Consider the following 119,414-nt stretch of genomic DNA (forward strand, 5'->3'; position numbering starts at 1 on the left):
ACACGGAACCTCATGTCAGGAAAAGCCAATTTAAAGCGGGATATGTCCCAATTTAATGCAAGGGTTGAGTCAAAAGAGATGCTTTTAAAAAGTCTCTACTCTATATCTCTAAGGCATGGAAGCTTATAAACAGAGCATAATTAAAGTCATTAGTGTGAATATAAGCACAAAATTCGGAAAGATCTCCAAAAGAAAAGTTGGTCTCGAAATTGTGCTTCCCGTAGAGTTCAAAATTTGGGTGAAAAAAGCAAACATTTTGAACTGAAGAATAAAAAATAGTCAGTTGAGTTAAAAAAGACAGAGATGGAATCCTTTGAAACCGGCGACGAAGCACAGTAAGAACAGTAGCATGCCAGGGTGGTAAGATTTGGGGGGGGAGGGGAGGGGTTTGGCAAAGGCGAGTTGAGCAGAAAACATTTAGCAAGTCAACTAAAGAGATTATTTGCCAATAGGGGTGGCGTCCTCCTAACAATTTTTGACCCAAGATAGCGCCATTTTTTAAACCAAACCAAAGAGATTATTTGCCATTAGGGGTGGCGTCCTCCTGACCCTTTTTGACCCAAGATAGCGCCATTTTTTAAACCAAACCAAAGAGATTATTTGCCATTGGTGGTGGCGTCCGCCTCTCGTTACGCCATTGAGTTAGAACTATTTTCATTGAACGATCGTGAAAAGGAAAGTTAATTCAAGAACCGACAATGATGATGATGTTGATGATGATGATGATGATGATGATGATGATGCCTACGATAAAGATAATTATGAAGATTATGTAAATGAGAAAATGATGTAAATTACATGGAATAGATCAAAAGGATACATAAATTTGATTCTTGACCTCGTCTTAGTTTTTCGATGCGAATTCTCAAAAATCCTAAATGCAAAAAATTTCGTCGTGACAAAATTTCGTCTCATTTTGAATTTAGTCGAAGAAATTTTCGTCAACATATTTGTCTGAAATATTGTCACGACGAAATTTTTTATAGTTAAATTATGCCGGGACTTTATAACTTCCCAAAAGAGGCCACGAGTTGACATAGTTATTCGAAAAGAATACCTTGCGCAATTATGAATAAGAGTGTGTTGTCCAAGAAAAGTGATACTATGCATGTTAAAGAAATCGTCACACGTTTGTAGAAGAACGGATGCCAAAGTCTCCGAATTTTGCATTCAGAGTTATACAGTAGAGAATAGAAATTTACATACTCTTTTTTATAAGAACATTTTTATAAGCACAAGCTGAGGCTGAGTTATAACAAAATGCAATTTGGAACAATGCTTTATCTCATAAACGAAGATATTTTAGCCATGTTTGGGTGCTTTTTCGGTGAATCTCACACACTTTGTTCGCAAATGAGGCCTGAACACCTCCCTAGAGCAAAAAAGCTAGCAATGGCACTGCTTAAACCCTATTAATTTAAGAACAGAATAAGAACAATCCAGCATCAGATTTTCGCAAAAATTAAGAACAGTCGGCCTCAGCTTAAATTTTCTGGTTCTTATAAAAAAGAGTGTAAATGCTGTGGCACAAGTGACATCTTAATTTTAATAAAGAAAATAATGTCAAATTTTCCAACAAATTTATATAATACCTGGAATAAAGCATTAGTTTGGGATAAATGGTATTGAACTTTTTGCGTTCCCAGAAGCACCACCCAATCCCATGGCCACTGCGCCTTTGCTTCGTACGCTTTCAGGCAAACGTGATTCTTCAAAGAAGCAGAGCTTAACGTATTTCATTTCTGAACGCAAAAAATGCTTATTCTGCTATTTCAACCCTGTGTTTTTTAACAATGATAAGAAAGAAATTTGCAGGATACCTTAATATAATAGTTGTTTTGGTGTTACCCTGGGTACCAGGGCCTCAACGAAAGAGTGGGTCAAAGAGTGGAAGTCACCCGACCCAAATCTTTCGCTGAGGTATGTGTACCTTCAGAGTTGCAAAAAGTTGTTGAAATTACTTCAATTTTGTAATTCATGGTCTCAAACTTTCATATTTCAACGCAATTAAAAATGATGAAAAACGGCACAAACACAAAAATATTTCCTTATATACTATCTCCACTCCCCCCCCCCCCCAAAAAAAATTGCTCTCGCACAATGGCTATTCCAGAATTATGCTACTCTTTTGATAAGGAAAATTTTGGACTCTATGAATGCGCTTTCATAAATGGTAAATAAGAGATAAACAGCTGTGGGAATTCTCTCTCGTCTTCTTTCAATATAAATTATGGATATTTCTAAAGTAAATGTTTAATGATACCAAATTTTATAAGAATAAGCTTCAAAAAACACCGAGGTAAGAACTGCCATCATAATGTGAACAGCTTTACAACATGCCCAGCCTCAAATTGGAAAATGGAAAAAAACAATGTATTCGATAGTTTTCTCTTGTGCTAACAAAACAAAGCAGATTTTACCAGCAACTTATAATCATTTAACCCTGCTGTTTAAAATCAGCGATGAGTAAGTTCAAAATCAAGAACATCCGAAAATGAGAACATCGAGCCTTGACAATTATAATCAGGCTTTTATAAAAAAAAGAGTGCAAGAATTGGAAGAAAGAAACTAGAGAGTGTTCGTGCATGTTAGTGGGCATTAAGATGTTAGAATAAATTGTTTAGACTTTTCTAATTTAACCACAAGAATCTAAATAAGCAAATTTTTCGAGTCTTATCAAATATATCCAGTTGACTATTCTGGAAACATCAAGAATAGTCAAATGGATATATTTTCGAAAAGACTATGTCGTTTTTACAAACAGAAAAATGTAAAGGAACTTAAGGAGAGGAACGAACAGGTTAGAAAATTTACAGCTATAAAAGAGCGAGAGCAAATTAAATTTGAACGGAAAGCAATTCACAGGCCAGAGTATTCTTCAACTAAAGAAAATTCTTTTAAAAATGTAAAATACTCCATCATGTGTATAAATACCTTTAAAGTTCTTTGGATCCTTTGAATCAAAATATGAATTGCAATCCTTTTTGGTTGTTTTAATTTTCGACAGATGGTCCTTTCCACGAGGATGATAGCTAATTTTTCTGTCGCCCCTGACAGCGTCAAAATCACCGTTGGAGCTGCAAATATTTTCCATTTCTCCAAGATTGGTCCAATATACATGGTCTGAAGGGGTCTGTATATTCTCTTGGAGAACCTGGTCCCTTTTCATGTCTTTGTCCTCTAAAACTACTTGATCGGTGAAATGGTACCACATTTCACTGGGGTGACGGTCTCCCCTCTCAAAAGCAGTGACTGGCAAAGCTTTCCCATGCATACAACTCCCGGTGCTCGGCAAGTGGCTTTGTTGAGAAAAAGTCTCTAGTTCTTCACTGCCATTTGAGGTCACACTTCCAGAATGCCTTTGCTCTGATGAGGCACATAGGTAATGTTCACTTTGACACGCATTTTGAGTCTCTATACCAGGATACCTAAAATCACTATTACCGCAATATTTGGAAAACTCATTTCCTCCTCCATAGCGGTAGTTCAAGTGAGCGAATGGATAGCGGCTGGACATATTCTCGAAAGGAAACATTTTCTTTCTTATTCGGTTTCATTAAATCCTAAAGCCCTGCTTGTCACTCCTAGAGGAGTAGTCTATTACAGATAGAGCTTGGCATATTGAATTTTTTATATCTCGTTCGGGCGAATACCTTAACAGGAAGGTTTTTCAACCTGGGAACAAAGCGCGAATCAGCTGATTGGCTTGAATGAACTGGTGTGAAATGCTGGCGAAATAATTATGCAGGAAGGCTCTGTGACAGTGATGGATTTCGTCTATACTTTTCAATTATGGCAATAGCGATATACCTTCAAATACATCAGCACTCGCATTACAAGGTTTCGTGTAGCCTGCAGATTTGAGAATTTTGAACTGCGTACTTTAAACTGCAGAACTTTCTGGAGGGTGGGGGCTGCTTCATGAGACAGTTTACTAGATTTAGCTGCATTCACAATCAACCAATTTTTTCTAGTCGATTTGTAGCCAGGGGCCTGCTAGAGACCTACTATGATTAAACCACGTTATCTGCCATGACTTGTCTGAAGCAATATCAACATAAACAAATTTTTCATAAGAATGATCTTTACTGAGCCTTTATGTTTAATAAACGTTGTATATCTTAGCCTGAAGTATTTTTAATTATCATTAAAAAGAAAGTCCAAACCCTTTTAAATGTCTTTCTTCATCAAAAAGACATTGTAGGAAACGAAATATACAGGCACAATACAAAGTTCTTGAGTGTTGCCCAAACTTTTTGCGTCAAAGTCACGCTTATCTTGTTTGCTCAAAAAACTAAAAAAATATTAAAGTCAAACTGCCATTTGAATTGGATGCTGGCTATAACTATTAAATTTTACCACTAGCCAGATTAAACACTTTTGAAAAATTCACTTTCAAAAAATAATGTGAATGTCACTGGACAAAATGCAATGGGTAAGGATAAGTATGCACCATTTGCATTACGGCATATTCAGTGACAATATTGTAAAGATACTTTAAATGGAGAGGGGCAACATAGGCAAGCAAAATTTCTTCACTTAAAAAAACCCCCTGAGAACGAAAGATTGATAAGAGACTGGTCACGAAATGTCTTGCCTGTTATTGATGTAAAAGCTGATAAGTAATAAGTCTAACTGTCATGTCATAATAGTGCCTTGGTAAAAAGCGACGTCACAAATAACGGTCAAAATAAAAACATTGAGTGTAAGTGAGAATCGAAATGAATTGTTATATTTCGCAAAGGCGAGAAAGTTTGTATCAAGAAAAGCGGCCTCTGGCTTTTGGATTAGCGGTAAATTTTATTCGGAAAACTTACAAGCATCTGGCAAAATAAACATTGTGATAAACATTTTTACGTTTTTTGCAACAAGCCGATTGGCAAAACAAGAGCTTTGTCAAGAAAGAAATTTTTGGATACTCGACTAGCCGCTAAAGGGAAGAGGCACAAATAAAACACGAAGCCGCATTAAAAGAGACGTAATCACAAAAATATAGGTATTTGCGTATATCGAGGTGCTATTGGAACCTGTTCCAGATTTAAGGTCCTCCTTCGTTGATTCAGGTTCATTGTTATAAAGAAGCTTCTGTTCATTCATTCATTTCAAAATTCCACTACATACAAACACTCTCTAAATTAAAAACTTACAATAATAAATAACTACATATAAATTAAGAAGACAATGACACACATAAAGGGATAAAGATTCATGACACCAGAGGATTTGTCTGAAGGGAAATTCTTAAGGAGGAACTCTCTCAATAGCTAAGCTAATCGGGGGGAGAGCACCCTCTCTTTTCAGATACATTTTAAGAAACTCTGGGTAAATATTGACTATCAATAATCTGATTTAATAGTTATGCTCAAACAGGAAAGTTTTTAGTTTCTGACCAAACATCTTGATTGATGGTAACCTTTTTATTTCTACAGGAATGCCATTCCAGCATTTTGCTCCATAGTAACGTACTGATCTGAGACCATATTGACTGGTGTTTTTCCTAGTTAGAAAGATGTCATCCTTGGCAGCCTGTCCAGCCTGAAGCGACAACTAACTAATATGGCCAAATAAGTTTTCGTCTTGACGAAGATACGTAAAAATTAAATAATCTTGCCCTTGGTGCTGGCGCACGTGAAACTAAGTCAGCATTTGCCCTAAACTTAACATTACCGTATCCAAAGTCTTCAACTGCTCATTCTTTCTCACATGTGCTGTTTCATGGCAATTAACATGTTTACTTCAAAGCCAGACTATCTCAGCTAATGATATCGGAGGCCTACGTGCATTTATGGTACACTGTTTTCAAGCAACTGTTTTCTTTTCATTTTTTCTTTATCAAATGTGCAATGGTCAGATTTTTTCTTTAGCAAATGTGCATCGGTCAGATTTTTCTGGATCTGGGATAAATGTTTGATCTCTTGTTTACAACTGTAGAGACTGGGCTACAAAAACTATGAAAAAATATTGGGAAATATTTCCAACAATAGAGCGCCGATGATTGAATAGTAACACACACTTTCAAATGATAGTTTTTCAAGCAATTGCCTCTTTCCGTGCCTCTTAACAAATAAATTGTACCACAGAAAGTCGTGCCACTAATCCAAGATTAATTTGTGAAATAAGACTTGTAAGCAAGAATTTATGTCATCTCTTAAATTTTATGTCATCTTTTGTCAGAGAAGTTGGTAATTATACAGTTTTTAATTCAGTGCAGAAAAGAAAAGGATTTCTATGAACTTCATCTTGTTTTCTTTTTGACTTCGAAATTCTCCGATAATCGGGAGGCTGGAACAAGCGGTGGAGGGCTATCGAATCAGCCTGGATATGAAAACGATTTGGAAAAAAATAAAAAGCAGAGCTATTTCTGAGGGTTCTATGTTTGAAAAAATAAAACACTGAAATCACTCGTTTAAAGAGCATCCACTTTGAACGTGGAAGAACTTTGTCTGTACACATAGAAACTTAATATGCAGTGAAGGAGGGAGGGGGAGGGAGGATAAAAAGGGCAGAAAAACTTCTGTACATTTAAACATCACGGAGGAAGGTTATTAGAAAATTGAAAATACTTCTAAATCACAGAGCAAATTTCATATCAAACTTGCGCATTAAATTCTCGAAGGATGTAAGCCCTGGATTATACAATTCATATTTGGTTTCGTGATTCTCCGGCAACTTTACTTTTTGGATGATGTTGCTATTTCTTGACCGCTTTTTTGTCGCCTCGTTTTCTTTCCTAAGCTCATCCATCTTCACACGGATGTGAAAATTTTTTCACTTCAAAGAAACAATAGACATTGACTGAGCCTCTTTGTGAAAGCGAGATGAAAGGTACCTTCGATGGTAGGAAATGACGTAGCAAGGAAAGAAATTTGGATAAGGAAATGTAGAGTAAAGAAAGTGATTCATTCACCGACTCCTTCACTGTCATTTCTTATAACGTAATCGAGGCCGCCAGCAACTTTTGGATACATATATAGTGTCAAATTTTTCACAAAAATGAACCTTCTTTCTAAGGTAAACAGGGAAGCTAAATGCGAAAAATTGCAAATTCTGTTTGATTTCGTTAATTTGTGCTTCTAAGCGTTAATGTCCAGGGAGATTCTCAGAAAAAAAATTGAAATGGACCTACAATCCTTCCCAAAATTTATTATGATCAGTATCCATTGATGTAATATTTTACTCAAACGACAATGATTGTATTCATTGTAATGTGCTTCTCCTCATAAAGCATTGCTGTTTGGCAATGAAAATCAACTATCCATATCAACGAAAATCACCCACAACATAGCTTTGCTAGGGAAGGGGCGCAAAATGAATGAAATTTTCCAATTTTTGTGAAACCTTGTAGATAGACAATTATAAAGAGCCCTTAATGTCCATTTGTTCGGCCCTCCTACTTTCCCTTGTAGCTTTAAAAACAAAAAGGATGGTGGATTAGGAAAGGAACGTGAAAAGTAAAGTGTTAGTTCTTTCGCCTGATGATTATTATGCAACGTTGCATCAACTTCTCCTCGCAGTTTTGCAAAAAGCATGCGAGAATAGTAGCTAATGTTTTATTCTTCCGGGTTATTGCATACTTCTACTTTATAAAGAACTTCTGATAGTTTCGCAAAGGATGAGTTTTCAAATTACCCTAGATATTAAAGTAAATGTGGAAATAGAAACAAAGATGTAGAAACATATCTTTTGATATAGAAACAGAGCATAGGCCTAATGAGTATGTTTTAATTTGAGTTGTCTCCTTTGAACCATATGCTTCATATCCAGAGGCCCGCAGTAGGGGTTCGATATTTTCGCCATCCTGGATAGAAAATTATGCATCTACCTATATAATTGTTTTCTCATTGTTGGCTTTAACACTGGGCACCAATTCTTGTTCACACTGGAGGTAGAAGACGCACTAGCCTAGTCATTTCCAAGTAACGAAAGAATTTAATGTTGGCTTTCTTGTTTTCGTTGATAAAATTATGGAACTGAGGAGATATTGCTGAAGTTCATTATTGGCAGCTCTTTTAGATAAATATGTGAAGTACATTCAAAATTCTGTAGTTTACCCCTTCGCAAATTGCAACTCTGATTGAACCCCGACCTGTTAAGAAAAATTATAGTTTTAGGTCTGTAAGAACCCTCTTTAGGCACCATTACCCTCTATTTATAGAACTTTAGCCATCAAATGATTGTTTCCTTTGTTTCTCAAAAATTATTCTATTATCATTAGTTCTATTCTATTTTCATACAACTAGAGTAGAGAGACTTACTGCAATAGTCAATGGATACGATAATATACATGTAACTAGAAATAGCTCTTGCTAGTACTGCCCGCAAACAATTAGTTCCTTGATAATGATTGTTTTGAAAATTTAGGTCAGGATATTCGAAGAAGACACCATCTTGGGTTTTCACAATTCTATAAAAACAGCTGCTCTAGTTGATGCTAAACTATTCTTTTTATCAAGAATTTTTGGTGTTCAGTTTGCCTTTGATTTAAGTCCAACGCCCTTTTGAAAATCATGAAGTTTTTCTAGGGTTTGACATTTATTTTGCGTTTTCGTGAAGCAAAGACGTATGAAAATGGACACGTGATAGAACGGGTACAGCTAAAATCGTTTGCGATAAAGGATTCGTACAGCGATGTACAGGCTATAATCACGACAATCATAACTTTTGCTCGTACGGTGTCGAGTTTTTGGGAGAAAGGTGTGGCATTCGACTGGTTTTGATTCCCAAAACTTCGAATCAAAACTTCTATCCATTGCGGAGAACCGAGCTGTGATGCAGCACCGTTTTCGTGCCAAAAAACCGAAGGCCTTTAACAGAGTCTTGGCAGAGCAACTCTCCGAAGATAATTCCCTTCCGCACAAAGAGGTGGCGGTTAACGACCTCCTCGACAAAGCCGATTGATTGACAATGAAATTGATTGACAGTTGTCATGGCAGCAGAAAAGTGACAAAATCTGCTGACAAAGTGCTGACAACATGAACTGAAGCTTCCATATGCTACTTATACGCGGGGCAGACTATAAGCCCTTCACTCGCGCGCTATCGCGCGCGAGTTGCGGGCAATAATTATATGTGATCAGCCCAGATCATTACTTAGGTAAAAATATTTCAACAAAAGTGAAAAATGAGAAGAATGGGTTGAAATACACTCTTAGCCCGTTGCTGATAAGGTGGCCCTCCTTAAAAAGGGCATTTTATTTCGTCGTTATTAAGTATTGATTCATGCTCAATAAAATCGTTCCTGTACTTTATAGGCTCAAAGTCCCCTCCATAACGCGGCACCTTTTACAAAAGCCCCACCCTTGCAAAGCTCCCTTCTTCGGCCCGTTCCTCTTCGGTTGATATCTATGGCATAGGTTAAGAGGGCGTAAACTCTTCCCTGTGAGAGAAAGATCAATTATCATAAACCCTTGTGTGACGCAAGTAAACCTGGATAGCAAGTAAATCTGGCAATGGCCAAAGTAATTTTTTTGGACTGGCATGAAATGGGTGACCGGAATAATTGGCATCAAAAAGAACTATTGAAGAGAACATCCCTTCATTTTAATGCAGGGAAACAAACTTCTTAAGGATGAACTCAAGACTGACTGGGAACAAAAACTTCAGATTGAAGGGGACTTGTGAAATGAAAAATGTTCGGGCCATTCAATTTTTCGAAAGGGACCTCCCGGTCAGGAAACTGTACACCAGGGACGGTTTTTACCGGGCCTGTTGCACAGGAGTATTCTAATCCTCTAACCAAGCGTTGCTCATTTCCCCTGTTGTAAGTTGTGTTCCTGTAAAGAGTTGCTTCGTATCAAAGACTGAGTAAACATTCTTTCCAAGATCCTTCGATTCCATCGAAATAGTAAGTAACAGTATTAAACAACCACACACCAGAGAAATCAAAGACTTTAGATCGTTAGGGTATTTTACGCAAAGTCATCTATCATACAAGACCGAGATCATTAATCTACCATTAAAATACGAACAACAATGAAAATAATAAAGAAGTGAAATTAGACTAAAAATAACAACAACAATAATAATATTAACAATAACAACTATCAGAAGAATTAAAATCAATATAATTATAATAAAATAAAAACAAATCATCCAGTAATATATTTTACATTCACAATCAACGTAACAATTGCTATTTTAAAGTCTCATTTATATATATTTATATATATATATATTCATTTATAATGTCTTTTCTAATTCAATAGTATTTATTTATTGACTGTTCCTTTTAGCGTTGTGCCAAAGAGATTATGATAAATATTGGGCAGGATAAACCATTTAGCGTGTATGTAGAGGGGTCATATGGAAATACAGACTAGTCGGTTTGTTTGAACTTAAGAGTGAATTTGAAATTTTTGGTCAGTCTCAGAATGTTAAAACTTTTTTTATTTTTATGTAAGTAGAATCCATAGTCGAAAATTAACTTTCATATAAGATCGCGTTTAGAATACAAGTATGGTGTTATGTTAAAATAAAAGCATGACAGGAGTAGAGGCACAGTAACGTGTGAGGGAGTTGTGTTTAAAAACAAACTTGGCGCTTTTACTGCGACGTAACGAAATATCCTATCGTCTTAACGAAGTCTGGTGGCAAAGCAGCGAAGAAACGAAGACTAAACGAAATATCATAAAAGATTATGGGGAGACTGGTGCAGCTTGTCAGACAAGCTCTAAAGTGGACCAAAATATAGAAGGATTTAGTTTCAGACAAAGTTAGTAGGCTATATAAGGGTTGGAAGGTTTTGCAGCACTTCTTTGTATCGGACTCAATTTAAAACAAACATTGGAAAAATACTTTAGATCCAACTCACTGTATCAGACTTTACCTATGCAAAGCAAATACAACTTAAATAAACCAAAAAGCAAGAAGTTTCGACGCAAAAGAATTCGGAAAAGTTGTGTTGTTAATTCTGTTACTTGTAGAAAATAAAATTCAATTTGATTAAGGTTTTTTAAAAATCCACCATTTGCCTTTTTCTAGCCAATTTTTTTCAAATTCTTTTTTTAGACAAAAATAAAGTTTAGCTCAGTAGAAATACGACTTAGTCAGGCCATAGTATACTCAAACAATAAATGTTATTAGCGCCAATAAACGAGTACATGCCTGACACAAGACCTGTAATATATGTTGAGAATCTCTTTCTAGATCATGCAGGGGGAAATGGGTTCTTCGAATGGTTAAATGAGAAAAGCATTAAGCAGTACTAAAATTGGTCGTAATTTGTGATACAAATGTTATGTAATTGTTTTTTGCTGTACCCAAGAAAAGACAACACTGTACAGTCAGAGCCTAAAAAATTGGGGCCAACATAACAAACACAATTTTCACCCAACTAAACATTTCTCAAATATTATAAGAGGTTGAAGTACTCCAGATTTTATTGCGTTTTTCCTCATTTTGCGTTGCACTATTGCTGCAAAGAAAGACTTCATCAGGCGAAATAATTCTGAGAAAGCTGGTAGTTTCGGACATTGAAACAAAAGCTAGTCGATTGAATAATGTGGATCAGCTTTTCCAGACAAAGGAAAGACAAGCAACGTTCAGAGAGATCCTTCAGACTGCTCCCTAACATAAACACTTGTTATTAAGGTGTGATTTTTAAGTTTCGGTCCTAATTCAAGCATAACACAACAGCTGAATACCGTGGACGTTAAGTTTATGTCTGTTGTTAAACTACATTAGTTCTAACTCAAAGTTTGAAAACAATGTCATATAGCGTCTAACTTTATTTCTATCATACATCTTTGAAATAAATTTATTAATTTAATTTTCAAATAATTCTACCTCTTTAAACTTTGATGACGGAAAGAAGTTCATTACAGAGTCTTTTGTACACCCACGTGTCTCCATCAACCTTTCTTAGCTTGATACCATTTAGGTCACTCCCAGGTACATTCGATACCTCGATCTCCATCTGCACGCCATTGCCAAACAGAGAGAAATAAGAATCCGACTTGTTATAATCAAATCCACTCGGCTGCCGGGCATCGAGGGCCAGCTGTATCTGGGCCACTATAAATGCGATTTCCTTTTCCGATATCATATCATAACTAATAGCTGTCCTAAGAGGGTGCGTAGTGTCCTTGCTTGGAGCAGTTTCACTAGAGTTATTATTATAAAACACACTCTCTTGTGTGACCTGTTGGTTTTCAAGGGCTTTTTCAGAACACTCTTGCAGAAAACTTGTCCAATAATTCGACGCATTGGTTCCTATGCTCGAATTACTATTAGTCTGTGAAGTACTCGATGTACGCGGCATTCTCGGTGACATGGATGCATTGTTTAATCCATTATGGCCACCTAGCAACGGGCTAGTCGGTTGTGCGGCAGTGGCTGCGGCATAGAGTGGGTGTATGGCAAAAGGAAAGAACAAGCTTGGTTGTGGAAACTCCGGCGGTTGCTGTACACTAGAAAAACCGTTACTACCTGATGTTTCAGAATCAGAGCCTGTACGAGACACGTCAACTTCCATTTGCTTGCTTGGTTCAGAGTATGGTACTCCTGCTGGCGCCGATTTCTGGCGAATATGCCCTCTTAGGTGTGTCTCCTCTGGGACTGTAGGCGTAGAAGACTGACGGGAAGAGAAAGGCGAGTGGAAAGGTACTGGGTTTACCTGAGTAGTTGCGTCACTACCCACGGAGGTGAACGCCATGTCCGGTATCCGTAAATTCAACTTCTGCATCTGCTCTTGTAACTGCTCTGGCTGTTGTGTGAAGGTTGCAGAGACTGGGGCGCCTATTTCAGACTTGGCCACTTTCTGTTCTGGTGCTAAGCCTTTCATTTTCAAAAATGTCTCAATAGTCGCTTCCAAGTTAGGACTTCCACCAGATGCACGACGTATGAATTCCCTTTGCTCTTCTTCCTGTCGTTTTAATAGTAATTTGTGCTTAAGCAGTTGCTCGTGTCGCAATCTTTTCATTTCTTCTTCTTGCTTTAATCGAAGCATGATAAGAACGTCCTGCTGATGACGTATCATATGTTCTGAATTTGGCTCCTTGATTGCTGTTTCCGTAGGCGAAGTGTCATCATCATCTTGGGTCATTGCTTCCTCGAAGCTTGCCACGCCCATGTCTTGGTAGGCTGGATATGAATGTCTTGATGGGGTTTCTCTTTTGCGGAGCTGCGGATCTTTCTGATTCTGGTTTCTTCGTTGGCGCATGCTTGGCTGTTCGGATCTGTTTCCGTAAAGTTGCTGCAGCTTCATAAATTCTGCTTGTAAATGCTTCATTGGGTCAGGATGCTCGCCAATTTGCCCAAGATTAGCTTTGAGAACTGCACCAGTATTACCCTCAGACGATCGACGGTGGTAACGCGAACGTGTTTCAACTGACGCCCCCATGGTTGGGCAATAAGGAATAGGACTTGCACGCTCACGTTCTCGTGTAGGAACTAACGCTGTTCTACGCTGCGGAAGTGCACAGAAACCGTCGGAAAAGTTACTCTCCGCAAAGCCAGCAGAGGGCTCAATTACGCAACCTAGAGTGTGTCGCTGCTGCCTTCCACGACCTTTCAAATACCTAGCAGCTGCCTCAAGATCAGGCTCCTGATCAGAACCAGAATCCCTATCGTCATCTTTGAAAGGTGGTACTCCGAGTAGCTGTTCCATGCTACTTTGGTTGCTACCACCACTCGAATCATCATGGTTAGAAACTTGATTAAAAGCCTTGCGGGCCTTGCGGAGTGCATGAAACTGAGCTATGCTTGATTGGATAGATGCAGAGCCATCTGATGCTCGTCGATCATACGATGGCCGCACTTGCAAGACGGCAGGACACGGCAGAAATTGTTCTTTGTATGACAGTTTTCGTTGTTCTCCAGGTGGGGGTGTGGGTGATCTGCGTGATATCTCAGGTATGTTTATAGTATCACTGGTCTGGACGGCAATTCGCTCGACTTCCTGTGGGTTCAACGCAACCGCAAACGTATGACGTCTAGATGATAAATATTTTTGTAAATCCGGACGATTGCCATTGAGGTCATCACCGTTTGAAAAGACCGAGCCGATCGGAACACTTTCCGGAATGTTCTTCGAGGTAGCACACGGTCCCTGGCTACTGTCTGCTTCTAAAGGCAAGCCCTCGATATGAACGTATTCATTATCAATGTCAATAGCTTCGTTCGAGCCACTTTTGTCAAAAGATCGCTGTTCTTTTCGACGCTTTTCCAGCAAAATCTGATACAAGCCATATAGTGAATCGAAAGTTCTCTTTTGCAAAGCCTACAAAATAACACCGATATCTTCGCTGGGTTCAGGGTAAATATTTTGTTTGAAAGGTTCTCTACGAAATAGCTACTTGCTTTTACAGGAAAAAGGTCAGTCTACGAAATAACTACAGTTATTGCGTTATATTTGCCGAATTTTAACCTACTGCACTTGCGTGCGTAGAACAAATTTTTTAAGGGGTGGCCAAACGAACGCAACATGTTGATCAAACATGAGAATAAAAGATGTTTTACGAAATTTTTGATGGAGTAAAATTTTGCAAAACATCATAAAACATCGTAAAACATCGTAAAACATGGCGGCCAAACGAACAAAACATGTTTTATGCAACCATGTTGGATGATGTTTTATGCCGATGTTTTATTCGTTTTGGCCAGGGCCTTAGAGACAGCATATTATTTTTATCATTATGTTGATGCTAATGACGATGCTAACGTTTGCTTGTTGTTGTATCACATAGTTTCGTTGTAGAATATGAGCTTATGAGAAAACCAAACTGTCTAAATGATTGAATTATTATTATGAACTCCCATTGCTGAATTACCATATGGGGAAAACAAGTTTGTTGTAAATCGAATACAGCTAAGCTATTTAAGAATTTTTGGGCAAATTTCCTTAAAACTCGGATGGAATTGCTACTAACTAAGGCTTGTTATCATTATTTTAATTTGCAAAATATTTATTTACATATGGTAGAGACTGAACACAGATTTTTCTCTTCATTCTTCCTTCAAAAATTTTCTTCTGAACTGCAATATTGGACTTCATTGGCAGAATTCAGGATTTAAACGCTCAAGCATTTTTATTAGGGCACGCAAAAGTCTCCTTCAACAATTTGATAAAACATAAATATTTTCGCAATTTGCAGCATACCTGTATAATTTTGGCCCTGTCCTCTCCCAGTTTTTCCATTTGCTGTAACACTTTCTCATTATACACACAAACACTAGTGTTTTCTTCGCGAGGATCGGAAAGATCTGCTAGATCTTCATAGGGTTCACCCTGGATAAGCCATTTGTGCTGTTTGATTTGTGCAATTGAGTAACGCTTGTTGGAGTCGACAATTAACATATGGCGAATGAGATTTTCACAATCTATGGATAGAATTGATTTAGCTAAGAAAAACAGAGCTAAGCTTTTCGTGTGATGTTGATGGCTATGTTAAGATTGAAAAGCGGTAATGAAGAAGACGATTCTCCAAATACCTCCAAATACCTCACTGGTAATGAAAATATTAATTATAGATCAACAAAGTTAATATTCTGTTATTATAACACCTGTTATGATGGCTTCAGGAAAAGCAAACAGAGTGCTTCCTTTCAGTCGGACCTTAAAGAAAATGATCTGACTTAGCGAATGTCCGACTGAACTCCGGTACGACTTTTGACTTGAAAATTCAAAGGGAATTGAAAGTTATTCTGACTAGGTGACAGTCTGAGTAGAGTCCATGGTAAGACTTAACAGGATGCAACTCTATATATAGAAATCTACTCTACTTTTAATCAATCTTATTCAATTTAAGTTTGAAATTCTATTCTGCTGTCAGAAAGAGAAATGGAGTGAATTCTCCAAAACATACCTTCAGACATGAAATACGGTATCCTGAATCTGCCGGCCAAGACTCGTGATTTTAGTTCTGGCAAAGTCTTCCCGTCAAACGGCAGTGTGCCACAAACCAAGATATATAAGACGACTCCCATGCTCTAAAATGATACATACGTAGCAAATTAATTGTTAATTGCAGTGATATACCATCATCTCAAAACTACCAAAGTTAAATATAGAGAAAGACGGCCACACGATTAATTATAGAGAAAGACGGCCAGTACTCAACCTGTGTACTGATTTGAAGTATTTTCAATTGAAAAATTACTGTGGATTATTTCAAAGAAAGGAGAGACTTTGCACGGCTCTAAGAAAAGAACCCTAGTCCCTAGCCACATGGTTATATATCAAAACAAAATGCAGAGAATGGCTATGGAAACCAGAAATAAGCTATGTGATATACGGAAGCAAAATTTAAATAAAGTTTTGAAAAATTTTAAGAAGCAAGACCTCATCTAAGGTTTGGAGAAGAAATATACCTTTAGGGAAAATTGTTTGAAGACCTAAAAATTGAATATAATTTAGAGGAAAGGCCCTTAAGAGACATTTCCAGATCTGAAAAGTTTCATTTCTTAGTTTTCAGAGAAATATTTTGAGAAACATGTTTTCCAAATGTAGTCCATATTTGTGAGTTTTACCACAAGACTACACGCAGAAAACTTTGCAAAAGAGCTCTTAACGGTTAAATTGACGGAATAATGACATTATTTCACGATTTCTTTGCAATGCATCAACTTAACTAAAATAGGCTTTAACACTTTTCCAAATAAATCTCATTTCATTTAAACAATAATCCAAAACGTTTGATGCAAATTGCGTTTGACATGACTTTGGTTAGCAAGATTAATAAGAATGCGTTTTCTAACATGTAAATTTGTCTGTTATTCTATCATTTTTTTAGAAATATAAAGATGGTAGTTGGTCTCTATAACTTGCCATTTACAGGAAAATCATCAAGTTCAGTCTATACTTTGAAAATGATTGTATTAACTGATTTGTCCCGTAATGTGCATTTGAAGATATTGACTGGCTCGTAGCCATAACACAGTGGCAATCAAATTGGAGCCCAGCAAAAAACAGTTAGAAAACTACGGTATATCAGCAATAAGCGATGCCTTTTAATCTTTTTACCCTTCCCCGTACAAAGATGATTAATTTGTCTAGCAATCGCACATTATTCGCTAGTTAAGATTCAAACGTGTAGTAATTTAACAGAGGAAGGCAAAAGTTTTGGAAAAATTACTTTGGAAAGATACAAAAATTAACAGTGACATCAAAAAAGGTCATACAATGACATGATTTCTTATTGCAATTGCTTCACGATTCTTGTAGCAATAAAACCGACTGAAAAACCCGTTTGGGCATTAAAAGGAACATTGGGCTGTATAGTGGGTATTGCAGGGATCTGAGGATTTGTAATGAAAAACTATTTAAAATTGAAATGGAACAACATGTTGTTGAAAATTCAATGAAAGCTTTTGCAGTTTTCCTCGCTTCATTTAACCAGTAAGCTTGAGTCTGTAACACTATGCGCGGGTACTACAGCTGATTCTGCAAAAATATACGCGGGTAGTACAGCTGATTCTGCGAAGCAATGCGCGGGTACTACAGCTAAAGAAATGGAGAAACTTCAGATAAACAACCAGCTTAAAATTGTCAATTGTCCAGAATATCTACAACATTTCCTGCTGTATTTGTCACTGATTGAGTCAGTGTTGTGCAGTGATTCTTACAGAATAGCGCAGAAAATCAAACGAGACCACTATTTCTTTAACTTCAATGTACATAATTTGTATTGTTACTTACCCAAACATCTGTCGCGGGTCCGTTATATTCTTTGCCCTCAAATAACTCAGGGGCGGCGTATGGTGGGCTTCCACAGCACGTCTTTAACTTAAACCCGGGCTCAAACCGGTTGCTAAACCCAAAATCTAAAAAGAAAAAAGGGGTTAAGCGGCAGCGCCTAAAAAACATTATAGCAGATTCAACTAGCAAGGTCGCAATAATAGGAGGGAGAGTTTGAGCCTAAGTTGACCTTCTAGCTTATGAAACCACTTGATGCAATGGCATTGGATTTCTCCTAGATCCATTGCAACAATTGAAAATGGCCCAGTGCTCATGAAATGTGGCAACATCGCACATTCATTGCAAGTAAGCTAATTTCGTACCTTAATAGAAATACCTACATATACTACTTGTATACAAATTTAAATATATGAAATGCCGAGGTGATGCAAACAAGTGACAACAATACGGTTTCAGTAAAAAAGGGTTTTTGATTGTATTTGATTGAATTTTCGGGTAGAGAAATCGTTCGGTTTTTAAAATAAAATTCTCTGCTTCCATTACGGTACGAAGATTCTTGCAGAAATTACTTGGGAAACAAACATCTTTCCAATTACTTCAAAATTCCTTCGGTTTTCATAATTGCCATTATTAACGCCCTAATTTCAAGCCACAGTTTAAGAGGCTGATCACTTTGAAGAACATTGAGATCTGCGCCCTCAACGCAGCACCTGCTATAAGTGACGTCATTCCAGCCTGTTTGCTTCTTTTTTCATTGAGTTTTCCACCTACAGTCAAACTATCTGGAACAATAACATATGGCAAAAAGCAGATGCACAACTGGGTTTGTAATTACAGATCTAATTAAGTTGAACATGTCACGTTCTTTTAGCCGTATTGAGTTTAACGAATGGAGAGGCTTAAATGGTTTTGTGACTTGGAACACAGGGCAAGCACTTTGTGTTATTATCATAGTTTGGGCATCATGCTCACTAGGCATAAATGGAAAAAAGCGAGGCTCGGCACTAATTACTGTCTCAAATCAAAGTCTCAAAGGTTATGGAGACACGAATGCCTACAGAAGGACAGATGGTACTGGCAAAACATGGCCAAATGCGGCGAATACCATCTCGATTTTCATAATAAGACGGTGAACAGAGTGAATAAGGGGGATCTGGAACTATTCGCTTCTTTAAGAACAAAACTTGCTGAAATTCTATGGTGGGATCGATTCCCCCGTCTATTTCTCGTTTTTACACACGTAGATATTACAATCTTACTAAACAGTAAATAGCAACCTCCCCAAAAGGCACCTGAACAAGGGATGGACTCCTTCGAGAATATATAGCCAATCTTTCCAATAAATTTCCTTACGCACAGGACCCTAATTAAAGCAGTATGCTTGTCATACTGATAGGTTATTCCTGTATAAACATTTATGTATTATTATTATTATTATTAAATGTAAAATTTCAGCTGCAAACATTATTACTATACGACTCAGGGCAAACACAGCTTTCAACGCGCTAATATTCGATTTAATTAGCAAGACAGGGATTTAAATTTTAATTAAAAAGGTACCTGCAATTTTTATATTATTGTTTTCATCCAGAAGAAGATTCTCGGCCTGTTGAAAGAAGCATAAAAAGTATTTTAATTAGTGCGCCAATGAATGAAAAAAATTTAAGAACAACAACGAAGCGGAATAACAAAAAGTAATGACATAGTTGGGATGGTGAACGACTACCAATGAGTTTTTAAATTGGCGGGAGAACTGAAGGTTTTCAATCAAGATGATTTCTTTGAGAATAATACCGCTATGCGTCTCAAGGTCTGTGGAAATCGGATAAAATTCCGAAAGCTGAAGCAACTATGGCGACTGCATGTTAAAATCTTTCTTTTCCAAATGCCAGTATCACAAATTCAATTTCCATCGAAGGTTGCACAAAGATAATTCGATTTGAAGTTAGGGTCACTCGGATGCGTGAAATCACGACCACTTTTGCGGATGTGATTTTTGACTTCAAGGAAAATAACAAATCAAAGATTTAGCGAGTTTTCAAGATGTTCAAATGAGCAGTCCTGGTTTGCGCGAGAACGTTCTTTATAGCGACACCCAATAATGTGAATCTTGATTTCGAAAAAGGAAATTTTGAAAAAATAAACAATCTAACCAATCCTATAAAATCATAAAGATTGATAACAACTAGGACAAAATAGTTCGGTCGAAAACTTGCTACATGTATCTTTACTAAAATAATATTGGTATCTTTTTGAGATCACGCCCGGAGTAATTACCTTCGTTGTTTACAGAGAACTCCTTAGATAAGCTCAAATTAACAATGCAGGCGGACTAGAAAAAGTCTAGTGAGTTGTCGGTTTATCAACTCGTTTATAAAATAGAAACAGAGCGGACAGTTTGTTGCGACTCACATTTTCCCAATTATTCTTGGTCAAGAAAACGACGCATTCAAATATTAATTAAATTCAATTGTCCATAAAATGCTTTGAATTCTGAAATTCTTGGAATGGAAATTTTTGCTAGGTATGTAGAGAGGGGCTAAATGGAATCATGCAGCTACTGACAACTGTTTTTTTAAAAATTGCAGTAAGATTTACCTTTAAATCCCTGTGGACAATTCTCATTTTATGAAGGTACTCCACAGCTAACAATATCTGGTGGAAAGTTTTTCTTGCCTCCTTTTCAGGCATTCTTCCTCGCTTGACGAGATATTCTGTGAAACGCACAAATCACATTTAAAATCACTGTACAGTTATGTAATGCAGGCAAAATGAGTAAATGTGCACCTAAAATAGAGGGGTCGAAGAAAATAAGCATGGGTTCCGATGAAACTACATTGACAAGATCTCCAGCACCAGGCTACATGGTCGTTTCTTGATAACAGTCCTTGAGCCGCTTACCTGTTATTCAAAAGGCGTTCCTAGCTAAAAAAATACATGAACGTGCAATAAGAATAAACAGGGTTGGTGGAAAACGCGGTGATCTTCAATGTTGGACAACATGAATCAGCAGAGTTTAACGGATGTTGAGAACGTCTTTCAAAATAGGCCTAAGCAATGCATGCCGAATCACAAATAGCTAGCTTCGAACCTACAACAGTACCTAAAACACCGAACAAATAACATTCCTCGCCGCATATCGAAATAAATATCGAAAATAGCAGAGATAAATATCGAAATAAAAGGAATTTAGGTTGATACTGAGGGGCTAAAAGGGTAGGACAGGTGAAAAACCTATTCAGAGAGGGTACCAACTGAGGGAAAAAATTAAAATACAGAAAAACTAAACATTCCTGTAGATAATTGACTACTAACGAGCCCTACCTCGCTTTCAACAGATATCTAAGTAGTTTAAAAAAAGCAAAAAAACCTCGAAGAGTGACTTTATCAAGATCACTCGAATGATATGATATTTTCCCGATTTTCAATCAAACACAGCGATTTGTAAAATGTCTTCATTTCAACCGTACTTAGAAGGTTGCGAGCCATCTAGCTATGAAACATATCGTCGTGTATTAAGATACTTCTAAAGTGCATCTCTACAACCATACAAAAACTTTGACTCCGTATGACGCTAAAATCTTTAAACTTCTTTCAACTACATTCATCAATGCAAAAGTTAATGTAAAATCAGAATTGCCTTCAAACAATTAAAGACAGCGAGGAAGATTTTCAGTGTGCCAAACAGGTGCTCGATAGGTTTTTTTCTAAATACCCCCTACGTCTTATGAAATACAAGGGAGGAAATTTAAAGTTAAGTTAACTTGTCAAGAAGAACCTAGAGTCATTTTAAGCTTCTCATTTGCATTCTTGATCAATGCGCTGTAAGAATGATGGAAATAAATTTTAATAGTCGAAAATGAATTTCGCCTGTGTTTCCATTAGAGTGCCATCAGTGTTAAGATAGCATATCTCCTCCTTGAGAGTGTTACAGGGAAAATACAGTGTCAATTTCCAAGGCAACAAAAATGCAATCCTCTAGTAAACTGGATTTTTCTACCTTACTAAACATTACTACACAAACGTCCTTTATAACAATGGCAGTGAAACAACTAGGTAAATATAATTCAAAAATTCACAAACGCGTAAATGTTTCTATGAGAAAACCAAATACACCAAAAAGACACAGAATTGTTGATTAAGAAGCTTCTGTCTTAAAACGTGAAGATCAGCAAAAAGTCTGGATGAAGTTGTAAGTAGTCTGGATAAGGCTACAAGCACAGCTGGATAAAGCGCTTCTTAAACTAACGTCTTATCGCAACAAAGAATCTTCTGATCCTTAACTCAGCTTTGTCTAGGAAACTTAACATTCTATTGTGTTCGTTTAAATCTAGCAGAAGTATCTTACAAAATTCTGGTGCAGCAGGAATCAAACATCTACTGAAACATTCACTGCTTCTATAGCTTTTGACTGGGATTTGCATGAACAGCGAGATAAAAAACCTTGAAGATCTTACACCTACGAACTCTAATAATCAATAGGAAATACGCTCGACGTACGCCCACCTACTCTCCGGAGGCCATGGCGAATTTTTCAAGCCACACGACTCGTGAGTCAGATAAACATCATTAGCAAAATAATCACTTCCAAGACTGAATGTCTAATGCTGTGAAGTTAGATATCTTCAAGCCATCATAGCAAACACAGTGCTTTGTGAACAAAAGATCAAATGATTTTTGAGTATTTTTATAATTCCTCACGCTGACGATTGAAGATGGCTTTGTCGTGTTGCAACGCTTAATGCAACCCTGATACACCCTTGCTAAGATAATCGAAAATTTCATCAATAAGTAATGGCAGCCTGCGAGATGTAAACGTTGAATCAATCATTTAGCAAGTCACTTAGAATAAGAAATTCTTATATGTGTTCGCTATATGAGCTTTTTTCGTGCATACGTATTTGAAAAGACATCGAGTACTTACCAAAAATCTCTCCACCAGCTGCGTACTCAGTAACCAGATACAACATTCGGTCGGTGTGCATAACCTTAAAATACAAATTATAACTAAATGAGAACAGAGATAAAATACCTTAAGGCTTCGGGGACACGTCATGTTAACATTTATAAGACTAAAAGACTCTTGCAAGTACCTTAGAAAATGATACCCTAGGAATCAGAGTCTCCATTATTTAGTCTCAAAAATATAGTTAGAAATCAGTCACAGAAGATTTTTTTGAGCGAGGATTGGAAATAGAGGCTGCTTCCACTCCTCCGCATCCATTCACTCTTTGCCACCGCATCTTTCTATAACACTTATCCCCGGATTCATGAGGCTCTGGTACCCAGGGTATCAAATTTTCTGCAACCAAAATTATTCCATCAAAGCAACTGAACTGATAAAGTATTTTGCATTGGGTTTTCTTAAAAATGGAACCAGAACACAACGGAGAGCGTGATGTTAACAATTTTTAAAGCACTTTCTGGCAATCAATCACACAATACCCTCAACGTTTTAAAAGGGATTGCATCATTTGCAATGATAATCATTTCCGAGTGAACGATATTTTACGAGGGCAGGAAAAAAATGATAAAAATAAGCCAATCTTGAAGGCATAAGGAAAGGATACAATAAAAGTACAAGGACAACTAATTTGAAGTAACTAGAAATGGGCTTATTTGCCAGACGGCCCTGAAGTCAGCTATAATTCACCAGAAACACCTAAACAATATTCGCCTTGGAGCAAGTTATCAGAACTATATCTGATAGGATCAATTTGACAACACTGAAGTAATTAAAAGCTACATTATTAAAAAGGGCGGGGATATGCTACTGCAAATTATATACTGTCATTAAACAACACTTGCATGGACGGTATTGTAGATCTCTATAGAGGACTTTCCGATGATGCTTATATTCTAGGGGTAAATTGGACTAGAAATAGGGGGGTTCAGCCACGAAAATTTTCAAAAGCTGTCATTCATAAGGTCATTTGCGATTGGTACCGTGATAGAATGTTCAGCCAATGGAAGGCGAGCGAGGATTGAAACTTTGCCCCTTTCAACAAATAACACTTTCCAAACAGAAATATCATCAAGCCTTCTTTCTCTTCAGTGGCATTATCATGGGTGCTAGAAGAGATCTACAGAAAAGCGGGAATCAGAAAAGAATTGGTGAAAGAATGCCAGAAAGTTTGATCAGCTGTAAAAGGTGCCTGGGCTAATCCTTAGGAGACAAGGATAGTTGTGGGAGAATTAACCATTTCTGTTCTAGTCATACCCACGTAACATGATTTTAAATAACGAAAAAATGAATTTGGAATGATCATTGTAGGCACCCCCTACCGCAGCATCGGCTTGTGAGCTGGCATGCCAATACGAGCAAAGGTTCTTTCTGGCTGAAATGGTCTAACCAAGTATATCACTGCTTGAAAGGCTACTACGGGCAGAATTAGTGAGCGTTAGGGAGCATTCACAATTGACGTGAACGAGTAGCATACCAAACAACTGAAAAAAGTTGACAGCACTTTTGAGGAAGGGGGAAGGAGGAAAAAGGTCTGTAATGTGTCAAAGATGGGGTCTTAAAGAGGAAAGGTCCGTGGTTTGTCAAAGATAGAGGCCTAAGGAGGAAAGATCCGCAGTGTACCAAAGATAGGGGCTTAAAGCGAAAGGTCCGTACTGTACCAATGGAGGGTCAAGAGGCGAGGCCAAATTCTCCCAATTTCACATGTGCCAAGTTTTTCAATAAACTTTGCTCGAAATCTAAAGGAAGAGAAGGGAAGCAGCACGCGGCTTAACAGGCACAGTGCATTTACTTGATATGGTACAGCCCTTGCGCCCGAAACTAGCTAAAGAGAATAATGAAGTACTTTGCTGGTAGTTGCGTTATGTTTGTGTGCCACACAATGCACAAAATGAAATAAAAAACAAAAGAAATCAAAACGAAGCGAAACAGGACTGAAAAATCCAGAAAACACAAACCTGTGCTGTTTTTGAAAAACCCGGATTCACTTGCTAGACCGTGTATAAGTTTACCGGTGACATCAGCAGGATGCAGATTCTTAATAATTAAGGCGGGGGATAAAGGTATTTTTACTGATGCAGACTTCGGAATTATCAAAGATTTTCGTAGGGCTGGCTTTATAAATATATGTATTACATGCGTTTATCAATCCAGACCCCACAAGATGAAGGGAACTTGTTCCTGATTGATTATCTAGATTACACGGGCGGGGATTTACCACAACACAGCAAACAGTGTAAAGGCAAGGATATCAACCGATACTTTGATCCTTATTGAAATATTTCAAACAGCCTCTTTATGGTATACGCTTATAGAAATAAAAACGAGGATTGCACATGGAGTCAAGGCCGTGCGGAGGCTTCCACAAAACGCCATATTCTTAAGTTAGCAAATTTCTTTAGCAGCTTTGTTTTAAGAGAACAGAACTATGTTACTTTTTCAAAAGAAATTCAGTTCTATTTTTTTCCAAGTAGAAAAGCCAATGCTTCCGAGATGTAAAATGATGCAGAATAGACCATTTTTGGCACTTTTGACATATGGGGCATGTTTTCTAAGCACTATAACGCGTCTCACTCTCAAACGTACTGGCTTGCTAACCATTAAATTCAGAGAAAAGAATCCGACAATGATGCATTGATAATCATATATAGCCCCAGATGCGAACGAAAAGCAACTCTTTGGCCACCGACTCACAGCCACAGGGCCTGCCCCCACATTTTGCTAAAAAGGATTTAAATACAAACTTGTAGATTATGACAAATACATAAACTGCTTATATAAAGTATCTCTTAAAAACTTGAATACCGCATTGGGACAACACATACATGCAAAACCCATAGCTTCGAGCCTGATGCTATAAGCAAGCTAACTCTGTCATGTCAAATACACTGTTAATGATATTAGCGATTGCAATCTATCATACATTTAAAAAAATCAATACCAAAGTACCAATTATACTGAATCGCTTTGATTTAGGAATAGGTACATCAATGACAAGAACAACCTGCTTTTTTGCTAGGTGACGTCATCAACTGTGTTGACAATATTTTTTATACTTCATTTCCAATACTTTTTTTCTGATGCTGGCTGTCTAAGTTAAAAACTGGCTGTCTCTGGAGCCTAGATAAGTGTTTACCCGTTCTGCCTTCAAAGAGCGAAAATACTCTACAAAAAAAGAAACAAAACATGACCTGGATGTGATAAATGAAATTAATTTATTTCCAATGATACCCTTCTCATGGTCATCCGAAGCCTGATTCTTATTATTGCTACTTTGGTCACGCAATTCGAGAAATCTCGTTACCAGCTGCACGAAGCGTAATCAATTTTTAATGCAAAACACATTTACTTTATAAAATGTTGCCACTTGCCGACTCGTTGTTCTTTCATTAAAAAGCCCATTAATGAATCTCTCTGATCAGGGATCGAAATTTCTACTGTTTTTAAACGTTGTTTTGTGTGATGCTTCTCTGCCAAACTGAATGAATTTTTCCTTCGAAATAAAGAGGGATTTTTGACAGAACATCCCAGATGTAGGAACACTCCGGATGAAATAACAAAATGTCGTAAATCATATTTGAAGATTTTTGCAAAATTTCTGGATACTGAAATGATATCGTCACATTTTGAATATTTTTGTTTTCTGTTCGTCAGCTTTTCCCCGTGGTGCATATTTATTTTCAAATATCAGCCATTTCCATTCGCAATAGTTTTGAAGATGCATTATAATTAATCTTACTTTTCGCTGTATCCTGCAACCACAACAGTCATGTGCTCGCGTTTTCTGAATAGTAGATTTCGATCCACAACTGGGTATATATATTTCCTAGGGTAGAGTTTAAGGTCCATGTTCTGACGTTTTAAACTCTGAAGAGTGTCAGACGAATAGCTTAAGTATGTTTAAAAATGTCTGCTATATTAAAAGCCGTTTTTAAATTCTGTACCACAAAAAGACTGTTAAAACCAGATTTCATTGGCTAGCGACTTCTTTATTTCAAAAGGCAAAGTGAAAGAAAATGGTGCAACTTCTGCGTTTGATCATTACGTTTACAAGACCCTGCTTAATCCAGATTGAGTTCCTTTTTATGATAGAGACAATGTTTTTAACAGATTAAAAATTAAGTGTTAAAAATTGTGTGTATTGTGTGTTTAAAAGATTAAAAGACAGCCCCCTCCCCCCGAATGAGCTTCCATTCTCAAAAAAAAAATCTGAGAGAATCCCTTCCATCCACCCTTTACTCGAGGGGCATATCACTCAACTAAAATATCGCACGCTTTTGGCAATAATCTCTTTGATTTCGAGAAAAATCCGCCAAAAATCCCTAAAAATCCTATTGTTCTAAAAAATCTCGTACGCTGTAATAGAAGAATGATATGCGCCTTGCCTTTACTTGTAAGGCTGTCCATACTCTATTAGCAAAGTTAAGCGTGGAAGATGCTATTAAAATTATGTTGAGCGCAATATTGTTTTGCATTAAATTCATGATTCAAAAACCCGAAGAAGAGAAAAGTTGATATTAGTGTGTATTTTTTACGTGAACTATAGCCCCTTTTTCAATTCTTTAAAATAAATTGATTCATTGCTATATTTGATGAGTGTTAGCCTTTAAATACCGTTGGATCCTGAAGCTCAACCCAGACCCCACTGGTGCGCCCATAACACCATAAATCCCTTAGTTCGACATCTGCCATACAACCTTAATGTTCTGTTTTTCAGTTTCATTAACCTGCTTGGCAGCCACTTCTTTACTGTTCCCTTTTTCATCCTTTTATTATGATCGCTAACGTCAATAGCAAAACTTTAAATCAACCAGAATTGATAATGAAATATGATTGGCAACATCAAGAAATAGCACAATCTAGTACAAACACGCAGGGAAACAAACAAAATATCACATATAACAAAGCATGAGAATTGTAAGAAAGCTTTCAATAATCCCTTAATGATGATACCCTTTGTGTAACTGTAGAGTCATTTTATGAAGAAAATAGAAGTGACAGCCTTTTTTATCACACTGAGAAGTGGTGGCCATTATGAAAAACAAAACACTTAACAAATTTAATTCTAAAGTGTGACATGCATCAAAGAAGCAGCCATTTCATAAAACTACTATCAGATTCACCTGCTCCTAAAGCACATGCTTGTAAATGATTCACAGCTGCTCACAGCCTGAATAACCCATTCTCTGATTATAAAATTCTATTTGGAAAATCCTTACTTTCACATTCATTTTTTCAGTAGCCTTGGCTACCAAAGCCAACAATTTCCTGTGTCAAATAACATGATAATGTTAATGGCTAACAAAGCATTAAACATGTATATCAGAATCGAATTTTGATTTTGTCTAAAAAAGTATCGTACTTGAATATGTCTTTTTCATAATATTACATAGGTACATGGTTACATTATTTCTTTGAACAACAAAAATATTAAAAAACCATTCAAAAAAGTGTTGGCAACATTCATTGATTGATTATAAAATTTATTGATTATTTTTTTAGCCACAATAACAGTTAAAGGTATCTAATTTTCAGAAAGCATCAAAAATATAACCTTACTGTGACATTTTATAAGGCATGCAATTACTTGACAGACAATAGGGATGTATAACAAAAAGTAGATTGAGCAAGATAAAAAGCAGCTGGGATTTCTTATATGCATATAAACAGATTGATATGAAGAACAAGAAAAGCCATGTTCAAAAGGTTCAACATTTCACTCAATATTTGCATTTTGTGATTTGCCCAACAATGACATTTCAGACTTTGGGTGAAATTTGCTCTGGTTAAAAAATGTGAGGTGTTAAATGAAATATTGGAGGAATTATTAGGTCATTTGAAAAATTCAGTAAATATACTAGGTGCAAAATGCCTTGCATCTTTATGATTTTGACAGATAAATCTAAGATAAACCTTTATGATTCTGACAGAAGTTAACAGAGTGACTCAAGCAGCAATTATTTTTTTGGGCAAAATGGTGGAGTATTGAGTTTATTTGTGTACCCAATATTTTGAAGACAGGGTGGTCTGGTAAATGTTGAGTTAATGTAAGGTCTGAATGGCAATCAGCAGATATGAAAGTGGCTTTAGCCTGCGTCACAGACCATATTCTGAAGTGGTCAACAACGCAGGCCAAAGTGGCATAAGATATCTGTCAATCAACATTAACCAATCAATGACTGTCAATCAATATTAGCCAATCAATGGAATCACACTCACTGATTGGTCAATTTTTATGGTAAGATGGCTTGAGCTGCCATTGAGGGTAGCAAACAGAAGTGTTTTTTCTCAAATGTATTTGAATCCTCTATACTCCTTCATTAACTCTATAAAAATTTATAAGAAATTTGGAGCTCTATTGTATATTTGATTACAGCCTTCACAACAATGCTAGTAATATCCTATTCAAAAAGCGTGATAATGAAACCATCAAGGGAATTCACAAAATTGGCATACAGGCATCACTACTGGCTGCTAACCATACATGGCAAGAATTTTTCTTTCCCAAAGACTATTAAAACACTCAAAGTGAACTAGTAAGTTGTAAATTTCTTCATAATGTCTGTTTTTCCATTTGTTTGCAATATTATTTTATATTAATACAAAAATAAAAAAAATCATACCAAATGCCTACACTGTGATAGTTTGTGCACCAAAAGTAAAGAAAGGTCAATATGGGTCATCACACACAGGTCTTTTATCAACCACTGAATTTCAGAGCCTTTTGAAATTATTTTAACAAATTTGAATTTTCAGTGAAATTTTAGGAAACATTTAGAAAACTAAGGGAATAAACTTTTAAGGAATTTGCAGCAAATTCTCAAAAAGTTGAGAGAATGCCACAGAATTAAGGATAGTTTTATTAAATGAATTTGAAAAAAGCAAACATTGGCTAAAAGCTTTTGGTCTGACACTCCTTATAGCATAAAACACCAGAATAAGAAATAGTTTTGATAGAAAAAAGGAAAAGAGTAAGTTTAAAAAACAATGTTAAACTTAAAGTATAGATCCTTACAAAATTGTGTCATGAAATTTTGTACAAAATATAGATAATCCTATGTTGTATGGTGAAAGGCCTGAGAGCACAACTTTTCATGATTGGTGCTACAAAATGACTACAGAAAGGTTAGTTTAAAATAATTAAAATCATGAACATATATACATTTTAGCTCTGTTTTATTTTGAATGAAATGCACAACTAAAATATTATTGTGCAAGGGGATGAATCTAGAAAATTACATTCCTATTAAGATTAAACATCAGATAAAATACATGGTTTGCAGGCAAATATTTGCCTCTGGAGATAACCTGCTAGAATATTATTCAATAAACAGCATCACCTGTCAAAGTTAAAACATTATCTAACACAAATACATTGTTTTGAAATAGATACAAAAAATTCCCATTTTTCTATGCATTTTTTTGTTGTCATAGAAACAGATTTTTGATAGCAAAAAATGACTCCATGCATGATACGTTTTCTAGTGCAACAGTGTATCCTGCAAAGCTGATAGTGGTGTATTCAATGACTTAAGAAACACTGAACAATGATCAACATATAAAGATATTTCCTCTTTTATTTATTGATGAAATTAGAATGTTTGAGCAGTCTAACATCGTGCAATGTACATAAATAAATGAGACACTTGAATATTTACTGTCGTCATATACAGATATATATTATATTGTGTTACTTTCCCTAGACTACGAATCAGAATCCAGTTTAAGTGTGTGGTGACACACATTGGTTAATGTCCCTGCTTTAAATCACCAATAAGCTCTGAATTCTAAGTTTGTAGAATGCAATCAGGCAATACTTTTCCCTGATTTTGCCCTTTTTTCTCAAAAGAAGCAGTACATGAAAGTTCACGAATATCATTGTGAAACACCAAAAATTGCAAACATTTTACTCGATGTGTCCTCATCAAGGCATAAATTTGCAATGCATCAAGAATAAATGGTATAATCAAAATTTCCTGTGTTATTAAAAATGGCACATATGTAAAACACATATTTATCCAATTTCACTCATTATCAAGCATCTAGGAAGATCTAAGTCTAAAAGATGTGTAGACCAAATACAAAAAAATTATTTGGATAATGCTATTTTGCAATAAATGAGATTATAGATTCCCTTCCTGTAGACCACCTTGTTGCAATCAAACTATCATTGTACGCAGGCCGCCGATATTAAACCGGATTATCGAAGATTCCGGGAACCAGTTACAAACTGCCTATTGTAATAAAGCTACAGCACGCAAGAAAATACTTTGTTGACATTTTCCATGCGTAAACACATACTCGCTGCATGGTAATTGTATCTTTTTGCTAGTCTTCCCAACATTAAGAGCGTCATAGAAATAAACAGTTGTTGCCGTCTCACCTCGTATAATCTGACAATGTGTGGATGGCTGATTTTTCTCATGATTTTCACCTCCCGCTCAACTTTTTTCAAATTATCTTCATCAAGGTGATTTTTATCGATCATCTTTATAGCAACCTAAAATGAAATTTCAAGCACACATGATGCCAGAACTAAGGATACTAGTAACAGAATGTTGAAAACCATCTGCAACAATTATTTTCTGTGCATCACATATGATAGAGAGGCCTAGCAGTATACCGAGCCAGAATCTCCATTATATGCCATTCATCTCGCCGACACAATACAGGAGCTAAAAAGCTTGAGATTTTTTCATATATACAAGATTCAAGTTCCCCTGTAAATATTATGATGTGCTTTCTAGGAAAACAGGGTCCCTTTATGTGACAAAAGGAATTCCGTGACAAATAAATAAAAAAGCCTATTTGGTGCTCACATTTGAAAACTAAATAGTGATATTGGTAGTGTTCAGCTTCGTGGAAACTCAAACCATGTAACTAAACAATGATTGTCGCGATTTGCTAAAATGTTGCGTAAAGTTTGTCGTCTCAAAATAATTTCCCATTATTCTAAGCAACAAAAAAGACAAAATAGTCAAAAGATTCGAAATTATCAGGCGCCAAGAACTCTCCACGAGTACCATGACACGAGATATCAAGAGCAAGCAAACATTTGTTACCCTAAATTAATTCCAATTATTTGCAATAAAAAGCATGTTTGCAAGAAAATTACCTTGACATTTGCAATGGCATGTTTGGCACATTTGACAACAGCAAAATTTCCCTTTCCTATGGTCTTTTCTATTATATAAGAGCGAATTTTAGTGGGGGCGCGAGTTGAACCTGCTCTCTGCAGTTGCTCCGCCATCTTCGAAAAATAAGAATGATTTTGAAGCGATCAGCGAACTCCCATTAATTAAATATGCTCTTCCAAGTACAGTATCAATGTAGCTTCTCATTCAGGCTTTCGCCCACAGCTCTACTACGCGTATGCAAGTAAATATGGAGGAATTTGGTTGTTGAGGCAATCCAAGGGCGGATCCAGAAGCAACTTTGAAGGCATTTGGTAGTGAGGGCGCTGTAAGATTTTCAGAAATTGGTGACAAGTGTACGCTGTATACAACAATTTCAGTCCCTAACTACTGACAGATAGCTTTCAATTCACTCTGTAAGAGAATTTTCACAATAATTATTGTATGCTTTGAGGTAATCCTTGAAGTAAATTAACCTATAAGTCTCAGAAACTTTTTCACCCGATTCTCGTTCTTGAAAAAGGACGCACAATTTCCAAAAAGGGGGCACCAGACTTGCTTCAACTCGGCGAAGGAGGGGCAACTCCCCCTAGTTGCCCCCCCCCCCTTAAATCCGCCACTGAGACAATTGCAGCCTAGAAAATTTCATATATAAGATATAAAGTAAATAAGCAAGAAAATGGTGAATAAAAAAGTAGAAGGTAGTGTGAAAACAATAAAGTTTTTGAGTAGAGTTTTTGATCTATATTCTGACGTTTTAAACTCTGAAGAGTGTCAGACGAAAAGCTTTAGTTTACTCAAATGTTTGCTTGTCCAAACCCATATCAGATTGTCCATCTCAGTCATTAGAAGGAAACGATGTACAAAGACAGATTTACCTGGAGGGTTTGTGGAGCTTTGGCAAATTTTGCTTCCATTCGATCAAAAACATTTTTTGGTAGTCAACAGTAATCAAATAATGCCAATATTTTTCTTTATTTATCTTTCTATCTTCTTTGCCTCAAAGTTAAAAACCGAACTTAAAAGGTAGGCTTTTCCATCATTTTCCAGTGACATGAAGGCTGTGACACCAAAATCCAACTATTATCTAACACCCCGCACCCCAATCGCTCGGTTCGAAACTTAGGCCCCGTTCAAACGGGAACGCAATCGTTCCGTTCCGTTCTTTTCCGTTCCGAAAAGCGGAACGCTCAGGGGTTGTGTTCACACGGGAACGCTTCAAACGACATCGTTCCGTTCCAAAAGTGGAACGATAAAATAAGTGATACGAAAAGTGGAACGGTACGCAATCGTTCCGTTCCGTTCCCGTGTGAACGCGCAGAACTGGCCCAGAAAATGGAACGATAAGAGTTTTGCCCTTGGCGCATGCGTCTATGTTGTTGTTGAGGGAAGGAAAAGGTGACAATAATAAACTCAGCGAAGAAAATGGAGGATTTCAAAAACACCATTGGGTTGAATCTCGCCGTTAGTCCATTTAAAAGATTCAACACCATTCCGCAAAGATTGAAATTCCTTCCTTTTAGGGTTGGCTTCCATTTTCCCACGAGCTTGCTTATTTTGGGGCGCTTTTGTATTCTCCATTTATTCAAATTGTTTAAAAAATTCAGAGATGGCTCAGAGATAAATCGAAATGATTAAATCTATCTCCATTATGGACATGCGCATTAAAAATCATTCGCTTATTTTGGCGCGCAAATTGCAGAACGTAACGATTGCGTTCCCGTCTGAACATAAACAAAAATCGATACGCAATCGTTCCGTTACCGTGTGAACAGTATACCTTTTCGTTCCAGAAACTGGAACAAAAATGGAACGGAACGATTGCGTTCCCGTGTGAACGGGGCCTTAGATTTTAGGGCCGATACGTGCCTTGGGTGCAATTTCTTTTGATCCTTCGTTCACGCAATGTATCACGCAATGAGAATGTATCGTGTTAACGCATGTATTAACTTCCATGTATAAAGCTGTATCGACAAGGTCCTGTTGTGATTTTTGTCTCTCTATTGAACTATTCGTTTTGAAATTTCGGAACATGGCTTAACAGTAATACTTGTATTGTACCCATTCCCATAACCTTCTGATCTAAGAAAGCTGGATGCATCTTTCCTTCAAATGACTAAGACAGACATTCTGATAGCTGCAACATCGTCCGTAATTGTGATGATTGAGTACAAAAGATATCAACTCGGGAACTCGCGCTGCTGTTAAAGTTGGAGTACATTGCTGAGTGACAATGATGACGAATCGACTGTCTTTCATTGCTGGCAAAGGCCCTTCTTCAGTACAGTCAAGACAAATTTTTATTAGAATGTTTTCCTTTTTCTTGCATTTTTGTTCAATACTTAATTTCCCAAAGCGTGCAAATATATCAGCTCAAAGCCATTCTTGAGTTGCTGAATAACACGAAGATAAAAACTTCAAAATCAAGGTAAAGCAACCTAAGTTACGACCATCAGCTTTTGAAATCCACGTGCTTGAAAACTGCAGAACCGCCATTTTGATGACGTCGTGCAAACTTTAAACAGCAATAACTCGATATCTACAAGTCTGATTGAGTTTAATATTTAGAACTTTTTGTTCCTTTTACAATGCCAAACAAGATAGTTGGAGCAATTTTCCAATAAAGAAAAGTAAATATTCTGATGACCGGGGGAAATGACGTCATCGATCACATGATTTCTATTGTGTTACAAAAAAGTTTCCAAGGCTTGAAGTATTCAGCAAGACTAAAGTACCCAAATCAAGAGCAAAACTAAGGTTAGGCACTTTGCTCGATTTTTGTAAGAAATTCCCTGTCTATTAAAAACATGTTTTAAAATGTTTGTTTTTTTCAAAGCCATTTTTAAATTCTGCACACGAAAAGATTGTTTGCATAAACAACGACTTTCTACTTTCATGGGCTCCAACACAAGCTGGAAAGTGAGGAGGGTTAGGCCAAATTTAACAACTATAACAAAAGATTATGAAAAAAGCTCTATTGTTTTCCAAAAAAATTGGAGGGGCATGGCCCCCGGCCCCTTCGTCAGAGGCCCTGGCTTTCTTCGAGAGTAAAACTGTTACCAGGATGAGTAATGGAAACAGATTCTTTGGGACTGAATTTTAATGGGGGTTTTAGGATAAAAGACCTGCTTGCAAGATTGGCATAGAACAGGGGTGGGCAACCTTTTTGAGTATGGGCCAAATTCTTCAAACCTTTTTTTAAGCGGGCCATGTGTGATAAGAAAAACGAATACGACAGTTTTGTAATAATGATAACAATGATGATGAAAATGTTCATTTCGATTCAATTATGCTACAATCACAAACCTCTCTATTACCAAGATAAAATAAGTTCTCTTAGTTTATCTTGCTGTTACATAGGTACTTTTCAACTGGCTTGCCCGGGTTCACAAGAGAATAGTATTACAGTCGTAAGTGCAAATGGAAAAACTGAAAAAAACAACCAAAATTATACAGGATATTTTTTAGGGTTTGAAAAAAACATAATAGGGAGGAAATACAGAGCTATCCACCAACCAGCATTTAGTGTTTTAGCTCAGGCTATTCACTTTATTGTTCGTGAATATTAACATTAATTTATCCAGTATGGGCTCCGTCAGGCTGGAAATTGAGAAATTGCAAAATCGTGAAAATTGTGATCCCTATCGCCTTTTAAAAATTTGAGCAGAAATGATACGTTACAACGGATAACGAAAAAATATTTCCTTGATTCCTGGTTTTGAAGATTATAATCTCATTTTGAATTGAAACATTCATTCAGTTTTTGTGACGTCTCAGAATATCACCCTTGCCAACCAAAGAAATTATAATATGATCTAATATCTCGCGGGCCACAAAAATTCTCTTCAAGAACCGGATTCTGGCCCGCGGGCCGTACGTTGCCCACCCCTGGCCATAGAATGTTTCTGTAGATGTGGCCTTTCTCGGTAAAAGCCAACTCTCTTCAATTCTCGGTAAAGCAAACATTTGCTAGATTTGCCGACAATTGCAGACAACATATTTGAACAAGGTCTATGAATTTGGCTGCAATGCTTGAAATTGGAAATATATCTTGCTCTGTCCTCCAACATCTCAATTTATCTGCAGTTTCTTGGCTGTCACGAACGACTATATTATTTGCTATTTCAGCAGTGACGCAAATCAGATCAATGTTTCATTTCAAGTGAAAGTGTTCAAAATATATAATGGTACTTGCATCTATGTACCGGGCTTCAAACTCAGAAACGTCATACAGAAATTCAAGAATTTGAACATTTGAATAAATTTGAAGAAATTTGAAGCAATTTCATTTTGAATTAGCTTTGTTCAATTTTCCTGGTTCTTATCAAGGCTTTTTTCGGCTACCAGGAGATATTAGTAGAATGACTGGAATGAAATTAAAAATAATGTTCAATCTTTTAGCATAACGGGTAAAAACGTATGTCTGGTTTGATTGTCAGAAGGAGACAAACCTTACTCAAACTTTCCTTGAAACGTTTCCAAAACAGTCAAGTCCCGCTGTAGCGGGAGTTTGTTATACACGGAGTATTCTGAGATATGCTGATAAAGATATGGGGTAGTTGATTCTTTAAATTGTCAATTTTGGGGAAGTAAAATGGATATGGTAGGGTAGTGAGTGTATTGAAAGACGCCAGGCACGAGGCCAATGGGGACACTGATTCAGGGCCTATTTTACGGAAATTTTCCAAGACCACACTTTAAGAAAAAAAGGCTGTATGTGAAGCATGGAATTTCAAAGTATCGACCGCTGCCGTAGAAAGCGTTTTTTTTATAAAATATTAAACATAACACGATTTCAAATATGTTTCTATTACAGTCTATTCTTTATGAACTCCGACAGTAACAGTAGCTAGAGGTTAACATTGCTAGAAGCTCTATAATTCATACTTATTTTAATATTAAAGGACACGTTGAGCCAAAAAAATTTAAAAAGCGGGGGTTCTAATAAGAGCAGGGGGCGATAAGATTTTGAAAAATTAATGATGGGGGGAGTCTATTTATTGGGGGCCTTGGATTAAGCTGATCAGTTTCAATTATTTCAGGTATCAAAAATCGACATCAGCGTTAGCGTAAGAGGATGATATAGAGAATCGATATAAAAATTAATGACAATAACCCCTGTGCAATTATTGAACAGAGTAAGAGTTTGGCGAATTTAGGCTACCTGTAGGCAATCATATTATCTCCAGTTTAGGAGCGTAATTCTAAAATGCGCACGATGAAAATCTAGAATGACCCTTACATATTGAAAAAATCATAGACTTTTTTGCCTTGAGATTTTTTCGCTTGCAGCAGTTCGAAGTTTGTAGTGCACTTTCACGCAGCTTGGTGGCTGTTTGGCCGCCATTGTTGTTATTGTCGCTAGATTCAGGGGTCTTTTACAAGCTCTGATTGGCTTTTACACCGTTTGAGAGCAAAAGCTAATTGGCGGTAACATTTTTCGCTCTTGTTAGACCAGATTAATCTGGACTAAGGAACTTGCGTATGATTCATGGATATTTTGTACTGTTCTGTTATGTTATAAAGTTTCAAAACTCTATCAACAGAAAAACATATTGATTACAAAAATAAAGCTAAAATGAAAAAACCCATTCCACAATTTTGAACTTCCAAGACCACATTTTGGATTTCCAAGACCACAAAATGTGGGAAAAACCACACTTAAATAGGCCCTGCACGGATTGCCCTCTCAATCAAATAGATGCTGCCCCTCTTTGCCCGTCCAAAATTTTTCAGGATTTTGGATAGAATAGGACAGAATACAACTCAAATCAAAGTCTTCAAAACCATCAATATGTTATATCAAGTCGCTACAACTGCTTGGAAGACTTTAGCCCGCATCATAGGCTCAGCACTTACAGTGGCGGACTGGCCTACCAGAGTACCGGGATCCCCCCCCCCCATCTTTTCGGTACTCGCTTCGTGCCTGAAGGGTGCCCTAGTTCGGGAAATGTTCGTCTTCAGCTAGTTCCACGATCTAGTCAGTTTACTCACGAGAAAATAATTACAAGTCTACTACCTTGGGTACCAGAGCCCCATAAATCCGGGGATAAAGTATTGTAGACAGCTGAGGTGGCAAAGAATGAGTTGTTTCTGTTTGTGAAATTAGTGTCTGTGATTAGTTTCTAACTTTTTTCTGAGAATAAATAATGGAGACTCTGGTACCCAGGGTACAAGTCTACAGAGAGCGAATGAGTTCACAATGGCAATTTTGCATCATTTTGAGTTAGTGGTTTTTGAGTTCATAAAGGATAAACTAAACAGATGACTTTTAACTCAAAACATTGACTTCATACTATGACTTCATGTTTCTAACGCGTAGATACCTCAGGCTTCTTTTTCAAGAGGCATACATTGATTTTGAGAAGAAAGTTGGGTCGGGCCTAATTTTCTTAACGGTTGCGTTTTGTTTGGCCTTTAATAATATTTCTTTAAAGTTCGTTGGAATATTTACTTCATATTTACTTCACTTTGTATCAAATGACATGATGCATTTAAAGATATGTTAGAAACGCCTTTTTAGCCTTATGAGTAACTGGAATCCTCCACTTATTGGTTTGGACTGACTCTTTCCATTATTTGTTACCCCTACACTCCCCTAATTTGCCTCTTGACTGTTAGTTGAATTGTATGCATGTTTTGAGCTTGTTTAGCTGCCCCAAAGTACAAGTTTAGCAAAACAAAGGTAAATATTTTATCTGGCGCTTTGGATTCCCCTCCAAGGTGCCAAATGAACACAACAGTTGCAAAGAGAACAAAACCCTCATTCTACCACATCGTAGGGTCTCTTGAAAGTTCCCCAAACATGTTCTTGACGCATTTTTATTTAGTTTATCTGCTTGGATTGGCTTCTAAAAGACAGTCAATTTTGTACGTGAGTCGATCCAACTTGTCCTGACACCCCAATGAAAAATTATTTTTATTTGCGTCCCTGTGCTCATGTAGGGGTCAGTAAATTTTGTCACTTTGCTTTATTTCTCATGGAAGGACCTATTTGACTCGACGATACAACGATAGGGTGGATTTTTTTCCCTATTACAAAGTAATGAAATCCATCTTAAGACTGGAATCAATAAAACGTTCTAAATGCCTTAAAAATAGCAGAATTTTTAAACGATTTCAAGAAAATGACTGCAAGAAATATTTTGAAATGCATTTTAAGCTAATCTAAAGGGCGTGGTCGCAAAAAGTTTCAGCTCGCTACGCTCGCAAAAAAGCCTCTATTCAGAGTTATACCAAGGTCCTCCGACAACCTCTCGCCGACCCTTCTCAATGTTGGCTTTTTAGTCAAATAAAGCTATTAACTGGAGCCCCCCCCCCCACTTTGAATTTCTTGGCACCGCCCCTTGACTGCCAGTATTGTCAGAAAAAAGACAATAGTGTTAGTTATGGAGGGCGCCATATTGATGCTGGCCCCCTAGGCGAAAAGGGCCAGGCCGCCACTGGACTCGACTCTTCACAAACGAGGCAACAAGAGCACATTTTGTTCTAGACCAATCAGCGAGTTTGTTTACAAAATGTCATTAGCCAATCACCTGCCTCCATTTCGAGCTTGATTTTTCAATATTTCAAACCAAAACACAGTTGCTGTGGAGAAAAACCTACCCCTATACTTTTGCCCGGGAAAAAAATTTACGTTTATCTAAGAAGAAGATTTTTCAAACTTAGTTTCTAGAGTATTTGTTTCGTACAAATCTCGGAGCCCTAAGCAGAAACACAAACGGTGTCTAAAATATCTGCACTGAAACATCACCTATTTCCCACCAGAGACCTACCTCCAAAAATGCCCAGCCCCTAATTTACTTTATATGAAGCTTTCGTTAATTAAACAAGGAAACATTTTAAGATTTAAGTTACCTGATAGTTTGCGAAAGCAAATCACCCAGCTATCACTTGGGAATAATGTATTTTCTTAAAAAAACTAGGCTTTATAATTGCCTATTCCCTCCTCTACACTACCGCACGGGATGCCTAGGCCCTTTCTGAACATTCCTCCTGAGCATCACAGTCAGTGAAACTCAAACCACTTTTGTGAAACCATTAGACACCAGTCTATAGTTTGAAGCCAAAAAGGCCAAAATATCGGCAATACTTTCAATTCAATTTTTGAGAGATATCATCTTTTTAAAAAGTAACAAAGACCCACTTTTCCTGGACAGTCTCAAAGCCTTGAAACCTTACTGATACCTGCTAAAAGGTTTTTAGAACAAGGCATGATAACTTTAGAAATATCTTTGCTAAATCACATTTAGTTGTTTGAGAACCAATATGATCAAATTGGCCTTGAATTAAAATTTATTCTCGTACCGATTTACTTCAGCAAAACTTGCCTCTGTAAATGAATTCTGTGGCTTTATGACCATAGTTCTAAATGATATTTCTGCTTTGTAAGAACGTTTCAGAACTGCTAGAATGTTACCAAATGCTATGCTTGTTTTCTAATCGGTCGGTGACATCTATACATGCATGTATTTATCCCAACTGAAAGAAAACACTTTGAATTTCTCTTTTTTCAAAAGCTATTTGTCTCAAGAAGAAGTAAACTTGTAAAAAATTACTATGTTTCATGGGCCATGTACACTGTACCTACAAGTACCTGTACTTGCAATAAAATAAGCCTTTCTTTGCACAACCTTGTGAGATTTCTATGTAAACTCACAGATACTTAACTTTATGCTTGGATGTCTGAGACTGCTCATTTCCCTCTGTGTTATTAATGAACTGCGCATTTCCTCATGTTATGAAAGAATTAGTCAAATATCTTGGTCCAAATTTTTTGTACTTCAACGGAGACCATTGTGTATATGTTACAAGAGAACTCAATCCATATAGAATTTTTCGAAAGCCTCCAAGTCCATCTTTTCGAAAGCCCATCTTTTCGAATATTTCGAAAAGTCCATCAATTCATTGCGGCAATGTTCAATCCAGTGCACGGAAAACCAATGCTGCAGTTTTGTCAAAACCACACTTCATCTCCTTGAATGCAAACACTCCCTCACGAAAGTATCAGGACAGTTCAACAATCGATTTCCTTTTCGGACAAAAACAAATTCAGGCTGATGATAACGACTCTTTAATTTAGTGATAATAATTTTTTTAAAAACCCTTACAAAATGAAACAAGTCATCAAACTGTTGCGAAACTTCTGCTCTTTTAATCTGTTATATATTTTTTCTTAAAATAAGAAACCTTTGCTTTACTTGTCTTACGCAAATCAACGGATGTCAAATGTCAGGTGACTGGGATTCATTTTCGTTTCCTTCGCTACCAGCTTGACAAAAACCCTCACAAAATTTACTTACACATGGATAAAATAATTTTTTTAGACAAATAAATAGTTCAAAGGCCAAAGAAACTTATTGAAAAATTCAAGGAAATTCAGAAAACATTTTTGCAATCAAAAATCTATAAATTGTAAATTCCAAACTTTCCAGATACTTTCGTGAGGGGAGTGAGTTAACAAAATTTTCGCTATTGGCAGTAACGTGCCTCAAATGCCTTGAAAGGACGTTCGGCTGAAAATAGCTTTAAAACGACCAAAGGCTGATAATGTATCACTTGCCACAAAATTCAAGGCCAATTTGATCATATTGGTTCCCAAACAACCAAATGTGATTTAGCAAAGATATTTCTAAAGTTATCATGCCTTGTTCTAAAAACCTTTTAGCAGGTATCAGTAAGGTTTCAAGGCTTTGAGATTTTCCAGGAAAAGTGGGTCTTTGTTACTTTTTAAAAAGATGATATCTCTCAAAAGTTGAATTGAAAGTATTGCCAATATTTTGGCCTTTTTGGCTTCAAACTATAGACTGATGTCTAATGGTTTCACAAAAGTGGTTTGAGTTTCATTGACTGTGATGCTCAGGAGGAATGTTCAGAAAGGGCCTAGGCATCCCGTGCGGTAGTGTAGAGGAGGGAATAGGCAATTATAAAGCCTAGTTTTTTTAAGAAAATACATTATTCCCAAGTGATAGCTGGGTGATTTGCTTGCGCAAACTATCAGGTAACTTAAATCTTAAAATGTTTCCTTGTTTAATTAACGAAAGCTTCATATAAAGTAAATTAGGGGCTGGGCATTTTTGGAGGTAGGTCTCTGGTGGGAAATAGGTGATGTTTCAGTGCAGATATTTTAGACACCGTTTGTGTTTCTGCTTAGGGCTCCGAGATTTGTACGAAACAAATACTTTAGAAACTAAGTTTGAAAAATCTTCTAGGTTAAAGAACGTAAATTTTTTTCCCGGGCAAAAGTATGGGGGTAGGTTTTTCTCCACAGCAACTGTGTTTTGGTTTGAAACATTCAAAAATCAAGCTGGAAATGGAGGCCGGTGATTGGCTAATAACATTTTGTAAACAAACCCGTTGATTGGTTTAGAACAAAATGTGCTCTTGTTAAACGAGGCTATTGCCTCGAGCGCGCGATTCTCCTTGAAAAAGCCTGCCACTTCTGTTCTGTCTGATTCTGATAAACAATTGTGATTATTCTCGAAGACGAGAAAAAGCCAAAAGGGGGCTATCTGCTAGCATCATTAATATTTTCTTGGCTTTATCGTCATCAAGGCCCTCGAATTCCCCTTCGTCGCTGCTTGAAGAGCTAGCATTGATCTGTCCTTCTTTGTAGATATCTGAACGTTCATCGTAAGTGAGGTCGAATTGACTGAAACTTTCCATCTTCAAATTATTCGAAACAAAAAAACAGAAATCCGAAGATATCACGTAACAAAATAAACACAACTTTGGCGGGCAAAATTCAGATATTGCATATTGCGCATGCGTTGATTCACAAAAGTCGAGCAGAATGTCGAGAGCCTGGCCAAACGCACTCGACAACCTTCAACAAGCACCTGAAACAATAGAAATGTCGAGCGTTACCACTCGACAATTTTGAACTTGTTCAAATTTGTCTCGACAACGCTCGACAAGGCTCAACAACACTCGACAAGGTGGCTAAACGTTGTCGAGTGAAATGTCGAGAGCGTTTGGCCGGGGCTTAATACTTTTGTCACGTAAGTGAGAAAGGTTCCAAATGCTACTTTGCTTTCATTTAATTTTTTAGAAATTCGAAGAGGATTTTCCTTGCTCTGAGCATTGATGACAATTTAAATGTTTGATAATCAGTTTGCTAGTCATCTCTTTCCTTTGATAAATAAATATCATTCTTATAAGAGATTTAGCATTAACAGCATGAATGTCCCGTTAGAAATGAAAATATGAAGTATGATTAATATTGAGATTTGGGGGCAAAAGACATACACAATTTGTTTGATGTTTTTTTAGTGTTTTAAAAAATGTTTTTTGCCTTGCCAAATTATGGGTATAGTTTTCATTATGTCTGCAGAATTATAGAATTATAGGTCACATTTTCTCAATCATGTGCGGAACAATGGGTCCAAATTTTGAACAAAAATTGCACGTCCCCGTCCAAAACTAGGTTTAGCTACCAACGAGTGAAGTACGTATCTTTCACGACATTTCAAGGTTCTATATTTGTTGTTAATGTTATCAAAACAAATCAAATACGTGTCTTATACACAATGCATCTAAATCTCGGTTTCGAGTTAGATTTGTCAATTTTTAGCTTCGTTTTATCCAAAAAATTGTTCAATTGGAATCTTCATCTTGAAATTTGTGCGTGCGGAAGGTGTTGTTTGGACAATCAGAGCGTGAAAAACGACGTTTTCAAAATTTAGCTTTTCCTCTTTAACAAGAGTTCTGGAATTTGCTGCTGCAGTGGAACAATTTTCAATATAGGCTAACCTAAAAATGATGATTTCAATTCTGAAGTGTACATACAACAAGAAAGTCGAAATTTTGACGGTATCTCCTTGAAAAGCAGCCAGTTCTCAGAGAAACTAATACAAAGCTGTATGATATTTTGAAAATTGAAATAGATTTGAATTATTACCTAATAATAATCAAATTTTATTAGTTAACGTGTTAGTTAGTCAGTAATAGGCTGTATTTATTGATCACAAGAGATATCGAATTGTGTTGCCTACCTATGGATTGAGTCGCCATGGTAACAGCGAAACCTCAGAAAAAGCAGCGACAAACAAATTCGATTTTTATATAAAATTTCACTATCAACATACCCAGGTCATTATTACTTATCGCTAGTGCTTCAGGCATAAGATTCAGTTATTTTTGAGCGAAAAGTTGCCAATTTTCTGCTTAATAAACAATCAACAAACGGTTGCTAACTAACGGAACGCAGAGGCGTTGAGAAACATTATCTATAGGCTCTGTGGGATCATAGTATTATGTGAAGTATTGAAATAGCATTTCAACCAATGAGATATCAAAAAGACAAAGACACAGCTAACTCAAGCCGGGATATTTGCCTCGGATTCCCAATGGGGACAGGGTATCCAAATCCAAGTGATCGGTTGCTTTCTCGTTACACAAGTAAAACGTAAAAGGAGTAAGAATTTTATTTTGAAAGAACAGAATAAATTGCGAATATTCCAAAGTTAAATTAACTTTATCTCTATGGACAGAAGCCGATGATTGAGGTATCAGAGAAGTTACTGAACCAGTCAGAAGGCATTTCTGATTTCTCCTAATGGCCGGATTGTTGTCATTTGGCCTAAAAATCTTATCGTTCAACATACTAATACTTGCGTTCTCTCTTGTCATTTTTCACGGAGAAGCAGGTTTGTACCCTGAATTTTGAACCAATCTGAATAGCTCAGTAATTTTATTTGGCCTAGTAATCTCATGAAATTTTATGACACGATTTGTTAAACAATTTCTCCACATCTTTAAAGTTTGTTTGCATTTCACATTATTTTCCATTGACCGCCAAGACTGATACGAACCATGATGTTAAGCTAAATATAATTAGTTTCAACCAATAAAGTGCAATATAGGCAATGAAATATCCAGCAAAATTCAACATCACTTTAGCCATCCTAGTGGACTTATACTGAATGTAAGCTGTTTGCAGGTTCTAGCTAATTGCGGTTTGCAGTAGGCCCTTTCATTTTTGTGTCTAGGTCCTCCTCAGTTTTGAACAATAGATTACCTCCCTTCTTTTTATATTTAAAATTTGACGAAAAGGAATAATAGACATTAATAATATAAAGCTGAGTAAAAGTAACTAGAACACATTTTTTAGGTACCCTGGGTTTAAAAGAAAGGGTTGAAATATTTTTATGCTAGTTAGGTCCTTTAATTAATTGTAACTTGAGCTTTTTTGAAAAATAGAATAAGAGTATAAGAAGAACGAAATTAGCTAAAAAAGGAAAAAAATTTTTTGCTAGTCACTTACTTTCAACTCAGAGACTATTCAGTAGTACTGAATCATGCTGAACACTAAATACTATTCAGGAAGTTGAAACTTGGCATGTTTCAGTTTTCTATTATTATTTTAGTTTCTTTAAATAAAAGAAATGTCTATTTTTGATTGTATTGCTATTCCTTATCATGCATCTTTTTTGAGAACCTTTAATTACAATGTGCATGTTAATGTTTTTTATAAAGCTTTCCAAAATTGTATACTTTATTTTCCTCTATATTTACAATTTTGGCAAAGCTTCGATAAAAACTTTTAAAATTTGGAAAAATACTTTTGATTTTTTGAAATATATACCAAAACTCAAGTAAAATTTATCTTTATTTTATTCCTATTTTCGTGCATTTTTTGGTCAGAATATAGTTATTATGATATGGAAATTATTTGCACAATACCAACAATTAAAAACTGGGTTAATATTCATAAAGAGAACCAAAATGCAAATATTGACAAATTGCATAATGAACAATGTAGCATGATGTGATCTAACTTCCAATGAACCCCTTTTATTGAGTCCAAAAAGCTCAAATGATTTCTAAATGTAATTTTGGGTCTTTAGAATTCATAAAACCTTTAAACTTCACAAAATAGTAAACCCAGTGGTTAAGATCATTAACTGCAGACCCCAAAGTCAGTGGTATGAGTCTCTGACATGACCAAAACTTTATCATGACCAAACTTTCTCTTGGAGTCAGAAGAGTCACCAGCTCTCTGTAATTCCAGGAGTAGGAATCGCATGGTGTTGTTACATTGAGTGGAAGGACCAGGACAGTGTTTTATAAGCATTTACAGTGTGTCTTAAAACTATTAGGTAGCAAAGAATATAATACAATACAATACAATACAAATACAAATACAAATACGAATACAATTTATATGCAGAACTTTAGTCTTGTTGTGATTGATCAGAATGAAATATTATCTGTATCAACAAAAAAATGCCATTTAACCAAGTACAGTTACCCAAGTTAGTAATTATTTATGAACAAAAGGTACATGATGTCAAATAATGATTTTGTATTTACCCCTTTTATTCACAGAATCAGTTGTGTTTGATTGTGACCTGAACTGTACCTGCTCTAAGGCCAATTGTACTGCTGGTCAGTACTGGGCTAATTGTTCAATAGGATGTCTTCAATGCCCATCTGGACACTAGTAAGTAAATGTAGCTGTTTCAAAATTTTCAAAGCTTTTTTGAAGCTTAAAAGCTTTTTATTTGTTTTAATATTTTTTACATTAAAAATTTTAAAGTAAAAACTGTTTTTGATGATCAGCATAGTGAACTACCCAATGAAAGATCAACTCATTTATTTCTCATTTATGTATTTCTGAAGAGGGTCACTCAAACTCTAAAAATTTATGTTACCAGACCTTTCCCTGGGACGCTGGCAAAATAAATTTGCGAGGACTTTTCCACCCGCACATTTTTTCAAACCAACATTCTCATTTAATCCGTGCCGTTTAGCTTCCCAATGTTTGTACTACTTACCACTAAATATCAGGGGGTTAGTAAATAAAGAAAAAGAGGTTTTACATGTGTTTATCAAATGGCGTTATAGATAGGAGATTTTCGTTTCCTTTTATAGCATATGTTAACAAACTATTGTATTATCTGCTAATACTTGCAATAGAATAGGAATTGTGTTCACAGGAAAGGAACACCATAAAGCGTGATTGATGCTACAAATAATGAGAGTGAGAAACGTTACACCATACTGTCAAATATGAAACAATTCCTTTTCAAGTCACAACATATAAACACAACATTTGACCTTCAAAACTTAGCAAAACTGTGCCATATTCCAAAAAAGTTATTTTCCTTATTTGTCTGGTCTTAAGGAATGGTAATACTAAATTTAAAGGTATAAGTACACACAGAAAAGCCTTCTTAAGGTAAATAGTATTTAAAGAATTGGCAAAGTAATGTATTTTTGCCTTTGTAATTACTCAAATATAAAATAAAGTAACAAAAGTTCAGCAAGGGCTAAATAGCCCACACAGCCAAATTGGCAAAGGGCTTTTTATAGCCCGCATTGTTTTTCCCAGAGAGGCCTGTACTACCATATTATCAAATTCATTTGTTGCTTTGCCTTCTGTGTCTTCATAATATGAAAATAGGTTGCTACAGTGTTTAGCATGTCATGATTACTTTACACCTGCAATGGCATGCAGTACAAACTGAAAAACTTTTTTTCTGACATTTTTCATTTCTGTTATCAAGAAATATTAGGTGCTGGTTTTAAGGATACAATTGTTTTCTATACTAAACAGAAACCAAGGAAATTGACAGAGTATCTCTAATTGTTTTTCTATAATGATGGTTAAACTTGGATAAAAAATTTCCAGCAAGTAATTATTGAATTGTTTTGCAACCATTTGAAGAATTTTCTGATGTTCATAGACCCTACTTTCTGTTGAAATATTGCCATTCAACATCTTTGACTGATGTTTCAATGCTAAGGTAGCTGGTATCATTGCAGTTATTCATAAAAAATATTCTACCATGGAAACTGACAGAACTTCAAATTTGACAATTTTAACTCCCTTATAAAATATCGAATTTTTGAATTTTTAAATCTATTGATCTGCAGTTGATTCTACTTATCTGTTTATTAATTTGAAATATATGGTATTGTAGCTGTGCAGGTGGAAGTGATGCAACAGTTCCTTGTGTCGCTGGTACATATAGTGCTAATGCTGGCCAGAATAGTTCATCTTCCTGCAAGGTAATCTTAATCATACATGCAAACAGTAATAGTATCTCTAGTTGGTTGATATTTTGTGCTTTGTAATGATTTATCAGCTTTGTTGTAAGCTATTCAATTATTATTGATTTTGAAGAGGCTTGTTCTAATTGATTTTATACAATATAGCTAATGAAAACTGGGCCAGTAACATTAGGGACAGACACTTGGTCAAATATTAGGGGCAAGCCTATTGTTTTGATAAGATGATGTCATATTTTCCCATTGTTTCAGAACAAAAGAAAATTTTCTTCCAGAATATTAAGGGACCACCCCCCTCGTCCCAGGTTCCCACCACTGAGTAACATGATTGTTGATGATGCCAAACATCTAGGGGGCTTAATATGGATCTTTCTTGGATAATATGGCCTCTAGTTAGTAGAGAGTGCAGGAAAAATACCGACCCGAGCGAGGCTTGAACTCACGACCCTTGACTTTGTACGTCAAGTGCTCTACCGCTGAGCTATCGGGTTGTGCTTTCAAGCCAACACCCAAGGCCAAGTCATTCACCCCTACTAATTATCTTTCAAAATTATGTTGCCTTCAAATGGCTTCTAGTCTATATTTTGCCACTAAGTGATTATTTGTTTTTTATAATACACATCCTTAGTCTTCTAAAATTCTATAGTCACAATTATTGTTGTTAGGCCTGTCAAAGTGGCTACTATAGTGGCAGTGGTTTTGCATCTTGCTCACCCTGCCCTGCTGGACAGCACTGCTCTGCAACAGCTGTTCTTGGAAGCTGTTCCTTTGGCCAATATTCCTTGTTAGGAAATGGATCTTGCCAAACATGCCCCTCAGGCTATGTTTGTTCAAGTGCTGCACAGGCACCACAGGTAAGAAGTTTTTGTTATAGGATGCCCCATCTTTGTGATATTTTCTTTACAATATCTAAGGTATATTCATATTCTTTCATTGAAGATAGCTTTAAGGCTGAAAAAACGGTCCTTTTTTACGTCTGTTTTCACCTAAAGGATGAAAAAACTGATTATGTTAATTGGAAAAAAGGACCATCAGTCATCATTTCTCTTTTACCAATTTGAGTTGGACGTGTTAAACTCTTCCAGCGAAAAAGGATAAGTTTTTTTGTCTTTTTGACAAGGCACTAAAATCTTTTGTCTCAAATGTCTCTATGTTACGTCATGGCATCTGCTTCAGGGTCAAACAGCGCTACAAGCTTGATACATTATGGTATAGACAAGACACCACAGTGCCTGGCTGGAAAGTTCTTCAGATTTCAGGGCTCATTCTTAAAAGCCTTTTCATATTCGACACAATTCTTCAAATGGCATTCATTCAGCAAAGTTGCGGAAACCTCTAACTGTGGAGCCATGGTTTTCCCCCAAATTGCTTTAATTTTACCTTTTTTCGCTTGGCAATAAGTGTAAGTAACAAACAGGCAGCAGCTATTTTCTTTGTCGGCCCAACCATGATGAAAAGAGTGAAAGGGAAAAGGGCTCCTTTTTAATGGATATGTGTAAACAGCTGACCGCCATCCATTTTTCATCCTTTAGGTGAAAAATGGACGTAAAGAAGGACTGTGTTGTTCAGTTCAGCATATGTGTAGTTTAGTATTTACAAGTCTGTTTGAAATAACAAAAAAGGCTTGATTCATGTAGATAGAAAACGCTAATTTTCTCACTTTGATACTTTAACTTTTTAACAGGAAAGCAATCACTGATATAAGATTTTAACTGTATTTTGTTGAGCAATAACAGGACTTTCCCGGAAAGATTCTAGATGGGGCAGGCATAATGTAATTCAGCTTTTAATGTTTTGTTTGTGCCTTTTGGAAAAAAATCTTGACAAAAGTTTAGAGCTTTACGGAAATACCCAAGCCTCTAAACTACTAAATACCATATGGCACCATATGGACATTATCAACACTCATTTAAAACATCCAATTTTCACTTAGCATATATTGTAATTTTTAGTATTACAGTTGATCCCTAAGCTTATTTATTGTGATTTTAATAACATCCCTTTGTTATGCAGCTTTGTCCTGGTGGAACTATTCCAAACACAACAACACACACATGCACTGAATGTGCAGCTGGTACTTATTCAATAAATGGGACAACTGTTTGTAGTTCCTGTCCAAATGGTACATACAGCTCAGCTGGGTCATCCTCTTGCACTAACTGTCCAGCAGGCCATAGGTATATATATATTCAGTAGTTTGGTTTGAAGACATCAGAGAGAAGAGGAAACCTAGGACTACTTTTAGACAATAGTTCTTAAAATAGTTGAAGAACTCCAATGATCAACTTAATCTCTGAGATGGTAACTTGCACAAGAGGTATACTGGTAACTGGTAACTGGTAAACCTTGGTTTCCCTGTTTTGAATCTAGATGTAGATTGTATTTTAACGCTACTTTTACCAAATGCCAATGTTCCTAATCCTATTGAAATGGTAGGAGCCATCACTCTACAACACATATTTTTCTTTGTAAATTTTTATAGCATTTTTAAAGAAATTGTGAAAGTCCGTGAAATCATTTGCAAGAGTTTTTTGCTTTTCCAATGCTTTTTCCAATGGTTTTGTTCAAATTTAGCAGGTCATAGTTTTGAGAAAGGTGAAAATTTTCTAAAATACAAATTTTATACAAACTAGTTCATAAGTGAAAGATATATATGAAAGGAATCTACAACACTTGATTTATCTGGAAGACAAAAGTAGATCATTTGCACAAAATATTTTTGTAAGGTGCTGGTGTTATCAATTTTTTCTCTTGGAATCTGATACATTTGTTTCTTACCTGCCAAGTATCTAACCACATGAATAATTTTTTGCAGCTGTGGAAGTAAAACATCTCCAGTGCCTTGCAGTCCTGGAACATACCCTTCTGGTGACAAAATGTCCTGTTTGCCATGCCCTGCAGGTTTCTATTGTCCAACAGGTCAGCTGGCAATTGTATGTCCAAATGGCACATACCAACCCGAGACACAGAAAACAAACTGTAGTATGTGTCCAGCTGGGAAAATGTGTACTGGTAAAAATGTGCCTGCCACTGATTGCTTGAATGGGACCTACAGCATCCTTGGCTCTTATGAATGCCTTAACTGCCCTTCAGGTCACCAGTAAGTAGAAATTCATTGTTGATGTAGGCTGCAATGGTCATCAGGAAGATGACTCTCCTGGTTCCACATTGCCCTTTTTCAGATTTGTTTGCTTGATTTCAAATGCATACACAGCAGCACTGCTCTATAGGCATAGCTTCTCAGAGTCCTGGAAAGCTACTTTGGAATGCTAGGTAGACAAAAATACAAATGCAAATACAAAAATATAATTGTGTATCTATATTATCTACACAATAAATAGCTGCCTCTAATTGTATAGAAAATATAGGCCTATGCATTTATGATCAAAAGAGGATAAAGACTCTTTTGCTCAGTAGATTTTCAAATAGTATTTCCATGGTTAAAAGTTCATAACAATCAGGAAGGATTCTCCAAAATGCATCAAATTCTGTACTGTTGATCTATCATTGTCTTGCTTTTCCACCAAGCTTATCTTCCCTTCATTAGCACTTTTCTACACAGTGGTTGTGCAATTCTCCTTTAGTTGGCAACATGACTGTGCCACTTTTATAAACCTGTTCAAAACAGCTTCAATTGGATGCAACCGTGTTTGAATTACTTCTCATTTGACAACGAGAAGTATTTTGACAAAATTTTGCGCAATCAAAATTAATTCATACTCCTTTGATCAGTCCAGTTATTTAGGTAGAAATTTTGCTGTTCCTTTGAAAAGAAAGTTCTAGCCGATAGTGCTGAATAAAGTTGAAGATATATCCTTGCCTATTTCATAGCTTCCCCTTTTATATCGTTTGGCTATTTGTTAATAGCCAGACAAATGAAAATTCATGTTAACCTTGTACCAAAATATAATTTGGCTCAGTGTTAAGCATTTGGCCATTATGCTTGAAATTATTTGTAGAAGTCGCTGAATATGATTAAGACAGCAAATATTGTAGATTTTCTTTATCTTCAGACGCTACCCAAAGCGTTGTCTCGTTACAAAAAGGTTATGGGTATCGTAAACATACGATATGCCCGTTCATGATAAGGTGATGCACTTAGTAGATGCACTGATCATGCACCCTAATGCATATGACTATTCCAAAGCGCTTGTCATCAAATGTACTTTTATGCCCATAGCTGCCTTGATAAGTCGAATGCAGTCCCATGTACGGCAGGGACATACGTGTCTGGCAGTAAAATGTCGTGTGAGCCATGTCTCATCGGACATTACTGCCCAACTGATAAACTAGAGGCATCCGTTTTATGTACGAACGGAACGTATCAAAATGAAACGGGGCAGACATCTTGCAATGACTGCCCAGCTGGAAAAGGTTGCTCCTCCACGTCCATTACGAGTGATTGTCCCAATGGAACGTACAGTGCTTTGGGTGTGTCTGAGTGTTTAGTTTGTCCAAGTGGTCACAGGTAAATGTCATTTTCTCTCTGTTTTGTTTATGCACACGCCTGACACTGTATTTTTTGTCGTATTTGCTGTTTCAAATTGTTTGTTATTTGTATGTTTAATTTTTAAGAATATTTAACACAGAAATGACTATAAAGTAAAGTACCATTGTTTGTTTTTTGAAGCAAACTAATGGCTTGAATTAAACTAAATTTAGATATTTAATCGTTACTGTACCATTGTTTCTAGGATTAAAATCTAACCTACATTTTTAAAAATAATTTTCTGTTTTTGTGTCATATACTTTCCCTTATTTTAAATCATCTTGACTCACTGTACAATAGCTGCTACCTTTAGTGAATGAAAGAGAAAAGCGTGATGAACTGCCTCTCAAAAGAAATCATGGCTGTACAGAGCTGTGTTTCGAATAAGATATATACGTGGCTTCGTTAAATTGAAAGAAATGGGTGTTGTAAAGATGCGATCTGCCCATTTTTGTTAAGATTTTGCACTCGCTAGATGCACTGATCATGCACCCTAATGCAATGTGACCATTCTAAAACGCTTGTCATCAAATGTACTTTTATGCCCATAGCTGCCCTGATAAGTCGAATGCAGTCCCATGTACGGCAGGGACATACGTGTCTGGCAGTAAAATGTCGTGTGAGCCATGTCTCATCGGACATTACTGCCCAACTGATGAACTAGAGGCATCCGTTTTATGTACGAACGGAACGTATCAAAATGAAACGGGGCAGACATCTTGCAATGACTGCCCAGCTGGAAAAGGTTGCTCCTCCACGTCCATTACGAGTGATTGTCCCAATGGAACGTACAGTGCGTTGGGTGTGTCTGAGTGTTTAGTTTGTCCAAGTGGTCACAGGTAAATGTCATTTTCTCTCTGTTTTGTTTATGCACACGCCTGACACTGTATTTTTTGTCGTATTTGCTGTTTCAAATTGTTGTTATTTGTATGTTTAATTTTTAAGAATATTTAACACAGAAATGACTATAAAGTAAAGTACCATTGTTTGTTTGTGAAGCAAACTAATGGCTTGAATTAAACTAAATTCAGATATTTAATCGTCACTGTACCATTTTTTCTAGGATAAAGATCTAACCTACATTTTAACAAATAATTTTCTGTTTTTGTGTCATATACTTTCCCTTATTTTACATCATCTTGACTCACTGTACAATAGCTGCTTCCTTTAGTGAATGAAAGAGAAAAGTGTGATGAACTGCCTCTCAAAAGAAATGATGGCGGTACAGAGCTGTGTTTCGAATAAGATATATACGTGGCTTCGTTAAATTGAAAGAAATGGGTGTTGTAAAGATGCGATCTGCCCATTTTTGTTAAGATTTTGCACTCGCTAGATGCACTGATCATGCACCCTAATGCAATGTGACCATTCTAAAACGCTTGTCATCAAATGTACTTTTATACCCATAGCTGCCCTGATAAGTCGAGTGCAGTCCCATGTACAGCAGGGACATACGTGTCTGGCAGTAAAATGTCGTGTGAGCCATGTCTCATCGGACATTACTGCCCAACTGATAAACTAGAGGCATCCGTTTTATGTACGAACGGAACATATCAAAATGAAACGGGGCAGACATCTTGCAATGACTGCCCAGCTGGAAAAGGTTGCTCCTCCACGTCCATTACGAGTGATTGTCCCAATGGAACGTACAGTGCCTTGGGTGTTTTTGAGTGTTTAGTTTGTCCAAGTGGTCACAGGTAAATTTCATTTTCTCTCTGTTTTGTTTATGCACACGCCTGGCACTGTATTTTTTGTCGTATTTGCTGTTTCAAATTGTTGTTATTTGTATGTTTAATTTTTAAGAATATTTAACACAGAAATGACTATAAAGTAAAGTACCATTGTTTGTTTGTGAAGCAAACTAATGGCTTGAATTAAACTAAATTTAGATATTTAATCGTTACTGTATCATTGTTTCTAGGATTAATATCTAACCTACATTTTAACAAATAATTTTCTGTTTTTGTGTCATATACTTTCCCTTATTTTGCATCATCTTGACTCACTGTACAATAGCTGCTTCCTTTAGTGAATGAAAGAAAAAAGCGTGATGAACTGCCTCTCAAAAGAAATCATGGCTGTACAGAGCTGTGTTTCGAATAAGATATATACGTGGCTTCGTTAAATTGAAAGAAATGGGTATTGAAAGATGCGATCTGTCCATTTATGTTTAGATTTTGCACTCACTAGATGCACTGATCATGCACCCTAATGCAATGTGACCATTCTAAAACGCTTGTCATCAAATGTACTTTTATGCCCATAGCTGCCCTGATAAGTCGAATGCAGTCCCATGTACGGCAGGGACATACGTGTCTGGCAGTAAAATGTCGTGTGAGCCATGTCTCATCGGACATTACTGCCCAACTGATAAACTAGAGGCATCCGTTTTATGTACGAACGGAACATATCAAAATGAAACGGGGCAGACATCTTGCAATGACTGCCCAGCTGGAAAAGGTTGCTCCTCCACGTCCATTACGAGTGATTGTCCCAATGGAACGTACAGTGCGTTGGGTGTGTCTGAGTGTTTAGTTTGTCCAAGTGGTCACAGGTAAATGTCATTTTCTCTCTGTTTTGTTGATGTACACGCCTGGCACTGTATTTTTTGTCGTATTTGCTGTTTCAAATTGATTATAATTTGCATAAATCTACGCCCGAATTTCTTTAGGACATGTTTTCAGATACTCTGTAAACTACACAAAGTCACATTTACAGTTTTCTGTCTTGTTATATCGTAAAATTTGTCATAGAACCTAGGCCTGCATTTTCGTTTTTCTTGTTGGTCCTATGTGTCATTCACTCCCCATTCCTCATACCAAATTCCTTGTATACAAACGTTATCGCTTCTAAGATGTAAGTATATGCACTGTGTATCCAAGACTGTTTGTTGGGAACGTATCAAGGTACTAGCTGCCCAAATTGCAGTCAAATGTGAACTGCTCACGGGAACAATTTGTATTGTGGTTTGGCTTTTTTATTGATATTTGATTGTTCAACAATTTGAAGGAGTTTTAAAATAAAATTGAGTCTCTTCTTTGATGTCTTTTGAACTTTTAACTAATTTGTTTCCTTCTTGTTTTTGTTGTTAGTTAAAATTTTTTATGTTCCTGAAAAAAGAGACTTGTTTTATGGTCCTGAAAGTATTTTCTCGAGATGTTCTTGTTATTTGTTTTTTTTTCACTTTCACTTTACATGTTCAATAACATCTTGAAAATCACTTTCTCTTGGATATGTTTACTTAGTCATAAGCTAGTTTCTCACCTTTGGCAACCATCAAGCTCTTAGCATTAGCAAATCGTAAAGTAATGGCTCACTCGATTATGCCGCACTTTGCTGCAGCTTCATTTATAAAATTCATGAAAAATACCTGTGAAGCTCACTGAGCCACTGTTAAAATAAGATCATTGTTAGGACTAATGTATTATTGTCAAATACTATTGATGATAGCATGGAGATTTAGCTATACAAATTTGGCATGCAGGGGATATCCATAGATTTTAATTTTAGGCAAGACTCTTACATTCTTATTCTGCAACGGAACCTCGTCAAACCTATTACCCCTCCCGACCAGTGCAATGTCTCTTTATCTGTTACGATAATTTTGTTATTTGTTCTGTGCAAATGTATGATTTTTTTCATGCTTTAGTTGTCCAGAAGCATCGTCCACCGTGCCTTGCCTTGTTGGTAACTATGTGTCCGGAGATAAATTGTCATGTGAACCTTGTCCAGCCGGGAGCTATTGTCCCGAAAACCTGTTAGATTCACCCATTGTTTGTACCAATGGTAGTTATCAGAATGAAACCGGCCAGGCATCTTGCAATCCATGCCCGGCTGGACAGAGTTGTCTGTCTGTATTTTCGTCACCAGTCAACTGTCCAGATAGAACTTATAGTGATGTTGGTGTATCTCAATGTATTCCATGTCCTTCAGGCTACAGGTAGGACTTTTGTCACTTCTTCATTTTCATGTTGTCTCGTAACCCCATTGCTTTTGTTTAGTGCCATCTTCTTCGATAGGTAGACATAGATCTCTTTAGGTTTGTCATGTATTCTGTTTGTAGAGTCAATGCCAAAGTAATGCATTTACTACTGTCATAGTACCTATATTTAAAAGAATTGCGGCAGCTCAAAATTCATTATATGTACCCAGTCGCTGATGCAATTTCATTTCATGATTCTAGTATAAAACAGTTGTATTTGATAAAGTACAAGATAAATACTCCTGAGAGAAAATTAGATTATTGCAACAGTGTTATGTTTAATGCTTATGTCTTTGAATTGTAAACATCCCATTCATGCCCATAGAAATAACGCAGGCATCAGCCTTTCTAGCTGCCGTTATGGTTTCGCAAATCTCTACAACAGAAACCTTGCCTTTTATCGTACTTAGCTAGTCATGTTTTGTACTGGAATTTGTTTAAGCGTAAACCTTGAAGTATTTCTTGCCATGTTAAATTTTGCCATGTGTAATTTGGTTATTGTCTTTGCTCCCATGTATCGTCATTACATATGTTTGTGGTTGTTAAAGTGTATTGTAAAATACATTCTCTCGATGTAGCTGTCCCGGTAAGGCCTCTGCAGTTGGATGCACCAAAGGAAACTACGCTGCTCCCGATAAATTATCATGCCTGCCTTGCCCTGCTGGGAATCAATGCCCTTTTGATTACCTCGACTCCCCCGTTGTTTGCGCTAATGGCACATACCAAAATGAGACTGGCAAGGAAGCTTGTCTCGAATGCCCAGCTGGGAAAAAATGCATGTCTTTGTCAGGAATACCAGTTGATTGTAGCAACGGGACGTACAGTCTTTTAGGAGAGACCGATTGTTCCATTTGCCCTAGTGGACACAGGTGAGAGAAATGGTCTATCCTAGATGTCATGGCTGCAACTGACATCCTAGATATAATTGCTTTGCTGGAAAAGCCGTTTTTAAAGGAAATGATGTTCTGACTTTTTGAACACCAACTCTGCAAAATTTCAGCGTGTTACACTTTGATTTTAAGACGTTCTATCATTTGTCGTTTTTTGTGTCATTTTTTGTGCCATATGACGTAACGTACGTTTTTATAAGCATTTCATTGTTCAATGTATTTGTCCAGTTCAAAAAAAGAATCATATTTTTCTTTTCAATCGGTATCCCAGTCCTGTCACCAAACTTTGACAGAAAGCCTTTTTGGACAGTTTTTCTATACGGTCTTCAGTACTTTTAGGCCATCATCTACTTCTCTTATCAAAATATTGTTTAAATGAAATTCAATGGATAATTTATTAATTTAAAGTTTATGCATTGTAGAATTTAGCTAGCACTTTGTTGCCCTGCATAGTACTGTACACCAACCATCATTGTAAGAAATTCAACGCAAATGTACTGACATGCTTTGTGCATGCAGTAGTGATCTCCCTGTTAGAATGCTGGCGCTGTCAGTATAGTTTTGAGCCTCGGCTTGTGAAAAGTCTCTGTGAAACCTTTCTTTCAGTTTTTTGCTCTTTATTGCTTTCCTAGAGAATAAAATTTACAAATAGCGGATATTATCCGTCTACCTTCAAATTTTCCTGCGTTCAACGACTGTAAATGTATTATATGTATTTTTAGTTGTGCAGACAAAACATCGTCAGTTCCATGTACCATGGGTAACTATGCATCCTCTGATAAACTGTCCTGCAAGACCTGCCCAAAGGGTTACAGGTGCCCAACAAATGAGATGGCAGCGCCACTACCTTGCTCAAATGGAACGTACCAAAACGAAACCGGGAAGACAGTGTGCCACAATTGCCCTGGGGGCTTTTCATGTATCAGAGCGGAAGATACTCCGGTTCAATGTAGTCTTGCAGAATACAGTCCAGTCGGAACTAGTCCGTGCATCGAATGCCCTCCGGGACACAGGTTTGTTATTTCAATTTCGAGCTCAAGGTATTCGGCTTCCTGAAGCCTACCATTATATCCTTTACTAGTTTGGTAAGTGGATGAGAGGAAGAAACGTGAAGCTTATTCAAATCTTATATCTGCCCACACAGGAGCAGCTGCACCCTTTGAAATCTTGATGTTAGTACGTTAATTAAATTTTTTCCTAGTTAAAAGATTTTACATTTTTGGCTGCCGATTTCAATATCACATGAAAGTCTGCCTAATCTTAAAAAGGAAACATTGATAAAGCATTATAATATTTTTTAGATTTTTGTGAGCCTTGTGGTTGTCTTTCCTGCTTAGGAAAGCTTAGAAAAAGCAACGAGTTTCATATGTTCAAGACGACTGCTGGAAATGTCGGAAATTGAAAGTCAATTGTAGTAGCTAATTAAAATTTTGCACAGGTTGTTATCTCCTGTACAAGAAAGAATAAGTCGTTTACTTTGTCCTCGTAAGCTATTTAATCGATAAGATGGAATCGCCAACCGGTTAGATGATAGATTAATATTATCTAGCAGCGGCAGTTTTTCAGACTAATTTGGCCAATTAATATCAATGGTAGTTTTTTGTAACAGATAGAACTTTAGCTTTTTTGCTACAGTGAAGTTCAGTTCTCATTGCAAATTCTAATACATACATACATACATACTGTATGATTGATTGTGCTCAGCTGAATCTTGCTCTCTATCCTGTGTTCAATTGTAACTCTCTTATGTTTTAGTTGCTTATTTGGAGACACCCCTTTTCCTTGCCCTGTAACGACTTATTCAGCAACTGGGCAGATGGAATGTGAACCATGTCCACAAGGACATAGGTGCCCCTTTAACATGCTTCCGGCGCCTATTGCCTGTACCAACGGAACGTATCAAACTGCTAATGCACAAGTTGTTTGTCTAGACTGCCCTGCGGGGTATTCGTGTATTAAACCAGAGGATGAGCCAGTCGAGTGTAGCCTTGGTACCTACAGCTTTGTTGGTGTCAGTGTATGCATCCGGTGTCAGCCAGGCCACAGGTTAGCCAGGGTAGTTAGCATTGTAGCACCAAGTCTCCTCTGTGGTTCATCCGTGTTTGGCCCCTGTTAAGGCTATCATACCTTTTAAAGTCAACTGGGGAATCCTTTTAACTTTCACCCAAACTTTGCATGAGCAGGAAACATCTCCTGTTTCCTTTACAATGTATCGTAAATTACAGAACCGTATAACTAAGATAAGTCTCCCTCTTTTGCTTCGAAATTTGGTGTTTTTATACCCCAAATCTCAGAACGCTTCTTATATCCCAACTGCTTACGTTTAGCTAAGCAGTAGCTGAACAAAAATCAACTCTTCACTTTTCTTATTTCAATACACGGATAAACCACAATGCGGCTTGAAGCTCATAGACAGATGTCGATGTAGTTAGTTGGTAGCTCCAGCTTGTAGTATAGTTCAGCTTTCTTATTTTAGACTTCAGTTGCAGTTTAATAGGCATCATTATACGTTTTCTATCCAGTTTTAGCAAGATTAAGGCCGAATTTCAAAACCTAACTAGAAAAAGATAAGTTCGCTTCCCAAAAGAAACTTTTTCAAGATTTCGTGTGGGGCCTAAGAAGCTACTCCTCTTTCCTTTGTTGAATTTCTTCTCATTAGGTTATTGTTTGGTTGTTTTGGTATTATTGTAATTAAGCAACAGTTAAGACATGATTTCTCTTTGGTCGCAGATCTTTCTATCCCTTTGGTCGCAGAGGATTTTTGCTGTAAATAGTCCATCCTGCATTTCACATTCGTGTCTATAGATATTATAGCATTTTATGCTACTTGTCATTCTCAACATGCTTTTCGTTGTTTCATCATAATTTCATTTAATAATAACTCAAGTGTTCTTCAAAATAAACTTTTATAAAATCTTTTTAGCTGTGAAAACCGAACAGTTCTGACTCCATGTCTAAAAGGATATTATTCAGCAAATGACAGACTCTCGTGTTTGCCATGTGAGAAAGGATTCTACTGCCCAGTTGACAAGATGGACCAAGGAATTGCCTGTAGTAATGGAACATATCAAGATCAGACTGGACAGCAAGCGTGCATCACCTGCCTTGGTGGCCACGAGTGCCCGTCCGTTGCTGCCACCCCAGTGCCGTGCAGTAACGGTACTTACTCTCTCCTTGGTGATGTAGACTGCCAGACGTGTCCTGCCGGATACAGGTGATTCTAATAGTCCTTTTTTCGTCGTTTTGACTACTTCTCAATTCGAATGCCGCAGAGGCAATGTCACTGTTGTGATCAAGAGATCCTACCATTGAATTTGTTTTTAGTTACCATTGAATCTTAAAGAAAATAAGTTTTTAGCTTTTACTATAAATTAGTCTAGATTATTACAATTCTTAAACGCATTCCTTCACATATTGTCGTTTTTTTATCGGAACGGTTTATATGTTGCTCCATAGTCATGTAAAATGTTCATTTCATTTGGAATCCCTTCATTTTTGTCTCACAGTTGTGCCAACAAATCTGCTTCTCCTGTCCCTTGCGGCCTTGGATCTTATTCTCCTGCTGGAAGTGCTCAATGTTCAGATTGCTCTGCCGGACAATATTGTCCAACCACGACTGCTGCAGCCCCCATCGCATGTCCATCTGGGTATTACAACATACTTACAAAGCAATCATCATGCATAATATGTCCAAGAGGTTTGTTATTATATTCCTTTGTGAATTTTGGAAGCACTTATAGAATGCATGTTTAGAAGACCACATGAAATTTCTGCCATTTTGATGCTTCTTTTCAAAAACTTTACGTAATCAAATCAACCGATGCTTAATCTAGCAATTTTTTGAAAGCATGTTTTGAAGCTGAAGACATTTTGTCTTATTTGATATATATTTCTGTTAATTCTGCTTTTTGAAGATGTATATTTTTGCAATGTCCAGGTAGTAAATGTCCTTACGGAAACCAAAGCCCAGAGCAATGCCCTCCTGGTTATCACATTGATGCAACAGGCCAAACAAAATGTGCCAAGGTGAGGTTGCGTTGTTAATCGTAAATCACGTAGAGCCTTTATTTCTAGTCAGATTTTTGTCTTGCCACATTGATTTAGGTAATGGTAAACATTCAAAAATGAAGAATTTTGATGCAGAATCAAAATGTTGTGTTTTTGATTTGGTTTTGTGGAGATATAACCCACGAGGATCGCCAATCATAGAATCTTATGTCAAGGAATCGTCAACTGCCTGAAATTTAGTGAAATGAAGATCATTTTTCTGTTTTTATTGTCTGACGTTTATAATCTGAAGAGTGTCGGACGAAAGTGCTTTAGTGTACTATGTTTCCGGTATTTCGTTCATTCTTCCAATCTGCTTTTAAGAAGTTGCATTGATTTTATTGGCATTTTGTTAATATTTTTTATTGTTTCAGTGTTCTAGTGGGTATTACACATTAGCAAATGGAACTATCAATTGCCAAGCTTGTCCGGCCGGAAGCAAATGTCCATTGACCGACCAAGCCCCTATTGTGTGTGGTGCAAACGAGGTTTGTACACTACATATGCCTTATATGATTTCAATTATTTGATTAAAGGAAGAACTGTTTCTTTTATAAAATCAAGTATTACTTTCTATTTTCATAAATGGGCTTGTAGAATTCATTATAACCTTTATTATTTGATTTTTAATATGTTTTTTATTCCACTCTTTTTTGTTTTAAGACTGTTATCTTGCTCAGTGCAAAACGCAACCTGTTTTTGAAAAATACAGTTCTCCTCAACTTCAATCATTATTTCTTTATTCTTTTTCTATTTTATTTATAGACATTTATATAATATTATATAGTGGTATATAAAGTATACAAATATATATGTAGTTTCTGTTTGTTTTGTTAGTTTAGTTGTGTAACTGACAATATTTGCTTCTACTTAATTCCTTTTGGTATTACTATGGAATCATTCTTTTCGTTTCAACAACATGAATAATTTCCCTTGTTCTTCTTTAATCCAAGTATTCTCTTGGCGGAGCTGCCAGCTGTACCCTTTGTCCAACAGGAATGATCTGCTCAGATCCAACCAAGCCTCCCACTCCATGTGCTGTGAGTATATATCTAACTTTCCAGTCTCCAGTTTGATAACAAATCAAGTTTGATATGTTAGATGTTGAATCGCATTCTTTGATTTGTAAGAGATAGTAAAAAGAAAATTTCAAGTGACAGAAAAAATTATAGCACAATTTTAATATAACTAACTATGTTCAATTTTATTTCGTTTCATTTTTTATTGCTTTATTTGTATCGAAGTCTTTGTTGTACTGAAGAATATATTTTGAAAAATAACTATCGAAAATCCAAATAAGAACAAGTTCTATGCTTTATTTTGACGTGACCAAAAGTCTACATAGGTTTATTCTGTAAAAGTAGTCATATATGTGATTCTGAGAGCAAGTCAACGTGAGCATGTTTTTCTGACAATAGGGTTTTGTCAATGTTCTGAAAGCACCGTCTTAAAAAATCATTGCTAGTATTTGCAATATTCTTATGAATGAATCTATACCAGTTTTTGTGTTGTGAAAAAGCAAATGCTTTTATTTTAGACTGGTGAGTTTTCAAATGGAACATCATGCGTCCCTTGTTACAAAGGGCACTACTGTCCTTCGTCTGCTTCTAACCCAATGCCTTGCCCAGCTGGTACATTTGCTACTGCAACCGGATCAGTATTCTGTCAACTATGTCCTGCTGGTTTCTCGTGCCTCAATGCGTCGCTGGCACCTGTTGCTTGTGATGCGGGATTTTACACCCCTGCCGGACAAGTTATATGTCAGGTATGCTTCTGCCTGCTTATAATATTTGATAATAGTTATAGTAACTATAACGCTATGATATTTTGTCATGAATAAATTCAAATAACCTCAATGTGAATTGTAGCATCCGATTTATTACCTATATCTATTTGGATACTAGGATATCATTAAGATTATTTCTTGTATTCGGGATTTGTTGAGTATATTTGTTTTATTGTTGTTGATTAAGCCCCATTTTGATATCAAGCTGTGATTGTAAAAAGTTCTCTTGTAATAATTTGAGATCCTTCCTGAAATATTTCTTCAAATTTTGTAGTAAGCTTTCCAGATTTGCGTGGAAAGCTTTTTGTACCCTAGGAATTTACTTTCAATCTTTTTACACTATCTGTGCTGGTAGATTCCGTCGAATGTATTTCACTCCAAAACTCATTTTTAGCATGCCCATTCTAGTATTTCGTCCTTCACTTACAAATGTATACTGATTGGAATGCATTTGAAAATAATTTTGATTTCTACAAAACTCTTGACTAATGAAACATATTCACGTAAGATATGCAATTGATTTAGAGTAATGTTCTGTTTCAATTCAATGCTCTTTTCTTTCTATCTACCCGTCCCAGCCCAAAGAATCATATATGTTTTTCTGGGGATATAAGAATAATTGAATACGAATCCTACTAAATTTCCTTTCTATTTTATCCAAAAGCCTTGTACCCTGGGAACATTCAGCTCAGGAGCTTCTGCGAGTTGTACCCCGTGCTGGAGTGGATACAAATGCAGTAATGGAACCACACCAGTCAAATGTCCTGCCGGTAAATACAGCCCTGAAGCTAAAGAGAGGTGCCTTGATTGTCCTACAGGTAAGCTTCTGAATGATTCCTTGGCTAACAGCTTAATGATACTCTACTTTTCAAGCTCGTTTTGCTGATGTAGGGTTTCAATAAGAAATTTAGTTCTTCAAAAAAGTATTTTTCTTCTTTGTAGCAAGAACTGTTTAATCCTAATCTTATTTTTAGAAGTTTTCCGTAACTCTATGCTCTTTCGTTTCTACTCTTTTGGTTTCTCATCTCCCATTAATTTTTTTTATTTCCCCTCATTCTCTGCTTTTACTACCTTCCTCGGAGATTGTAGTTTTGTTTGTGTCAGAACATTATGCAGCAATTTCGTAATCGTTGATTCTTATCTTCTCCAATTAATTTTCCAAAAACATTTTCGTATATGCAATTTGTATTATATTTTATTTCTCGCATGGACGACCGACATTTCTGTATGCCTTTACGATCTAAGTAGGTTTACTTTTGCTTATGTGAAGTAAAGTTTTTATATAATTTGTCGTCTATCCTAAGGCTACTATTCTGGAAGCGGTGCTGCATATTGTAGTCCGTGTCCGGTCGGTTCTACCTGCAATGACCCGTCTACTTCACCCGTACCATGTACAGCAGGACATTTCTGGACTAAAAGCACAAGCGGAGTAAGTTCAATATCTCACTCAAATCTCTTTCTTAAGAATTTGAATATATTTCCTTTGCTTTTGTACACGTTTACGCGTTCGTTATTTTTTATTTTTGATAACTTGCCTTTTCTATTTATCAAACCTTTATTTGTTTTCAGGTTCCTGCTTGCATTCCATGCCCAAAAGGGTACTACTGCCCCTCAATTCTATCAACCCCACTACCATGCGGAAATGGGACATATTCCCTTGGCTCTAACTCTAGTTGCTCAAGTTGCCCGGCAGGCCAGTCGTGTTTGGATCCTTCGCTAGCGCCCGTCAACTGCCCGTCAGGAACCTACAGTACTCTTGTAAGTATCATTTTCTTTTACCAGCATTAGCTCATTTTAATCATTACTGCTAATAAAATTCCTTTACGAGTAAAGAATAGTTTACCATGTCCACTTCACCATGTAACATCAAGATTTGACAGTCTATAGGCTTCAAAGCAACTATCGAGGGAGTGTCAGACTTGGATAGTCGTTCAGATAGAAAGAATCATGAATTAATGCAACACATTTTTCTCTTGATCTTGAATCAAAATGAAAAATAAAATGTGAAATATAGTTAAATGTTTTATGGTACGTTGTGTTATTTGTTTTTCGTTCTCAAAATAAACAACGTTCCCTGAACCATCCAGTTTAATTTTAGTCGTATTAATATTTGTGGTTTAATTTTCAGGGAATGGCCGAATGCGTGTTGTGTCCCGCCGGATACTCGTGCCCAAACCCGGCTGCAACCATCACAGTCTGCATTGCTGGAACATTTTCACTGCTGGGCCAAACAACCTGCGCAGATTGCCCACTTGGTCACATGTGTCCCAGTGCAAAAGAGAACTCTGTAAGGTGTCCGCTCGGTGCCACTACCAATGGCTTGACAAAGGCCACCAACTGCACTGCCTGTCCGGCTGGCTCGAAGTGTGAAACCCCTGAGTAAGTTTTTGTGCATTCTAAATCAAACATGCCCGATTCCATTCTACAAAGTGGCTCCGGTGCCCTACTTTCATTTATTCGAAAAAGGTGTCCTTTGAAATGTTGTCCTTTAACTTCAATCACTGATGGATAATTTTGTAAGAGAACAATAACTGTGACTTGAGAGTATAAGCCTCAGGTGATGACCAAAGGTTAATAGAAGTTTGGATCAAGATATGATCGAATTTTGCGGTACATAAAGCTTTCAATCAGAAATCTGTGTCTCTTCCTAGTGTCTCAGCTTGTAGTCTATTCTTGTAAGACTTCGACAACCGTTCCTTGGTGGGTAAACCTTTCGAGTTTGAAGCAAACCCCCTTATCTATTGACATTTTCCTGATAACATTCCTGCAATATCTTAACTTTAATGGCTGCCCTTGGGAGGGCACAGTTGCAATTTACCCATGCTGAGGCCTTCATTCTAATGCTGTAGTAAGTTGAATCCTGTTTTTGTGCTTAATTCATGCAATCAGCTGCTAAATTTTCTTTTCAATAGGAGCGCAGTTACAGCTTGCTCTGCTGGGCAATATTCTCTTGGATCTTCGACGACATGTTTGAACTGTCCTGCTGGTTTTAGATGCCCGCTTACTAATGTGAGTACCGTGAATGTCAATACAACCTCTTGTTGCACTATAAGATCCCTTTTGAGCCACGAAAAAAAATAAAGAAATGTTTCGTTGCAGACCATGAGTTGTCTTTCGAAATGTTTATAGTTTCTCTGCAACTCCCACCAAATTCCTTTTAAAGTTAATGAATTGCTTTTTGGATGCACTGATTAAAATCCAAGCCCTCTGCTTTTCATTTATTAGCCTAGTCAATATTTTGATAAATTTTCTCATATTTTTTACTTTAATCATTGTGTAAGCTAGAAGTTTTAAATAGCGACCAAAATAAGATATACAATAACATTTTGCATAAACTGTTATTTAAAATCAGACACATGCATTCCTTCTTTCGTCAGATTTTGGCACAGTTGAAAAGACTTGATTGAGTGATATAAAATTTCAGCATAATTGTAGACAAAATTTTGGTAGTGTCACCGAATGGACACCTCCAACCTATTTTCTTGGACATATGAAGCAAGACTTGTTGAAAATAGGCTTTTTCCAAGGCTACATGGTTCTTTTAGACCATGTTCTACTTAATATTGAATCAAGAGCCCTTTCATAGCTTTTGATAGAATATTATAAAATGTAATGGACTTGTTATTCAAATGCCTTTTTGTTTTAATAAATCAGCAAAGACCAATTTCTTGTGATCCTGGAGAATTTGCTTCTACGGCATCAACAACATGCACCATTTGTCCCCCTGGCATCGCCTGCCCATACATGGCATCGAATATTCAATACACATGTCCTCCAGGTAAGATAAATACATTTCTTCTTTCTTTAGCAGAAGGAAATTGAAACACATTATCGATTTTATGCTATTTGTTCCATTGTCTTAACTTGATTTTTCAGGTTACATTCTTACCTAGGCCTGTTTTTTTGTTTCTTTTTCAAATTTGTTGAACAACATGGTATTCAGGTTTTACTCCGACTTGCACTCCTAATGCAATCAACTGTTCTTTGATGGTTACATTCGAATCAAACTTACACTCTAAATTGTCTTGGTACACTTTTCTGTAATGTAGGAAATAAATTTATTTGGAACGCACGACGAGGGTGCCTCCCTTTGGATATTAACCTCCGCCTCCTTTGCTTGCAATTTAATTAATATCATATCATAGCACAAGTATAAATAATAGAGGTCACATGAGAGAATATGCTTCTTTATCTACGAAATCTCATTGCAGTGAAGCAACAGTGTTTAACTACCGGTTTTGATTGGTTAGGCTTTATACATATATACATAAGGCGGAAGTGAATTCATAAAAGTTTAATTGCCAGACCTGTAGAGAGGAACAGTTTCAGATTGTTACTTTCAGTTTAACTCCAGCTACAATCACCAAACAACATTTATCAGAATAACAATTTTAGAGATCTAGTGGAATGAGATGTTCCAGTTAGAATTGTGGCTTTTGCTCTGACTTCAAGAATTTTGTATCGAATTGTATTCATATATAGCGCTTTGCTTTCTCTATGAATCAAATATTTCAACACTAAGAAATGAAGACAAGCCCGTTTCACAATACAATCGCCGTCCCCACCTAATTCTGAACATGTAAAATACAGTTAAAGGGAATCAAGCTAACAAGTTCATCGTAGATTTCAAGATGCTGTTTTTGTTTTATTCAGGCACATATTCCATTGGAAAGCAGCAGCAGTGTACAGTATGCCCAAAAGGAAAATACTGCCCGTCAACGACTAACGCTACAGTGCTTGACTGCCCAACGGGACACTATTCATTTGGGGCAGCTGCAGCTTGCATCTCTTGCCCAAAAGGGTATGAGTGCCCAAATAAAGATGGAAGCGCTAATGCTAAATGCGTCCACGTGAGTTTGATTGTCCTATCAAATGTTGAAGCCTGATTTCCCTAAGTGTTCTGCTTTGTTTGGTTTATAAAGTTTACTTAAAATGTATGCATAAAGAGGATTCTAAGACATTTTTTTCGGGCAGAGGGTGGTGGGTAAGGGTCAAAATGTTGTGTTGAGATCAATCCGTTTTGCTGGTTTTGGTGTTACCTGTGCCTAGGATTTTTCGAAACTGCTTATTCGATGTTTTTCATTTTTCTTTAAAATTCTATGTAGTCATTTCTACTCTTCTCGTTTTGCCTATCTTATTTCGATTGGAACCAAGCATTTTATTTTTAAGGGTACTTACTCGTCGGGCAACTCTACGGGCTGCTCAACCTGTCCAGCAGGATTCGAATGTCCTCGGATAGATATGAATTCACCAATTCCATGTACAAATGGAACTTACGCTGTAGCAGGACAAGTCGTAAGTTTATTTCCACTTTCTCGTATTGCGTATTCCTGTATACGTTGCTTGTCCTTTTCATAGACTTAAATATCTTAATTTGTAATTTCTCTGGTTTATAAGCAACCACATGTCTAAAAGTATCATCGTCCTTGTAATGTCGTTAAGTATTTTGTAGGTAATGTAACTAGTAAATTTGTATTGTTAATTTTTATTGGAATGTAAAAGAAATGTCTCAAAGCACCAAAAGAGAGTGACAGCCTTAGCCTTAGATAGAGCAGCTGCTCAGACTCAACGAGATATCCATGACTTTTAGTGACAGAAATGCGCTATTTTCCTCTTATACCAATTTGGGGGTCTTTGATTTGATTGTAGGTCTTTTGAATTCTTACGTCAAATAGACTTAAGTGAAAAGCGCTTTAGCAATGAAATCGTTGTAGCGTGGAAAGGTTGTGGTGATTCTAGCTTTGAACATCCAAATGAAACCAATGTATTCATCAATTAAATAACCATCAATGCAATGAATCGCTCAGCACCGTGTCTCTGATGGAAGTTTTAGTTTGTACCCGGCCAATTCTACTTTTTTACTCTTTCTTTTACTTGAAATGATTATTTGTTGGTCTTAGCACCTCTATTGGTTATTTACCTCTTAAACATGTGAATTTGGTCTTTCTTTTGCAACCTGATCTGTTACTAAATAGAACAATCATTGCGAGATATTTACACCAGTTTATCTTTTTCTCAGAGTTGTACGGCCTGTCCACCGGGATACGCTTGCCCGTCGTTGAATTCTGCGACAGTGACTGCCTGTGCCAGTGGCTACTACAGTATTGGACGTCAGATGCAGTGCACCATGTGCCAACCAGGCTATGCCTGTCCCTCGACAAGAGACAACATTGTTTTAACTTGCCCCTTAGGAACATATGCATTGGCTGCTAAAACGGTAAGGTTTCAAATTGTTAGTTTATGCTAAATATGCAATGAGGTGTAATGTAATGGGAGTCGAGCAAGGCATACTTCGTAAATGAATCTTAAATTATGCACGCAGAAGAGCAAATTATTTATTACAACAACGCTATCTTAGATTCCAATCTTCATAATGTAAAATAAAGTAAATATGTATCGTATAATCACAAAGAGCCAAAAGCAATTATAACTTACTAACTAATCTAATCAGATAAGATAATCGATACTAAATAAGATACTAAAAAGATAAGATAATCGCCAACCTATTAAGAATTTCAGAATTTAATGAAGAAATTGAAATAACGAGAGACTTATAAGAGTAATCACAAAGTTATCACAAAATTTCTTGAGCAGTGAATTAGCTTTTTGGAATGGATTTCAATGTTGTGAATGGAATGGATTTATGTTGGAGCAAAATTTTCTCGTAGCAAATCAAGGTCACGCTAACCTATACTTTCTGAAAATATTGAATAGTGGTAAGTTTAGGGCACTGAATGGTTTAGGTGATGTACATGCAACTACGTGTAACTTTAGCTGAGTGTAGGTTCTCTGTATTTGACCAGGCTTTCGATTCCTAACATAAATATATTCAGCGTAAACAAGTAAAGCTAATCACGGGTTATTCTTTGCTCAGAGCTGCACTCCTTGTCCTGCCGGCCAGTTCTGTCAAAACACAACGGTCGTTGGAACGGCTTGTTCAGCTGGCTCATACAGCCTTGGGAAGCAGACGGTATGTACCCAGTGTCCAAGTGGCTATTCATGTGCCGATGCAACAAAGAAGCCAGTCATATGTCCCGCTGGGAAGTACAGTAACTCCTCTGCAACATCCTGTGCTCCATGCACAGCTGGGTACTTGTGCCAAGAAGGAAGTACCTCTGCTGCACCCATTGTGGGTGTCTGTCCAATGGGTTCTTACTGCGATGACAGCATAACTGCTAAGCAATGTCCCTCTGGCACTTATGGCAATACAACTGGAGCAAAAAGCCAATCTGAAGGCTGTGCTACTTGCCCTGCAGGCTACTATTGCATTCAAGGTACTGTTGGCTACCCCAATATGGCATTACGTTGTCCACCGGGTCACTACTGCCCAGCTGGCACTCTAACACCGTACCAGAACCCTTGTCCAAATGGTCTTTTCAGCAGGAATGTTGGTAACGAAAGAGTGGAGCAATGTGAAAGTTGCAAGGCAGGATACTACTGTCAGGGCGGCGACAGAACCGGAGACAGCTTTTGCCCGATGGGCCACTATTGCCCTGTTAACACAACGGCAGCAACTCAGTATCCGTGTCCTGCCGGATACTATACCGAAGAGCAGGGATCGATAAGTAAGTCAACTTATAACAGTATTAATTCATCATTATTGTGTTTATCACCAGGTGGTGTTAATCCAGAGCAAATTTGAAGGAGAGGCAGTTGGCAGTTGGGTCGCTGAAATTTTTTTAGAAATTGGTGACGATTGTAAACTGTATAAAACAATTTCAGAACCTAACTACTAACAGAATGCTCTCTATTCACTTTGTAAGGAAATTTTCACAATAATTGAGGCACCAGACTTGCTTCAACTCGGTGAGGGAGGGGCAACTGCCCCTAGTTTCCCCCCCCCCCTTAGATCCGCCACTGATCACAATGATAATGAATTATTTCTTGCATGAATTTATTTTGCCTGTAAGTATAATGAGATTTTTATAATTAAGTGATGAATAATGTATTTTGTTCCTGAAATCTTTGCTTTATATCCTTTATAAAGATCTTTGTGAAATTTTGCCTGCCAGTTAATTATGCATGGGGACGGCATGCCCTTATGCATTTAGATCATGTAGGCCTTGATGCTTTTGTTGTTTTTTTAGTATTTTACTTCCTTATTATTTCTTCATGCACTTGAAAATAATAGCTATAGTATTTTCCTTTTATGACCTCATCAAGGCCATGCTTCCATAAGTTTGTCAAATCAAAGCTGCTTCACAAAATTGCTCAGTTGCTTTTATTTTTCTTCGTCCAGAAATGACAGATTTTTGTTGAAAAACGTGTTGAAGATTCTTTCTAAGCAGAATAAATGAATCATATATTTCACATTTGACCTTTGCTTCTACTTGTTCTTCTTGATTTTATAAATCAATCCTAATAAAGTTTACCTCCGTTTCAGGCTTCTCAGATTGTAAGATTTGCCCAATTGGATACTATTGTACATCAGGGTCACATACCCCAACCCCATGCCCGCCTGGCACGTACAACCCAGCATTGATGCAAGGATCTTTAGGAGACTGTCGGCAATGTATAGCTGGAATGGCTTGTCCACAATATGGGCTTGGCTGGCCTTCTGAAGTCTGCAGTTCAGGTCACTTCTGTCCGGCAGGTACGCGGCAACCGAACGAAACTGCAAATGCATGCCCTGCGGGAAGTTACACCGACTACCACAATCTCACTGCTTCAAGAGAATGCACTGCATGCCCCATTGGACAGGCGTGCTCTTCTGGTACAGGTGGTCGTCAGAAACCGCCACAACTGTGCGCCACAGGTGTGTCTCTTTTTCACTTTTGCTTGACTTTGTTAAAAATTGATTACGTATCATGATATCATTTTCCTGACCAACTTTTACTATATTATAAGGCAAATCAATGTATAACCACGAACGATAATACCTCCAATTCCATTGTAGGACACTATTGCCCACTTGGCACAAGGCACCCGCAGCAGTATCCTTGCACTGCAGGATCTTGGACCAATCTTACGAATCTGCGAAGGCAGAGTGATTGCTATGAATGTCCCAAAGGCTGGTATTGTCTCGAGGCATCTTCTACTCCAACAGGACTCTGTGTTCCTGGCCACTACTGCCCTCCAGGTATTTAGTGTCTCTCTTTCATTCCAATCCAAAATGGTACCATTCTTAACGTTTTTTCCAACCTGCTCTCCAAGGTAAAGCAGTATAATCAGTTGAGCTGTGAGCTAAGTCTTCCTTGGGCCATAACATATATACATTTATCGTCTAGCTCCTGGACTGAAAGAGTATTCCTTGTCAAAAATGCCTTGCAGCGTCATATTAACATTCCATGTAATTTTGTTTGGTTTGAGAGCTATAAGACCTTTATAATGTTAATGCTTCAACTACTAATTTTTTATAAGGTTGGCAATTTTGACCCTATTTTGTTCCGGTTATGATGAAAGCTAGTGCAATACTTACAGAATATTGTTCCTTTTTACTCCGCGTATTATATTTTGCTAATATTGATATCGATTGCTGTATTGAAGGTTGTTATCTATTGCTTTTACCATCCTTGTTTCATTTAATCTTTCCTTGAACAGGAACAAAGTTTGGCAAGGAATTTCCATGTGCTGCTGGCACCTACACAAACAAAACTGGCGTTGTTAGATGGGAACGATGTGAGCAATGCCCCGAGGGTCATTATTGCCCGCAAGGTACTGCCGTTCCTAAGGCTTGTCCAAAAGGAAAGTACTATGATGTATTATCTGGCAAAGCTCTCGGTGATTGTAAAGCTTGTACTGCTGGGTACTATTGCCCAGTTGAGGGTACAGTTACCCCATTGCCATGCACAAAGGGATATTACTCTTCTTCAGGAGCCTTTAATTGTACAATTTGTAAACCAGGCTTTTATTGTGCAAGCAACACAACGAGTTACAATACCATGACAACTACGTTTGTTTGTCCGGCTGGCTTGCACTGTCCGACTGGCCTCGACCGCCAGCCAGACTTGGTGTCACACAAGTGTCCAAAAGGCCAATACTGTGTACGAGGAGACGAAGTATGTGTAGCGAATTCTTATTTTTTACTTTGTTTAATTTTTTGTATTTCTTGTCTCTCTTATCGTAGCTAGTCATTGTAGTTCAGTTTAATATTTTAAATTCAACATGATTCAATCCCAACTATGCATATACCAAATATAATACTAGGAAAATAGTAGAAGATGAAGCTCTCTCTATAGATGAACTATTCTTGGAGAGAGCGAGCATGAAATTGATATTATCTGAGATGGTAATGTCTGTTTTGATGACTTAAAACAGTTCAAGACATTCGTATTTTCAGTAATTAACTAAGATAAAAGACACAAGCTTGTTTTCATGTTCTCATGTTACTAGTTTTGGTAACTCACTTCATACTTTATCAAAGATTGTCTCTAACCATGTTTACTTTGCACTTTTCTAGCACGCATTTCCACAAAACTGCCCCAATGGAACCTATAATCAATTCTTCGGTCTCAAGCATGTAAGGGAGTGTCAGACGTGCCCGGAGGGGTATTACTGTGAGCCATCTGGTCAGACGAGTCCAACCGACAAGTGTCCACCTGGATTCTATTGCCCTGCTGGAACAGGCTATAAGCACCAGAACCCATGTCCAGTCGGGTTCTACAGAAATGCATCTGCTGCGATCAGTGGCATGGACTGCAGTGTTTGTTTTGCCGGCATGTATTGCAACGCAGAAGGGTTGCCATTCCCCATTACATGCCCACCGGTACGCTATTGCTATTTATTAAGTCTTTGAAGATAGTGAAAATGATATTATAAGGATTATCTCTACAGATAATAAGTCATTTGGTATTCCAGAAATGTGCTTTAAGCAGCGATTTGTAGCTGTGTATGTTCATTTAATCTAATTTCCATGATTCCCGAAAACTTATTCTGGAAGCCTCGTTATGAATCACATTTGGATGTATTTTCTGTAGCCCATTATGATAGAGAAAATCATGACTTTTGCCTTTAAAGATAAGATTAATAATTTTTTATTAATCTGGATTGTTCAGTTAAACGTCAAAGGTTCTGAAAATGTTTCAGAATAATCTCAAATTTCTAGTTTTAGCACTAATTTTCCTGCAATTTCGACAATTATAGGGATCGTTCTGCCCTACTGGTTCGTCGTTCCCCCAGCCATGCCCAAGTGGTTACTACAGCAATTCAAGTGGAATAAAAAGAAGTGACGACTGCACAGCGTGCCCTGCCGGGGAATACTGTGCTGGTGTTGGAAATACCCAGCCAACTGGCCTCTGCGATGCAGGGTTTTATTGTAGAGGCGGTGCATTCACCTCCGTAAGTTAGACACTTCTGTAATTCTTAATCTTAATTGTGGAGTTGTGATGGCCTGGCACATACCGTAGTTGATGCTTACTGTTTGCAAAACAAGTATAGCTCCATAGATTCAAGGCACTTTCCCAGTTCTACGCTTATCAATATCTATATATGTGTATACCAAGCTCTTGAATATCAACTAATGAATATCGTATCACTGTTTGGATATGATGATAATTTTGGTAACACTGCAAGGAGGTTATCGGTGCCATGGACTGGGTAAATAGGACTGTAGCAAGATTTGCATGATTAAGGGATAGCAACAGCAGCTATGTTGTATCTTGAATTCGTATATTGATATTCACAGCTGTCTGATGTATTGCATATTTACACACTACCTTTTGATTTTCTGTTTCGCACATCGTAAGGTAATAACTTGACTCTTGGTAATATCTTGTTTATCTAGGCTCCACCAGAAGGTGTTACAGGTGGCATCTGCCCGAAAGGAGGCTATTGTCCAAAAGGAGCCAAAGTGAGGGCACCGTGTCCTGCAGGAAGGTACAACAACGAAACAGGTGCCAAGCAAGCCGATGACTGTGTTCTTTGTCCTGCGGGGTAAGATTTACACTCCAGTTTTCTTGATAGTTAGAGCTTAGACTCGGACCCCTTCAATACATTTCCTACTGCAGGGGCATCTCGGAAAGAGAGTGGATCTATTACCCCATGCTATCGTTATTTTGTATCATCACCGTCACTATTATTTGCAAGTAACAGAGTTTTGATTGAAGAATTCTTTCTCGGGATAGTCTCTGTGGAAGGAGCTATTTCAGATAATGTCTGTCAGCAGGTTTACATCTGTTGAATAATGTTGAATAATTCTTTATTGAAAAATGCATGAGATGAGATGAGATGAGCAAGTTACATTTTAACTTTTTTTCGTAGATCTTATTGTGCAGGTGACACAAATGCCGGCCCAACTGGACCATGCGACCCTGGCTATTACTGTAAGAATGGATCAACTTCTCGAGTGCAATTCGCATCACCAAAGGGTCACTACGCCCTCAAAGGATCTGCAGCTCCGACACCCTGCCCTGTGGGCACCTACCAGGAGTCCGATCGTGCTTTCAAATGCAACCCATGTATTGAAACTGCTTATTGTGATGTGGAAGGGCTGAGCACACCAAAGACCTGCCCGCGCGGCTACTACTGCCCAACAAGCAGTATAAAGCCTTCAACCTGTCCTAGAGGTACTTATAACCCCAATGAAGGACGAGCAAATGTAACCGAATGTATACAGTGCACGCCAGGCTATTACTGCGGTGCAGAAGGGCTAAATTTCACGTCTGGAAAATGCTACGAAGGGTATTACTGCGTTATTGGTTCACCAGTTCCGAATCCGGTAGGTCTCTTCCGCCAGTCCCAATAAATTTGTTTTAAAATCGTAGACAAATCTTGCCTGTGCCTAAATTGCGAATAGAATGCAGAGCAATGTGTGATAATATATAACTTTTAAAGTTAGATGTTACTTTTTACAGTTTAATAGATTTTGTCTCCTTTCCCTATTTTAGGGTAACGCTACGAACGGTAACATTAACGGCACACAAGTATTTGGCGGTGTGTGTCCCCCTGGTCATTACTGTACCATTGGTACGATCAGGGCTACCGACTACCAGTGTCCAAACGGAACCTACAACCCTTATTACGGGGGTAAATCAAGCAGTATTTGTCAGCAGTGCGATGGTGGCAAGGTTTGCAATGGAAAAGGTCTTGCGCAGCCTACAGACCTATGCGCTCCAGGTTTTTACTGTATTGGTGGTGCAAGCACACCTACACCGATGGATGGAGTGACTGGAAATATTTGCCCAACAGGGAATTACTGCCCAGGAAATACGTCCTATTATTCACCTTGTCTACCAGGAACTTATAGGTCAGTGGTGCCTCCTCTCTTTTTCAAATTCCACTACCTGCTTTTTATATTTTTTGTAGCAACAATTGCACACTTGTATACCTTTTAAAGTACAAATATTCCACGGAGTCTGTTCTTAGCACTACCAAATTACAGTTATACAAAACCATAGCCTTTTAATACTTGCCTCTTACATGGAGCTCAAACTTATTTACTTGCATATTTCAATTTAGAGGTTTGTCAAGTTTTATGTTACTTTGTTTAGTCAGATACCTTTTTTACGAGTTACGAGCAGTCGTTATATGTTGAAACGAAATTTTAAATTTCTTTATTCTAGCAATGTTACTGGCTTGTCGAAATGTCTTACTTGTCCAGAACGGTTCTTCTGTCGAAACCGCATTACTCCGGAAAGATGTCCAGCTGGTAGCTACTGCCCTGCAGGCTCCGGCGAAAGTGACATCAAGCCATGCCCACCTGGCACATGGAATCAATTCGTTAGTACCTTCAAATTGTTTAATAATTTTTTCTTCTTTTACTGACCTCCAAGTATAGCGCTATTTCATAGCATTATCTCTGAATTTAGAGATACGCAGTAAAATTATAACTTGAATTTCTTACTTCTTTCTGATTGGTTTGATCATCAGAAAAGAGGCCTGACAGAGTTGTACTTAATTAGATGAAAGGATGAAAATGTATGCATTTATTCTCGTGTATTAAAATTCTTGCGAGTGAGATATTTTATAGATTCTACACTGTCTTTTCATTGTCCTGAGAGTAACATATCTGAAGCACTATCTTTCTTACCATTGTTCTTTCCTTCTTGTGCTCCAAACAGGAGTAGGTCTTATCGGCTTGCTTTCCATATAATACAATCTGCATCTGTTCTCTACACTTTCCCACCTTTTTATAATAGGTTTGCTTACTGGCAATGTTTCTTATTGGTTCTCTATTTATTTACATGTTTTTTTGGCCAACCAAATTCAAGACTAACCTCGCCCTTCCAATTGCTATTAGATCCAGGCGTTGTTATTTTTTCTGGTTATTAATCTAGCTTGAGCAATTATCTGTAGTCCTTAATGACGAATATTGTTAAGTAGTAAATTATAATTGTAACAATAGGTCAAATATCGTCATTTAGCTGTTGAGATACAAAAATTTAAATGGAAAATAACTGAGTTAACTGATATTTTCAGGGTGGTCTTGCTGCGAAAAATGAGTGCTCTTCTTGCCCACCAAAGAAGTATTGCGAGAGATACGGTGTAACAGAATTTTCCTCTGGCAACGGAAGTGGCCTCTGCGATGCAGGATTTTACTGTCAAACTGGAGTTAGTGTAAAGCGGCCAACACCACCTTTGGCAACTGGTATAGGCGGTCTTTGCCCACAGGGGGCGTACTGCCCAATTGGCACTGATGTGCCCGTGCCTTGCCCGCGTGGCAGATACAACAATAGATTGCAGTTGACTAACTGGACGGAATGTGAGCTGTGTGACTATGGGAAGTATTGCGGAGAACAGGGCCTAAATGCCACGTCAGGTGAGGGTCAACCCCGCAATGTATTTATTGATTCATGAGTTGTTCAGCTAATAATGTTTTTGAATGAGGCGGTGCTTCCGCTTGTATCAAATTGAAATATCATGCCTATTTCTCTCCTGTTTTTGATACTATCGTGTATCGTGATTCTACCTTTTTTCTGTTTTGTCTATCAAACTAATGGTAAATTTTTTGTTTTATATATAAATTTTTTAAAGATGCGGCTGATTCATTTTTCAAGCACAAATCCATTCTCAATTTCTAATGGTTTCTATTTGTTTGATATCTTTTTCAGAGACAATTTTCTCTTTCTTGTGAAAGTTTATGTTTATAAAAGCTGCAATAATTTTTCCAATACTTCAGTTCTACTTGCAATGACAGTTTGATTGAGGGCCTAACATAAAATTCCTTCGCTTTACTCAGGACCATGTAGCCCTGGCTTCTATTGCTTACGTGGAGCCCAGTCTCCTAATAATCCCAGCAAAGATTCTACTGGTGGTCCTTGTCCAAAGGCACACTACTGTCCTGAAGGCACTGGATTTCCTCTCGGTTGTCCAAGTGGTACGTACATGCCAGTTGAAGGCCATGCAAGTTGCTTTCAGTGTTTGAAAGGCTACTACTGTCCCGCTAATGTATCGGATTTCATGCCATACCCTTGCCCGTTGGGACATTACTGTCCAAATGGTACTGGATACTCAACAGAATTTCCATGCCCAAAAGGACACTTCAGGAACCAAACCAAGGGAGAAAGCATTTCGGATTGCATACCTTGTCTATCTGGACAGTATTGTCAAGGAACAGGTCTAGATAAGCCCAGCGGCCCTTGCGATCCAGGATACTTCTGTGTAAGGATGGCGTACTCGAAGACACCACGTGACTACGATAACTTCACTTCCGGTGACTGCCTATGTCCTACCAATTCAACAGGTAAGAAAGTTTTCGAAAAGTATTAATCACACCTTTTCCAGAAAATTAAGGGATATATCGCAAGGTTGTCTAAAAATGATATAAAATCCAATTCAATTAGCATTTAGAGTTATATGAAATGACATAGTTGCATGGAACGCCCAGTAGCAAATTTATTGGGATTTCTCTTCAACCCTCTTGTTTCTTTTAAATAGCAATACGTGCTAACTCTATCAAATCTTGCTCAGAAGTTTTTATACCGTTGAATTGCGAACGAAATTTGATCAGTATAAAATGTTTTCACTTTTTGTAGAGCAAATATTTATTTACTGATTCTGTCATAGGTGGTGAGTGCCAGCCGGGTTTCTATTGTCCACTTGGTTCTTCACAGCCAATTCTTTGCCAGGGTGGGCATTATTGCGAGGGTAAACGGAACTTCAATTATACCGGTCCATGTGATCCTGGCTACTACTGTTCAAATGGTTCATGGACGCCTAAACCGACTGATGGAAAAGTAGGGAACAGATGTCCGCCTGGGCACTATTGTCCACTTAGAACGCAAATACCGGTTCCATGTCCTGCCGGAACGTACTCTAACGCCACAGGTGATTATCATGAATCTTGTGTCTCTTATTAGCAGTTTGTTTCATATGATGTTTTGTCTTTTTACCAAATTTAACAGCTTGTTAATCATAATCTTACTGCTATAAGTGATGTTGGATGTTCTACGAGGAGAACGCCATTCAGTTATTACAATGTTGCTTGCTTTAGTACCACAAGCGTTGCTGAAGTCGGCTCTTAGCTTAGAGTACGTGATTCGTCTCTGAAAGTATTAATAAGGAAATCTAACAGGCTGTTTCTGAAATCCTGGCAATAGAGCATAGACTCTCTTCATTGCCAGTGTGGTGTTTTCTTGAATCTTGAAGACCATTATAACACCACTTGTTTTTACAAGTCTATTTTAGGTCTCAGAATCGTGATGAAGAGGAGATTTCATTTTGCTTAGGGGAGACCATTTATCTAAAGCATTTGTTGAAGATACTAGTTACAACTTTTACTTCTAGTAACTTTATTTATAATGGTGCATTTCATGTTATAGGAAACAGCATGGTATCTCAGTGTCTCCAATGCACGAATGGCTCATATTGTCAAGGAACTGGCAACATCAAGCCAACAGGCCTCTGTGATGCAGGCTACTACTGCCCAACAGGCCAAAGCAGCAAAACAGCAATATCATGCACTGTCGGACACTACTGTCCCACTGGATCACCCTCTCCTGTGCTCTGTGAATCGGGTACTTGGCAAGATGAAACTCAAAAATCCCTCTGTAAAGTTTGTCCGGAGGGTTACTTTTGCGATCGCAATAATGGCCCAATCACCAATTATGCCTTACATCCATGTCCCAACGGCTTTTACTGTCCCAATGGAACAAGATTTGCTACAGAGTACGGCTGCCCCAATGGCACCTACGGAAATGGAACAACACTTGATAGTGCAAGTCAGTGTCTATCTTGTCCACCCGGAAGATACTGTCTAGGTGAGTACTCGTTCTTTAACCTGTTTTTGACCCGTACGTGACCATGACTTCCTTTGTAGTATATAAGTTGGCAACTCATTATGCTGCGATGAAATTATGGGATCAAGATAAGAATTGATTTTTTTTGCATAAGCATTTTTAAGGTGTTATACTATGTGATATAATTTTTTCGTGATCTGTCTAACCGCTTCTACTTAGGTTTTGTGATATGAATACCAGTTTGTAATATGAAAAGTTTTTCTTTAGGATCATCGAGTAATTACACCGGTAGCTGCAACAGTGGATTCCACTGCATAGCTGGAGCATCAACACCCACCCCTACTGACATGGTAACAGGTAGATCGTGTCCCGTGGGACACTACTGCCTAACAGGGACACCAAGTCCTACGCCCTGCCCTGCTGGCACTTTCAAAAATACCACTGGTGCGAAATCGCTATCAGACTGCATTGACTGTACCCCAGGTATGTATTGCCTGACTCAGGGGCTCAGTTACCCAACAGGCTTTTGCAGTGCTGGTTTCTACTGTATTCGAAAAGCGCAATACCCATCTCCAACGGATGGTGTAACCGGGCGAAACTGCACACCAGGACACTACTGCCCAGTGGGATCACCGGCACCAAAACCATGCGAAGTGAGTACTGTTTGAGTGCCATTACGTTTACAAAGGTTTTAGTCTGTTAATCTCGCGTCTTTCGGTATTTGCTACATATGACTTTGATGAAGACTTGGATTATCGAGTACCTTTTGTTTGCTTTCTTGTAGGACGGTACTTATATGGCAGACACGACAGCAACAAAATGTCATGTTTGTCCAGCAGGAAGTTACTGCGTTGGAGATCATCTAGGTCCTTCCCCATGCCCTTCCGGGTTCTACTGCCCGAATGGAACCGGGTACAATTGGCAGGCATGCCCACCCGGTACCTTCAGTAACACACCCGGACTTTCCATTGTTTCAGGTAAGAACCCTTTGTTCTTTTTATCTTTGCTTTGGCTTCTTTTTTTCTCGAGTTTGCTCAAAAATGGCTTTTCTGACCCCAAAGGTAAAAACCTTCAAATAATGCTGGTATTCTTTTTTTGACTGCAAGAACTGTTCCCCTTGAGTTACAAGTTAGACTATGCGCCTCAGAAATCTACTTTTCTGTTGTTTTTGATCTTAGAAAATTCTAGGTAAGATACAAGAAAACAAAGCCATGTGCTCGGACCTAATCTTTAAAACTGAAACTTCTCTATGTTTACCCACGTTTTGATACTTTGACTAAGCCATGTTTTATGTACTCTGGGTACCACGGCCTCAGAAAGTCAATTTTGAGAACGGGGAAAAGGAATTGTGACGTAGAATGAAAAAAGGAAAGGAGAGGATAGGGTACCAAAGCCTCGTCTCTCCCTTCCTTTCCCATTCTCCTTTGACTTTCTGAGGCTCTGGTTCCCTGAGTAGGTTTTTAGCCGCCAGTTTCCTTGCTATTATTCCAGAAATTTCTGTGATAAATCCCGTGTTCAATTCTGTGATAAATTCACTGTTATATTCTCTGATTTGTTTAGAATGTAGACAATGCTCTGGTGGAAATTACTGTGCCTATCCCAATGCCACAACTGAAACTGGACCCTGTGATGCTGGATATTATTGTCGTCTTGGCTCCAATCAGCCAAAGCCAGAATCCGGTCATACTGGGGATGCGGGTCCATGTCCGGCCGGAAGATACTGTCCACAAAATACCACCAATCCGTTACTTTGTCCAAAAGGAAGATTCTCAAATAGCACTCATTTAAAAACTGCCACTGACTGTGATCTTTGCACGCCTGGACACTATTGTGGTGTTGACGGACTAGCAAATGTAAGCGGACAGTGTGACCCTGGATTTTATTGTTTACACGGCTCACAAGTGCCCAACCCCAGCACTGTAACTGTATCTGGTGGGCCTTGCCCAATCGGACACTACTGCCTGCAAGGAACGGCGTATCCACTTGGATGCAAAGCAGGGACATATAACAACCAGACCGGTCAGAGTTCTTGCCAACTATGTTGCTCAGGATACTACTGCCCAGAAAATTCAACAAGCTGTTCGTATGAATGTCCGACAGGTCATTACTGCCCTCTTGGTACGAAACATCTTTATGAATATCCATGTCCGGCCGGAACTTACAACAGTTTTACTAAAAAGATGCAGCTTGCTGATTGTGCCTATTGTGATGCTGGCAAGTATTGTCCTACGTCCGGCCTTACTTCATCATTTGCTGATTGTGCTGCGGGATGGTATTGTAGACGGGGGGCCTCTTCTGCGAGACCTATTGATGTTGGAAATCTTACATGCTCTGGTAATGCAACCCAAAACGCATCTACTTGCTTCTGTCCAAACTCAACAACTGGAGGTCAATGCGTGCCTGGAAGTTTCTGTCCAAAGGGATCTAATGAGCCTAGTGCATGCTCGCCAGGTAAACTTTTTTTGCAATGGTTTTATTGTGATGTTCGTGTTATTATTACAAGAGATTTAGAATTGATAACACCCAAGAATCAAGTATACAAAATAGTTGTCGTACCTCAAACATATAATATTGTTATTTTTCGTTATCAGAGTGGTAAAATATTGGCCTTGTGAAAAGATGTAAACTGGGTGTTGGATTTCATGGCCCAAAGCAAATTCGTTTACATAGAATTTAACTTTATCGGTGTCACGAAAGAGCTTTTTCAAACCTTTTTTGAGCTTTTTGAAAAGTTCTAGTTTCAAAAGGATGTCTTTTTTCATTTTTTAGGCTCATATTGCGATGCATACGGCTTGGCAAATGTTTCTGGTCCATGTGATGCAGGATACTTTTGCCAGTCTGGAGCAGCCAGTAAAGCGCCTACGGATGGTGTTACCGGAAATATATGTCCTGTTGGCCGTTATTGCCTTGTTGGAACCTCCGTGCCAGACCTTTGCCCGCCTGGTACTTTCTCTAACCGTACTGGAAACAAGGCGCTTGGGGACTGTACACAATGTGAGCCAGGCCAGTACTGTGATGGCTGGGGTCTAGACAAGCCATCTGGACCATGCGATGCTGGGTATTACTGCCCTGGTGGACAAAACAAAAGCGATCCTGTAGAGTATAGGTAAACTTTTTGTTGAACTTCTTTTGTGTTGTGAATGCTAGTTTAATTTGGAATGTCGTCTGTTTCGAAAATGTGCTAAAGAACTTGTGTAACGGTTAAGGGAGACATTGAGGTATTTGCTGCTGAATTGCAGGCAATGATATGTATTGGGAGTGTGATGTAAAGCTCTTGGAAGGGAAGAAAAGGAAGTATCCCTGGGTATAAAGATTTGAATTTTCATTATTCAGAGTATCAGTTGAATAAATGCTTCTGGGCCGAGGATTCATTAGTCGCTTGTGCATCAAAAAATTGCAGCCATAACGAAAACCTTTCGTATCTTGATAACATGCCATGCGTCGATTTAGAATATAAAAAGGAAAAACGAAGGAGCCAAAGCGATGCAAGAAAAAAAATTTAAGCTGCTTTTATGATTGCAGGTGTACACCTGGACATTTCTGTCCGAATGGAAGCAAAGCTCAACTGCCTTGCGTCTCTGGAACGTACCAAAATGAGTTTGGGAAGGCCAGTTGTAAAGAATGCCCGGCGCGGTATTATTGTGACGGTACCATGTTGAATGCCAGTCAATGTAGCTACGGAGTCCAGCATCCGGTTGCGTGTCCACGTGGCTATTTCTGTCCGAATGGAACCAAAACTGGAACGCAGTTTGGATGTCCAAATGGTCAGTTTCTTCCAGCTATTTCCTTTAATTGTCTGTTCAGTGATATTGATATAAAATTGCCCGCTTATGCAAAAAAGACTATTTGAAGTCACGGTTCTTCGGGTTATTTGTAGTGTTTTCTGATTTATGTATGAGCTATGACCGCACTTAAATGTATGCAATTTGTGTGACATCTTCGAATAGCTAGATTTTCAATCTAATTTCACTAGCGAATTCAGTTCATTTCAATTTCATTTTTGCACCCTTGTAGGAACATACGGTGCTGCGACCCATCTGAGCAGCGCTTTAGAATGCACCCAGTGCCCAAGTGGCAGATACTGTGAGCGTGAAGGCCTTGACACGTGGACTGGTAACTGTGAAGCAGGGTACTATTGCGTCGGAGGAGCCAAAGTCAAAGCACCAAATGACGGATCCACTGGATATATTTGCCCGACTGGTATGTTCTTTCAACAGTATTAAACAATTTGTTATAGCGAAGATTTCTTTATCTTTAATGTATTATTTGCCTGTGTTTTTCAGATGATATTTTGACATAGAGTTGTCAAAATGCATATAGGAGCAGACCTTTACCTTTATTTTTTGCCAAAAGTTTTAGGACAATATGGACACACCATGTATCCCAGCTTATACCACATATATGCCGCACTATTTCACCAGTCAGTTTTCTTCGTATTTTACAGTCGTTAAAGAATTAATATTAAGGCAGTGCAAAAAAGGTCGATATCAAATTAATAACCTGTTTATTTTTTGGTTTTTGGTTTTGCCCATATAAATTCATTTTTTGTTAAAGATGATAAACGCGAGTTTCGTAAATTTTACCAATTTTAATCAGCTTTTTTTGATCAGATAAGCAGGATGCCAGGCTGTTGATTATGGTTTATGGCTGCACTTTAGTCCTAGCTACCCAGTTAATGATGACAAGTCTTTGATAAACCTTGATATTCTCTTTTTTGAAACATGAAACCATTTTTTCAGGCCACTTTTGCCCATCTGGCACAAACGCAACAGTTCCTTGTCCTGCTGGGACATATAGCCCATCGCTCGGTCTTGGCAACGTCGGACAGTGCCTTGGGTGTACTGCTGGAAGGTATTGTGGTGGGCTAGGCCTCAACCAAACATCTGGAAATTGCAGTGCTGGCTATTACTGTTCTTCAAATGCATCGCAGCCTAATCCAACTGGGGGTGCCACAGGTATGAGCTCCTTTCCCTTGATTTATTGGCCTTTTTAATAGAAAACCGAATGTTCAAACATGATCAAGATGAATTTTTAGCTGGCTTCTAAAGGAAGCTGTAAGTAAAATGAAAATTTCCTACACTTCCATTATTCTTAGTGCTTAATAGCTCCTAATTGCAATTCAAATAAAGCTCCATAAATACATCGCACAGTATGATCTTTAGTTTATTGTGAAAAAGCCCTATGTTTCCAGATTAAAGATTTTATACATATTATAGTATGGCTTCTAAGCCAAACTGTGACACCTTGTGACACCCTTTAAGATTTCCGTTTGCAATGCTCCATTCCTTTCACAATTACAAGACCTTGTTGACGAAATGATTAAGCGCTAAATCTTCTCATAGGCAACGTCTGTCCTGTGGGTTCCTATTGTCCATCTGGCACTGGCGTACCAAAACCATGCTCACCTGGAATGTACATGAATCATACTCAAGCAAGCACATGCTACGTTTGTCCGCAAAGGTATTATTGTATCAACAGAGTCAACCCGGAGGCCTGTCGACCAGGTACAAATTAACTTGTTATTCCCTGTAGATGAAAAACAAACAGTGAAGTTTTTCAGAATTCAGTTATCATAAAGCCTTATTCCAATGCTACGGAGGTTTTATATATCTGAATTATAAAGCTGTTATTATAAGCGTTCAAAACAGAATTACAGTAGCTTTGTTCCCACTTTCAACCAAGTATTGCTATTCTTTTGTTTATTGCCGTTTAAGTTTTTTTTAAAGTTTTCTGACTATGGAAAATTGGAGTTTTATAGCCTTTTTCACCCTTTTTTTAACAGCAGATAAAATCTAACGATTGTGTCGATTGTGTCGATTGATTTAGTATTACGTTTGAAATACTTTTTCTACTAGGGTTTTACTGTCCGGTCGGTACTGGATACGTTCTGCAACCATGCCCAACCGGAACATATAGCCCGAGCACACTGCTTGGTTTTGAATCCGAATGCCTGTCTTGTAATGCTGGTCAGTACTGTGGAAGCTTAAACCTTACCAACCCAAGTGGGCCATGCTCTGCCGGATACTACTGCAAAAATGGATCCGATACCTCTACTCCGTCTGGCGGACATAAAGGATTCGCTGGCATTTGCCCGCTTGGAAGCTACTGTCCGTCTGGAAACTCTAGCGCGCCGATAGCTTGTCCGTTGGGAACTTTTAACAATGGAACGCACGGGAAGAGCTTAGCTGACTGTCGATTGTGTCTCAAGGGATATTACTGTGATAAGGAAGGGTTATCTTGGCCTACAGGTCAATGCCAGCCTGGATACTATTGCAGTGGAGGTGCGATTGTTTCAAACCCGCCTACTGTGACCTCAACTGGGGGCCCATGCCCTGCAGGAACTTTCTGCGAAACTGGTTCTTCTGCACCAACAAACTGTCCATCTGGCACATATAACAGCCTTTCAAAACAGTCATCGTGTGTAGAATGCCCTCCCGGTCACCACTGTGTCAATGGGTCAACAATTTACACCGAATGTCCTAAAGGATATTACTGCCCCAACGGGTAAGTGTACTAATTATTTCAGTCCAAAACTGATTGAAGTAATGTTTTAAAGACGGTGAAATGCTAGAATAAGCGAGAATGATCCCTACGCAGCGAGCGAATGGTTGAAAGAGCTACCCATTTTAGAAAGTCTTTTACCTGTACATCCTTTGATAATGATCTTAGAAACTATCGAAAAGGTCCAAAATATTGCATCTATCGTTGTTGTTGTTGTTTTTCACCTTGCTTGTAGCTAATTTCTTCAAAACCCTTTTGCTTACGGGCCAAATCGCTTCAAAGTAGTTTGGTATATGAATAACTGAAATTTCATACAAATGAAATATTCATATATCGTTCTCATTTCAGAACTAAGTTTAGTACCCAGTTCCCTTGTCCTATGGGCACGTTCAAAAACTACACGAAAGGTTCATCTATCGACGACTGTAAGAGTTGCACCCCCGGAATGTATTGCGAAATTGTAGGGCTGGATGTACCAACCGGTTTGTGTCAAGGGGGATGGTATTGTTCTGGTGGAGCGATTTCAAAGACACCAACATTGAATGGCACAGGTTTGCATGATTTGTGTCTTATGGGGACGTCTTCGTAATCGATTGTGTGGAAAATATGTATATCAATTTTCAATTTGAGAAAAATAGTTTAAGGTCGAAGTCATTGAGTGTTAAATGTCATGAAATTTGTGTTAAAAAGTCACTTATCATTTATTGTTTCGGAAAAGAATTTGGAAATATGATACAAAACTCCAAAGGTATATCAAGATAGAATGTTGATCAAGATAGTGTTTCTCGGTGTAGGAAGTCAGTTACGTTTTGCTATTAGATCTAAATCAATGTTAATTTTCTGTACTTTTTTAGTCTTCTTCTTGTCTAATTGACTACAAAGATATTAATCGATTTTTCAGCAGTCAGAAGCTGCCTCTGTGTAAAAGCTTTGAGCTGTTTTCAAAGCTTTCTGCTCTCGCCAAGGTTGTTGAAAGCTTTTGCCTTATGATTTTTGTATATAGGTCTGAGCTAATTTTTAGAAAATCTTTGAATAAAGCAAGGTATTGCTTTCAAACTGATGACGTCATTTCTTTTACAGGTGGTATGTGTAAAGCTGGCACGTTCTGCCCCCCTGGTTCTGATGCCCCAACCTCGTGCACACCTGGCTATTACTGCTCCGAAGATGCATTAAGCAGCACTAAGGGTCTTTGTGCTCCTGGATATTATTGCAACGGTAGCACTATTGATAAAAGACCAGTGAACAAGTCGTATGGAGACATTTGTCCCCCTGGTCATTTCTGTGAGCTTGGCAGCAACGCACCAAATGCATGCAGGCCTGGTGAATTTGCAAGGGGGTATGGAAATGATTATCGCAACGCCTGTATTCCATGTAAGTATTATAATAACCTGTTGCTATTTAGAACCTGTCTAAATTAATCGCGAATGTGAATAAGTATGACTTATCTTTCTTTCAGTTATAAATAGTAGACTGTTACTAGATGCTATTCACCTGCCATTATTCCATTTGCCGTCTGATTAGAAACATCTCTTTACCCCTCTGTTTATCATAACTTGGTTGTTAATTAGACACTTAGGAGTAATTGTTTTTATTATTTATCAAGCAGAGCTTTTTGACTGAGCTTTGTTCCTTCTTTTGCAGGTCTGCAAGGCCAGTACTGTGATCGATCTGGTCTAGCTGAACCAGCTGGTAACTGCTCGGTAGGCTTTTACTGTCCATCTGGTGAAATATATCCGTCTCCCTCTGACAAGAAGTGTCAGCCCGGTCACTACTGCCCGCTTGCTAGCTACAAACACAATGTCTGCCCACCTGGTACTTACCAACCGTACGCCGGTCGCGGCTTCTGTTTGGATTGCAGTAATGGCTACTATTGCGATCCAGTTGAGGCCCAAGGTAAGAGAGACATCTCATTGTCTATTTAACAGTAGCCGTAACAGAAGTCAAAGCCTAAAGCTTCCATGCTTACAAGAGACTATACATCCTCCACTCCTGCGTGGCTCTGCGTATGATTTTATTCGTTAAGCTATACATAATGTACTTTATCAGAGACCTTAAAGATATTTTTAATCAGAAAAGGCATTCAGAATCACTAAGCAGTTTGCTACTGACTGCAATCAGTAAACAATCGTCATAAAGACGTTTTATTTGGTACTGGATACGTAAAACTGGTATTACTTTTACCAAATGACCTCATCACAAAATAGATGATAGAAGTAGATCTCAAATGTGGAAGTGAAGAGCATCATTGCTGGCTCACTATCTGAATTACTTGCTTTAATGTTTTGCTTTCTTCAATGCTCGCTTTATATACTTGCGAATCAACACAATCCATTAGATTTGCGCGGCAGGTTGCCCATTTTTGTTTATTTTGTACAAATTTGTTGTGTAGTACCTTGCAGTACTTCTTTTGCTTTTGCATTCAAAATGAATCAGTTTTAAATTCCAGACATATAAGTGAGCGATCTGTTGTTATTAGCAGGAAATGAATTGCTTTTTTGTATATGACAGGTTTCAATGCAAGTGGGTCGAATTCTAGCAGTCATGGAGTTGTTACGCCTGGAATATGTCCCATCGGATATTACTGCCCAAATAAAACAGTGACATACAAGGACTTTCCATGCAGGAAAGGATACTTTGGAAACGCGACAAAACTTTCGAGTCATGATGAGTGTCATCCTTGCACGCCTGGCTACTACTGCGATCGCGATGCAATGACAGAACCAGCGGCAAAATGTCACGTCGGATATTACTGTTCAGAGAAAGCAATCACACCCCAGCCTACAACACTTGCTCAGGGTGGCGGGGAGTGCCCTCAAGGCTTCTATTGCGAGTCTGGGTATTTCCAACCCCTACCCTGTCCAAAGGGCACATACGGAGACAGGATAAAGCTAGGCAACATAACGCAATGCACAAATTGCCCAGGTGGAATGTACTGCGCCCAAGATGGTCTTCCTGCACCAAATGGTAGCTGTATTGCTGGACATTATTGTTCAGGTGGTGCTATTGTCAGTAACCCTACTGTCCAGGCCTACGGTGGAATTTGCCCCAAAGGACATTATTGTCCAATTCAAACCACAACGCCATTTTCTTGCCCACCAGGCACATACAACAATCAAACTGGAGCCACAAGGCCTCAAGACTGTCAACCTTGCCCGGCGCGTCAATATTGCGCAGGGTATGGTAACGAAGCTCCTGACGGTTTGTGCGATGCTGGCTACTTCTGTACAAGAGGTGCCTACTCTCCACGACCAATACTACATACCAATTTAACCTATAACAACTCGGATCAATTCACCTGCCCTCTGTACTCTGTAAATCAAACCGGAGATATGTGCCCAGCAGGATACTACTGTCCGAAAGGATCTGATGTGCCAACGATTTGCGATCGAGGAAAATACTGCGATGTAAAAGGCTTGCCTGCTCCAACTGGCAACTGCACTGCTGGACAGTACTGCGAGCCAGGCTCGGTATCACCAGCACCCAAAAATTGCAAGGCCGGGTATTACTGTCCTAAAGGAGCGCCTTTCGAGATTCCATGCCCTATTGGAACATTCTCTGGTGTACCAGGAGCTTCTCAGCTGAGCCAATGTAGTAACTGTACTGCTGGTTATTATTGTCCACAAACGGGTATGACTGCGGCAGTCTTTGAGTGTCTACAAGGCTATTATTGCCCATCTGGCTCTTCGAAGAATGACAGCGTTGAATGTCCCCGTGGATCGTACTGCCCAACTGGCAGCGGATCACCCATCAAATGCCCTGCAGGTTTGTTTATATCGATCCAAACTTTTGACCTAAAAGCAATGAATTACTCCCAGTTTGTTGCTATATACAATTTTAGTAAAAACAAGCTCTCACTTTTTTGAAGCGTTTCTGTTAGGTTCCAGAAATGATGTAACAACAAGCAAGAAATCAGCTCACTTTTGATGTACTTCTTTCGTAAATGCGAGGGTATCATGCATCAGAATACCCGTCTTTGCAATAATGTTCTTTTTTTATTCCAATTGTTTAAAATTTGGTGCCTGAAATCATATTCTCTCGAAACAGTAGTGCTCCATTCCCTATCATCCAACACGTTTCAATTTCTCTCCGTTCTGAGCTGTCCCTTTGCTTTCACTCCATGTTAATTATATGATACATACTGTCATTCTGTGCATACTAAGATGTCGAGCCCCCTAATTTCAATTGATCAACTAAGCCATCCTTGAACCCAGCCGCCGTCAAGAGTGACCTGGAAGTTTGTTTTTACTGATGTCTAAGTTTTGTTTTCCTTTTCAGGCAAGTACCAAGATGTGAAAGGAAGCTACCAGTGCAAGACCTGTCGACCCGGATTTTATTGTGACCCGACACCCTTACCACCAGCGCAAGGTGTCATAACTCCGGTCAATTGCACAAAAGGCTATTATTGTCCATCTAATACGTCATCAGCAAGGCAGTTCCCATGCCCCTCCGGAACGTACAGCAATGCAAGCGGTCTGCAATCAGAGAATCAATGTCAGCCGTGCCCAGGTGGCTTCTATTGCTCAGGAATTGGGAATACAGCACCCACAAACCCATGTGCTGCTGGTGAGTCGCGATAGTTTTGTTTCTTTTCTCATCTAAGCTTGGTTCCCACTAAAACACAAATGCAACTGTTTATGCGATCAATTTAATTTAGAAAAATCTGACTCTATAAATTTTATTCTTATGTAATGTATAAAAATAAACGCGAAATCGAATAACTAAGGCAATGATCTGAATATCGAATTCGATTTTTCATATTATATCAAATGCTTTGAAAATTACATCACAATTCCAAGTTACGCATTCTGGACAAATTTGATCATGCTTGACCAAAATTCAAATAGATCGAAAAAGTAATTGATTTGTCTGAATTTGGAGCTATTCTACAGGCAATGTTAGTGGTCGAGTCTCCGCTTTCACAGCTGCGAACAAGTGTGGATCTCTACCAAATAATTGCAGCTGTGTCATGAATACAAATGCAACCCTTCGAAAAAATTTTGATTATCGCAGCTGCAGGAGGATTAATGTATTTACCATTATATGGTAGTTCACATGCTTTCTGCTCTTAGATCTTTGCTGGTAGCAATTAAAGTTTATGTAAACCTGGTTATTATAATACTTGTATTGTGTACCTATATTTGAAATGTATCAGGGACCTGACGGAACATCTGCTTGTTCCTTTTAGGCTCTTACTGCACGTCAAGAGCAATTACTCCCTCGCCGAGAGACAATGTCACCGGAAACATCTGCAACCTTGGACATTACTGTCCGGAGCAAAGTGTGTCGGGAGTGCCATGTCCAATTGGTAAGCCTCTATCCTGTAGTAAGACTATCGACCGCTTTTCATTTTACGTTTTTCACTTTCTATAGCCAAGCTGCAACTAGTGTCATGTTGAAATTTTAGTCAATTGGATTCTGTTTTCTCTATAATTTCCTTTCTTGATTTTTGTCAAAAATGTCAAGAACCGTATTAGGTTAAATCCTGGTATCATAAAATGGCCCCCAACTTCCATACCATTTTTTGCTTACTTGGGCCTACCGCCCGAAATCCCCCCCCCCCCGGCCCCTTCCTCCCATGGTTCCGACGCTTATGCTTTTGCAAAGCATTGCCAAAGTAGCTGTAGGTATTTTTGCATTTCTCCGGAACTTGTATCGAAATAAGATGTACAAATTGCGTCAATTTGATTTATTATGATGTATTTTCATTCTGACCAAGGACTAAATTTAATCATTCAATTTCTCTATTCCCAAGGCACGTTTGGAAACGTAACAGGTCTTCAAAATGCCTCTGGTTGCACTCCTTGTGTGGCTGGATGGTACTGCCCCAGCAAAGGACTGTCTCTTCCATTCCAAAAATGCACTGCTGGTTACTGGTGCATAAGTGGCTCAATCGAACCTGCACCAACTGGAAAATCATATGGTGTTGTTTGTACAAGCGGTAGTTACTGTCCGACGGGTACGCCCGCTCCTGTTGCATGCCCAGAGGGATTTTATTCCAACCAGACTGGAAAGACAAAGCTGAATGACTGCATCGGTATGTTGGCCTAATAGTTTTGGACGTATAAAAGCAGAACAAACCTTCTGCTAGTCCCACTTCTAATCCCACTTCTAATCCCACTTCTATTCCCACTTCTAATCCCACTTCTATTCCCACTTCTATTCCCACTTCTATTCCCACTTCTATTCCCACTCATATTTCCACTTTTTGTCATATTCCAAGTTCTACGCCTCAGAATTGTCTTACTTTTAATCGGCTTGCTTTTGGAAACTTTTGCAAGTTAATATAAATTTCATTGGGAGCTTGACATTTCCACAGGTTGTGATGCGGGCTACTACTGCAGTGGAACAGGGAAAACCTCAACGGCAAACCAATGTAACGCTGGCTATTACTGCGTACGAAATGCGACGATTCCAAATCCAACAGACGGAGTAACTGGTGACATTTGTCCAACTGGAACATATTGTCCTTTAGGTGCACATGTGCCTCTGTTTTGTGAAAATGGAACTTACGCAAATGTAACTGGTAAGGCGATAATATCAAGAATTTATAGTTTTCTGTTTGTTGCTTTAGCTGTTCAAAGGAATTTAAAAATGCAAAAAGATATGACATAGAAGAACATCCAATTGCACTTGGAGGGAGCTGTATCTTGGCCTAATCCTCCCTGCCAAGTACATATTTTGAAATGGAATTTATTCTCTCCGTATCATGGTACCTAGGCTCCGAGGGTTAAAATGCCTCCATTGTTCTCTTCGTGCTGCTAATGAAGCGTCATTGGTTTTTCTCTCTTGTTTCCAGGATCTTCAGCTTGCCTAGACTGCCCACCGCGATACCGATGCACGAGGCGAGTACAAGCAGACCCGTGTCCACAAGGAAGGTATTGTCCTGGAAAGACAGGCTATGACACAATACCCTGTCCAAATGGAACCTATGGAGCAAGCCAGTACCTGAAGAGTTCATCAGAGTGCACCCAGTGCACCGGTGGGTCTTATTGTGGAGGCACCGGCCTTGACAAAGTATCGGGACCTTGTAAACCAGGTAAAGCAAAGCAATTAATTTGACTGCTCCCATAGGCCAACAGACCTACTCTTACCACTGTGACCCTTAGCTAGTAAAATTTCGAAGCACCATTCGCTTTAGAACTCTCTTTTTCAAGAAGCTGTAATTGTTACAAGAAAATTTTGTGGATTTTCTGTTCTCACAATGTTTGAGGGGTTGATCAATTCAATTTGAACGTACGAGCGAAGTGAATCCGTGATTCTGTTGTCTTTTACAAGTTATCTTACGTTTCATCCTGCATAGTGGCCTCTGCTAGATAACGACCCGTGCTTCTGCATCAAACAAAGCTTCAGTGTTCAGAACCACCTTTCGTACAGTGTATTCTCCTCCAGTCTCCTTTTTAGCCCATTTTACAAGTGCAAAGGCACTGTTTTAATTCAAAATAGTGTCCTTAACAACAAACCACCCGTTGATCATTCAACCAATGCGTTGAACTAACCACTCATAAAGATCAGATCAAACTCCGTGAAATGAAAACTTTCAAAAGGTTTTTGTAGAAAAGTATTTTCAAGGCACCGCCCGGATTTGAACCGGGGATCTCCTGTTTACTAGACAGGCGCTTTAACCGCTAAGCCACGGCGCCACGTCTATACTTTAGTTCTCCGATGCTACGTATCCATTACCTTCTGAAACTTTATCCAAAATTTAAGAACAAGATACTGATGATGACCCGAAATACCATATTCGATGCCCTGCCTTTCCCCCATTCACCCACCTCCTTCCCTGATGCCACGCCCTATCCCCCATGCACTTAAGGTGGCATCTTTGAGACAGCAATATGTGATAAAGCTACCAAATTTGTTCAACCAAAACGATAATTCGGACCAGCCAAGTTCTTTAATCGCTATTTATTCTCAACCGCATTTCCCTTTCTTTTTGGCGAACGTGCTCAAATAATAGGCTCTGTTTCCCGGGGTGAAATCAACGGGGGCATTCCATGTTGCCCCATCAAATGCTCCATATTTCAAGGGAAATCGATTGTTAAGGTTAACTCATTATCAGCAACGTTATTTACGTAAGCATTTGCAGTCTACCTACTTGGAGTCAATTTCAGACAATTTTAGGTGTGACAATCTCGTCACAAATTTTCCGGTATTTTCATGGATATTCAATGATATTCTGTTGGCAGTGTATTTGCTTTGTTTCCTTGGCTGCAATTGTGCCAAGCTGACATCACTGTTTCTTTTCTAGGATACTTCTGCACCAGCGGTGTTGACACTGACACACCAATCGGGTTCGGGCACACTGGCAATGGAGGGCGATGTCATCAAGGCCATGAGTGCCCCGGCGAAACAGCATTCCCAGTACCGTGCAAGCCAGGATATTATGCACCAAATCTAGGCATGGCTTCATGCCTTGTCTGCGTCCAAGGTACGTATTGTTCACTACTGGTTCCAAACTGCAGACCTAATCACTGTACTACCAATAAAGTGGAACTTTAAAAATATTGTGAATATTGCTTCGTGTAAAAAATCTCGAATATTAAACAGGGAAGAGAAGAAAGTTGATAGGAACAGAAAACAAAGTTGACTGGAAATAATTAGTTTGTGTACTGGGAAATCCAGAAATAAGATAAGATTCCAGTGACCGTGCAGAAAACTTCTCGAATTGTTCTCGAACCTTTCTGCTTCGTTTTGATATTTTGATCCTATAATGTTTTTAAGTTAACCTTTTTTATACATAGTTTTTGTGTGTGTCTAAAAACTTTGAAAACTTGTGTCCTTGGTGCTTTATTCTTCGGAGAATCTCTTCTAAATCCAAAGAAAAATTTGCTTTATACTTGCTGAGGAAAATCTTCGAATTTTCTACGTGTCAGAAAATTCTTACTTTCTTACATTGTTTCTGTTTCTCTCGTTTCAGGTTTTTATTGCCCTAATAAAACCATCTCTCCGGTAATATGCCCCAAAGGACACTTCTGCCCCAACGGCACAGAATATAGTACACAACACAAATGCCCACCTGGGACGTATAATAACAAAACAGGACAAGCAGTCATCTCATCTTGCCTTTCATGTCCGCCTGGCAAGTACTGCGAAGGTTACGGAAGGACAGAACCCAATGGAGAATGCGACTCTGGCTTTTTCTGCAGAGGAGGAGCCGCTTTTGGACGACCTGGTGATATTGGTGCTTTAGCTGTCAGCGCTACGTCTCCTAATGCCACATGCTACAAACCTTATGGATGTATTTGCCCAGCATTTAATTCAACAACAGGTATGAGAGTTTGTTAGAATTCAATCCAGCTCTCGAAGGGTTGAATAAAAACACTGGTATCCAAACACGAGCTTGAGACTTAAATCATACGATTTGAATGAGTATGCTATGAGAATGTTCTTTGTGCCCTTATCTAGCTATGTTGAGTCTTTTCCCCCGTCAAAGCCCGTCAGTTATGCAACCAGTAGTCTCAGATTCACGAATGTTGTTGCTCCGGTCGTTTTCTGAAGGGTCTTTAGGTATTTCTTTCCACCCATTGAACATATGATGTATCATTCCGCTAACGACTTGAAAGCAAATGTTATTGTGATTTATTCTCACCACAGGTGACATTTGTCCGGCTGGCCATTACTGCCCAAGGGGATCACAAGAGCCTACAAAGTGTCGTGGTGGCATGTACTGTCCACATGCAGGAATGTCCTTCCCACAAGGCAATTGTACTGCAGGCTACTACTGCAATGGAAGCTCAACAGTTCCAAACCAGCACGAATGCTATCCGGGACATTACTGTCCATCCGGGACGGAGATCCCTATTCCATGTGAAATCGGTACGTTTGCCAGTGGTTCCCGCAGCACCAAAGTACAAGATTGTCTCAACTGTACCGGTGGTCGTTACTGTAGCCAGCGCGGAAAAGCTTCAACAACCGGACCATGTGCCGCAGGGTATGCTTTTTTCCACTGTTGCAAATGTTATGGTGATCAATTCCTCATTATTTACCTGTCCAGAAATTGAAGTGACCTCGCCCCTTTGAATGAACTTTGCATCCCTAAAGGCATTTTTTAGAGTGAGATATGGGTTTGCAAGAGGTCATTCTCAAATTCTGTATTTGAGCCCGAGAGAAAAATCTCCGTGCGTACCCTAATCAAGCTGTATTATATATGTTCGATGCAAGAAATTGCTACAGTAGCAAGAGGTTTAAGAACCTCTCCCAATTTAGTGCAAACTTGACAGATTGCCCCTATTGTTTTCCCTTTCAAGATTCCAAAGCATTATTTTTTTTTGTATTTCGAATCTCTGTGTCAGACCATGCTTCATAAAAATCCCTCTCTTCAAAACATTCTCATTTGTATAGCAACCATATCTTTGCCATTTTGTCGCCGTATTTTCTACAAATTAACAAACTTTTTTTAAATTTAGGTATTTCTGCCCTGGAGGACAATCAAGTAGCACTCCACCCGCACATCTTTGCCTTGTTGGCCATTACTGCCCGGGCGCGAATTCTTACCCGGTACCTTGTGAGAACGGCACCTACCAAAATGTAACCGGACAAAGCTCATGTATACCTTGCCCATCTGGATTTTACTGTGACCCATCTGAAGGTCCGATTGTATCGCCAAAGCAATGTCCGCGCGGGTTTTATTGTCCTGCAGGCTTGAAGACCAAATGCCCTATTGGTTTGTATCATATTTTTTTAATCTATATAACATTGGTTATGAGTATCAATAAACTGTACCAATTCATGCTTCTAAGGCAATTTTATTAATAGCAAGAACAGCATTGTGTTATGAGTCATCTAAATAAACATGCACCAATATATTTTGAAAAAGGCCAATAGAACTCCTTATTAATGATGATTTCTAAAATTGCAGGTACCTATGGCCCTAATCTGGAAGGAAAAACTATGAATGATTGTGAACAATGCCCGCCGCAGTTCTTCTGTGGAAGTCCAGGTCTTTCTTCGCCTAGCGGAAAATGCTACGCCGGGTATTATTGTATGGGCGGAGCAAAAACAGCCTCACCTGAAAAAGATGGAGCAACAGCAAATGTAACATTCCCATACAAAAATGATCAATGTGTCCCTGGTTACTTTTGTGCCAACGGTACGGATGTCCCAACTCCTTGTCCTGCAGGGTACTTCTCGAGCCAAAGAGGCCTTCGCTCTGCAGGTGACTGTAAGGAGTGTCCGCCAGGCCGTTACTGTGACACCATTGGCCTGCAGTCAATAACAGACCCACCAAAATGCCAAGCTGGGTTCGTGTGTCGATCAGCTAGTAAGACTGCGACTCCATTTGACGGTATCAAGGGCTACCCGTGTCCAAAGGGAAGCTACTGTCCAAAAGGTAACGGCTGTTTATAATTTATGACCCGTTAGTGTTAATGGTAGACCACTAGTAGTTATTCTCCATTCACTCTCAAACCGGAGGTGTATCTGTTTTGTTTTAAGGGATCTAGCTTATTGACATATTACTTAAATTGCTGTATTTATCGTCTAAAATTTAATGCTAACATCCTGGTATGGTTTTTAACGTATTGATGAAAGCCGATGTATCATCTGTTATCCATTTTGGTCCCAATAGGATCAGCTATTCAGCTTGGATGCAATCCTGGAAGCTATCAACCAGATTCTCAACAGCCGAACTGCACTATCTGCCTCCCTGGTTTTCACTGCCCTAATAACAACATGACGAGCCTAATAGCCTGTCCTGTTGGCCATTACTGCCCGGGTGCAGACGTAACAGGGGTGAAATGCCCAGCCGGTACGTACAACAACAAAACTGGAGCTACCTCTCCATCAGGCTGCACTGACTGCCCAAAAGGACTTTACTGCTTGCTAGGCAGTGTCAATCCAACTGGAAAATGCCAGCAGGGGTATTATTGTGAAGGAGGGGCAGCAAGTCGTGCACCAAATGTGTCTAGTGTCAAGTATCCAAGGAACGGATTGTGCCCTGCAGGCCATTACTGTCCGGAGGGTACAGCAGCACCCGTAAAATGTCCGGAAGGCCGTTACAGGTCCTCACCCGGTGCAGCTGATGCCAATGCTTGCTCTTTGTGTGACCCCGGATACTATTGTAAAGGCACCGGACTCACCAGCTCAACAACAAGATGCTATGCTGGCTGGTATTGTCCCGCAGGAAGCAACGATCCTACACCAAAGAATTATACCTGTTGGCCCGGACATTACTGCCCGAACGGAACTGCTTTGCCTACACCTTGTCCGCCAGGTCTGTGCATCTTATTTTGTCTTTCCTCCCGATACTCATGTCTGTTGCTGTTATTGAGCAAACCAGTATATTTGCTCTACTAGATAATGATGTGGCTCTCGATATGTTGGTTGATATTGCAACACTTTTTACACACAAAAAATGACCCGTATTTCAATACCGTAAAGAGTCAGCTAAGATGACCAGCACAAGGCCTTTTTAATTCATGTCTACGTAGAATCCCAATTTCATTTTTGCTTCAATAAATATTGCATTGTTAAGTATTTTTGATTTGTGCATTTTATGATATCATGAAGGAAACATGTGATACACCCCCCCCCCCCCCCCCTCTAACCTGCCCTCGAAAATCGAGCCTTGCTCGTAAAATTCCTTTGCCAAACATGTTCCCATCGCGGAGATGTGGAGTAATAGAGTACCAAAGTGTGACGTCGTCATCAGAAATCTTTTTTTGAGAATTTCTTAATTTTGACCACATTATCTGAAAAAACGGCATAAAAAACCTCTCAATATGCAAAATCAGTTACATATGCTCATTCAGTTACGGCCAATGAAAGATTTCAAGTTCTCCAAAGGATTACTGTTATTCTGACCTGGTTCATAGAGTTATGAACCAAGACCAAATTACAGAGGTTTGATGGGAAAAGAGCCTGTGCTTATGTGGCCATATCTCAGCCAATTTGATACACATTCAACTGAGTTTGTACATTTAGAAGTAGTTCATAATGCTTATTCGGGTTATTTAATCAAATTTTGAAAATTCTTAAAATAGATTTTTGTGACGTCATCACTTCTTTACTCTATTTGAGTCTGCCTGTTTTCTTCTTCCGAAATACTTTAATGAATCGCAATTACGTTATCTAACTATTTGATTATTTTTGCAGGCACGTACCAACCAAATTCAGGCAGCCCTGTATGCACCGATTGCCCGGCTGGTTATTATTGTACCAGCAGTGTATTTAAACTTGTTACCTGCCCCGCAAGACACTTCTGTCCAACAAGGAGCACACTGCCGACATTGTGTCCAAATGGAACATTCACACTCGATAACGAAACTGGGCTGCAAAGCTATACACAATGCAGGCCATGTGTTACGTCATACTATTGTCAGTTAGGTGGGTTAATTTGGAAGCTCTAATCGAAGTTATTCTGATCTGCTTATCGTTATGCTATTGGTATATTTGAGTACTTTAATATTTTTACCAGACTCTTTGTTATCATGTTTACCGATCTTTGTTTACGCTGTATTTTGACATTTTTACCATAGGTAAGGTGATGAGCAAATGCCACGCTGGGTACTGGTGCAGAAGTGGAAGTCCTGACCCAACTCCGTCATTGAAGTATGAAACAACTACAGTCCTTGATTGCAATTCATCTGCCAATTACTCACAGATCCAGCACGGCCCGTGCCCGCCTGGTTCATACTGTCCCAATGGTACAGCCGTGCCAATAAATTGTCCAAAATACACATTCAAAACAAGATGGGGTGGCAGTGATATTTCAGCGTGTCTTCCATGCCCTGCTGGAAACGAATGTTTCGCAGGTTGGTATCCTTCTGTTACCTGTTTGATCGACAAAAACCTTCTGTTTGGTGTCGATCTCCTTGTTTAATTAGATTCGATGATTTCCCCAACCTAAGACACTTTTTATGAAATTCGTTGTTTTTCGTTTTCTCTTTTTCGCACTTCTACGTTGCCCTTTGAAAGCCCATTTGGTGGTTTTAGAAGACCTTTCCCTTAGTCATTAGTTTCTAATCTTTATTCGTTTTCCTAGGCAATCCCAAGTTATATCCGTGTCCCCTTGGAAAGTATTGTCCTGAAGGAGCTGATCCAATCAACTGCCCAGTCCTCACTTATCGCGACCAATACAGCGGAAGATCCGAGGCAGATTGCTTCAAATGCCCTGCCGGCTATTGGTGCAATAAAAACGGTATGCCAACATACAACGCGAGTGCATGCCCGATTGGTAAATACTGCCCGTCAGGACACCACCCAGTTTGGTGTCCGCCTGGCCGTATTCGTCCAATGCCTGGTGCAGGAAATTGGAGTGAGTGCAACCTTTGTCCGGGTGGCTATTACTGTCCGTACATGACTTCGAACTACACAGGGTTACCATGCAGCGCAAAAACGTATTGTCCACCAGGGTCTGCAATGGAGAAAGATTGCCTTGCTGGACACTACTGTCCGGAGATTACTAGCCGACTGATCATTTGTCCAGGTGAGTTTTGCTTAGAGTTCGTCGTCTATTACGGTCAACCAATTGTGGAAGATACATTTTGATATTTCTAAGCAAGCAGATTAAATTGCATTTGCTTAATGTGACATTTACGCTTCATTAAGAGCCCTTTAAACAAATATTCTTATTAGGGCTCACCTTCACTATCCTTTTTTATTTGTTTTTCAGGAACATTTACTAACCGTTTGATTAGCTACAACATTCTAAAATTCTTCTTAAATGTTACATAAATAAGGTTTAAAATAAAACAAATATAACCTATGTTTTCATGTTTATACTTCCTTGATGTCAAAATAAATAATGAAAATTGTGTAATAGCTCTGAAGTTTCTTCATAACATACTCTCATTTTTTCGAAGATAAAGAGGAAAGCATCTTAAAAGTTTTATGTTTTAGCAGGGTTTACTGTAATTATTGACAAGCATTATACTTTACTTCTGCAGCTGGCTACTATTGCCCTAACTCGACGAGCGTGCCAATCAAATGTGAATACCCATATTACTGCCCAACCGGAAGCTCGTCGATGCTCGCCTGTCCGCTTGGCTATATGGCAACAACAAAGGCAGGAAACCGTACATCACAAGCAATGTCATGCTCTATATGCCCCGCTGGCATGTACGGCGACCATCCTTTGAGATTCAATTGCTCTACTTGTATTGAAGGCTTCTACTGCCCTGCTGGTACTACCGGACCTTTTAATAATCCCTGCCCGGTTGGTTATTACTGTCCGGCCGGCTCCGGAGCCCAGGTGAGTTGCTGGTCCACACTGATATTTTAGTTAATACATATGTAATCATATGTAAATCATATGTAAGATTAATCCTATATATAGTTACTGCTGGCTTAGCAGAGTGAGACTTAATTGCCCGATTTAACAGATCTCTAAAACAGTTTCAATACAGGGGACCTGGCTATAGGAAATTCATGTATTTAAAATGGCATTAAAAGTTTGGAATCCAATCACAATTAAATTTTTAGCCTTTTTCTGCAACCCAGATTTATAGGAAAGAGTTTATATCAGAAGTTCAATGGCTTTTTAAATAATGCTTCTTTCCAGATCCCATGTCCACCGGGAATGTACGGAAATTTGGAAAAAGCTACAAAATCCAGTCACTGTTTACCTTGCCCACTCAACACTTTCAACAATCAAAGAGGTCAAAAAGCATGTCGCCCTTGTGGAAGCAGTGCTGAAGCGCCAATAGGTTCTCCAAAATGTGGCTGCATCGGGAAGAACCGAGCTTTCCAGGTCTCAGATGGTGCGTGTGTATGCAAGACAGGTTATGTGTTTTATGATGAACTTAATTTAGAGCAAACAGAAGGAAACAGCGATTTGGACTGTCAAGAGATGGTAAGTTTTCCCAACGATCCTTTATCATTTTGAAAGGTATCTGGCCTTTGTTTTATACTCCTTAATGTGTATTGCAAGGTAGTTGATGTTTTGTTAAACCGGTTTACTTTCCTTACTTCCCCAAATAGGCATTCATTGTGTGCTTATTTTCCAGGTTGATGCCATTTGTCCATCTGGGCAAGTTCGTATTAGCTCAAGCCGCAAGTGTATGGACCCTACAACCTACGCTAAAGAATTTTGCAAGGATTACTGTGGAGGGGAAGGTGGCGAGTTTGGTTCGGAATACGGGATGTGCAAGTGCAAGTCTTATACAACCTTTAAGGAACAGTGCGATCAAGCCTGCATTAACAATAGTCCTGCTACGAAGATTGGCCGATCAGGCGATAGCACGCTTCAGATAATTATTACGGACAGAAGTGGTAAAACGACTAAAGTTAACATATTGTTAGAGATGGGCCTCCCTGATTACGATCGGAGTGAGCGAGACTGCAGGTTTGTCGAGCAGAGAACTGATGGGATGTATGGCTTCTACCCGAAGGAAATTTCACAAGCACTTGGATTCGCAAGTACAGGATCTTCTAGGAAAAAGAGGGCTGTGTCTCCTACAGCGCCAGTCACCATCCGCTCACCTGTTATTTGTGTCTCTATCGGGCAAGTCGTCGTCTTCAAGGTGAACCTTAACCCAACGAATAGAAGCCTCAGTAATTATCCACAGTATCAAAAGAATCACCTGTTCAACACGAACCCTGATTTCGATTATGGTAACTTCAGACAGTTGCATTCCATAATTCAGACCACAAACCAAACCGTGAGCATCTTTGCTCAAATTTTCACAGAGCCAGGCGTGCACGTCTTCTACGATAATGCTGTCCCTGCTCGTGAAACGATTGTCATGGTGCCACAACTTGGCAGTGAATGCCCAAAGAACCTCACTATGGATGCCTCCTTGTCATCGACTCTAACTACGGCCAAAGTCACCAAGCAGGAAGTAAGCTAGCACCTTTTTTCTTGTCACTTTCATTATATAATCATATTGTCCTATTCGAGTCCGCAAAAAAGCAGCGATACTATGAGAAGAAAATAAATTTTGATTGGTAGCTATTCGCTAAATTATCTCAGATGTACTGGTTATTTCTTTGATATTTCTTCACATTGAAAAGCTGCATATTTTACCCAAATCTTCTCGAATCATTCGGTTCTCAAAAGACAGTTTTCGTGAATAATTCGACCTAGATGGTTCACACATGTCGTCAGAATGTGCTATAATGACATCGAAATCATAGTTTCTTTTAATACTTGATCGTTTTTCCTACCACCAATTTACCACTGTCTCCAACTAGTATACAGATCTGCTCGCGTTTAATTTTGTCACGATATTTTGGATGATATATCATAATTGAGCCATCATAAGCCCTGCGCACACGGCAGACATTTGTCTTTGAAAAGCAAAGATTTTTCTTCGTCTTCCGAAGACTATCTTTGAAAATTAACCATGTTTAATTTTGTATTTTCATGTATTCTGTCTTTGGAAGGCAAAAGACAAAAATCTTCGTCTTTCAAAGACAAAAATCTTCGTCCTTCAAAGACAAAAATCTTCGTCTTTCAAAGACAAAAATCTTCGTCCTTCAAAGACAAAAATCTTCGTCTTTCAAAGACAAAAATCTTCGTTTTTCAAAGAAAAAAATCTTCGTCCTTCAAAGACAAAAATCTTCGTCTTTCAAAGACAAAAATCTTCGTCTTTCAAAGACAAAAATCTTCGTCTTTCAAAGACAAAAATCTTCGTCTTTCAAAGACAAAAATCTTCGTCCTTCAAAGACAAAAATCTTCGTCTTTCAAAGACAAAAATCTTCGTCTTTAAAAGACAAAAATCTTCGTCCTTCAAAGACAAAAATCTTCGTCTTTCAAAGACAAAAATCTTCGTCCTTCAAAGACAAAAATCTTCGTCTTTCAAAGACAAAAATCTTCGTCTTTCAAAGACAAAAATCTTCGTCTTTCAAAGACAAAAATCTTCGTCCTTCAAAGACAAAAATCTTCGTCTTTAAAAGACAAAAATCTTCGTCCTTCAAAGACAAAAATCTTCGTCTTTCAAAGACAAAAATCTTCGTCTTTAAAAGACAAAAATCTTCGTCCTTCAAAGACAAAAATCTTCGTCTTTCAAAGACAAAAATCTTCGTCTTTAAAAGACAAAAATCTTCGTCCTTCAAAGACAAAAATCTTCGTTTTTCAAAGACAAAAGTCGCCGTGTGCGGTGAGCTTCAGATGTAGAAAAAAGGACTTTAGTACGGAAAGGTGGAAATGATACGCTAATTATTTCTAATGATGATGATGTTTTCTTTCAGCCAAAGAATCTCGCTCCTAATTGGGTGATAATCTACGCTGTTATTGCTGCCTTCTTTGTTTTTGCTGTCTTTGCAGTTGTAATTGCCATTATCTGGAAACCCAAGGCAATCGGTAACTAAACTGTTAAGATATAATATATGTATATTTAATGGAAATGGAATGTCTAGTATCTTTGGTGCATGCAATGGTGATATTTAGTATGATATTAAGCTATTAGGGTAATGTATGGTATTATCAAAATAATCTTTCCTTGTAATATCATACTAATATTAAACAATATTAATCATTGGTGTCCTATATATTGGATAGTTCAAGTCAATATTTTTATTTAAAACTTAGAAGATTAGAAACTCACAATGGAATTTGCAGCCAATAAATAAAGTTCCTTTCGTTCAGATTCCGTTTTCTTCCTCTGTAGCTCTATAGCTCTACAGCCCCAGGTTTCTTGTTTTTATCATTTGCATTTTTAGTGAAACGGTATTCCAGTTCATCACAGAAGTTTTTTTATAAATTGTCATAGGCTGGCATATAAGCTATACTCTTAATTTCTGCATCAATTTTTATGGTTACGTCGAGCATTGGGTTATCAGATTTTATTGTTTGTTTTTTTTAATGTTACTTGAGCTCTCAGGTTGGGTTCAGACTTTTCTCATTGTTTTAATATTGCGTTAGGCCCAATGGTGAAATGCACATAAACATCCTATTGTATATGCCACAATTTTTATGCAGATGACTGAATGTCAAGTTCATCATTTTTTATAGGAATATACCCAATACGAGCACTGCAACCAAAATACCGAAGTCTGGGGGCACCGATACCAGTCATACCAATCCCAGGCATTGATGACAACCCGTCCCTGCTGCTTGGACCGCGCGGTGCTCCTGAAGGTGCCGCTGATTTTGAACCGTTCGTCGGAGGATCTGGAACAAGCAAAGGACTCTTGGAGAACTTCAGCGTTCGCACCTTGTATGACAAGCTAGAGGATCAGAATTTGCACATGGCCTCTCAACTCGCGAGACACCAGTCAGATCTTCGCGGATTCTACGACAGGATTTGCCAGCAAACCGAAGGATTAAAGCAGATGCTACAGAATCTTGATGTTTCGGTTCTCGCAAAAGCTACTGAAAATGCTGCCAAGATTAAAGCAGATGCTGGAATTGAACGAGAAGGTTTGTCTGTTTGATCATATCGCAAGCGTTAAGACCAGACGTTAGAGGCTTGTCATGGTCATTGTCATTGTCGAATGTCAATAGTCCTCAATATCTTGAGTCAATAATCAGCCATTTGATTCAAAAGCTTTGGAATCAAAGTTGTCTCTGATTGTTAAAAATCGTTTAATTATCGATCAAGCTCAATGGTGCGTGAATTTCACTCCCGTGAAAATAAAGTTGAGCACAATAGGGGACAGACTACCTTTAAATATCGTTGTCATAAGCATAGATTTCCTCTTTATCATTATCGTTGTCTTAATTGCCATGAACACCAGCATCCTTCGCGATTAATTGCGTTGTTGTCCTCATCGTCAACTAACCTTGAAAACTGCTTCTACGTTCGATTCTTACATTGAGGATCTGTTTGCTCCCTAGATTTGCAGCAGGCTTCAGTCCGCGAGCAGGTGACACACAAAGCCTTAACTGGCGGCGAGTCCAGCAGAGAAAAGGAACTGATGATAACTGTTCAGCAATTGCTAGAAAAGTATGAAAATGGCTGGCAGCCTATGGTGATACAACAAGCTGGAGGTAAATAATGAGGAGCTATCATAAGATGTTCTGTCACAGATTATATCTCAACTGTAATTTTTGCCAGTTTTTAGTTTTTAGGTCCAGAAGTATGTTCGCTAGGGAAAATTCTTACCTTCCCTACCCAATTCTAACCACAGAATGCACAATTCTTGCCCTTTTTAATATGCTAAAGAATATACCCTATGGCCTTTGATGATTCAAACATATATAGATGGAATGATTTTGAAGTTAAATAAAAATCAGTATAGTTAGTAAACATATAATTGATTTACTGTGTATATTGAAAATCCTTTTATGATAGGGTGCTTTGATTGTTCATCTTACCTTTTATGACTTAGATCGAATGCCCGTGAATTTCTAGAAGAAAATAAAATTATTAGTCCGTGTTGAAGGTGAAATCATTGCTTTTATTTATGTATGTAAAAACAAAGGACGAAGATCATATTGAAAATTTCTATTACCTAGACCAAACACAGCAAACCATGGCATATTCTTCCATGTCCACCTTTGCCACAACCAATGCAAAGATTCATGGCACAATGAGCTCGACAGGAGCTGCCTCGGGCAAGATAGTTGAAGGCCACACTCTTGTCCTGCCATCCGGTGACTTTGGCGACGATTTGAGAAGAATGAACGCCGAAAGGGTGAAACTTGATGAAGAACTTCGTGAGGACGAAAGCAAGGAGATTAAGATATTTGTTGACGATTTTGTAAGTATAGCTTGAAAATCGATATGTTAGACTAGTGTGAATAGCAAGCTTTAAGGTTCGGGGGCTCAGCCACGCTCGTCGTCCTTTTATCTGTATTTATTGTAGACTTTACCGGTCTTTAAAACTGGAAACACAAACAAATATGCTTATAATCATCTTTGGATTTATAGATCTAGCCAGATAAGATATTTCCATTCATTGAAAGGGCTTCATTTGTAAAGACAATTATCGTGGCGCACCTTACTTGATGTTTTTCATTAATTATTATGCTCCTTTCTTGTTTAAAAGAGCCTTTGCCATTCATCTTTCGATGGGGTACAATAAAGCCCAAACAGATCCTATTGTTCAGTAAAACATTTCGGGCTTAGTCCTGTGAAATTCTTTGAATTGTTTCAATTTTTTATTTTATGTTTCCAGTTTTACTTTCGAAGAGCAATCTTTTTCCGTCGTGGGATTCCATCAGCCTCCTCACCATGAAAATTTAGCCAAATTCTCTATGTCAAACTAAGACGTGATCTTATAGCACCTCTTTTGTTTTTCTTGACTTTAAGGAGACGCAACGGCGAAATCTTATGGGCAAAGCTGCGGAGGATCTTGCTGAGAAACTGAGTGGTGACTTGTCTGACAGCGAAATCGCGGCCGTAATAGCTGCCCATAACAAGGAGCTAAGGGAGTTGGAAAGCAAGTTCGACACGCAGAAAGACAGACAACAGGCAGAGCTGATGGAAAAGCTAGCGCAAAGAAGACTGAAAAAGGAAATGGCTTTGCGTGAAGATCACTCGCAGATCGTACGTGGCTTGATCTTTTTTTTTCATAGATTCCATATGAAGGCTATAGACATTTAGTTGTCCTAGATGACGATTTTAGATTTTAAAACTGTAAGAAAGTTTTTTCATTCCGTCTGTTCTCCATAGGCACTCAAACATGACCTCAACATTGATGACGTCACAAGTGTTAGTGATCCTGAGACAACCCTTCGTAGACTGCAAAATTCCATTGACATGGTAAGTTTGGAGGAGAGTCTTGAAATCGCTAGAGCTGAAGCTGCGAGAGCGATGCACGAAATGCGTGAGCAGAGCAAGAGCATTGGAAACAGTTTCTCAGAAGCAGTTGTGAGTTTCCATTTCGTTTATCGCTAATCTATTGATAATCTTATTTTTGACCTTCCCAAGAATTGTTAACAGATCAGCTCTGAATGCTCTCTTACCTATATATGGATCGAAATTAGCCTGCCTGTCTGATCGATCTGTGATGACCTCATTTGAATAATGCAATGAAGAACTTTTCTTTTTGTAATTGGTATCAATCAGTCCTTTCTATGGCGTTGGGGGTCTCAATGCTCTAGTGCAATTCGCTAATAAAACATGCGTACAGGGACGTTTCCTAATTCAAATGCAAAATTACCAGATTGCTCTTTGAACAGAGTCGCATGATCGATCAAGCCAGTAATTCGTTACTGTCCGGGGATATGCCCAGGGTACCCTGGAGTACATCGTTATATGAAAGGGTATCCTAATCCAATTTGTTGAATCAAACTTTTTGCCCACCAGGAACACCTTGCAGAAGATGGTTCTTTGTCGTCCGAGGATGCAGAGGAGATAAAGAGAAGATCTTTGGAAGCCGAAGACCAAATAGACAAGCTCTATGAGATCAGGCAAAATCAACAAGCAAATCTTATGAGAAGAGAGCTTGCTTCTCGTAAATCTGACAAAATGAAGGCGTTGCTAGAAAAGCAAGCAGCGGAAAAAGCTGAGGTGAGTTCTTTTATATTGAAAGCAATCAAAGTGGTTTTTCCAACTTTAGGGCCCAGTGTTTTGTCAAAAAGCTGTGACTCGTTAGACCCTGCCAGAAACGTTAAGCATAGAATTTAAAAGCATTTTTAAACAGTAGGGATACATTTGTATTCGATTGTGCTATTTAGTGTTTGAGGTTGACAGAAATTAATTTTCATTGGAAAAATTCAAGCTCTTGGGCTTTGACCTCATTGGATGTAATTTACAATGTTGAAGAAATAATTTGGTAATAGCGTTCTCAAGTGTCTACAGGATCAAAACAAGCCTTGAATCTCTTCATAAGAGGTCCCTTAAACTGTCATAAGACGTCTCTTTAACTGGCAATTTCTATCGTTCAGGCTGTGCGTGAAGGCAGAGATTTGCAGGAGCTTAGCTTGAAACATGAAAAAGAGAGAGAGCTCCTCGAAGCAACTTTTGAAGTGCAAGAACAAGAGCACCTTGCTGAACTCCAGAAGAAGATTTCAGAGGAGCACAAGGACGCGCTCATTGAGAACAACAGAAAACAGATTGCATATGTAAGAAGATTAATCTTTCTTTCAATTTGCTTTCTTTCAATTTGTTCCTTCGTCTTGAATTTCATCTTTCTTTTCCTTAACTTAAATTTTTATCTTGAGTTTCAATTATTTGTTGCCTTCCGCATTTATTTATTCTTTTTCTTTTTCTTCTCGTTCACCAATTCTTTTCGCCTTGTTCTTTCCTCCCTTTTGCATTCTTTATCGTCCATCTGGTTTGAATCTTTAAGTCATGACAATGTTCATGCGCTCATTACACTGTAGTGTCCAGAAACTTAGATTGCTAAATTGATTAACATTTCTTTATTTTGTCAGCTTTCTGACCAGAAGGGACTCGCCAAAGCCGCTGTTGAGCAAATGATTGACCAGCTTCGCAAAGACAACAATGCACTTGCAGCAAACATGGAGCAGAGACGAAACAAGAATATGGATGACATTAAGGTAGCAATCAACTTTGTTTGCATTTAGCTATCAGGCGTTCGGTACCCTAACTTATTTGCAAACTTTGTTTACTAAAACAAAATGTCAAGCAAAATACATGAAAAACTGAATTTTTCTATGTAAGCTTTAACAGCTGATGATATTGCAATGATCTTGATTATATGAGTGACTATTCAGTAATGACAACATGAAGAATTTCGAGCATCGAGTATCAATTTTAAGATTTAACATGCAATGTTACAATACAATTCAAATTCCTACAGGCAAAACTGGCAGCACGTAAGGCAAGAAAGGAACAAGAAGTTAACAGAAGAGCCAAAGAAGAAGCCCAACAGAAAATATTGGAAGAACAAAGCAAACTGGCACAGGCTAACACGCCCAAAGATTTGGAGGATATTGTCCTACCTGACATTGTTGTACCAAAAGATACCATTGAAGTTTCGGTGCGTGTTCTTACCCTTATTATGTACGCTGCAGTTTAATACTATGCAGTTTAGATTCAACTTTTCTGCTCAACGCCGTTGACCTCTTGCTACCAAAACTTTTAAAATCCTTTTGCATCTAATTCAGTTTGAACAATTTGCTGCTTGTAATTGTTCTTTCCTGATAAATGTATACAGTTCTAAGCTATCAAAAGAAAAGCTGATGGTTTCTAAATAACCGACATCTGTTTTGCAGGCTTTGAAAAAGGAGCAAGAGCGAACAGTGGAGGATCTCAGAGAAGCCCAGAAGACCGCAGAGCAAAAACTAGCAGAGAAACTTGAAAAGGAGGCCAAAGACGAAGAGGCAAGAAAGATTAGAGAATTCGAGACTTACAAATCACGTGCTATTAACGAAGTAAGGAATCGCCAGGCGGCTGAGCTATCTTCAAGGAATGATATGGATGCTGACGAATCGCAAAGAGTGAGTGATTTAGATTCGATTCGATTCGATTTGATTTTACTTGATTTGACTTGAAATGTTTACGCAGTAATAGTTAATCCTTGCACCATTTCAGGATATCATCATTTTTAGTGCGCACTGATAACATCAATTTTGTACAAGCTGAGCAATCCAGCCTCAAGCTGAGGTCTCAAACCAGGCCTTTGTTTACAGTAAACAATTTCTGGGGAGTCTTTCCGATTATGAAATGAATATTTTCATTTTTTTTGCACTGGCTTAGCTAAAAGTTGTTCTATTGATGAAACCCATTCTAATGTATGACAGCTATCCAATGCTACTTTTTCACGATATTTTTCATTTGTCCCATTAAGCTTCTTGACAACCATCAACGAGAACTCGACGATTTGATGGAGAAGCTGGACTCGGAAAAAAATAAACAGCAAAGCAACTTGAAGCAAAAACTAGCCGAGAGGAGGCGACAAAAAGAAGAAGCTTTGAGGCGAAAGCAAGAGGCTGAGATGGCCAAGGAATTGCTGGAACAAAAGAAAGAACTTGTCGAAACACACCTCTCAGCCGTATGTCTTTCTTTGTCCAATTTTTATGCTCTAATTTAACAGTAATAGATATTTCTGTAATCTAAGTTATGTTTGTAAAACGGAGATCGATTGCCTATCTGTCGATCTGAGAGCTGTCTTACAACCAACCACATTGTTACTTTCAACTACATTGTTATTGTTAAGAACTGTGCGTCGCAATGGCATATTTGGGAATTGAGCACTAGAAAATTATGTTAAATCAAGTATTTTGAACCTTTTTTCAATTGCTTTTGTACTTATACAGGTTCGCAAAGCAGAAAAAGAAGCAATTCTGGATGCCATCCGAGAGCATGGATCAGAAGCTAGTGAATTTGTCATACGAAAGGTATTGTTCAAGTATTCATTATAGTTAAGGTCTTACTGCTGATTTTTACAAATTTGCCAACTTTTCAGTATATTTTGATTTGCGGAAAGATTGTTATACAGACTAGATTTGAGTGTTTGTTCCAAAATTCGAATGAAATGGCATCTGCCTTCCTAGTCGGAAGGAGGTATAACCTTTTCCTTTTAATGTAGCAACTGCTAAGAGCAAACTGAATCTAATCAAGCCTGTTGCCACATGGTAACTTGGTAAAGTACTCCCTATAACTACCAAGACATGCGCATTGTTAATTGTTATGGATATTTTAATAAGAAATTGCACAAGTTTCCCTTCTTCTTCCGTACCAATCTTCCTTTTATAGCTGCCATGGACCCTCTTGTTTGCAATACATATTTCTTAAGTGTTGTTTACCGGGCATTGGTTAATCTGAGAGGCTTACTCAAATCCGTTGTTTGCTAGATCTTGGACAAGAGGCACAGCCAAGAACTACTGAACCTGGATGATGCATTTGCTGAAGAACGCAAGGTTGTTGTTGATGCTGCTCTGTCAAAGCTGGAAGAAGAGCAAAGCCAAGAAAAGGATGATTTGAGAGCCAAACACGAGGCAGCTCTCAGAGCCTTGGAAGGTATGTGAAATTTCTGTTGCTTGTTACTTTCGGGGAGAGCAATGCTTTAAGGACATCTTAATAATCAAACTGGTACTTACGATGTCCCAAAACTATTAGCCCCAACAAGCAGCTAGCAGTAGCATGACGTCAACCGAGCCCGAAATGAAGTAAGAGGCAAAATCTTAATTGTGATGTAGGCCCATCGGGATTTTTGCTTCTTGCGTCAAATGGAGCGCAATTCTTGTTATTTGGCTAGGGAGCTAAATTTATATATTTTCTATTGATTTCGTTACAGAGGAAGGTCTGAGCACTGAGGAACTACAACAGCGAAGAGGCCAACTGTTTAACCAGCAGTCGCTTGAGCTGAGCTCACTTGAAAGAAAGCATGCTGAGGAGAAGAAGAGCATGCAACGGGCGGCCCTATCTGACTGGGAGCTGAGATACGCACGCGCAAAGCTCGAACTGAAAGAGAGGCATTACAAAGAGTTTGCGGAATGTTTGAATGAATTATCGCCAGACCAAGCTGCGGAACACCAACGTGCCATTGAACAGGCGAACGAGAAGGCAAGGCAGCTGGCGGAAGTCAGAAACAAACTTGAAGATCAAAGAAAAGAGAGCGAGGAACGAATGAAGCGGGAACTAGAAGGTTAGTGCCTTATTGCTTTTAATATAGAGTAGACCAGAATTGTTTTGTTTTGCATATTCATATTTATAATTGTAGGCAGACAAACCAATTCAAATTTCATAGATATTTTGAATTTCACAATATTAGAAATTAGGATGTTTTAACTAGGCCCTAACTAGAATTATTTTGAAACAGATACTGATTCAAATTAGATGATTTGCTCCAATTGGCATGCATAAGAGGTGAGCCAGGCTGTCAACGCAAAGATAATGTTCTCAGACGCTTACCTTTTATGAGACTGGCCTCAAACAGAAACTGTTTTTGCAAAAGTTTAACTCCATATTTACTTAATGGTTCAAAATTTGCTTGTTAGATTTCAAGGCGGAAGAGGAGAAGCGACTGGAACTTGAACTTCAAGAATTTAATGGTCAACTTCAAAATGAGATGGAAGAAGAGCGTGCAAGGAATGAGAAAGCAATTTTGTCTTTGAGTCAGCGAAAGGAAGCGTTGTTGCAAGAGAAGAAACTGAAAGCTAAACAGGAAATTGAGCGGCTCAGCCAACAGGGTGGAAGTAAGGAGGAGCAAGAGGCCCTTATGAAGGAGCATACGAAAGATCTTGCCAAACTAATGAGCAAAATGGACGCCGATAGGATGCGCATGCAGAGCTCTTTGGAGGAGCGTTTGAAGAAGAAGCGAGAGGAACGAATGAAATCGAAATTGAAAGAGCTGGAAGACAAGTCAGACGAAAGCCAACGGGAGTTCATGGATAAGCTCGAGTCTGAAACAGAACGTGTCAAGGCAGATGAAACTTTGATGCTGAAAGAGACTATCAGCGTTGATACGATAGTTCAAGCAGCGGAAGTTTCAAATGCACCTGCAAGTACTAAACAGGCTGAGCCAATGCCGTCCTCCTATCGTATGGCTGCACCAATGACAGACGGAGAACTGACAGCCCTGCTCATGTCATCTCCATTGTATCAAAAGCTCCAGGACATTCAGGATATTGTTGGTGGCGGAACAGGCTCCAAAGGCAAGAAGGGCAAAGGGGCTGATGGTCAGTGTTTTATAATAATTTCCTATCTTAACTTTTAGATCGATAAATTTTGCTCGATCCGTTACCTCCAATGCAAAAAATTTGATTGATGTTTTGAAGTATCTCGATTTTAATTGTACGAATTTCTTAGTATGAAATATTGCATACAGAAAACTGCTAGAAAGAGCTCTTTCTTAGATTCTATAGTTCTCAATGTTGCACGATTTAGGACAGAAAATGCTCACAAAAACTCAAAACCCTGCAACACGCAGATTAAATGCTTGTGCTTTACATACGTTGGTGTTGGATGAAAACTAAGCCAGGGCACAACTTGGGATAAAACGAGTTTCAAGAACAAGCCAGCGTATTTATTATAAATGCGTTGCCGGTTAAATTTAAGTGAAACCCATAGACATCTTCTTCGATATTGAGTAGATCACCAAGTACCACGTATTATAGGGAAAAGGTAATCCTAAAAGACTTGTAATGAAGAAACGTTTTACTTTTACATGCATGCAAGCTATATCCTAAAAAAGGATTTGTTTAAATTCTAAATTGAACTCTCTTCTAGATGCGTACATAGATATCAAAGACGACACATTGTTCAGCAGCGACGAAGAGCTAGTACCAGTGGATCTCGACCTCATCAGTGCTCGCGAATTCATCGTTTATAAATTTGCCTGTTTCACTGCTGATCTTCTTGTCATTCAATGTTACCATAAACCAATCAACATCTTACTTGCGGAAAAACTGCCACCTAACACTCAGATGAAAAGAAATGCATACAGAAACTCCTTCTTCTTTGATGCTAACAACCAGATACTTTACCTAAGGCGCGATCGTCTCGAATCAGTTGGTGAATTTGTCCTGGTTCTCGTTCACACCCTGTCACACATCAAAGTGCAAGATATGATTGATGATTCTGACCCTGCTTTCGTCAAGGAGTTCTACAAGTCCATTAGTGTCGTGTGCAATGACCTCTTCTTTGCAAGATACAAGCGATCAACTGCTCTGTCTGCGGCTATGATGTCATTCCCAGAGGAAACTTTAAAGTTAGAAGATGCCGGTAAATTTGTGCTCGAATCTGTGTTTGGGGACGCGCACAATGAAGTCGACCGCCAGAACGTCATTGACGAACTTCTGGATACCAATCTTGTACGCATCAGCAACAAGAGTGTGCTTTTCAATCAGGAAGTTATGTTTAATAGGCTTACAAAGTACACGGACTTTGTGATTAGCAACCGCCTCAGGTCATTCCTAGGTGATATTGAGGGTAAGGTTCACACTGCCCGCTTGCAAGGAACGGAAACTGAAATTGATAAACGCCTGCAAGAGCTTACTGGTAAATCTGAAGATGAAAGGCCAAAGACACGATATTTGCCTACGCGCGGCACATTGGCTACTCGTGACGCAACGCGCCAGGCATCGCGTAATATGGCATTAGCACGGTCAGCAACATCTATGTCATTGCTACCGAGCAGGCCTGTAACACGCGCCAAAGGTGATGAACAAGAAGATCTGTATCAGGCTTTTGTTGAGGTAAATTTCATTAAGATTCTCTGTTAAAGCACTTTTAAACTTAAAGATACTTTAGATGTAGCGATTGGCAGGTGATAGCTTATAAATCTGTTAACATGGTTTTCGGAATGAAATTTGTACGATTTCTTTTGGAATCAACGCTGATTTCTCTTAATGTTTGCATGACGTTCAAATCCCAAAAAGTAGGGATAGCATGCTTAACTCTATTTGTTGACTTGAAATTATCGTTATTGCTATTTGCAACAACAACGATCATGGTCTTAATTACCACCGGCATCGTAACTTTTTTTCTTCTTTTGAAATTGATGTTATTTACAAAACGTTTTATTTTAGAGCCAAATCGAAGAACTTGGTGACAAAATGGACAACCTGAACCAAGAGTTTGCTAGCCTGACAAGGCAGTCACTGGACTTGACAGAGGAATGTCGATCGCTTGAATCAGAGGTTGCTGCTCAAACCGAGTCTGCGAGATCTGCTGCAGAGAAGTCTTCGGAGTACGCGCATATTACGCAGCTGATTAAGAGTACATATGGCAAGTTGAACGCGATTCGTGCACAGCTTGCTCAAGTAACTGTTGCTAAATCAGAACGCAATAAGCGGCTCCAAATGTATAGAAAGGAGATTGAAGACAAGCAAAGTCAGTTGGACTTTCATAAATCGCAACCGCGGGAAGAACGCGAGAAGCAGAGTCGACGCAAATTAGAGTCAGCGATGGGAAACAAGCAACATGCATCTAAGAAATAAATAGTGCCTTTTGGCAACTTTTGATGGGGTATGTCTGTTTATTTTAAAGTATTTCAAGATGCTGCAGGCAGCATTTTGATTTTAGCTTGGAAGAATACAGACTCAAAAGATGTACAGGAGTTGACTCGGCGATATATCACCAGAGAAAACTTTTTATTTGTGACCAGCTTGAGTGTAAAATGTATTTGCGTTAGTTTCAAACTTTCTTTTGAACTGTATGCCTGATTTCGAAAGCTCGTTCTCATCCACCTTCCTTTATCATCTTGCTGCTTTTTCTTAAAGGCATTGGCAAATGTACAAAAGATTTAGGTATTTATTGAAGCTAGAGTCATTAACTTAACATGTTTTTAATTTATTGCTGATTTTAAGTTGTAATATTGTATTTCCAGAAGGCTGTTGATCATAGGTTTTTGGTATTTCTTTGATTTTTATTATGATCTACGTGTTCGTTGTCTTTTTTAATTAGCAGTAATTACGTGAGTAATTCTAATGACAAGAGAATTTGAAATATTCTGCCTCGTTATCGAGAAAAGGTCCACTTTTGCTGGTTTTATTTTCCCAGAATACTGATGTGATTGAAATCACCTTGATTACTCTAAAAGTGAAGGTTTTCATTTTAAACTACAGACAAGACTATTTTCTGTAAACATATACCTTGCTTATTATACCGAGCATCAAAATATTAACTCTGGCTTTAGCAAATTAGAGATTTGTCTGAATTTTGCCAAGCCCTTTACTTTTCTAGATGCATTGTCCTCAAGTTTTCTGCCATTGAGGCGCTTACATTACCTTTCCACCAAACCTTGTTCACGTGCTATCTTTATTCGATATGAGCAGACAGAACATTTCATGCAAACTGATTTTCTCGATATGTAGTCATTCAAAATAAATGCATAGCATTTAGAAGCTGTATATTTTTCTAACCTGTATTAATTTTTGCACGATTGTTGTAAATACTTCTGTTGAGTGCCCGGGTATTCATGCATTTTACATCTCGAAATGAAGAAACGTTTTCTTTGACTATTGATTCTATACAACAATAGTTTATTTACACTTTTCATATATCTGTGGGCTGAATCTTGCACTTGTTCCTTTTGTACCGACTGCATGTAACCCTAGTCTCTCCAATTAAAACAATTGGAGGCTAAAAACTGTATCAAGGGGCCTTTTTCGTGGCGAAATTTCGTAGCTGTTTAGATTTAGTTTCGGTACATCCAGTTCAAGGTGTTCCATATTGTGAATGTCAACCTGATCAACGCTACGCATAAGCAAGAGGAAATGTGTTTATTTGAAAAGAGCATTCACACGCACTCAGACACATGACTCTATCCTTTACCTTATCGTTTGTTCCGATTAAGTTTTGTATGCCATGGCGAATTCATAGCAAATTCTAATTCATCTACAGTTCACAGTGCTCCTGCGATTTGCTTTGTCCTTTGAGCAATTCAGCATAAAATTTCCTTTTTTCATCTGATCGATGACATTGTTTCCGGCATCAACACATTCTGTAAATGGTTATTACTCGGTCGCTTTTGCCAATTGATGATGAAACTATAAATTGTGCAATGTCTAAAAGTGTTGCGATTGATATATAAATATTCAATGTTTGCTGGTGTTTAAAATTCACTAGAGTACGTCACATGATCACGCATACATAAACGCTTCACATTTTCGTCAGTGATACCTGGAATCGTAATCAGAGCCTTTAGTTACGGTAATGCATGGTTTTATAATTAATAAACAGGGACGAAGGAACCGCGAATGCACCAGGGGCAACTCTCCCCCCCCCCCTTACATTTGGAAAAAATGCCCTTTTCTAGATAGAAACCTCTTTGAAATATTGTCCACTTTTTTCGATGGTGCTCCATCCATCCTGTGCCCCTCAAATCTCCAACAAATGCTTTCAATGTTCCTGTTATTAGATGTGGAGCCCGGTCTTTTTTCTACAGCAGAAATATTAACATGTAAAGAAGTACATACATTTGGGTACGTGTACATTCATAGACACAAAACCAGATGCAGCAGGATGTCTATTACAATTTTTTCAAAACTCAGGAATGTGTATCTTAATAGACGTTAAGGTATAGGGATGTGCCATTATTTAGGGGTACCTTTTCTCTGAATTATCGGTATCAGTTTTTGAAAAATGTATGTTATTGGTGCCATTTGAAGAAACATGCAGAATTTAGGCACCATTTTTTGAAGATATTGCTAAATTATAAGGAGGGAAATTAGTGTTAGTGGAGGGAAAAGGACATACAAAATTTTTTAGGTGATTTTGTTTTTTTAGCAAATGTTATTTGCTTTGCAAAATTATGGGTATAGTTCTAAGCATTTTTGCGGATTTATGGTTCACATTTTTTCAGACATGGGTCACGTCACTGTCCAAAATTAGTTACCCTCCCCCTGAGGTCCGAAAGCATGATAACATACAAAAAAGTCATTCCAGGTCCGTATTTAGTGCCTGCTAAGTGCTAACCAGTGGCGTACCCAGGGCTGCAGCAATAGGGGGGTCTGGGGCCGAGCCCCCAGAAATTTTTTTGGATCACGCCCTTCAGACACTCGCAAATGCGGGGAAACGCCCTTTTTGCAAAATGTCACCCCATTTTTTGATTAATGTTAGCTACGGTAAATAGCAAAGTATTTTACAATTGTTATTGACACAAGCATACAGTATACTACACTCCCCGCAAATGAATTTTAAAACATTTTGGGACAAATCTCGAGGATCATATTTTTGAAAAGTTGGGGGGTCCGGACCCCCCTATTCCCCCCCCCCCTCTTGGGTACGCCACTGGTGCTAACCCTTCATTTTCCAATGCCGTAAAACTTTCTATGGTTTAGCCTTCCTTGGCAGCGAGGGAACTGATGTCTTGGCAATTCTTTGTGCCAACCAACCTTCTATTCAAACTTCTGTTACACAGCCATACATCACTTGAAGCATTGTTGAAAAATCGAAACAAAATGCTCACAAAGAATTCCATATATATGTGATTAATAGATTTTTAGTGCCACAACTGACCATCTCAGCTGTCAGAATGCTGTTTATTGCTTTATTGTTTGAATGCTAGAAACTCTTTTGAAAGCTCTGGAAAATTCACTCTCACTTTAACATTAGCTCTAGCATTGATCGCAGACTGGCAAAAAGGACTTGAAATCAAAGTCATCATGTTGAAATTAGTT

General features: G+C 38.3%; 2 protein-coding genes and 1 non-coding gene across 8 annotated transcripts; 1 reads left to right on the top strand and 2 right to left on the bottom strand.

The window, feature by feature from the left end:
- Nucleotides 1-9,880: 9,880 nt before the first annotated feature.
- LOC135684434 (serine/threonine-protein kinase SIK3) lies at nt 9,881-31,885 on the bottom strand. Its single transcript, XM_065200005.2, has 9 exons — nt 31,713-31,885; nt 30,981-31,097; nt 22,559-22,622; nt 20,233-20,348; nt 19,195-19,240; nt 17,635-17,759; nt 15,803-15,926; nt 15,097-15,317; nt 9,881-14,217 (listed from the first exon to the last, which is right to left on the bottom strand). Exons 1-9 carry the CDS (start codon nt 31,845-31,847, stop codon nt 11,788-11,790), a joined length of 3,378 nt encoding a protein of 1,125 aa, XP_065056077.2. The 5' UTR covers nt 31,848-31,885; the 3' UTR covers nt 9,881-11,787.
- A 12,179-nt stretch (nt 31,886-44,064) lies between these two features.
- LOC135684814 (uncharacterized) lies at nt 44,065-117,239 on the top strand. 6 transcript variants are annotated; one of them, XM_089115078.1, is made up of 90 exons: nt 44,065-44,378; nt 46,060-46,174; nt 47,658-47,745; nt 48,411-48,599; nt 49,759-49,922; nt 50,561-50,845; nt 51,926-52,213; nt 52,786-53,073; nt 53,644-53,931; nt 54,501-54,788; nt 55,884-56,174; nt 56,795-57,085; nt 57,829-58,119; nt 60,030-60,320; nt 60,613-60,803; nt 61,044-61,132; nt 61,528-61,641; nt 62,107-62,193; nt 62,691-62,918; nt 63,604-63,757; nt 64,244-64,368; nt 64,509-64,697; nt 65,068-65,318; nt 65,852-65,948; nt 66,594-66,717; nt 67,593-67,789; nt 68,109-68,234; nt 68,959-69,156; nt 69,814-70,504; nt 71,323-71,694; nt 71,836-72,018; nt 72,480-72,937; nt 73,339-73,644; nt 74,022-74,216; nt 74,662-74,810; nt 75,138-75,594; nt 75,764-76,122; nt 76,439-76,595; nt 77,295-77,634; nt 78,055-78,558; nt 78,882-79,142; nt 79,637-80,074; nt 80,321-80,706; nt 80,838-81,030; nt 81,614-82,504; nt 82,823-83,159; nt 83,576-83,817; nt 84,068-84,253; nt 84,793-85,008; nt 85,396-85,557; nt 85,909-86,557; nt 86,903-87,105; nt 87,635-87,925; nt 88,196-88,447; nt 89,063-90,316; nt 90,830-91,117; nt 91,740-91,859; nt 92,307-92,588; nt 92,871-93,077; nt 93,351-93,590; nt 94,803-94,982; nt 95,472-95,822; nt 96,149-96,485; nt 96,961-97,217; nt 97,413-97,883; nt 98,121-98,765; nt 99,647-99,877; nt 100,030-100,305; nt 100,536-100,979; nt 101,440-101,744; nt 102,054-102,344; nt 102,499-103,332; nt 104,684-104,795; nt 105,447-105,854; nt 106,272-106,424; nt 106,893-107,137; nt 107,689-107,925; nt 108,052-108,249; nt 108,688-108,891; nt 109,269-109,445; nt 109,758-109,883; nt 110,147-110,326; nt 110,562-110,786; nt 111,137-111,340; nt 111,606-111,686; nt 112,143-112,308; nt 112,586-112,936; nt 113,289-113,969; nt 114,520-115,487; nt 115,821-117,239. In XM_089115078.1, exons 1-90 carry the CDS (start codon nt 44,288-44,290, stop codon nt 116,229-116,231), a joined length of 26,436 nt encoding a protein of 8,811 aa, XP_088971204.1. In that variant the 5' UTR covers nt 44,065-44,287; the 3' UTR covers nt 116,232-117,239. The 6 variants fall into 6 exon arrangements, with proteins under 6 accessions (XP_088971204.1, XP_088971205.1, XP_088971206.1 ...); XM_089115079.1 differs by lacking the exon at nt 51,926-52,213; XM_089115080.1 differs by lacking the exons at nt 51,926-52,213; nt 52,786-53,073 and having other exon boundaries at nt 44,066-44,378.
- On the bottom strand, nt 94,122-94,194 carry Trnat-agu (transfer RNA threonine (anticodon AGU)). The gene has a single exon. It is a non-coding gene; the product is annotated as a tRNA-Thr (tRNA).
- Nucleotides 117,240-119,414: the final 2,175 nt, after the last annotated feature.

The sequence above is a fragment of the Rhopilema esculentum genome, chromosome 21 (assembly GCF_057945365.1).
Source record: "Rhopilema esculentum isolate cy_ngs chromosome 21, ASM5794536v1, whole genome shotgun sequence".
NCBI classification, from domain to species: domain Eukaryota; kingdom Metazoa; phylum Cnidaria; class Scyphozoa; order Rhizostomeae; family Rhizostomatidae; genus Rhopilema; species Rhopilema esculentum.

Coding starts and splice junctions, on each gene's coding strand:
- LOC135684434 (XM_065200005.2), bottom strand. CDS start 31,847: ATGGCGGAGCAACTGCAGAGAGCAGGTTCAACTCGCGCCCCCACTAAA. Junction 17,760..19,194: donor CAATAATATAAAAATTGCAG/GTACCTTTTTAA, acceptor TTTTCTTTTTAG/ATTTTGGGTTTAGCAACCGG. Junction 15,318..15,802: donor ACCGTATTTCATGTCTGAAG/GTATGTTTTGGA, acceptor TTCTATCCATAG/ATTGTGAAAATCTCATTCGC.
- LOC135684814 (XM_089115078.1), top strand. CDS start 44,288: ATGGCCGGATTGTTGTCATTTGGCCTAAAAATCTTATCGTTCAACATA. Junction 63,758..64,243: donor GTGCCTTGATTGTCCTACAG/GTAAGCTTCTGA, acceptor GTCTATCCTAAG/GCTACTATTCTGGAAGCGGT. Junction 99,878..100,029: donor GTCATACTATTGTCAGTTAG/GTGGGTTAATTT, acceptor TTTTTACCATAG/GTAAGGTGATGAGCAAATGC.